Genomic DNA, 143,236 nt, shown 5'->3' with positions numbered 1-143,236 from the left:
GAAGCCACGGTGGCAGAGGAGATGGCTGGGCTGCGTTGAGGCCTTAGTGCCACTTTCACGGTCAGGTGGCATTTTCTGGGCCAGATTCACCCACAGGGGACGCTGACACTGCATCTGTGCAGTTATTGGTCTGGCTTCCACATTGCATTTGGCCCTGGCCATTTCAGTGCTGGAGAGGCCATTCTGGGATGGTTTCTCCCTGCCTGGTGCAGTGTCTGACCCACAGGCTCCCAGCGCCTGGGGGTTTCAGATGTGAGAATCCAGAGCTGTGCGAAGCTTCCCCCTCCACGGATGCCTCTTTGAAATTTGGACCCCTGGGCTCTTGTGTCTGTGAATGTCGGGGCCAAACTACCCCAGGTTTGCAATGGAGGCCGGAACCAGGCTAGATTCACCTGGTTGCGTTACGCACACATTATAGCAAAGTCCAATTTCAAACTGCGGGACGTCCCAGCAGCCCTTGGTAAGCAGATACAGCCCTGACCCTGCATGCTACTCCACACAGACATTGCCCTGCACCTGCTCCGGGCCCCACTGAAGGTAACTGGGCTCCACCTGGGCGTAGGCTTCCACCCTTACAAAAGGCATCACGGGGTGGGGGCCTCAATCTGTGACCCGTGTTACAACGTGAGCTAAAGGCCTTTTGCAGAGTAGCCGGGTGAATGTGGTAGGCTGGTTAGCCCGGACGTGAGCCCGTCTCGGAAGGTCAGGCTGCGATAACACTCTCTACCCCAGAAACACCACGCCAGGCCAGCAATTGGATACCACTGACCCAGAAGCCTGGAGGTAAAACTAACCAGCTCCCAGTGCAAGAAGGGACCTGATATCCAGCTGGCACATGCACAGACTGTCGCCCTAGGCGGCCAGCCCTGCCTCCACTTCTCCCTCCTCCATCCTCCCCCACTTGCCCTGAATTAACTTTTGCTGCTGCTGTTTGACAGGCAGCTTCTGAACCAACCCCCCTCTGTAGTGCTGAGCTAAAATAAAACTATCTCCAGCTTTCTGCACTCAACCCCCAACTCAACTCACTCCAGAGATCCACCCCAGGCAGGGTCTGGCAGCCAAAAAACCAAAGAGCCACCGGACGGACAGACAGATGCCATAGTGGAAGGACAACTTGCTATTTCTTCCTTCCCACCCAACTGACAGTACTGGGATCTGGATTTCCAAGGGAATCGTCCATCCCCCTGCTTTGCCTCACTTCTGAAATCCGGGGTGGTGCTGCATTGTGCCAACTGCTTGTCAAGGTCAGTTGCAGGGAAATGCATGTCAAAAAAGGAGGCGAGTGAATCAGGTCATTGTTAAATGACTTATTTGCATGGCGCGAGCTCACCCCTTCTTGCATTGTGATTGCAACCTGTCCCTGGCACCGCGGCAGAGCTGAATGTCTTTCTGTGTCTGTGATCGGAGGATACTGTTAACTGCAGCTGCAGTGGATGGGACATGAGGACGGGTTGCTTTCACTGGACAGGGCATAAGCGCTGTATGTAAGAACGACCGCTTGCAACAAGATTCAGCCACAGTGCAGAAGTACCAGTAACGCAACCGTAAGCTGTGGCCATAGCGTGCAACGTGAACATCCACTAGCACGTCCGAGCGCCTCCCAGGTGTAGAGCGGAGCAAGGAAGTGGGCACGCTTAGCTACCTGTGCATGGGTTTGTGCACTCACATACCTGCAAAGAGGGAGCTGAGCCCCACTGCAGCCAGGGACAGGCACCCGGTGCTGTCACAGAGGACTGCAGTTGCAGAGAGGGCAATCGCTGAGCTAAATTTGGAAAGGGCTCTGTGTTCTGCAGACCGAGGCTTTTTTCCACCTCGGCTTCAGACCAGCTTCGGGGGCATTGCATTCCCGTTTACGTAACTTTGCTCCATTAACCTTCTCCCGCCCAGCCCTGCTGGGATCAATACCTGGGATGCCCTTGAAAAACACCCTGTAAGTGTAGAGTCGTGCTGAGTGGGGGGGCCTGATTAAAGAGACATCCACAACAAGGAACAAAACACCAAGCACACCCTCCAGGTGGGTTAAAACTAGATAGTGCACAGCAAAGGCACTTAAACCATAAGAAGTGGTCTTGCACTGCAGGCAGGAAGACACACAATGGGGCCTAGTGGCTAGCGTGCCAGATTGGGACCCAAGGGATCCAGGTTCTACTCCCGGCTCTGCTGCTGGGTGCTCTTGGGCAAGTCACTTCCCATCACTGTGCCTCAGTTTCCCTATATGCAAAGTGGGATAGTGGTGCTGACCTTCTTTGCAGGGCATGTTGAGACATGTGGCTGACAAGTGCAATGTAAGTGCTGACCCAGTCTCATAAGAGAAAAGGCGCAGGACCTTATTGTAATGATCCAGGCCACTGCAGCAACACTTAGTGATTGCGGGGGGCCGTCCAGCTGCCAATACGCCATCTCCAGCTAGCAGTGGATTCTGCATGGTTCCCAATAACCATGCAGCACTATTCAGTTCATTGTGATCACTGCAGCAGTGGCCAAAGTCCGTCCTGGTTTATACCCATGCAACCTCACCGCATTCTCCCCGGCAGCACCCTGAAGGCAGCAGGAGACCCCGGGGGACAGAATTGGGCCCGGATCCTGTCCTGCTCTTTCATAAGGGACAAAACTGCAAGGGCCTTGCTGCAGGGCAACTAGCATTGGAAAACAGCTGCCGTGTTAGGGCGCTGAATCCTCCTGCAGGCCCAGGACTGAGCCCTCCGCTGTATTCCCCAGTACTTCCGTCTGGTCATGAACGTGCCCGTCCCTTAGGAGACTGTTCCACCTCGCTGCCAGGAAGCCCAGCCTGCTATTCCAGCTGAATGCCCCCTTCCCCCAGCCAGACCCCTCGTTCCCCTCTGTGGGATGTCCAGTCTTTCTTCATGGCAATTGTTTGGAGACTGTCAGCACTTATCACCCCCCGCACCCGGCTCAGCGGCACTCTGCAGAAACCTGGTGAGTGCCACGAGGTGCCCCCAAAGCCAGTGGCGCCTCTCCCAGGAGCAGAGCCTAGGAGTGAGCATAGGCAGCCTCCCATTGCTCTGGGAAGGAGGTACTGGGGACGGATCCCAGTCTCCCAGCAGCATCAGGCTGGCTCCCTGGCACCCCAGCCCAAACTGCACCGATTTTGCATCGTCTCCCGTCAGCATCACTTCGCTGCAGGTTCTTTGGCTCCTCTTTCCTGTCCGGCCTATGACGGAGATGACCCTCTGCACGCCGCTATCCCCCATTCATTGCCCAGGGTTGCCAACTTGGTAATATTTAAAAGCCGGACACTCAGCAGGAGTGCTAGAACCTCCCCGGCCCCACCTTTTTCCCCTGAGGCCCCGCCCCTGCCCTGCCTAGTCTCCTGAGGCCCCGCCCCTTCCACTCCTCTTCCCCCTACCCCCCGTAGTTCACTGCTTTTCCCCTCCCACCCCCAACCCTCCTGCCCGGGTCAGGGGGGACTTGCCTGTGGAGCCAGGCCTGGGAGCTGCAGCCGCCCAGTGAAGGGAGGAGGCGGCCCTGGCTGAGTAGGGGCTGGAGCGGGTGATGACCCAGCGCCTCCCCTGCTCACAGTAACTGGACTTTGAGTGTCCTGTCAGTAGATCTGACCAGACATTGTCAGGTCCCCTTTTCAACCGGACACGCCGGTCGGAAACCGGGCACCAGGCCACCCTATTGTTGCCACTGTGTGCCTCCGGCTGCGCACACGGAGCATCTCACAGCCTTTCATGCCTCCTCACAGCCGCGTGGGGAGGCAGGAAAATGCCATTGGCCCCATTTAACCAGTGGGCAGAGGGGCATGGAGAGAGCAGGGGCTCTCCCCACAAGGGGACGCAGGTGTCCCAGGGCTCACTGCCACAGCAGCCAGGTTCCAGGCGCCCCATGGAATTCACAGTCCCAATCTGGGCATCCGGGCTCCCCAGGCATTGTTGGGGGGCACAGACTGGGCGGCACAGATGCCAGCAAGGTGAGCGGGGTGCTGCTGAAGCAAGCCAGCGGGAAATGCCCAGGGAATGAGTGAAGCCTAAGCACTGCTCCTCCAGGGTAGCTAAGGCTTCTAGCTCTGGGTTGGAGGGAGACACCTTCCTCCATTTGGGCTTCTCAGCTGTAAACCCTCCTGAAGGTAGGAGCCTAAGCCAGATTGGTTCTGTCTCCCATGGTAGAGAGCCCTGCGATAGCCCACAGCCTGGTGGGTAGGGCACTCAGCTAGGAAGCAGCACTCTGTTTTCCAGTCCTGCTCTGCCTGATTTGGAGCCGGGACTGGAACCCAGAGCTTCCAGCTGACTGCCCAAACCACTGGGCCCTCAGGGATTCCGGGGGAAAGCCTTTCTCCATCTCTCCTGCTGAGGCTTCTCATTCACTATGCCTAGAGCGGGTGAGAAAGAGAAGGCAGTCCTCTTGCCTGGGGGCTAGGGCACGCCTCTGGCATGTAGGAGAGTCAAGCTCCTGTCTCTGCTCTAGACTGGGGCTCCAAACGTGAGTCGCCCAGCTCCGAGGGAGTGCACGAACCACTGGGTACAATGCAATGTACGCACACAGCCCGCACGCTCCCGAAATTCATTGACTAGTTTGGTGTTAGTAAGTCACATGGCAAGACACTCCCACGTGTCCTGTGTGTAGCGGATAACAGTGCATAGCTGATATCCACACCGCATGTTGGATGCTAGATACTGGACGTAGCTGGCAGTACACAGTCATGGACGAGAAGCGATTGCATCGCTGGCAGTGTAGTGTGTGTCATCGGCAGCGTCAGTGGCAATGAACAGTGTGTAACGGGTAATGTACTTTGGTATCCTTGTCAATATACAGGCAACATAAGGTTACCAATGACAACGTGTTGTGTGCAGCAGGTCCCTGGTAGTGTCCTCTGCATTGTTAAGCAATTTAGTCTAGGGAAGGGTATTAGAGTTTTTATGTGTATCTCGTCATATTAAACAGGGTCAGATTTTTTCAGGGCTGGAGTTTCCAGAGCCATCAAGACCTTGCAGCCCTCAAGTGGGACTCCTGTATGTTGTATTCCCCACTCCCTATTCTGGGATCAGAGACTGGAACATTTGTATCTAAACAGCCCCCCTCCCCGTGGCCGATCTACCCAGCACCTTGCTTGAAGGGCTGCTAGGGCAGGATCTCGCGGGGAGCGGGGGGTGTACGATTACAATGTGGTTTCCAACAGCTTGGAGAGATTTAGTGATCAGCTGGTAACTGCTCTGAATGTATTTGCTTGTCTGATAACCTGATTGCCTTCCATGCATCATTTGTCCAGACACCGCTGAGGGAATAGTTAAGGGCAGCGTTGCTTGTTCAGTCAAAGCTGTCAGAGAGGCAGGATGGTGTTTGGTGATCTTGGGCAAGTTACTTCCTCTCTCTGTGCCTCAGTTACCCATCTGTCACAGGGTACTTCCTTCCTCTTCCTTTGGCTGGCTGGTCTCCTGCTATTGTAAGCTCTGAAGGGCAGGGACTGTCTCTTGCTCACAGGGCTACAACAATGGGACTCTGAGCTTGCTTCTGGCCGAACTGCAACTTCAAAGCACTGTCTCTTCTTAGCGCGCCAGTGCAAGCCCCGCTAGCCCAAGCCTGTTAACCTAGGCTGGGAACCATGGGCTGTGTAGACGTGCCCATTAGTAGCAGTAGCTGATGAATTTCTTCCCTGGAGGGGACTTACCCAGTTAGCAGAGTCACTCATTCAGTGACTCAACTGCCTCCATTACAGCAGCCGAGTCTCATAGGCTCACAGACTTTAAGGCCAGAATGGACCATCATGATCATCTAGTCTGACCTCCTGCACAATGCAGGCCACAGAATCTCACCCACCCACTCCTGTAACAAACCCCTGACCTCTGGCTGAGTTACTGAAATCCTCAAAGCATGATATCGAGACTTCAAGTTACAGAGAATCCACCATTTACTCTAGTTCAAACCAGCAAGTGACCCATGCCCCCTGCTGCAGAGGAAAGAGAAAAGCCCCCTAGTCTCTGTCAATCTGACCCAGGAAAAATTCCTTCCTGACCCCAAATATGACAAGCAGTTGGACCCTGAGCATGTGGGCCAGACCCTGATGAGCCATAAGCAGGTGAGCCAAAAGGCTCATGGCTCAGCCAGGGAGATGTGCTTAGATGGAAGTCACTCTGGGCTATCTTGCAGGGAGATGCGGAAAATACAGATCGGCAGGGGAGCAGTTAATCCTGTGTACTCAGTAACATTAGCAGAGTGAACTTTAAAGGGGATCAGGAAGGGGACTGCATGTGTGAGCAGCAATAAAAAACAACTCTGGCGTCCCCTGATTTAATGTCTGACTTGTAAAGTTTTTGCCTTTGGCGGGTTATTTTTTTTTTTTAATTTTACAGAATTTTTAAAAGCTGGAGCCTCTCTTTGGTCCAATAAAGGCAGCTCAGTCACTGCACCAAAAGCGCAGTGGCTCACTGCCTGGCCATCCCCAGATGAGGAAGCTGGCCTAAGCCAAGCCCCATTTTGGGAAAAAGGGATAATAGCCAAGTGCTCTGCAACACTAAGGCACTGAATACAATGTGCCACTGACCGTCCTAACTCCCAGCAGAAGGCGAAGGGGCGGCATTGGCAGTGATTGACTGGAAGGGGATTTTGCAGTGGTGAGGAGCAATAGAGACGTGATATCATATTGGACAATGAGGTGACTCCGATCCCCTGGGATATTTAAAACCAGACTGGCCCGAGCGCTGTAAAGAGCAATGCTGCTCTGTCAGAAAGAGCAAACACATGACCAAATAGCCCCTCTGGTTTCTCTGGTCATGTGGTCTGCTGGAGACGGAGTGGAATAGATGGACCATTCTTGTGTTGAGTCTAGCAGCTTCTGGGTTCGAAAAATAAAGGCAGACTGGAATCACAGGGCTGAGGAAATTCCCTTTCTTGTTCAGGAAGGATAGTAGAAGGATAAGCCAGCCCGGGGGTGGTAGGTAAAGGAGCCCATCACCTGGTAGAACACTGCACACAAAAGACGACAAAATGGATCCAATCTCCATTTTCAAGTCATTCACATGTAATGAGATCCCACACACCGTGGGGGTGTGAGTAGCTCTGGACATCAAACTTTTCCTTTCCTTTTTTTCTCTGCCAGATCTGGAGACCCTTGGCTGTTGAGGTGGTAACCCACCAACATGGGTATTAAAGCAGTGTTACCGAGTTACGAGCTGGGGTTCTACGCTCTGATCTTGACAAGTGCTGTGGTGTACAGTGGGAATGGGATCTTTGACGCATCTAGAGGTAATTTTCCTAATCAAAGATCACCAGGTGTGGGTACGTAAGTGGTAGGTGTATTCCAACCCGGTATTCTTACAATCCAGAATTCAGAAGAAGCCAGTTTCCACCCATTTAGAATATTTTTTTCTTATGATCATAAGTATAAAGCTTTTGGACTTGATTCTCTGCTGAGAATGACCTTGGGAGTCACGTAGACCTGAGCAAAGTAGGTGTGAAATGCTGCCCAATCTGAGTGGAAGAACTGTTCCACACCCACTGGGCACAGGTGTGCATGGTGACATCAGGCGCAAAGCAGTGGCAAAGCCCCTATGTCAACGTCCTAGACAGGCCGATACATTATCTTCAAGGGCTCTGATAATCAGTAATGCAACACATCTTTTTATGTAACACCAGACAACGGCACCGCTGACGGCTAGGTCCCCCTCCCCCTATAAGAGCTCCCAATTTTTCCTATCTACAGTGTATCATCTCATGATGGTTCCTCAAACAGGGCAGGGGCAGGATGTGGGAGAAAATCCCTGGTTGGAGGCTCTTTGGTCTTTGCTCCTTTCCTCTGGTACCTTTTGCCGTGCAAACAAACCTCTTAGGGACAATCCATCCGGGTTAAGTCTGAAGCACATTGGTGGGGTGATGCAGGTGACACTTGGAAGGCTGCTGCCTATGATGTACCTGTCTGGAGCATAAACAGGGGGCTTCAGGCTGAGGGTGGTCGTGCCAGCCCCCTTCCACTAAACCCTAAATCCACACAGTTAACTGGGCATAGCTGAGACTAATACTGCCCCAATGGACCAAAGAGCAATCCAATCAGCCGACCAGACCCTGCCCCCTCAGCCCATTGAAATCAATGAAACTCTTTCTGTTGACTTCAGTGGGCTTCGGATCAGGCCTGCAGGTTTCCGAAGAGTAGCTCCACGCCCAAATCCCCTGGGAGTCAGAGGTGCTCAGCACCTCCCAGGATCGGACCCTTAAGGAGCTGGCTGTGGGGGTAACAGAGAACCTGTCTGGGAGCCAGGTAGTACCCCACCCTAAGTGCACAGGGGATGACTCGAAAGAGCTGGAGTGATGGAGGAGATGGCTCCTTGGGTTGAGTGGGATTTTTCAGAGGGGAAGAAGAGCTGTAGCTACGCCACTCCCGTTCATTTCAACAGAAGTCATGCAGTAAATCCCCAGCCCCGGTCACTTTTGAAAACCTCAGATGCTGTATCTCCTCTCTGTTGCTCTTTCTCCTCCCATCTACCAGAAGGAGTAAATAAGCCAGGGAAAACCCTTCCCCTGCTTACCCCGATGCTCGTCCCCTGTGCTGACCAATCATGGGGAAGATTCAGGCCCTGATTCAGCAACGCCCTGGAGTGCACGCTTCACTGTAAGCGAGTGCAGTGGCTCCAATGGGAGCTGTGCATGGTTCTCAGAGTTAAGCACATTCCTAAGTGCTTTGCGGCCTTGGGCTGTGGACAGTTTCAGCATCAGAGTGGTTTCTCCCCGGGTAACACCTGTTCTTTTGCAGATAATATGAACAGAAAAGCCTTTCGGCAGGGCATAAAGCCGGGCTGGCATTACTTCGGCAGGAAAATGGTAAGCAACCCGACAGCGGGCACGCTAAGGCATTGGTTGCTTAAAGTGCTACTACCAAGGCTGCCAGCTACAAAAAAGAGCTCTGACTTTTCCGCAGCTCGGGTCTCTTTGCACAGTCCACGTGAACCTTTCTGCTGCATGTCGAAACGACTGTGTCATCAATTAAATGTTCACTCACTAAGGAATGCATTAGTTACGCAACACAGCAAGCATGCACGGTGTTTACTTGCACCTATAGACACAAGTGATCCCAGCAGAGCCCGTACAGGGTTGATAGAGCTAAGCTAACCTGCTTTGAAATCCACAGATGGTAGAAAGGTCATGAAAATAACTTGAACTGTGGGCATGATCCCGTGAGGTGCCAAGTGCCCTCAACTCCTGTTGAAATCAATGGAAGTGGAGGGCCTCCAGCACCGAGAAGGAGCAGGTGCTGTATCTGTGCTCTCTGATAGAGAAGTATATTTGTGGGAGCAAGAAGTCAGAGATTAGGGGGCCTTGGAGCGACTGCAGTAGCCGTTCTGTGGCTTGTCCGTGCTGACGTGGCTCTGTTCCGGCAGGACGCAGCTGACTTTGAATGGGCGATGTGGTTCACCTCGTTCAGGAACATCATCATCTTTGCCCTTTCGGGGCACATCCTGTTTGCCAAGATCTGCTCCATGGTGGCTCCTCAGGTGAGCAAGGGCCACTGCCCAGATACGGATTTAAAAGCACCAGGAGCGCGCATGGTATCCCCGCGGGGCAAACGCAGATCCCTTTCCTTGCTCAGCTGGTGATGGCGTCATTTAAGATTCCAATAAACACTGTTCACAGGGCATATTCCTTGGACCTAGGGGGGCTGCAAATGCCTCATGATCTGACTCGCCCTAGTGGGGCTCAGGGCTTGTCTACCCTCGAAACGCAACAGCTGCGATGCATTAGCGCTTCAGTGTAGACACTACCTACGCTGACGGGAGGGGTTCTCCGGAGAGGAAGTAGCTAAGTCGACAGAAAAATTCTTCTGTCAACCTAGCACTGTCTGCACAGGGAATTAGGTCGGCTTAAATGACACCGCTCTGGGGTGTGGATTTTTCACATCCCCTCAGTGACGTAGTTATACCAACCTAATTTTTTAGCTTAGACCAGGCCTAAGACAAAAGAATATAGCTGGGCCAAAGAGAATCCACAGTCATGAGGGTCTGGTGGAAGCTAAATACTTGGACCTTTGGACAATATCATAAAAACCATCTGTGTATATTGAGAATTTGATGAGAGAGGGGGCTCTCGCAATGAATGGCCTTCCAAGTGTGTCCCATTAAAAGCCTTTCAGGGCAGGGACTGTCTGTCACTTAGGCACTACCATAGTAAAACTAACTAACAATTGCTGTAGGTGATCAGGCCATGAATGGCTGTGACTGAGAGAGATGTTGAAAGGACTTTTTGGTTCTCGACCTTTCAGACAATGTTGCTTTTTTCCAATCATACTTTTTGGAGATGGTTTTCTACCTCTTTGTCCGTCATTCATTTAATCAGGACAGATGCATAAAAGCAGAATCATTGCTCATTACTTACTACAGCTGCTTGTGGGGTGGAGTGAGGAAACATTTCAATAAAATTGTTTTCCTTTTCTAAAAAGTGTCACAAAAAATCCACAAATCTGAGATCTCCAGGCTCAGTTATTGTAGCTCAGAGAGGAGGGACGGTCCAGGGGTTAGCGTACTAGCCTGCAACTCAGGAGACCTTGGGCAAGTCAGTTAGGGCCAAATTTTTAAAGGTGTTTTGGTGCCTAACTCCCATTGATTGCAACACAGGTTAGGTGTCTAAATACCTTTACAATCTGGGCTTTCGTATTTCTGTGGCTCCGTTCCCCACTTGAGAAGTGGGGATAACAGCACTTCCCTACCTCACTGGGGTACTGTGGGGATAAAAGAAAAGGAGGACTTGTGGCACCTTAGAGACTAGCACATTTATTTGAGCATAAGCTTTTGTGAGCTACAGCTCCTTGTGAGCTACAGCATCCGATGAAGTGAGCTGTAGCTCACGAAAGCTTATGCTCAAATAAATGTGTTAGTCTCTAAGGTGCCACAAGTCCTCCTGTTCTTTTTGCGGATACAGACTAACACGGCTGCTACTCTGAAACCTGTGGAGATAAAGACATTAAAGATTGTGAGGTGCCGGGGTGATAGGAGGTAGATAAGTACCTGAAAGAGAAACTTATTGGTTGAAATCCTGGCCCCACTGAAGTCAGTGTGAGTGTCACTGCTGTCATTGGGGCTAAGATAGCACCTATCTCGGAATGATGTCACATGCCAGGAAAAAGCCCCAAGTGGTGCAAAACTGAAAAGAACATGGGGGTCCTGCTGGATAATCAGCTGAACACGAGCTCCCAGGGTGACGTGGTTCTAAGAGGACTAATGCGAAGAAGGAGAGGGGCAGAAAACTCCCCCGTCTTGGCTGAATGTAGACAAAAAACAACACATACACTGATCTGCTCTAGTGAAAATAAAACTGTTCCTGCTCCCCCTGGTATCTGTCTGGCACCCCCGCGGTGCAGTGGGGGCAGGGTTCTGTTGCCCATGGGTGCTGGGTGTTAGATTCCCCAAGGAGAGGCCTGAAGCACGTTCTCTTTTCTCACAGCACAGATCTGTGGTTTACATGCTCTACGGGATGTTGGCCGTGCTGGGCGCCATGGGACGCACCTACCTGATGATTGTCCTCTGTCACTGTGTGGTGCTCTACACTGTCGCGCTGGCTAAGCAGAGGTGGCTGTGCTTTGTGGCCGGGCTTTGCAGCTTGGCTTCTTTCAGGCTGGAACCTTTCAGCACGTGGCAGGTATGCGCATAGCCGGTTTCTTTCCAGCGCGCAGCTCTGTTTTGTTCCCAGTGGTCGTAGTTTTGGTCCCAGGGGTCGTACCCTGGCCACGCACCAGTGTATTTGGGCCTGTGATTTGATAGCTTGTGTCAGACTAAAACATTTGAGGAAGAGCCACATGTATGGAGCACACTAGCCTCTAGTGGTTAGAGCAGGAATCAGGACTCCTGGATTCTATTCCTGGCCCTGCCACTGATGTACTAGGGGCCACAGGCAGGTCACTTAGCCTGTCTGTGCCTCAGCATCCCTAGAGATTATAATTGTTTCAATTTAGCAATGTACTTAAGCACCTGAGCAGTCCCACTGAAGTAGTGATAGCCCCAGTGCAGGCTTGGTGCATAGAGTTCTGGATGGAGACTCTGGCTCTGCATCGAATTAGCTGGGTGACGCTGAGTGCATCATTTCCCCTCCCTGTGCCTCAGTTTCTCCATCTTTTAAAATGGTATTGAATGCATTAGTAAAGTGCTTCAGGATCTATGGCTGAAATGCTCTATGGAAGAGCTGGATATTATTACTAAATTACTGGTAAGCGTATTCCTTAACTAGCTTGCTGACTCAGGACCAATAATACTTCTCTGCCTTACAGGGGTATTGTAAGGCTTAAAACCAAAGTCCTGCCTACCCATGGTCCATCAGGGCTTGATCTTCAGAGGTGCTGAGCACCTGCAATTGCCATTAGAGAAAATAGAAACTCTGGGTTCTCAGCGCTTCTGCACGTCAAGCCATTTCCCGTAGCACATTTTGCAGACCTAAAGGTGATAGTCTGAGTTTCCTTGGCCCAGTCCCACCACTGGTAATTACTTTGTCAATCTAAATGCCCCTTTGCAATTTTGCAGCTGCAATTTTCCATTCAAGCCATCTGTATAGACTGACTAGTGGTCACATTCCACCCCAGAGGTGGCTGTAGGTCAGCGCTGGGTGATGTCATCCCTATGTTGATATTCTATAAGAGTGACATTCACACCTGTCCCAAAGGCCAGCAAAAAAGTTACACACCACTTCAGTGCTATATTAAGTTCTTATGTTCACCATCGGCCTTGTGCTAGACTCCTGCCTAATGGTGAATTTCAGCTTAAAGTTTTTGTGATCCTTCTGGTTGTAAGAGCCAGACCATTCAAGCTAGAAATAAGGGGCAGTTTTTTCAATAGTGAGGGTAATTGACCACTGGAACAACTTACCTAGGGAGGTGATGGGTTCTCCATCCCTTCAAGTCTTTCCATCAAGACTGGGTGTCTCTTCAAAAGATACGCTATAGCTCCAATGGAAATTATGGGCTTGATGCAGAAATTAGTGTGTGAGGTTCAAGGGCTCATGTTATGCAGGAGGTTAGACTAGATAATCATAATGGTGCTTTTCTGGTCTTAAAAATCTATGCAGCTAGGCTCTCAGAAAATAAGGCACCATTCATAGAAAAACATATCTGAAGCAAGACTAGGTAGTAGGAGATGCCCACTGCAGCCAGTTGCACAAAAGACAACCTTTTCAGCCATATGACGTAGTAACTATTCTTTTTGGTTTAGAATGGATTTGTAACAAGAACTTTTGATCTTCAAGACGTTCTGTTTTATGGAGGAAGCGGCTTTACCATCATGCGCTGCATGAGCTTTGCGCTGGAGAACTCCGAGAGGAAGGAAGGGATTTACTCCATCATTGACCTACTGAAATACAATTTCTACCTCCCTTTTTTTTTTTTCGGACCCATCATGACCTTTGATCGATTCCACTCTCAGGTACTAGCTTTGTGTCTTTTCCTTCTTACACCTTACGGGGCAGATTTTAAAAGGGAACCCTCAACCCAGCCTCCCACTTCGGACCTGTAGTTTTACTCTCACGAATAATTGCTGGCGCAGTCGGTTTCATTTAGACATATGCTTACCTGATTTGAGGGCACAAGTCAGGTAGCTTGACACAGTGATTAATTTATCACAGAACCATGGAAGATTAGGGTTGGAAGAGACCTCAGGAGGTCATTTAGTCCAACCCCCTGCTCAAAGCAGGACGAAAAAGGTGCCAGGGCTCAAGCAATTTCTTTACATTCTGATGCAGCAAGCCCAGAGGTGCCGAGACTATGAATTGCCAAGCCTGAGCCCTGGCAAGCCCTGGCACAAATTAAGCAGTGGCTAGACATCAAGTTGACGTCAGTTGCACCTGCAATTAGATAATGGAACAAAATTCCAGATGCAAAACAAGAAGCTGTTTCTAAAACTCAACACCACTGGGTCAAGTTTTCAACTGAGCTGTTTCTACCAAAAATATATGAAGAAGTGTGTTCTTGTGGTGAAGTCATTGGACAAGGATCTTGGTTCAATTCCTGGCTTTGCCACAGACTCACTGTGCAACTTTGGACTTAATTTCTCTGTCTCTCAGTTTCCCGTCTTCAAAATGGCGATGATAATTCTTCTTTACTTTCTAGGGGTGTTGCAAGAATAAATTCATTGTTTGTGAGGAGCTGAGTTACTATGCGGGCCAGATGACAACCTAGATGACAGACAGAAATTGCACCTGTAAAGTACTCAGAGGTGTGCAGATAGTTAGCTGCCCCTACAAATTCCCATTTGTACATGCAGTTATCCCCATGTGCACATAGTCACGCATTCTGCAGCAGCCATGTGGGCCCCAATGTGGACGAGACACATTATATGTTTGCGCCCCTCTGTGTGTCACATCTTTGTGTCTGTCCATCGTCCCACAATGTGTGCATGCAACACTACCCTCTACTGGATGGAATGTCAGACCTGCTCAGGCAGTCTAAGACACGTGATCACATCACCCTCTTGCTGCTGCAAGCGACAGACACTATAAGCCTTTATACAAGAGAGAATTTCAGTCTAGAGAGGCAAGGTAGGTGAGGGAATATCTTTTATTGGACCAACTTCTGTTGGTGAGAGAGACAAGGTTTTGAGCTACACAGAGCTACATTTTATATAGATCTGATTTTCAGAGGTGCTGAGTGCCCGTAGTCTCACTGAAGTTAATGGGAGATGTAGATATTCTAAGGCTCAGAAATATCAAGCCATTATCTATATATAAATAAATTAAAAACGGACAAAAGAATTTTTATAATGGGAAGTGGCTTGGCAACTAAATATACGAGTTCCTCCTGCTCCTCCTATCCTACTCCTGTGTCTGTATATACGTACATGTGTGTGTATCTATATATACACTAACGCACATACATATATTACATGTTGGTGCAACAAAGAACTTATGTTTGCGAGGAGAACTTCCAAATGTATGCAATCATCCAGTCATCCTAGTCATTGGCTGATACCCAACTGACTGTTCAAAAAAGGAGAAACAGAACCCACAACTCAGTAGGACACCAAATAAGATGGAAACGGTAAGCCTTGGAACAAACATATGCTGTTTTCTTTTTGCCTTTTTGGGTGGGCCTTGAAACCTGAAAGAGATGCACTCCCAGTGCAGGAACCCAGCTGACATCTGTGTAGTGTGAGATATTTAAATGCAAAGCAACATAGCAGCACGGTGCTCATTGTCACCCTCCACATCGCAGTTTTGCTTTTAAAATGATTCAAAAACTAAATATTAGCAAGGCAGCAAAATTACTTGCCAGTTCTTTTTTTTCCCATTTCTCCCCCAAAAAGGCTAGGAAAAAATCCATTCCCCAACACAGCCAAGAATGCTAGCAGATCATGTAATATTAATCAGCCCCCTTTAATTTTCTTTTAAAGGAACACTGTCAACTGGAGATCTAAAATTTAGGGTCTGAACCCAAAAACGTTTGATAAAACCTAACGGAAATAGAAATCTTTTAATTAATTCAAAAAAATTTCAGTGAAAACATGGGGCTGGTAAATGCTTCCCTGCAGGGATGGAAACTCAAACGTGGCAGCATTGTTGCTGAGGCAGAAGAACTAGAAAGTGAAACTGACTTGTGTATCCTCATTGCCCAAGTGGAGTGAAGTACATACCATAAAACAGAATAAATGGCTAAACAAACTCTTCCCTTTTATCATCCTGTATTGGTATTAGCGATGCAGGCAAAAGTGTCTTTTGCATCTTGACAGTGTCTCTTTAGTTTTGAAGACTAAACCAGAATGCCGATCTTGCAGATTGATCATGGCACTGCATAATGACGACATTGTCACTGGACTTGTGTGTTCAGGCCATGTTGTTTACAGACAGCCTTATGCTTCATCACGTAAGTGGCCAAATCCAAGCCACCTATCTGTTTTCTCAGTCTGCACCACTTCCTATGAAGTGCTGAGTGCCCTGGTAACATAATTAGGTGTTGTAGCTCACTCTAGGGGGTGACCCACCATTGAGGAGAACAGCCTGATGTTGCTGCCAGCTAACAGAACTACATTTTGTCTCCAAAGGTAGAGATCTGTGTTTTGATGAATAAGGCTCTGGGTTCAAACCCTGTTGATGAGAGGTTTCGTTGCACACTCATCTGCTAATGAAGTCAATAGGAATTGAGGATGCTCAGTTGCATCTTACAGGGCTGGGCCTTATCTGTCTCCAATAAGTGACACACAGTGCAGTAAATAAATTCTCCATGTTAATTCTAGTGTTCCTCCCAAAGCATATGCTCAACCCACCTGACATCTACGGTCCGTTCTTTCTCACTTGCACGCAAAGCAGACATGACGCCGACTGCCAGATCCAAGGCCAACCTCACATATCCACTAATTACTATCCCTGGGGAACTCCCAGTCAAACACCATTTGCAACCTGCACAGCTACTGCCACATAAGTTCTCCTGTGCAAGATTGAAAATGTAATATGATGTGACATCAACACAGGGGACACAGGGAAGAAAGGAGAGCATCCTGACACAGGAAAGAAAGGAGAGCAGCAGAATACGGACCCTGGACTTCAGAAAAGCAGACTTTGACTCCCTCAGGGAACTGATGGGCAGGATCCCCTGGGAGAATAACATGAGGGGGAAAGGAGTCCAGGAGAGCTGGCTGTATTTTAAAGAATCCTTATTGAGGTTACACAGACAAACCATTCTGATGTGTAGAAAGAATAGTAAATATGGCAGGCGACCAGCTTGGCTTCACAGTGAAATCCCTGCTGATCTTAAACACAAAAAAGAAGCTTACAAGAAGTGGACAATTGGACAAATGACCAGGGAAGAGTATAAAAATATTGCTCTGGCATGCAGGAGTGAAATCCGGAAGGCCAAATCACACCTGGAGTTGCAGCTAGCAAGAAATGTTAAGAGTAACAAGAAGGGTTTCTTCAGGTATGTTAGTAACAAGAAGAAAGTCAAGGAAAGTGTGGGCCCCTTACTGAATGAGGGAGGCAACCTAGTGACAGAGAATGTGGAAAAAGCTAATGTACTCAATGCTTTTTTTGACTCTGTCTTCACAAACAAGGTCAGCTCCCAGACTACTGCACTGGGCAGCACAGCATAGGGAGGAGGTGACCAGCCCTCTGTGGAGAAAGAAGTGGTTCGGGACTATTTAGAAAAGCTGGACGAGCACAAGTCCATGGAGCTGGATGCGCTGCATCCTGAGAGTGCTAAAGAGGTTGGTGGATGTGATTGCAGAGCCATTGGCCCTTATCTTTGAAAATTCATGGCGATTGGGGGAAGTCCAGGATAACTGGAAAAATTAGTGCCCATCTTTAAAAAAGGGAAGAAGGAGGATCCTGGGAACTACAGGCCAATCAGCCTCATCTCAGTCCCTGGAAAAATCATGGAGCAGGTCCTCAAGGAATCAATTCTGAAGCACTTAGAGGAGAGGAAAGTGATAAGGAACAGTCAGCATGGATTCACCAAGGGCAGGTCATGCCTGACTAATTTAATTGCCTTCTATGACGAGATAACTGGCTCTGTGGATGAGGAGAAAGCAGTGGATGCGTTGTTCCTTGACTTTAGCAAAGCTTTTGACACAGTCTTCCACAGTATTCTTACCAGTAAGTTAAAGAAGTATGGGCTAGATGAATGGACTATAAGGTGGATAGAAAGTTGGCTAGATTGTCGGGCTCAACAGGTAGTGATCAATGGCTCCATGTCTAGTTGGCAGCCGGTATCAAGTGGAGTGCCCCAAGGGTCAGTCCTGGGGCTGGTTTTGTTCAATATCTTCATAAATGATCTGGAGGATGGTGTGGATTGCACCCTCAGCAAGTTTGCAGATGACACTAAACTGGGAGGAGAGGTAGATACGCTGGAGGGTAGGGATAGGATACAGAGGACCCTAGACAAATTAGAGGATTGGGCCAAAAGAAATCTGATGAGGTTCAACAAGGACAAGTGCAGAGTCCTGCACTTAGGACAGAAGAATCCCATGCACTGCTACAGACTAGGGACTGAATGGCTAGGCAATAGTTCTGCAGAAAAGGACGTAGGGGTTACAGTGGATGAGAAGCTGGATATGAGTCAACAGTGTGCCCTTGTTGCCAAGAAGGCCAATGACATTTTGGGATGTATAAGAAGGAGCATTGCCAGCAGATCGAGGGACGTGATCATTCCCCTCTATTCGACATTGGTGAGGCCTCATCTGGAGTACTGTGTCCAGTTTTGGGCCCCACACTACAGGAAGGATGAAGAAAAATTGGAAAACGTCCAGTGGAGGGCAACAAAAATGATTAGGGGACTGGAACACATGACTTATGAGAAGAGGCTGAGGGAACTGGGATTGTTTAGTCTGCGGAAGAGAAGAATGAGGGGGGATTTGATAGCTGCTTTCAACTACCTGAAAGGGGGTTCCAAAGATGATGGATCTAGACTGTTCTGAGTAGTAGCAGATGACAGAACAAGGAGTAATGGTCTCAAGTTGCAGTGGGGGAGGTTTAGGTTGGATATTAGGAAAAACTTTTCACTAGGAGGGTGGTGAAACACTGGAATGGGTTACCTAAGGAGATGGTGGAATCTCCTTCCTTAGAAGTTTTTAAGGTCAGGCTTGACAAAGCCCTGGCTGGGATGATTTAGTTGGGGATTGCTCCTGTTTTGAGCAGGGGGTTGGACTAGATGACCTCCTGAGGTCCCTTCCAACCCTTATATTCTATGATTCTATGATCACATCCTGCGCTCGTTTTCAATGGGGTAAATCCAGAATTGGCTGACTGATACCAGTGGAATTACTCCATCTGTGCAGTGGTGTCATGGAGAGCAGAAATTGGCCCGACATTCCATGTGAGGCTGTAATTAAGCCTTTTAATTATTCAGTGCCACCAAACCTCATGACCCCTACATTTTTAGATTCACCCCACACCCATGCTGGCCTATGGCAGTGCCGTTTTGTTTCATCCCCTGCAGACTGATTCACAGACTCAAAAAACCCAAAGGAACCATCAAGATCATCTAGTCCAACCTCCTGCATACAAAAGGCATAGAATTTCACCCAGTGCTTCCTACACTGAGCCCAACAGCTCCCTTTTATTTAGGGAGGAAGTGGTCCTTCACCCTGGATCAAGTGCTCAGATCTAACTCTCTCCAGAGCAGCCTCTTCTGAGTTCATGTTGCTTCTCCCCAAAGCCCCTCTCCAGTGGTATTGCCTTTAAAAACAAAAAAAAGGAGGGATTATTAGAGAAAATAAAGGGAAATTCACAAGCAAGCCAAACATACAGCAGGAGATAAACACAGCTGCACTAGCACACGACTGCAGAAGGCATAGCTAGTTAGATCCTATATATGTCTAACAAGCTAGGTCAGCATATCTTCCACAAAAACAATGAGGAGTCTTGTGGCGCCTTAAAGACTAACAAATTTATTAGAGCATAGGTGCCACAAGACTCCTTGTTGTTTTTGCTGAAACAGACTAACACGGCTACCCCCTCTGAATATCTTCCACAGACTCTCCAGCTGCACCTGCAAGACCTCCGTGCTAAATGGACATGCGACAGATTCTTCTGCCCTTATCCTTAGAAGGCTGGCTGAAAATCTGGCCCTGAAGATCCTTATTACATTTTGAACTTGCCGTGGCAAGTTACATACTTTACTATAGCGTTAATGATAGCAGGTCGTTGAGGGCTATTTTGGGGAGGCAATGCGAGCTCATGGTTGGAGCCAGGAACACAGTGTCAGGACTCCGGGGCTCATTTCTGGCCAGGAGCGGCCCAAGTTGTTTGGCCAGCCAAGGTGAAAATGTTTTTTGGCACCCCTACTCTCCCACTCCTTACAGAGTAAAACAAAAACAAAATGCAGCTGGCCAGTTAGAGGGAAGCAAAAAAAGACAAGTGGTATAGCTGTTCGCCACCCTCCCTTCCCCTGGAAGCTGGCACCCAGAGCAACTGCCCTGCTTGCTCACCCTTAAAACCAGCCCTGCTCCTGACTCTGCCACTAACTGGCTCTATGACTTCTGAGAAGTCACTTAGCCTCTCTGGTTCTCAGTTTATCCTCCGGTAAATTGAGTGTACTGGTCATACCAATTAACTCAGGCCTAGTCTACACTGGAAAATTAGATCGGCATAACTACGTTGCTTGGGGTGTGAAAAATCCACACCCCTGAGGGGTGTAGTTAAACAAACCTAAATCCTTGTGTAGACAAAGCTAGGTCAATGGACAAATTCTTCCGTCAACCTAGCTACCGCCTCTCAGGGAGGTGGATTTCCTGCTCCGATGGGAGAATCCCTCCTGTGGGCAAACTCTGTCCTGTCTACACTGAAGCATTGCAGTGGCGCAGCTGTGCTGCTAAAGCATTGTAAGTGTAGACAAGCCCTCAGCCTAGATAGTCTAACGGTCTCTTCAAGCCTTTAAATCTAGGAACTTTCAGGCATGTTCTAAGGCTGAATTGACTAATGTTTAGAAAGTGCATTGACTGCAATGGATGTTTCCCTGAATAAAAACTGAGTAAGGGCCTCAGGACTTGACCCATTAATACATCAGAAACGTGCATCTCTGAAATCCTCCCATCTGCCCAACCACCACCCCCTCCCATTATCCAAACTTGGGCCGGGCTTTGATATGCATTGTTGCATTGAGTTGTCCATTTAGATGCCACGCCTTCCCAGCTCCATTCAGATGAATGAGACTGCATGGGGCAATATTCAGGGCCTAGCTTGCCCACAGACACAAAGCCTGCTTTTCGACAGCCCTGGCAAACTCTGCTATAGGCCCTGATGCGCTAAAAGCTGCCAAGGCCTGACCTCATTGCAGCTTGTCAGAGCTGAACTTTCCTCTCCCGTATGACCTACTGCTCAACACTTCCCCTCCAGGCAATACCAAGCCCTCCAGAATCTCTGAGACGACACGTTTTGATGATGCCTAAAACACAAGACATCTCCTCCCATCCCAGCCGCCATTTCCCCTTTCGGAAACGGTGGGCTGCACAATGGCGCCATCATTGGGATGCAGGATGCTGAAATATTGTTGGTACTAACAAATAATAATATAATAATAATTAATAATAACGATTGCATAATACCCAAAGATGGGATGGGTGCATCAGAAAAATCAAAGAAAGACTCGGTCCCTTCCCCCAAAGAGCTTACAGGGTAAGGCTGTGTATACACTAGGGAATTTTAATTTCCCATGGGTGTTATCACTGGTACACCTGCACCAGTGGTAGGATTGTGCTTTACTACGTGTCTGTACAGTGCCTTTTTGACCGGGCGTTCCGGTTGAAAAACGGATGCCTGGCAACTCTAGCAGGAACCACGGTGGGGAGATGGATAGAAGGGAAAGGGGCAGGAGCCAGGGTTGGGGGGATTGGATAGGAGCAGAAGAGGGGAGCAGCTGCTTGTATGGGAAGCAGTGGGTGGATGCCAATGGAGAGAGGGAAGGAACCAGGGGATGGGGGGTTGGATAGGTGCAGAGAGGGAAGTAGGCAGGAGCTCGGTGGGAGAGGGGAAGTAGAATAGGTACAGAGGGGGAGTGAGCGGCTAGGAGTAAAAGTGGAGGAGGAGGGGCAGTTAGGAGCAGAGGGGGAGAGGGCAGGAGGCACCAGGGATGGATAGGAGCCTGGATGGGAGGAAGACAGGAGGAGAAGCATACAGGGACAGGTCAGTTTGCTTGTTCAACAGCTTAGGAAATTGCATACAAAACACCTAAACTAAGGTTAAGGTTGCAAAGTCAAGTACTGAAAAGCTAGAAAATACCAAACACCTTTGTATGTATCTGTAATGAGCCAATCTTTATTACATGATCACTTACTAGTTTGCCCACTGGACCCTGCCCAGGACATTTCTATCCAGTTGAATACCACCCTGGAGAATTGGATTCTATCCCTGCCTCAGTGTCAACTGTTGTTGTGGCAGTCTCTAGGGGTCTCAGCTTTCTGCTAACTGGTCTCCCTTTATCCATCTCAAATTAGCTCAGTCCATCACCCCTTAATCTCCAGGGCTTGCAGTCTTCCTTTGTCTCTAAGTCAGTTTCTCAGAGGCAGCCTGGGGTGTAGCTGTTGCCCATCTCCTATCCCAGGCCTTTAAGCTGTTAAAAGTCCAGTTGGCCACCCACAGTGGGGCAGACAGGGTGCCTGCCCAGCTCCGTGTGGCTCCTGGGAAGCAGCTGGCACCTTCCTCTGGCTCCTAAGCATAGGGGTGGCCACAGGGGCTCTGTGCACTGCCCCCCACCCCAAGCGCTGGCTCCGCAGCTCCCATTGGCCAGGAACAGAGCTGCCTGGTTGCTCCTCTGCCTAGGAGCCAGACAGACATGCCGGCCACTTCCCAGGAGCCGCCTGAGGTCAGCGTTGCCCGGAGCCTGCACCCCAAACCCTCTCCCGCTGCCACAGCCCCAACCCCAGCCCTGAGATCCCTCCCACACTTAAACTCCCTCCGAGAGCCTGCATCCTGCACCCTATCCCACACCCCAACCCCCTGCCCCAGCCCTGAGCCTCCTCCCACACCCAAACTCCAGCCTGGAGCCCCCTCCTGCACTCCGAACCCCTCGGCCCCAGCCCAGAGCCCCCTCCTGTACCCCAAACCCCTCATCCCCAGCCTCACCCCAGAGCCCACACCCCCAGCCGGAGCCCTCACCCCCTCCCACACCCCAACCCCCTGCCCCAGCCCAGAGCCCCCTCCCGCACTCTAAACCCCATGGCCCCAGCCTGGAGCACCTTCCTGACGCAAAGGCCATGCTCCTGTCAAATTTCTAGTGCCCGCTCCAAAGCTGGGAGGCGCTAGAGCTTCTCAAATGAAAGATCGCCAGAATTTTTTAACCCTGGGCAAAACAATGTATTTCCAATCCCGCCCAGCCTCATTTTCAGAAACCGCTGAGCCATTTGAGCTGACACTTTCCGGAAGTCATTCCGCCTGAGGCAGATGCCCTGTGTGGCAAATTTCAGCCCAAAGCAAGTGAAAACAGGATCTTTGTCAGTCACTGGCGCTGGTACCACCTCCACGCTGATAATCTATTGAAAGGGCTTATATGGCCACAGTTAACATGACCTCTGCTGGACTCACACTCTTTAATGTGCTGTCACAGCACCCCTGAGAAGCAGGGCAGGGCTACTATTCCCATTGTATGGAGGGGGAAACTGAGGCACAGAGAGGCTAAGTGAGTTGTCCAAGGTCAGACTGGAAGTTTGTGGTGGCTCAGGGACTCAACCCCAGTCTGCTACCTCCCACACTAGAGTCCTAACCGCTGCACCAGCCTTCCTCTCAGCTAGGCTCTGCACTGTCCCTGAGTGCAATAGAAGGCAGCTGACCTTCATCCCACAGTGGGATGAATCACCTGGAAGGATGTTGCATGCGGTATCCATGGGAACACTGAGTCAGGAGTTCCATCCAGCCCAACGCCCAGCCCGTGACACTGCGTAGGGATGGCTTTGGAAACAGAGATAAGCGGAGGCCCTTGTGATTCGCTGAAGCCCCTTGCATTGCATCACAGATGTTTCCTCTTAGACCTCAATGTCCCAGAACCCGTTGTTAGAGGGGAGAAATGATAGCTGCCTGGGATAACCAGCCAGTAACAGCTGATCCCCACCGGATTAAACTCCAGTGGCTTCTCTGGTCCTATGTTTGGAAGCCTCTTCATTTCCTGACAGCCTGGCTGCTTGCAGGCCGATATCAGAGGCGGTATGAGAGTAACATACACAAGCGATGCTGGCCAATGCTTTAATCCTTGGAAATCATCTGTTTCTGTTGATTGGGCTATTACTGCTGCCTCCAAAGTGCTTTCCGAGAACTCCTGCCCCATGGGGAATGAAGAAATCATAGTGAATGTAAGCGGATTTCTTATTCAGCAGCAAGTTTACGGAGCTGCTGAGAGCCAAGGCATAATCCTAAACATTTGCCATGATCATTATTATATTCCAATATTCAAGGGAGGCTGCAGAGACTGGGAGGAATAGCACCAACTGTTACTGCAGAGCACACCAGTGAGCCCCCGAAATCAGAGAGGGAAAAGAGCAGCCCCAACTGATGCAGAATTCTCCCCTGCTCTGGATTCCTGAGAGCCTTGTCCAGTGTGGTGATGGGGCTTCCAGCCCTTCCCTTCCTTTATTACAACACTCGCTGCACGGCAGTGAAACTGCTGTCAGGGAATATGCACACGGTACAATGGCCATTCTAAAAAGCCCACTGTAGCAGAGGGTCAGAGTGAAGTCACCCTGCCCCAGCAGGAGGACCAGCCGGGACTGTGCTTGCCAGAGCAACTTGGTGTACACAAGTATCAGAGGGTAGCTGTGTTAATCTGTATCCACAAAAACAACGAGGAGTCCGGTGGCATCTTAAAGATTAACAGATTTATTTGGACATAAGCTTTCGTGGGTAAAAAACCCCACTTCTTCAGATGCATGGCGTGAAAATTACAGATACAGGCATAAATATACTGGCACATGAAGAGAAGAGAGTTACCTTACGAGTGGAGAACCAGTGGTGACAAGGCCAATTCAGTCAGGGTGCATGTGGTCCGCTCCCAATAACTGATGAGGAGGAGGGAAAGTTGCTTTTGTAGTGAGCCAGCCACTCCCAGTCCCTGTTCAAGCCCAAATTAATGGTGTTAAATTTGCAAATGAATTGTAGTTCTGCAGCTTTATCAAGCATTCTTAAAACTATAGTACCCATCTGGAGAAGTGAGGAAACTGATTGACAGAGCGAGACGGATACCCAGAAGTTACCTACTACAGGATAGGCCCAAAAAGAAAAATAACAGAACACCACTGGCCATCACGTACGGCCGCCAGCTAAAAATCTCTCCAGTGCATCATCAACGATCTACAACTTATTCTGGAAAATGATCCCTCACTCTCCCAGACCTTGGGAGACAGGCCAGTCCTCGCTTACAGACAGCCCCCCAACCTGAAGCAAATACTCACCAGCAACTACACACCACACAATAAAAACACTAACCCAGGAACCAATCCCTGTAATAAACCCCATTGCCTACTCTGTCCCCATGTCTACTCTAGCGACACCATCATAGGACCCAACTACATCAGCCACACCATCAGGGTCTCATTCACCTGCACATCTACTAATGTGATATACGCCATCATGTGCCAGCAATGCCCCTCTGCCATGTACATTGGCCAAACCGGACAGTCCCTACGTAAAAGAATAAATGGACACAAATCGGACATCAGGAACGGTAACATACAAAAGCCAGTAGGAGAACACTTCACTCTCCCTGGATGTTCTATAAGAGATTTAAAAGTAGCCATCCTGCAACCAAAAAACTTCAAAAACAGACTTCAAAGAGAAACTGCAGAGCTACAATTCATTTGAAAACTTAACATTAATTTGGGCTTGAACAGGGACTGGTAGTGGCTAGCTCACCACAAAAGCAACTTTCCCTCTCCTGGAATTGACACCTCCTCAACAATTATTGGGAGTAGACCATATCCACCCTGATTGAATTGGCCCTGTCAACACTGGTTCTCACTTGTAAGATAACTCCCTTCTCTTCATGTGCCAGTATATTTATGCCTGCATCTGTAATTTTCACTCCATGCATCTGAAGAAGTGGGGTCTTTACCCATGAAAGCTTATGCTCAAATAAATGTGTTAGTCTTTAAGATGCCACCAGACTCCTCACTGTTTTCTTGGTGCACACAGATCACTGTGTACCCCCTGCACTGTCATGCCCAACCAGCTAGCCTGTGTATGGAGCGCATGGAGGGGAGCTTAGAGACTGATTTCTCCCTGCTGCCTTTGGGGTGGGTAATACACCAGGTGGCACGATCAAGTGCACAGCTCTTTTGAGTGTAAGAATCATTACTGTGACTGGCCCTTGTAAAGTGCATGCAGGGCTGTGTGTCCCTCTTGCCTCATTCCTACCCATACAGAGGGCCTGCCACAATCTAGGTCTGAGGTTAAGCTTTAACCAATCCCTTTAAGCACTTATTCCCCCTCAAATAGTTCTCCGTGTTGTGACATTTCCCTCGAGATCACCAGTTCATCCCCTTTTTCCAGATCACTGATGAAATAAAAAACTCAAGACTGTCCTTACAGTGAATGATGTATTGTTTCCATTTAATTGTGTTAGTGCCATGGGAGTGCACTGCACTCATCAGAACTAAACGACGCAGTCCCTGCCCAGAAGAGCATATCAGCAGCTCTATTGCTGTTTCTCGCACACCAGCAAGGCCGTAGCCTACAAATGACACGCTCTGTCCAAGACTGACAGAGAAAAGGAGTCATTAACTCTGTGCTGGGATTTGACCTCACCACAGTCATCAGAACTCAGCTGCACCTGTTGCTAATGCAGACAGGCAAAGCTGCTATTTTGCATCAGTGGACTGCTTGACGACAGTGGGGTTAAACTGCATTAGTATCAACTTTTAGCAGGTTACCCTGTGCACACTCAGCAGATGCACCAACAGTGGCCACTGATGGCTCAAACTGGGACAAAACCCCAGTGTAGACAAGGTTTCAGGCAGGCTGGAGAAATTCTACTAGAGATGGCCAAAGGTGGCTGTTTTACTCTCAGCACATTCTCTGGGTAGCATAGCAAATGCATCCCTTTCAATTCAGCCCTTCCCATGCTCGTCTTCCCAACAGGTAAGCACCAGTGAGCTGAGACGCAAAGACAATGAGATGTGGAACATTCGCGTCCACGCTTTTCTCCACCTGGGGGCGATCGTCGCTGTGGATATGTTTTTCCACTTCTTCTACATCTTGACCCTTCCTGCAGACGTGAAGTTCGTGACTCGGCTCTCGGACTGGGCTTTAGGTGAGTGACCCAGAGAACCACCTTTCATTTCTGGCCCTTAGTTGCTTATTGGCCATCTCTGATTTTAGCAGGTTTCGGAACGTCTCGAGTCTGAAATGTTAACTAATATTTTTATTCAGGTGCCTAAGTAATGTCATGTAATAAGGGAAGATAAATCAAGGCCAAAATGGTTAACCGTGGATGCTTGAAGTTGGGCAGCTAAATCATTATTTAGGCAGCTAAAGTAAAAAGGCCCTGGTATGCAGAAGTGCTGAGCACCCAGCAGCTCCCATTGATCTCAGTGGGAATCGTGGGAGCTCAGCACCTCTGAAAATCAGCCCCAAGATGTCTCGAATGGGACACCCGGTAACCCAGAATTAGTGGCCACATAGGAACATTTTGGCCAGGGTGCGGCTGGGCCAAAGTTCTAAGACAACAAGAGACACTGTCAAAGTATCCACTTTCGTGTTCAACAACGGCTTCTCCACTGTTTATCGTGACTGTAGTCGCGGGGCCAGAGTCTGAGATTCTGGTCTCAGCCACGCCAGCTTGAGCACCTGAGGCCACCAGAGAGTAAAACACAGAGGACTTCAGTGGAGTGGCTCCAGATCCGCACTGTTGTAACCGGGAGCAGAATCTGGCCTATTATGTGTGTGTGTGGACACAGGCAAAGGTGTCACAGGCTCAAGCGCCACGGGCAACAACCAGATAAAGAGAAAACTTGCCCCTGGCTGAGCCTGGAGGTACATTTCAGGTGGAAGGTGCACTTGCCACGATGCTTTCTGAGACCAGAATGTGGCCGTAGCTCAGCCTCTGAACTTACGGGAAGGTTTGAGAATGGAATAAAAACAAACTTTGATTTGTTTTAAAGCGTGATGCCTGCGTTAACCGCTGATATCAGCGCTGAGATGGCTGGCGTGTGCTACAATAACCATTCTCCTCAATGGATCATATGCAGGAACCGAATCCAGGAATTTTATATATAAAAGCACAAGCCTCTCCTGCTTGAGTTGAAAAGACCAGGTCTGCTAGCTCAGAGGAAGTAGCAGAGCCCTAAACCTGTTATTATTATTATTTATGTATTATAGCAGTGACTAGGAATCGCAGTCACGGACCAGGACCCCGTGGTGCTAGGTGCCATGCAAATTCACAACACCCTGCCCAAAAGAGCTCACAATCCAAGTTACTTCTATATGAGGTCTGGACCCCAGAGGAAAACAGAGCCACCTTCGCTTAACTAGAGCGGGTTAAATGCTTATTCTGTCAGAATTTGCAGTTGCATCTAAATAAAAAGACTTTGTGAAATCGGGCCAGTTTCACTGGAATTTTGGTTTATAAGAAAACCGGGGGGGGGGGGGGAGGAGTTCTGACACTATGAAAACGTCCCATTTTGACATGTTCCAAACAAAACATTTCCACTTTTTGGTTTGAAACCACTTTTCATTTCAATTTTTTTTTTATTTTGTAGGGTATCATAGTAGAAAATAAAAAGGGCAATCTTGAAACACAGTGTTTCAAATGACGCAAAATGATTTTTGTTTTGAATTTTCCTTCCCAGAGAATTTCAAAAACTCTGGGGTGAGTTCTTATTAAGCACGAAGCCAGATTTCGAAATCACAAAATCCTTCGCTAAACGGAACTTCTGTCTTCTGCACAGCTCTCGTGTTAATATTAGATCATGCTGCTGTTTGCCTGCCTCTCACTGGGCAGTTCTCTTTACTCCTTTTTTTGCTGTGCACCATTCAGCCGGCCTGGCCTACTCTAACTTGGTGTATGACTGGGTGAAAGCTGCCGTGATGTTTGGAATTATCAACACCATTGCTAGGTTGGATCACTTGGACCCGCCGCAGCCCCCGAAATGCATCACCATGCTCTACGTCTTTGCAGAAACGTGAGTGCATCTAAAATGTTAATGGACCCAGGCAGCAGGAGACTCATCCAGTCAGTCCAAAGGAAATATACTGAGAAGGAACACAGCTTTGTCATTTCTCTCTCCTTGCAACCAGTTGGTCAAATAGTCCCAACATCTTATTGGCTAAGGTTGCAAAGGAAGGGAGAATGATCATATGCTACATACGTTACCTAGTTAGATAGATGTGGCCATGGGCCCAGATCCTCAGTTGGTGTCAATAGTCATTTCTCTGTTCAAGTCTATGGAGTTAGACTGATTTACATAAGCTGAGGATCTGGCCCATTACCCCTGCTACTGATACCAGAATGGTGTAAACACATAGGATCAAGAGAAATTATTGAGCGTTGTCCAGGGGGATGTAAGCAGGAGTAATGAGATGGACGGAAGAGAAGGGACATGTAGGCTGAATATCAGGGAGAACTTCCCAACAAGGAGATGTATTATCGTGTGGAACAGTCTCCAAAAGGAAGAGGTGGAAGTCCCATTACTTAAGACATTTTTAAAACTAGACACTAGGCAATGCAGAAAACCGTCCTTCCCTGAGAGGTACATTCAGCCAGTGAACTACGAAACCTTTCCCACCTCCGGCTTCAATGGTGGATCCGTCAGGATAACGTCGGATTGTTCCCAACTATTCATAGTGTTACAGTGGTGTGAAAGGAGAATTACCCCCCTTTTCTGGCCCACTTCTGCTAAAAATGTAGCTTAAATCACTATTTATATCACTGAAGTCAGTCACCCAGAGATGGCTCTGGAAGAGGCATCTGCTTACGCCCAGGTCCCAGTGTGGCCCATTCACTTCAGTGGCGTTTGCAGATGAATAACTGCAAAATCAGATGCTTTGGTGAAACATTTGCATTGGAGACAGTTAAAGTTAACACTGGTAATCTGCGCCTGGCAGACAAACTGGTTAATCGGGAGTAAGTTCAATGGGATCACACCAGTGTAAAATGGGTGCAAGTGAGAGCAGACGTCTTTGAATGAAAATGTAATATAATGCAATTGTTAACGCTTCCCATGTTAATGTTTTTCTCTCGTTTTGCCTATCTGTATTTTAGGCACTTTGACAGAGGGATTAATGACTGGCTATGCAAGTAAGTCTCCTTAGGAGATCGGTCATCTCCACTGGGGTTTGGGGCTTTCTCTTCCATGGCCTGATTGACTCCCTGAATGGCAATGTAACTGGCTCTAGATGGCAGAAGGATGTTAAGCATTATTCACCCTGGTCACAGAGAATCCTAAAGCATCTCAGTTCTCATCTCTTTGCTGATCAGCTCCCTAAGCTGTGATCCAGCCAGCCTGTTTTTAAAAAAGAGCTGAGTCAACTGGTTTGGAGACAATAAGAACCAGCCCGAACCACCACCCAGAACTTGACTCAAACCTTTTTGCTGAACAATTCCATCCCGGCTCGCCTCCAATCTGATTCTCTCTCACTCCGCCAAATCCAGCCCCCCCAAATCTCTGGTGACCTTGTTCTGACCATATCCCAAGGTTTATGCTGCATCCATGTCTTCCTCAGCCTTTCAGCTGTTTTCAGTAACAATAACACACAAGTGACTGTGCGAGGAGAGTGTCAGGTGGTCTGTGATTAAATGTTTGTGCACCAGGGAGCCTGGTAAATGGTTCATACATGGCGAGGTGGTAGGGTTGCAAACATTGTAATATTTAAAAACTGGACACTCCAGCAGGAGTGCTGGAACCTTCCCCACCCTGCATTGTCCCCCTGAGGCCCCGTTCCAACCCCGCCTCGTCCCCCCCAAGACCCCGCAAACATCCACTCCTCTTCCCCCATCCCCCGTCACTCGTTGCTATTCCCCTCTCTCCCCTGCCGGGGTTGGGAGGGATTCATCTGCAGAGCTGGGGCTGGGAACTGCAGCCACCCAATGCAGGTAGGAGGCAGCCCCGGCTGAGTAAGGACTGGCGCGGGTAATGACCCGGCACCTCCCAACCACCCCCACCCACAGTAACTGGACTTTGTGTGTCCAGTCAGTCGATCTGACTGGACACTATCAGGTTCCCTTTTCCACCCACCTTTCTGGTCAAAAACCAAGCACATTGCCCCACTAGGAAGAGGTGTCACAATAACTGTATATCATAAAAACCATATCCTTGCAGGAGAAGAGCGAGAGGGGCTTTGTAGTGGCTTGTATTATGGTGATACGATATATGTTCATTGCTGGAGGTTTCCCAGACATCATCCTGTCAGTCCCCCAAGTAACACTGCCCCGGTCCCTCCTGCTGCAGAATCACATCCCCAGGGCAAACCCCCATGAAAAGTCTTGTGATTCCCTACTGGCTATCCTCCCAGTTGCCTACAGCAGGGTGTACCACTCCCAGTGCCAGACAGCAGCCATCCCCAGCTCCCCACCATTTACTCCCCAGCAGATGTAACTCTTTCATTGCCACGGCACCTCTACAAATTCTTCCTCCGCCCGTACAATCCCCAGGAGACAAAACGCCTGCGGAAGACAGTCCTGGAGTAACTTGGTTGGAAGCCAAGGGTAACGCGGGGAGGAATTCTCTGTTCAAGCTGCAGAGCTGCTGCTCTAGCCCAGGGGCTGGTGTAACAACAATAACAACTAGCTCTTACACAGCATTTTCCATCCCTGGCTCCCAAAGCACAAAGGAGGGCCAGGACCACCATTCCCATTTTACAGATGAGGAAACTGAGGCACAGAGGGGTGACAAGACTTGCCCAAGGCAAAAGCACCAAGTTTCAGTTTTCCCCAGCAGTGATCCACCCCCCGGCTCTACCCCAAGCCCCCACTCCCACTCTGCCTCGTCCCCCAAAGCCCCACCCTCATTCCGCCACTACCTGCCCCCACTCTGCCCCTTCCCCAAGGTTCCTGCCCACAAGCCGCTTGCTGCTCTCCAACCTCCCACAAACCCCTCCCTGGGCCGCCAGACAGCTGTGGCTGGTGGGTGCTGAGCACCCACTACTTTTCCCCCTTGGGGGCTCCAACCCCGGAGCACCCCCGGTGTCAGCGCCTATGGCCCAAGGTCATCTAGCAGGCCAGTGGCCGAACCAGGAATACAATGTAGATCTCCACTAAACAATACTGATCCTATTGACCCCTAGGTACGTGTACGATCACCTTGGGGAGAACCACGACGCTGTTGTGAAGGAGCTTCGGGCCACCATCTGCACCTTCGCTGTCACCACCCTGTGGCTGGGCCCCTGCAAGATCGTTTACATCTGGTCTGTCTGCAACTGCTTCGGACTCAACTTTGAGCTCTGGGTGCAGAAGTGTTTCCAGATGGAGCCCTTTGGCAGCCTGGAGGTAAGAAACTCAATGGCAACCTGCCGTCAGGTGGTGTGGATCATCTGGTTTGGGGTGACAGATAGATAAGAACATGTGTGACTTCAGGGGAGCTGCACCAGTTTACACCCAGGGGCCCAAAACGCTGGCTTCATACAGCACTTTAGATTTCCCATCAAATGGGGAGCCGTAACTGAGGAACCGCAACACTGCCGCGCTCCCTGGCAGTCTGCCACGGTACTGCCCTTGTCCCTGCCTCGGTTTCTCTTAGTTTGTTCAGGGATGGAACCTATATCCATCAGTCTGCGCCTGTAATCCCAGTCCTCCGTCTGGGTTACTTGCGTCTCTCCCCTTTCAGGACTGAAAGGAGTCTGGCCCCACCCAAAGTCCTTCCCATCTCTTCAGTGGGCCTTCTCTCAGTCGTCCCAGAAGTTTGGGCTTTCGGCCAGTGGCCTCTCTTCTTATCCCCTCTTTTGGGGGCTGCCCCCTTTACTGGTGTCTTCCCTTCTTTCTCAACAGGGCAGGAATGAAGTAAGTTAAAGCAGGAACACAAAGGCAAAGTTGAGAATTCCTGTCATTGTTGCCATCCCTGATCAGGATTCTCAGCAGTCTCTACTCCGTGCAGGGCTAGGAGGAGGACCCAGGGCTGCCCTCTCCTCTAGGTCTCAGCCCAAGGACCCTGGGTGATGCAGTCAGGGACTTGTTTATATAAATCTTCTACTGCTTCCCTGGGCTGCTTCCTACCTCATGGCCTTGACAGTTCCTCCTGCCTGATAATCTTTTTAAATCCCTTCTGGCAGAGAACTGGTTTTCCTGGGCAGCTTCTTCCTGTCTGACCCAATGGAGCCCCTACCCTGGGACTTTCTGGATCTCCAGCCCCCCTGTTCTGGCTGGGCTGCAGCCTTTGATCCCGCCCCTGTCCGTAGCTGACCCATAGGTGCGCTGGGGAGGTGATCACTCCCTTTTTTAACCCTTTATGGTATGTCTACATGAGCATCCCATTGTGGGGGTCAACAGACTAAGGCTCGCGCTACTGTGCTAAAAACAGCTGTGTAAATGCTGTCTCTCAGGCTAGAGCTCAGAGTCTGACACCCACCCCCTCCTTAGGCTTCAGAGCCCAAGCCACAATGTCTACACAGCTGATTTTAGCACAGTAGCCCCAGCCTGAGGCTGTCAACCCGGGCTAGGTATCTCGCTGCCATGAGCTATGTAGACGTAGCCTTAGTGTCCATTCTCTCATAGGGTCTACACACCGCAACACAGGAATGTTCCCCATCTTTGGCTGGGAAGGGGTGACAGCCCCATCCCTCCCACCTAAAGCCCTTTGGATACTTCAGATCACCCTCATTTTGATTTTGAAAGGCTGGTAGAACTGAAGGGATCACCTCTAGGGCAGGGAGGGCAGCTCAGTCCATGGCCATAGAGTCCATGGCCTTTCTGCTGGGATTACCAACAAGGGCTCAGCATGGCAGCCTTCGTGCTCCAAGTCCTCCACATTTGTGAGCAGCCACACGCGCCCAAAAATCCAGATTCCCTCCCCCAGAGCCTGATCCAAAGCCCACCTGAGCTGCTGCGGGGCTTCAGGGGAGAGTTAATCCAGCCAGAGAACTGGAGCTTCCCCTGGGGGAAAATGGAGAGGGCATTGAGGGACCCGGAACTACAACCCCTGAAGCACCCACAGCGATTCAGGTGGAAATAAAGTTAATGCCCACCAGAAACAAAACTTTGAATGTGTCCGCATGGAATTTTTTCAGAACCTTTTTTCATTCTGCACTTTTTTTTTTTTTGACATTTCAACTTTTTATCCCGATCTGGGATGAAAACAAACATTGAAATATTGGAATTTCCCACAGGTCTGAAATGCCATTTTTCGCTCCATTCTAAAGATCAGTGACCCCCATCTAAATCTGGGAGCTAGTGGCCAGTAGGAGGATGCTGCCGGGAAAGAGGCAAGAAATCACATCAGGGAAACATTTCTGTTGTTTTTACCAAACCTAAACCATCAGCCCTGACAACGACACGCTTCAAAGAAACACTTCAGAGCTAACCATCTCCTTGCTTCTTCAAATTGAACTTGTAACCAGATTAGAACCCACAAAGCCAGAGAAATCTTATTGTCCAAGGCACCACACTTCTCAGCTCCAAGGGTCTTGGGATTTCTAGTTCTCTTTAAAGATTGCTGTAAAAACCACTTCCCGTCTCCAGTCACAGCAGCGGCACTGAGGATTATGTGCAAGTGACTATCACATTCTGCTGTTGTCATGGGGCTTTAGGTTTTTCTAAATCTTAACAGCTTCCAGCCAGTGCTAATAACAATCATGACAAAGAAATGTGCCCATAGCAGCGTGCCTCAAAGCAGCCTCCTATTACTAAGGTGCACAGGAGAGGCAAAAAATCCCTCCCATCATCTATGCACTTTGCAAACATTGGGTCATTCCCTTGTCTACCTGAGTGGGACTCAGTGCAGGACCAGAGGAGAAGTTTTAACACATCCTTGTGCTCCCCCAGTCCTGGGATCCCTGGCTGCGAACAGAGCCTAAATGCTGCTGCATTCTACACATGGCTGCCCACAGCCCCAGGAAACCATTCCAGCAACTGGAGATCAGCCACATGTAGCACCATCCCAGCCATGCCCCCCTCTGCAGGCCAGGCTCCCTCTCGGGACACCAGGAGGGATGGTGGCAAAGCAGCCCTGTCCCACCGAAGGAATCGCAGAACAACATAGCTATAGTATGGAGTGAACCTGGACTGTCTGCCTGCCTGATGACGGGAGATGCTGAATTCTTCCACTCCCATCAGCCTCCCTGTCCTGATGAGCCTACAGTCTAACTCAGGACACGACCCAGGGGTATAATCCAGACCAGGACAGGTGTGGGGGTCACTGAATTGGGGAGGATTTGCTTGGCAAGGTGGAGAGAGCACCACAGCCCAGGCAGCCACAGGAGAGGAAAGAGAGAGGGGCAAAGGCAGCCATGAGGCAGGGGGAAGAGCGTAGGGAAAATGAGAGTGACCACGTCAGCCGTGGGCATGAGCCAGCATGAAGCACAATGAAGTTTACTTAGGGTCTCTGCTCTCTAGGCCAGACTCGGCTACCCCGACTCCATCCTGTCCGGAGCACCGAACGCCACTACAGGCTGGTGCTCGCGGAATGGCAGGTGGTGGTCTCGGGCTGGCTCAGCTCACACATTAGCCTCGTTGCCCCATGCTACCATCCATTAGCGAGGGGGATCCTCACTCTGCTACGGGCACTTCACACAGAGCAGATCTTTGTGGGCAGCAGGCCCAGTCCCGGGTAGGGTTGCCAATTTTGGTTGGGCATATTCCTGGAGATTGAATCACATGACATCATCTTTAATTCAAGGTTAATCTTTAATTCCTGGAGACCCCAGGCCGATCCTGGAGGGTTGGCAGCCCTAGTCCCTGGAGTCCCTCCTGGGAGGTGCTGAGTGCCCCCAGCTCCCATAGACTTCACGGCTCAACACTTGGCAGAATTGGGAGCCTGAGTACCAAATGGAGAGAGACAACGAATGGGCCCAAGAGAGGAGCGACAAGACAGGAAGGATGGTTCAGGTTGTTTGTACTGGGGTTCAATTCCCTTTATGATCTTGGGCCACTGAACTTAATGGGAGTGAGGCCTTAGTCTCTGCACACCTCAGTTCCCCCTCTGTATAATGGAGGTAATAGCACGATTGTACCTCACAGGGATGCTCTGAGGCTAAAGATGGCGTGGTGTTCAGATACCACAGTCGTGGAACGTGAGATAGAAAAATGGGCTCTCAGAGAGCACAGCTAACAAAAATCCCACTCTCCCCTTACACTCCTATCCCTCTGTTTCGCTGGGCAGGCCAACATGTCAGAGCCGATGTCTCGGCGGATTAGAGGGATCTTCGGGGCTGCAAACTTCTGGGCCATTGTCCTCTACAACGTCCTTGCCCTCAACAGCCTGGACTTCACGCTGCTGGTTGCCAAGAGAATCCTCCTGACAGGTAAAGCCCTTCTGGTCTCCCTCAGATGAACAAGCCCTTTTCCTTTGCATACAGGAGTCACTACACCAAACTCAAACCAACGATCCCCCCCAGTCTGGCACCCCTGATTTAAAGGAGGAGCATTTGGCGTCCTTGGGGCAGGGACCATCATTTTTTGCCATGTTTCTACAAGGCCTAGCACAGTGCGGCTCTGACCATGGTTTAGACCTGTCGATGCTATTGCAACATAAATAATAATAACAGGGATTTATTTCCCCGCTTCCTCCTTCTTCCGTTACAGCTACTATTCCCATGAATTTGGCGGACACACACTCTCTTGATTTAGTTGGGGATTCGTCCTGCTTTGAGCAGGGGGTTGGACTAGGTGACCTCCTGAGGTCCCTTCCAACCCTGATATTCTATGATTCTATGATTTCTCACCAGCCTTGTATTTCCAACAGCTTCTTAGGCACCTGTATTGGATCCCTTCTGTTATTAAATCCCATTCATTCTCCCATCCCCTAATAACTTACCCTGACGGTGTGTTTCTCACCAAGAGGTGGCAGCAACATGTGAAACAGCCTGGGCTATAAGTAGCTGACTGAGTGGTGTCCCGTCCCCTTCCGGGCTTCCCCACAGGACTGACCGGGGCTCAGGAGGGGGATAACGTGTGACCTGGGGGGTTCCGAATATCAGAAGTTCCTGATGGCTGAGTTCATTGTCGGAGCTAGTCGTGTTACTCATTGAGAGGTCCTGTTTTAACAGGCACAGGGCCTAGATCTCTCTTTCTCTGCTATGGAAACCATTGTGGCTTCTAATGCTGCCAGACCCATGCCCAGTGGAATTATGGCCCTGTACTAGAAGCTCTCCCATCGGCATAATTACTCTCCACCTCAACGAGAGCGGAAGCAATGTTGGCAGGGAGCATGTCCCACCAATATAGCATGGTGTGGACAGAGCTTTAAGTTGATGTACCTTACGGCACTCAGGGAGGGTGGCTTTTTCACACCCCTGAGCGACGTAACTTACATCAACTTATGCAGTCGGGCAGACAAGCCCTGCGTGGGACCAAATAGTCCGTCTGACCTTGGGGAGCTGAGAAAGTATTTCCACAGGATTCAAAGCTGGGAGGGCCTCATGATTTATAGAAGACCGTGCTACTTTGGCAGATCTGGGCCCACCCCTGGAGAACTCCACCCCAATGGATGAGTGCAGATGGGGTCAGATCCAAAGCCCAGGGAAGTCGATGGAAAGACTGCCATGGATCGCCGTGGGCTGTGGATCATGCACGGACATGATTCCCCATGTTTATCACCTCTCAGGACCTGCCCCACACGGAGCAAGGATGCTGAGTTGCATTCAGACTAGCTTTGGAGAAGAACCTCACCCTTTTCATAAGCGCCCAAGCCAAGCTGACTGTGTGTCCCTCTGGCTCGCAGGTTTCCCCCTGAGCACCTTGTCCATCTGGTTCGTCACCTACTGTGGAGTGCAGCTGATCAAGGAGAGGGAGCGCCTCCTGGCAATAGAAAAGGAGAAACGAGACAAAGAAAAGGCAGCATAGAGACGAGAAGAAGATTGGCCCAGACACCTCAGTGGCAGCATCACTTCCTCCCAGCCATCCAGACCAAGACCCCTGCAAATGGGGCTCTCCAGCATTATTTGCAATCAAGCTACTGTATCTCACCCATGTACAAACCACCTGTAATAAAAATCTAGTTTAAATAAAGATTTTCCATAAGACTTTAATAGGCTTTTAATATGCTAAGATCAGATGGCAGACTAAGTTATTTTAGATCCATTTAATAGATTCTAAGATCTTTATGGTCATCTGGTCTGACCTCCTGCATAACACGGGCAGTAAGTTTTCATCCACTGATCCCAGCATCTCGAGCCCATAACTTCTAGTTGAGCTAAAGCATTCGGTCCTGCTGCAAGACACAACACTTGGTGTTTCAGAAGAAAGCATTTCCCCTGTAATGCACCAAGGTAATTGTTCTTCCCATAGGAAGGGAAGGATTCCTTCCTGTTCCCAAGAAGAGAGGGTCATTTTATACCCTGAAGCATGCAGTTTGGTTACTGTTTTCTTATCCTATCTAACTACAGCTTCCTAGTATGGATCTGAAAATTACCCAGCCCTTCACTAATGCATTCTGGGTGCTATGCATATGTTTCAATCTAATCTCTGTATAACAACAGAGGCCAACATAAAATCTATATAAAAAAACCCAAAATTTTAAAGCCCCAACATGATTAGGACTGGAGAAAATGCTTGACAGTGACAGACTTAAGAAAGGTTTCAGAGTAGCAGCCGTGTTAGTCTGTATTCGCAAAAAGAAAAGGAGTACCGGTGGCACCTTAGAGACTAACAAATTTATTAGAGCATAAGCTTTCGTGAGCTACAGCTCACTTCATGAGCTCAGCCTTCAGCTTGCCAGAAATAAAACAAAGGTGACTTGATTATGGTATATAAGTACCTTCAAGGGAAGAAAATTGTTAGGGGGCTTATTCCTTCACCCACTTACTTCCCTAGTCCTTCTCGCATGAACAGAGAGCAACAATACCCGAAGTCCAAAGGTGCAAACTATTCAATGTTTATTGAGGTGTTTATCCAGCAAGCATGATTCCAGTTTCCTTCCTTAGTGTCCCCCTTCCCAGCTCTGACACCACAGAGCCTTACCTGTGTCCCTGTTCCCATTTCCCCCTTTAGCTAAACATGATTCCCATTTCCCCCCAACCTACACACTTCCTGACTGATTGCAGACTATATAGTAAAACTTGAGTTCTGCTTAGCTATACCTTAACCAATTATTTTACTGAAATTTAACGAACCAATCCTGACATATTGTAACATGATTATTTAACCAGTTATATCCCATCACCTTAATTAGTTTACACCCAGCAAAATTAATTATACAACAGACAAGAACAATCCCAGAACCAGACAGAGATTATACAGACAAACAATGGCAAAGTGGGAACTATAATGACAAAACAATTCAGAAGTGAGGATTTCACATCCCAGCTATTGATAAGTGAGTTCTTGCCAGACAGGATGCTCTCAAACTAAGGTTCCTTTTACATCTTCTAGGCACTTCCCTTTCTCTGGAGGCGATAGGCATTATCAGGACAGGATTGACAGGTTTCAGAGTAGCAGCCATGTTAGTCTGTATTCGCAAAAAGAAAAGGAGTACTTGTGGCACCTTAGAGACTAACAAATTTATTAGAGCATAAGCTTTCGTGAGCTACAGCTCACTTCATCGGATGCATTTGGTGGAAAAAACAGAGGAGAGATTTATATACACACACACAGAGAACATGAAACAATGGGTTTATCATACACACTGTAAGGAGAGTGATCACTTAAGATAAGCCATCACCAACAGCAGGGGGGGGAAAGGAGGAAAACCTTTCATGGTGACAAGCAAGGTAGGCTAATTCCAGCAGTTAACAAGAATATCAGAGGAACAGTGGGGGGTGGGGTGGGAGGGAGAAATACCATGGGGAAATAGTTTTACTTTGTGTAATGACTCATCCATTCCCAGTCTCTATTCAAGCCTAAGTTAATTGTATCCAGTTTGCAAATTAATTCCAATTCAGCAGTCTCTCGTTGGAGTCTGGTTTTGAAGCTTTTTTGTTGAAGGATAGCCACTCTTAGGTCTGTGATCGAGTGACCAGAGAGATTGAAGTGTTCTCCAACTGGTTTTTGAATGTTATAATTCTTGACGTCTGATTTGTGTCCATTCATTCTTTTATGTAGAGACTGTCCAGTTTGGCCAATGTACATGGCAGAGGGGCATTGCTGGCACATGATGGCATATATCACATTGGTAGATGCGCAGGTGAACGAGCCTCTGATAGTGTGGCTGATGTGATTAGGCCCTATGATGGTATCCCCTGAATAGATATGTGGACAGAGTTGGCAACGGGCTTTGTTGCAAGGATAGGTTCCTGGGTTAGTGGTTCTGTTGTGTGGTGTGTGGTTGCTGGTGAGGATTTGCTTCAGATTGGGGGGCTGTCTGTAAGCAAGGACTGGTCTGTCTCCCAAGATCTGTGAGAGTGATGGGTCGTCCTTCAGGATAGGTTGTAGATCCTTGATGATGCGTTGGAGAGGTTTTAGTTGGGGGCTGAAGGTGATGGCTAATGGCGTTCTGTTGTTTTCTTTGTTGGGCCTGTCCTGTAGTAGGTGACTTCTGGGTACTCTTCTGGCTCTGTCAATCTGTTTCTTCACTTCAGCAGGTGGGTATTGTAGTTGTAGGAATGCATGATAGAGATCTTGTAGGTGTTTGTCTCTGTCTGAGGGGTTGGAGCAAATGCGGTTATATCGTAGAGCTTGGCTGTAGACAATGGATCGAGTGGTATGATCTGGATGAAAGCTAGAGGCATGTAGGTAGGAATAGCGGTCTGTAGGTTTCCGATATAGGGTGGTGTTTATGTGACTATCGCTTATTAGCACCGTAGTGTCCAGGAAGTGGATCTCTTGTGTGGACTGGTCCAGGCTGAGGTTGATGGTGGGATGGACATTGTTGAAATCATGGTGGAATTCCTCAAGGGCTTCTTTTCCATGGGTCCAGATGATGAAGATGTCATCAATGTAGCGCAAGTAGAGTAGGGGCATTAGGGGATGAGAGCTGAGGAAGCGTTGTTCTAAGTCAGCCATAAAAATGTTGGCATACTGTGGGGCCATGCGGGTACCCATTGCAGTGCCGCTGATTTGAAGGTATACATTGTCACCAAATGTGAAATAGTTATGGGTCAGGACAAAGTCACAAAGTTCAGCCACCAGGTTAGCCGTGACAGTATCGGGGATACTGTTCCTGACGGCTTGTAGTCCATCTTTGTGTGGAATGTTGGTGTAGAGGCTTCTACATCCATAGTGGCTAGGATGGTGTTTTTAGGAAGATCACCAATGGATTGTAGTTTCCTCAGGAAGTCAGTGGTATCTCGAAGATAGCTGGGAATGCTGGTAACGAAGGGCCTGAGGAGGGAGTCTACATAGCCAGACAATCCTGATGTCAGGGTGCCAATGCCTGAGATGATGGGGCATCCAGGATTTCCAGGTTTATGGATCTTGGGTAGCAGATAGAATACCCCAGGTCGGGGCTCCAGGGGTGTGTCTGTGCGGATTTGTTCTTGTGCTTTTTCAGGGAGTTTCTTGAGCAAATGCTGTAGTTTCTTTTGGTAACTCTCAGTGGGATCAGAGGGTAATGGCTTGTAGAAAGTGGTGTTGGAGAGCTGCCTAGTAGCCTCTTGTTCATACTCAGACCTATTCATGATGACGACAGCACCTCCTTTGTCAGCCTTTTTGATTATGATGTCAGAGTTGTTTCTGAGGCTGTGGATGGCACTGTGTTCTGCATGGCTGAGGTTATGGGGTAAGCGATGCTGCTTTTCCACAATTTCAGCTCGTGCACGTCGGCGGAAGCAGTCTATGTAGAAATCCAGGCTGCTGTTTCGACCTTCAGGAGGAGTCCACCCAGAATCCTTCTTTTTGTAGTGTTGGCAGGAAGGTCTCTGTGGGTTAATATGTTGGTCAGAGGTGTGTTGGAAATATTCTTTGAGTCTGAGACGTCGAAAATAGGATTCTAGGTCACTACAGAACTGTATCATGTTCGTGGGGGTGGAGGGGCAAAAGGAGAGGCCCCGAGATAGGACAGATTCTTCTGCTGGGCTAAGAGTATAGTTGGATAGATTAACAATAGTGCTGGGTGGGCCCCCCTGCTGCTGATGATGGCTTATCTTAAGTGATCACTCTCCTTACAGTGTGTATGATAAAGCCATTGTTTCATGTTCTCTGTGTGTGTGTATATAAATCTCTCCTCTGTTTTTTCCACCAAATGCATCCAATGAAGTGAGCTGTAGCTCACGAAAGCTTATGCTCTAATAAATTTGTTAGTCTCTAAGGTGCCACAAGTACTCCTTTTCTTTTTTCAGGACAGGATTGTATCCTAACAGCCCACTAGCACCTTATTTCAATGTGACCGTTTGCTTCCCAGCTTATGGCTGCCTCTGTTGCTTAGCCAAAGACCTTAGCCTAAGCACAGGGCCTCAGACGGTCACAGTAAGAGAAGGCCCTTACACCCACCGGCAGATAGTGATTTTGATTCTTTCTTTTATACCTCTAGAACTAGCCAAGTGATAAGAATACACCTAAATTCTTAGAGTCTAGGCCTTTACACACAGTCCTGAATATCTATATCCTAATACTCCACCCCTTTTTTTTCTTTTTCTTTGGGATCCTCCTGCCCAGGTATCCCTGGAAAAGCATAGGACATATGGCCACACATTTCCTGATAGGGCCAGGCATCAAGGTGGAAGGTGTCGATATTCCATTTGTCCCACTGCCCCTTGTGTTGTATAGTTCCCTTCTCTCATACAGGCATACCACACCTATTCCAATTAGTGTTCCGGACTTCCCATTATCGTGGGCCCGAGAAGTTTGGGTCCGGGTTGTCTAGTACACAGTAGGGTTTGGAGGGCTTACTACATTACTTATAGGTTATTTCCCTATGCAACGTAACACAAGTACAGTCAACAATACAAAATCCACAGCAACACAGAGTCCTGACCACTGCAGTATGGTCCAACATCCGAGACACCCCCAAAACACTGCCTCTCCTCCTTCGACAGGGTCACGATCTTATGTGTCCAGTTGCTGGCAGTTGCAACAAGCTGCCCCTGCATGTTTTGCTCGCTTTTGTCCATATCATAAGTCCATTGAATGTTCACAGAGAAATGGGATATTGTCCAAACCAGCTTGACCACTTGCTATGGAATCAGGCCATATGCCCTGGTTTGATTATTCACAGCAATAAGATTCACAGATCCATTTGTGCACCAAAGTCCGGATAGCAGCATATAGATGGGTGTAGTTTGGTTATGAGCTGGTGTAATTGTGCCCCCAGTAATATGTACATTCCCAGCAAAACACCTTATACACAGTACACCCAATTGTCCACCCCTTGCGTAGGCCATTGATTCTGCTTCTCCATAGTCATAGGAGAGGGGCACATCCAAACATCTTCTGTTGATTTACACTATTTTACACACCCCTCCATTGATTCCCAGTGAGCTCCTCCCTTTCTCCTCATTTCCATAGGGCTTGTGGGGACCACCTTAGTTGCCATTTCATTTCCAGGTACCATGGTAGCTATTACACAGGTGCTGGCCTCCTAGTTGAGCATTTTGCATTTCCATACACATCTCACCCCGAAGGTTAGCCTTTTGAAGCCATCCCCCACCCATATCATGAGATTTTCTGTTCATTAAAACACAACAATGCTAGCAACAAGACAAACACCACAAACAAACAACACAAAACATAGATCCATGGTATTCTGAGTTATTCTTCCGCTGGTGCCAGCTTGCTTGTAGAGTGTCTGAAAAACAAAAGAAACAATTTCCACCCCCCTGGTGGGGACAGACTATTGCTTAATAATAATACCACTTTCTTTTACAAATTTCCTTGCTAATTGCAGGAAAAACAAAAAAATTACCTCCAAGCTGTCCTTATTTTGTTCTATAGTAAGACTAGTGAATTACCCCACTCACTGGTCATTTATGAAATTCATGAGGTGGTGTACCTCAGTTTCCCCTCTTGTACAACAGACCATGTTTGCAATAGTTTCTCTGCTGTACCAAGCTTTAAGTTTATTCTCAGGTAATAGCTGAGACACAGCTTAAGATTTTAGCACTGTACACTCACACAAAATTCTTTTTTGCCTAACATCCCTTGCTCTGTGATTACTCTTTTTTACACAACTGTATCCTGATTACACTTCCATCTTGTACAACTAGACACAACCAGGGGCAGCCAAGTTAAGTTCCAACAGAAACCCCTTACATCCTTTAGTGATTCTCTCTCCGCCTGCTGCCTGCAGCAGTCCCTTATAGACTATTTCTGTGGGAAAAGGGCCCATTTTCCCTCAGAATAGCTGTAAAGACTTCTGGGGACAGAAGCATAGTGGTGGTAGTAGCCACTGTACCTGACCCCCTTGGATAATTTAATTACCAAGCTTCCATCCAATGTGACTGCATAGAGTTGCACCTTCAGTTACATTTATATAACTGGGTTTTATCATTAAACAAAAACTTCCTTCTTGTAACACCACAACTGTTACTCTTTTAATGTCTTCACAACAGTTACCTTTTACTATTTCCACAACTCCCAAACGTTTACTTTCCTGCAAACCCTGTATTATCGATTTTTGCAAAAGCTATTTGTAACTTCACTCACTTCTTTAAATCACTTACTCCTACATTTAGTTCTTTAAGATAGTGCAATTTGTCTGTAACAACTTAGCCACCAAGTACAATTAGAGCTGCCTCTGCTGCTTAGCCAAAGGCCTTAGCCTAAGCACAGGGCCTCAGACGGTCACAGTAAGAGAAAAAGAAAAGGAGGACTTGTGGCACCTTAGAGACTAACAAATTTATTTGAGCATAAGCTTTCGTGAGCTACATGCATCCGATGAAGTGAGCTGTAGCTCACGAAAGCTTATGCTCAAATAAATTTGTTAGTCTTTAAGGTGCCACAAGACAAGTCCTCCTTTTCTTTCTTGCGAATACAGACTAACACGGCTGCTACTCTGAAACCTGTTATTATACTGTAAGAGAAGGCCCTTACACCGGCAGACAGTGATTTTGATTCTTTCTTTTATACGTCTAGAACTAGCCAAGTGATAAGAATACACCTAAATTCTGAGAGTCTAGGCCTTTACAGACAGGCCTGAATATCTATAGCCTAACAAAAATACCAAATACTAAAGGGCTCTTTAATCTAGCAGAGAAAGGCATAGCAGGAACAATTTCAAGTTGGAAATTAGGCACACATTTTTAACCGTGAGGGTGATTAACCATGAGAACAAATTCCCAAAGGAAGTGGTGGATTCTCCATCTCTTGATGTCTTCAGATCAAGATGCCGCTCTGGAAGATGTGCATTAGTCAAAATCAAGTTATTGGGCTCAATACAGGGGCAACAAGGTGAAATTGAAGGATTTGTGCTATACAGTATCAGAGGGGTAGCCATGTTAGTCTGGATCCACAGAAACAACGAGGAGTCCAGTGGCACCTTAAAGACTAACAGATTTATTTGGGCATAAACTTTCGTGGGTAAAAAACCCACTTCTTCAGATGCATGGAGACATGCATCTGCTATACAGGAGGTCAGACTAGTGGTGCCTTCTGCCCTTAAATTCTAAGACTCTATGAATGAATACATAAATGAAGAGGGCCAGCAGCAGCACTGAAAAGAGCAGGGGTTTCCAAATTTCTTCTGTGCTGAAGACGGATGCAAAGAAGTTAGTATCAGTGAGTGCTCAACTCTTCTGCAAAACAGGCCCTTAGCCTTTCTTTTTAAATTCCTCTAACATCAATTACATTTTTAAGTCTATTTAATGCTGGTGAAAGGTGCCTGAATGACACCCTGGGATAGCGAGGCCTTGTCCTGACCTCCCAAATGGGCACTTACAAGGAACCATAGTGCAAACGTCTCACCCAACGCGCCACCAATATGCCTCGAGCCTGACTTGAAGGGCACCACCTATGGGGCTAGGAGAGTAGTGCGACCTCCATGACATTTTTGATGTTGGTTTCTGTGACACAGATACCTGTCCCCGAGGAATCAAACAGAGACACACTAGTTTACTTTGTCCTGGCCACTGAAAAGGCTTAGGATCAAATTCAGACAAGTGATTGAGAAGTAAAAAACTCCCACCACTCAGCCGCTGAGACTCTCCATATAATGCTTGAGTGCTTCTGACAGATTCACAGTCTGAGCCGGTGATGTGAATGGATGAGCAGATGCACACACAGAACCAAGGGGCTTAATCTGGATGAAGTTGATGGGCAAACACACACGCTGATCAGATGAGAAATGTTGTGTAACTTTGGGAAACTGCTCCTTTGAAATAAACTGGATTAGTGCATGTGGATGTGTTTTATACCCACAGCTACGTGAGAGGGGAGGATGATCCTGGAGGAAAACATAAAATCATCACCAATAAAGTTTGCAGATGACACTGATCTTGGGGGAGTGGCAAACAACGAAGAGGCCAAGTCACTGATGCAGAGTAATCTGGATCGCTTGGTAAACTGGACACAGGGAAACAATAGGCCTTTGTAATAGGGCCAACTGTAAATGTATTCAACCAGGAACAAAGAATGGTGGCCTTGCTTACAGGATGAGAGACAATATCCTGGGAAGCAGTGACTCTGAAAAAGATCTGGGGAGTTGTGGTGGATAATCAGCTGAACAGAGCCCCGAGTGCAATGCAACAGCCAAAAGGGCTAATGCAGCCGTTCCCAAACTATGGGTCACGACCCCAAGGGGGGAGGTTCACTCCATCAGCGGATGGGGGTGTAGCAATTCTGAGTGTGCGGGATTGTAAAATAGCATCCTCTGCACAGCATGAGTGTGCACATATGGCGTTCGCCAGGTCACGCTGCATGGAGGATGTCATTTTGCTCTACAAAATGGCATCCTCCATGGAGCACGACCTCGTGTACAGGACATGTGTGAGCTCATGCTGTGTGGAGAAAGCCATTTTAAAAATGAGTCCTCCAGGCTGTCTGGGGTCACGGGAAGCAATATATCTGAAAATGGGGTCGTGAAGGGAAAAAGTTTGGGAACCCCTGGGTTAATGCATAAACAGGGGAAACTTGAGTAGAAGTAGAGAGGTTATATTTACCTCTATCTGGCACTGGTGTGACCGCTGTGGAATACTGTGTCCAGTTGTGGTGGCCACAATTCAAGAAGGATGTTGATAAACTGGAGAGGGTTCAGAGAGGAGCCACAAGAATGATTAAATGATTGGAAAACCTGCCTTACAGTGACAGACTCAAGGAGCTCAATCTGTTTAGCCTTACAAAGAGAAGATTAAGAAGTGATGCTAGACAAATTCTAACTGGAAATAAGACACACATTTTTAACAGGGAAGGTAATTAACCATTGGAACAATTTACCACGGTCGTGGTGGATTCTCCATCACTGGCAATTTGTAAGTCAAGAGTGGATGTTTTTCTAAAAATTATGTTCTAGTTCCAACAGGAATTTTTTCAGGGAAGTTCTATGGTCTGGGTTATACAGGAGGTGAGACTAGATGACAACAATGGTCCCTTCTGGCCTTGGAATCTAGGTATCCTGTAATTAAAGCCCTGGGAATCAGGAGATCTGGGTCTTACTCCTGGCTCCCTGATAGAATTGCTTGGCTTGACACTGGTCTCACACATGTTGGTGTAGATGCCAATGGCTTCATGATCTTACTCCTGATTCATATCTGTGTAAGTGAGACTAGACTCTGTACCACTCTGTGATCTTGGGTAAGTCACTTAACCTTGGGGCAGTTCAGATTCCCCATGGACTATTCCTATCCCTCTCAGTCTCAGGCCGAATTCATTAATATTTCTGGAGGAGCTTTGCGATCCTCACGGGGGGAAGGGACTTTATGAAGTTCCCTGTGTACAGGGACAAGGTGATGTGATTGGACACAAATGGAGGGGACTGATTCTGATCTCACTTCCGCTGGTGTAACTCCACTGATGCATCAGGGTAAAACCACCATACAGGAGCCCACAGGCCCTCATTCTCCACTCACACTCGTTTACGCAAGATATAACTTCACTAACGTTACTGGAGTGACTCCCAATTGACAACAGCAGGCCCGAGAGGACAATCAGGCCCCATGGAGTGACATATAGATCTGACTCAGACACACGCTCTCTGATACTCCTGTTTCATGCTGCTGTAATGCCACTGAACTCAAAGGAGTTACACTGTCATAAAACTGGAGCAACGCCTGCCCATAGTGTCAGGATGTCTTGTAAGACAATGAAGGAGCCAGGCTGATGTGCTCCAGTTGAGGATCTGGTGGTCCAAAGTCGTGGGGGATGAGGACGGGCACTGTCTTTTGGTGGAGTCTCTCCCTTGTATAATCTCATATAACCCACTCAGATGCCAGCCCCTACCCGAACATACGTTCTGCTGCTGGGCCTCCTTGGCCCATGTTTCTTGGCACAGCCAACAGCCCCAGAGATGCAAAATTTACCCATCAGCGACAGAAACACAGTCAGAAGAGTCACTTCTCCTCTTAATGAAATGCAGGTCTCCTCCAGAAGGAGGCTGCAGACGTATCGAGTTGCTTTGTGCTGATCCCTTGGACTGTCCCCAGGAGGTTCAAGTCAGGGCGCAGACTATTTGGGCAAGAGCAGTCAGAGCTCATCCAGCCACGGGTGTCAGAATGAATGACTCAAGTGGCAAAGCTCTGTGTGACCGTGCAGGGCAGTTCTGCCTTCGGTGCACTTGGAGAAAAAAGAATCCATTCCCTAAGAGTCTAAATTTAACGTGCAGCTGCACCTGCTGGAACTTTCAGCCGGAGCTAATCTTAGAAGCTGGCTGAGGGAGCAATCTGCTGGAGAGACATTTAATGAAAGATCTGATTCTCCCCCCCACCCTACATGAGGTTAACCCCACTACTGTTTTGCTAAGCTACAGCTGATGTTAGAAGCCAGCCTGGTGTAGGGGAAAGAATGAGGCAGGCCTGAGTTCTAATCCCGGCTCAGTGCCCAGCCTGGGGCTGAACAACGTTTCATTCACTGGCCATTTTTAAATCAAGATTGGATGCTTTGCTAAAGGATCTGCTCTAGTTCAAACAGGAATCATTTGCGGAAAATCCTCTGGCCTGTGTTCTATGGGGGGTCAGACTAGATGATCACAATGGTCCCTTCTGGCCTTAGAGTCTATGAATCAAAGTCACATGTGGTCCCAGTTTACTCACCTATGCAATTCTGTGGGGATAGGGAATTCTAGCACTTGCCCATCTCCCTCACAGAGATATTGTGAGGCTCGCTTCCAGGTGTCAATGCTAAGCATTATCGTGTTTCACTCCTCCTGTGATCAGGTTCTCTCAAAGGACCAAGAATGGCAGTCTCCACCGGGAGATGTCGTTACAAACAGTCGCTGCTTTAATTACATGTGGCTAAAATCCAAAATGATCCCAACAAATTCCACCATTGCACAATCATCAGAGGACAAAAACTTTTCACTGCAGCCAGATTATACCATTAACACCACTATTCTGCACTGATGTAGAGGCCAATCCAAAACCCACAGAAGTCAATGGAAAGATTCCCATTGACTTCAGTGGGTTTTGGATTAGGTTCTTACACCCTATGCAAACCCACTGAAATCAATGGAGAATTAAATTCAGCTTTTGATCCGGTATGTCACTGTGACCCCATGTGGATACTAGAGTGAAAGAAACCATGACCTATGTATATTTCAGGATCATTTTACTCCATATTTACTTATTTACTCCTTCTCATAACACAAGATCTAGGGAGCACCAAATGAAATTAATAAGCAGCAGGTTTAAAACAAACAAAAGGAAGTATTTCTTCACATAATGCACAGTCAACCAGTGGAATCCTTGCCAGAGGATGTTTTGAAGGCCTAGACTGTAGCAGGGTTAAAAAAAGAACTAGGTAAATTCATGGAGGATAGGTCCATCAATGGCTGTTAGCCAGGATGGGCAGGGATGGTGTCCCTAACCTCTGTTTCCAGAAGCTGGAAATGGGCCACAGGGGATGGATCACTTGATGATCACCTGTTCTGTTCATTCCCTCTAGCACCTGGCATTGGCCATTGTCGGGAGACAGGATAGTGGGCTAGATGGACCTTTGGTCTAACCCAGTATGGTTCTTATGTTCTGCTCTCTGGAACTGGGTTAGGTCCAGTCTCAATGAATTGCTTCATCTTATGACCCGGAAGCATAAATAAACAACACTCTAATAAAACTGAGATGATACCATTCAAGAGGTATCAAAGAAAAGAGCAGGATCTAGAGAGATTAAAGACATGGGTAAAAAATGAGATTCATCTTGGCAAAGTCAAAACTAATGCACCAGGGGGAAAATAATCCAAAATGCAGATATTCTGTGGCAGGGAGAATTTGGAACCTGGCTTTGAGCAGCCACAGCCCCCAGCCCCAAAAAGCAACACTCCAACGGACACACAGCTTACAAAACCAATGCATCTAATGAAGTGAGCTGTAGCTCACGAAAGCTTATGCTCTAATAAATTTGTTAGTCTCTAAGGTGCCACAAGTACTCCTTTTCTTTTTGCGAATACAGACTAACACGGCTGCTACTCTGAAAGCTTACAAAACCAGCTCCTAAAACGCTGCAGTTTAAAAGCCACAGACGACACTGCCTGAAAAAGACAATCAAAGTAGCTGAGCAGAGGCAGTGGGCTGCTGGGCATGCAGGAATCACCATGGTATCAGAGATGTTGTGTGTATAGTGGCCATGTAGCCCACGCACAGCTGGCTAAAAAGCAAGCCCTGCGTCGTGATGGGTTGTGTCTCTCTCGAACTCCAAGATGCAAAAACATACAATAGAAACAAAGAAGATGAAGAGCTCTACAACGATGCCCTCTTTCCCACCATACGGTTGTAAGAACTTGCTTGCATAGCTTAAACCCACCTGAGCCAAACGGAGCCAGTTCTTCAGCAGCAGATGAGAAACATCCAGGTCTCTGGCTTACAGACTCCTTGAGCTTCTGCCAATTCAGGGACAGACCTTAGGATAATGTGCCATTTCCATCAGTTTTGGTGCATGAGCAGAATGGGATGCAGCTGTATTTGGTCTGTAATAAAAACTGATTGTCAGTCGACTAGACAGATAGGGTCATATCTGAGACTGTTGTTATCACAAACTCGGTGACACTTTGCAAGGTTCCAGTATCTTGTAGAGTCTCTGTTGTCTTCCATTCATTTCAGCTCATTATCAACTGGATGTTTCCCTCCATCTTCTGGATGGACAAATTTCTCCACATATAACAAGCTGGAGATCTGGGCTTAATTCCTGGCTGTGCCTCAGACTTCCTGTGTAATCTTGGGTGAGTCACCTAGTCCCAGATTTTCACACACACACAACCACCCAGCTGCTTCCTTTCTGAATAATGGGTCTTGTGTTTGGACTCCAGGCCAAACCAGGGTTTTGGCTTTGATGGCACCAAAGTCTCAAGAGCTGTTCTCGCAGACCTCCATCCCCAAAGGACAACACTTTGGTGAGATCAGTTGATCTTAGGCGGCTTCCACCAGCAATGATAGAAAATTCAGGAGAGCTCTGTCACCTCTAAACTGCACCCAGATTAAATCTAGAAGAAGAGGCCCTTCTCGGTCTGGAGCCATCCAGATTCTAGTACAACAGTGGTAAATTCAAATCTAAAGCCCAGTCTATGTGGAAATTGCACTGAGTTAAGAAAACCTGTCTCTACATAAAATTAGTTTAATCGGTGCACCCTTCTTGTCTGGACACTCTTAAATCATTTTAGGCCTGGTCTACCCTAGTTTTTTTTATTGGTATTGCTATTTCGGTGAGGGCTGTGATTTTTCACTGAAATAGTTATAGTTTCACTGAAACCAGCTGCAACCGGTAGCATGGCTGTAGTTATTCCAGTATAGATAGCTGCCCCCTTTCAGGTAGGAGAATAACCATAAGGCAATTTTATACGAATATAACGATGCCCACGCTGCAGGGAGTGGGTTGTACTGCTTTAACTACACCAGTAAGAGTGGCTGATATCTTTGTGCTGATTTAATTACATTGATTTAATTAAATTGGTGCAATTTCTGTGTTCAGACCAGCCCGAGGCTATATATTAAGGGAACAAAATAAAAGAAACTTATGTACCAATTTTACAAGAGCTACGAATTGTTATACTGTAGTTACTTTCCTCACGTCTGTCTGTCAAAACTAATTTACCTTGTCACAATCTCCAGGTACAGAGCAATTTTCCTTCTATCTATCTTTGTCTTGTTTACACATTGTTATTCCATTACAAGAACTGCTTGGAGGAGCCAGCATATATCCCCGTTAGTTTCAATCAGGCTTTTTTCTGTTCCCCTGATATGACAATGCCAGAAGGATGTTCTTAACCAGTGGAGAAGACCTAACACAAGTGAACACCAAGATTATAGAATATCAGGGTTGGAAGGGACTTCTGGAGGTCATCTAGTCCAACCCCCTGCTCAAAGCAGGACCAATCTCCAATTTTTGCCCCGATCCCTAAATGGCCCTCTCAAGGATTGAACTCACAACCCTGGATTTAGCAGACCAATGCTCAAACCACTGAGATATCCCTCCCCTGAGAAAAGAGGAGATCTTCTCTTCTCTCTGGGCTGTCTATATTGGGGGTATTTGTACTGATTCATAAACATAAAGTAAGGCTAGAAAGTAGGAGTGGCAGAAGCACCCTAAAATTTGGGAGACAACAGCTGCCGAAATTGTGACCCTGCCCCTCCTCCCCCCGCACTGGGCTGCCCCCCAAGGCCCGGCCCATGCGCTGCTCCTGCATGGATGCAAATTTATATCCACGGATGCGGATATCCACGGATGCGTCCGCAGATATAAATTGGTATCCGTAGACCCGCAGGGCTCTCCCAGGAACCGCAGTGGGGAAAGGAGAAGAACGTGGAGGCACCACTCCCAGGAGCCAGTGCCCATCCTCATTCTCCATGCCAGCAGCTCCTCCAGCGGGACTGTACCGCCCCCAGTACCCGCCCATTGGGGCAGGCACCAGGCTTACCAGCAGCTGTCCCTGGTTGCGCTCTTGTGTTCACACTCTCCCAGACGGGAGACACAGGCGGGGCCAGGGCTGGGGCCAGGGCTGCTGTGCTGGAAGAGCTGCCAGCATGGGGTGCTGGCTCCTGGGAGAGGCAGCCCCATGTATGCTCCTTTCACCACTACGGTTCCCAGGAGAGCCCTGCGGTTCTGCGGATACCAATTTATATCCGCGGATATCTGCATCTGCAGATATAAATTTGTATCCACACAGGGCTCTTGTGATTGAGCCCCATTTCCAATAGGGGTAGACCACACCTTTGCAAACTCTAGATTACACTAACGCAGCACATCTGTACTTGGGGTTCACATCTACGTATATTGATACAAATGTCCCCAGTTCAGACAGGACCTTTGTGTCTTTTAGGCTAGGTCTACACTGCACAGTTAACCCAGCTGATTAGCACCCAGGTCTGAGCATAGAAGTTACCTTAGCCCAGGTGTGAGCATCCCCATGGCCAAGCCCTGCCCAATTTACTGAGTCCTCACTGCTTCTGCTCTCACTGGTGTCTGGGGGCCTATCCCAAGGGTGGTTGTGCTGAGATGCTCTAGGATTCTTGTAAAAGCGGCAAAGAGTCCTGTGGCACCTTATAGACTTACAGATGTATTGGAGCATGAGCTTTCGTGGGTGAATACCCACTTCGTCGGATGCAACGAAAAACCACAAAAGCTCATGCTCCAATACATCTGTGAGTCTATAAGGTGCCACAGGACTCTTTGCCGCTTTTACAGATCCAGACTAACACAGCTACCCCTCTGAAGCTAGGATTCTTGTGTTCACTGCCAGTGAACTTGTCTGTCCTTTGGGGGAATCGTGGGAAGGCACTGAAGCACCATCAGTATTCGAGGGACTTAGCCAGTCTCCACACTGCAAAATGGGCAGGTCCCAGCCTGAGTTAAAGCAGAGCTCAGGTTCCAACCCCACCCCTGCTGGGTAAGCTAGCTCAGGCGTCAAGCACCTCCAGACCCGGGTCAAAGGATTTTCTATGTGGATGGGAGAGGGGTTAGGGCTAAAATCTGGATAAAAGCCTGGGTTAACTGTACAATGTGGGTGCACCGTTCATAATAGTTGGGAGGGGGAAGGGAAAGAGGTGCAGGTTAGGGGGAAGGGATTGACCTTTGTAATGGAAACGTTGCATTGCAACGTTTCCATCTGAGTAAAAACTATAACTATATAGCGATAACATAACGGTATTAATAACGGTTCCCCTGCCTGGTTCATCCAGTGTAAAATGCTCCCATGAGCTTTTTGAGCTGTCACAATTTTGCTTTATTATGGTAACTATATCTTGGCAGCCACCTCAGAGCACCGCAGGTGTTGTGATGCTACATACCCTGGCCATTGGGAACTCCACAGAGATAGCAGCAGAGCTGGCCTCCAGACTGGATCATCTTTCTCAGAAGTTATTATGAAACGTGCGGCCCTTTTTTCCCATTGAAAATTTGTGAATTTTTTCCAGCTGGCTCTAGATAGCAGGGAATAGTGGGCAACAGAGAGGGAGGACAGCCCAGTGAGTAGGGTGCCAGTCTTGCATCCCAGCTCCACCAGACTCTGTGTGACCTTGGACAAGTCACTTAATCTCTCTGTGCTTCAGTTCTCCTTCCGTACAATGGGGATAGTAGCACTGCCCTGCCTCCCAGAGGGGATGGGAGGAAAAATACATTAAAACCGTGGGGCCTGTTCTGACATGACAGTGTTCCAGTTTTATGGGGTTCCATAAAAATACCGCAGACAGAACAGACCCCAGAGCTGCATCCTCCAAAACCACAGGCCCCTACCATATGTTCTGTGGGAGAACCTTCTTTAGCTACTTCCAGTAGAGGGCTATGACACACAGCTGAGCATGTAAAACACTCCTCCCCCCCCAACAGTTACCCTGGAGCAGGTCACTCGAATGTTTCCCTTCCCTTCCCCTCTGCCCCCCAGAAAATCAACCGTCCAAATGACCGGGACAGCCTTAGCTGCGTCACAATGACAGTACAATACGATACCTCATTGCATATCTACAGATTTAGCGTCATAGTGTATTTTTAGCCAGGCGAGTCCTGCACTCGAGGTTGAAGAGAGGGAGGGGGAAGAGGGATAACAAACCCTAGAGTTTACCGGCTTGGGGGCTGGTTTTTTTCCTTTCTGATTCATCTGAAGGAAAAGTTGTTTCACCTGCGCTATTACGAAGGCAGCCAGTCACACGCTGGCCTTCCGGAAAATCCCAGCACTGATTCATGAACTGAAAGACCATTCCTGATGGGTCCAGGCTGCACGTACAGCTGTTCCTCCAGCCCCCTCCCTTCCCAGTTGTCCAATGTGTCATATTAGAGGGTGATCGGCTTACACATGCTCCAATATGGGGTCCTTAAGCTTTGTGAGGCTGCAGTTATATATAAAGCCCCTCGCTGAGGCTACAGCACGCAGCCAGTTGTATTAGTAGCAAGTGCTTCACATTCTTAGTGCTCCAGCTGTCAGGAAGCAAGGGAGAGCTGCACAGCTTCGGGTAAGTCTCTCTGCTGGGAGATAGGGGGAAAAAAAGGAGAAGAGCAAACAAGCCATTATTTTCAAGCATGACACTGCCTATAGATCAAGCAGAAGAGCTGCGTCTCTACCAGCAGACGCTCCTTCAGGATGGGCTCAAAGACATGCTGGACCACAACAAGTTCCTGGATTGTGTCTTGAAAGTCAAGGGGAAGGAATTCCCCTGTCACCGGCTGGTGCTGGCAGCCTGCAGCCCCTATTTCCGGGCGATGTTCCTTTCAGACATGGAAGAGAGTAAGAAGAGGGAGATCGACCTGGAGGACGTGGACCCCGAAGTCATGCGCAAGATCCTCCATTACATCTACACTTCCGAGCTGGAGCTCACCGAGCAGAACGTGCAGGACATTTTTTCCGTGGCCAACATGTTCCAGATCCCCTCCATCTTCACAGTCTGCGTCTCCTTCCTGCAGAAGTGTCTCTGCCTGAGCAACTGCTTGGCTATCTTCAGGCTGGGCTTGATGCTGGATTGCGCCCGCCTGGCAGTGGCTGCCCGGGATTTCATTTGCGACCGCTTTGCCCTGGTCTCCCGGGCTGAGGAGTTCTACCAGCTCTCCCCTGATGAGCTCATCGCTGTCATATCCACTGACTCCCTTAACATTGAGAAGGAGGAGGTGGTCTTTGAGATGGTGATGAAGTGGGTGGAAGCCAAGGACCGCGAGAGCCGGATCCAGGCCTTGCCGGTTGTCTTCGAGAGCATCCGTTTCCGCCTTATGCCCCAGGACTACATCAGGGACCATGTGGAGAAGCACCCTATTGTGAAGTCCATCCCGGAGCTGCTCAAGAAACTCCAGGTGGTGAAGGATGCCAGAGAAGGCAAATTCATGGTGGTGAAAAAGAAGAAGGTGAAGAAAAGCGGTGAGACGACAGCTGGGGACAATGCTGTCAATGGCGAAGTGGCCGAGGGGGATGATAATGAGGAGGATGTCCTTCCAGGGATCTTAAATGACACAATGCGCTTTGGGATGTTCCTCCAGGACCTCATTTTCATGGTGAGCAGTGCTGGGGCAGTGGCCTATGACCCCAGCGCTAATGAGTGCTATTTTGCCTCCATCTCGGCTCAGATCCCAAAGAATCATGTCAGTCTGGTAACCAAAGAGAACCAGATCTTCATAGCAGGGGGACTGTACTACAATGAGGACAACAAAGAGGACCCCATGAGCTCCTACTTCTTACAGGTACTGGCTTCCTTACTCTTTTGCTTCTATGGTCCACAAGAAGGATCGCTGATTTTTAGGTTCTGTATAGCACAAAGCCAATGCAACTCACATTCATGTGTGTTAGTTGTATTTGGCTTGTGTGTCCCTTATAAAAATGCATGCCACAAGCATTTTATTACTCTGTCAGACATTGTAAGACTGATTGAATACGGCTCACTGTTACGCATTAAGTCAATGGCTTGTTACATAGTAATATGAGGGCCATGAAAATATTTAGATACTCGCGTGATGGTACTATAGAAAACTCTGAGACAGACAGATTAGAGAGAGAGAAATTGTATGGGGATAGATAGATAGATAGATAGATAGATAGATAGATAGATAGATAGATAGATAGATAGATATGTTGCAAAAAGTTTGGAATTTCCAAACAGGACTAACGCTGTGACTACTGGGTGAGGATCTTTGGCCTATGTGACGAGGAGGTTGGACTAGATGATCATAGTGGTCTCTGCTGGCCTTGACATCCATCAGGGAGGTTTTTATTTCAAAGCTGGCTTGTCCTTCTCTAACAGCAACATGTCTTGTGAGCTGGCACCAGGCTAAGCACTGTTTGATTTTGCAGCCCTCTGTTCTCTGCCACATTCATCTGTCTTTTGCCACTGAAACCCGTGCCCGCAGTCTCATTTACTGCTGTCTTAGGGCATTAGTTTCTCTAGATAACAGTGCCCTGGATGCACGCTGGACCCCAGAAGTAACCAAAGACACCTGTGATCAGCGAGAGAGGTGGGAGCCAGCCACCTGTGCGGTAACTCAAGACCATCTTTCCCCTCAGCAAAATATGCAGCTAACGCAAGGAGCCTGCCTCTCCCCCACTTCCTATGCTCCGGGCTTACAGACACCCAACAAATCCTGTATCCTCCCTCCAGCCCTGACCAGTACCTGTAACTACAATCAGCAATACTCTACAGCTGATGCTCCAGAGGAAAGTGAACAAAGATCATAATGCAAGAAGTAGTTGTGTATAATGCTGCACAAAGCAGAGGGGGTGAAACAACAAGCCCCTCCCTCCCCCCAGTTGGGAACCCCATAGGTATAATGGGCCTGATTCTCCAATTGCCTTCGCCATAGACACCTGCACAGGGTGAGTGTGAAATGTTCCTAATCTGACCCTGAAGCAACAGCCCATGACAAACAGGGCTTCAGACAACAACTCAAGCAGACACTCCCTGCTGTGAAGTCCCCCAGGGCTGGCTGGAACAACCGCTGAGCAGTGCGAGGTCACTCGCGGGCCCCTCTGTGTCAGCGAGGCTCAGAATAAACAAGTTGCTCACCTGGTGCAGAAAGAACTGGACGAGCTGTGCTCTAACACCAGCATGAGCAGCACCACACTATCAATGGTACCTATCTGGCCCCCCATCAGCCCCAGTATCTGGGCACCTCCCAATCTTTAACATAGTTATTCTCACAGCACCCTGAGAGGTAGGGCAATGCTACTGTCCCCAGGGGTCAAAGAGAGGCTCAGTGACTTGCTCAAGATCACACAGGGAGAGCAGGGAAGTGAACCCAGGTACCCTGTTCCCACGGTCTCATCTCACCCAACACAGCCTGTCACCAGAACCAGAAGCTCAGACCCAATATTTTCAAAGGGACCCTGTAATTTTGGGTACTTTCTTGAGCTGCACTGAGCACCCCCCGCTTTCATTGACTTTAGTGGAAGTTATGGGTGCTGTGCACCTCTGAAATTTTGATCAGCCAGCTCTCTGTGGCTCAGCATACCCATCTATAAAATGCGGATAATGCACATTCCTGTCTGAGTCAACAGCTTTGATCTTTGCACTAACACACCAATTTCATACAAATATATATTTTTCAACACTCACCCCCTCCCCCATGCTTATATAGGATTAAAACAAATATCTCATGCTCCCGCCCCCTGGCACTGCAGCTACAAATAATTAGCAGACATTATTGCTGGTGCAGTGTTGCTATTCACCCGGCACAAACAGGGAAGCAAGCAAAGAGAGCCAAATCAGTTTCTGATTCCAGTAGAAGCAAAGGACGGGAATGCAAAGCGATCATTGCCAGGTGGGAAAAGCACGGAACCATCATTTTATTCTTACGTTACTCGGGGGAGTAGGCTGCATTACGGAAAAAGCACAGTTAACTCCTATTGCCAAAAACTATGCTGATGAAATCTCTTTTGAAGGCTGGGAGACGGAGCTAAAGCTGGTTATGGTATCTGAGCGCCTCCTGGCACAATGATTTCTCAAAAAGAAAAGGAGTACTTGTGGCACCTTAGAGACCAACAAATTTATTAGAGCATAAGCTTTTGTGAGCTACAGCTCACTCACGAAAGCTTATGCTCTAATAAATTTGTTAGTCTCTAAGGTGCCATAAGTACTCCTTTTCTTTTTGCGAATATAGACTAACACGGCTGCTACTCTGAAACCAATTGATTTCTCAGTAACTGAAAAATTCGAGACCAGCTCAGCCCAAGGAGACTGAGCTGTATAGAAATGTGCCAAGTCATTGTCAAGTAGCCTTCCGTGAAAAGAGCCGAGGCCATTCCTACAGGGCACTTGGGTCCTGTTTATCACCATACGCACCCCATCATGGAGCAGGACCCCACTGTGCAAGGCGCTATATGAGCCCGGAACAAAAAGACAGTCCCTGCCCAAAGACCTTGCAAGCCAAGTATAAGACAAGAGCCAGCAGGTGGATTCGACTGGAGCACATGGAAGCAAGCAAGGAAAGGACCCGCAGAGAATCTCCACCCTGGGGCTGCTTAGCAGGAGGTTGCAGAACTGGGCGTGCCCTTTGGTACCTGTAGGAATGGGCTCAGTGCTTTGTCACTGCACACTTGGCCCCTGATATTTTATTTTAATTTAACAAATTGACAGAGTAAGCAAATCCATTTATACGTCAGAGAGGGACTGGCACATAGAATCATAGGCTATTAGGTTTGGAAGGGACCTCAGGAGGTCATCTAGTCCAACCCCCTGCTCAAAGCAAGATCACCACCAACTAAATCAGTGCATACTGTACCCTCATGGCTATTCGTTTCCTTGCAGTATGATCACCTGGACTCTGACTGGCTGGGCATGCCCCCTCTGCCTTCCCCCCGCTGCCTCTTTGGCCTAGGAGATGCAGAAAACTCCATTTTTGTGGTAGGAGGGAAAGAACTGAAAGAAGGAGAACAGACCTTGGACTCCGTCATGTGCTACGACCGATTGTAAGTGCCTGAGAAGCGAAGCAGCTAGGCTGGGGTGTAAGAATGAATCGATCTGTACAGGGACCTAAAAATTGAAGTAACATCTAAAGACAGTCTCTGAATGCTAGATCCAGTCATCCCAGCAAGTGGAATTGTCCCAAATCCAAATCCCTCCCTTGTGGCTCTGATCTATCTCCGGTACCATCTGTTGGGTTTATTGCAATTGAAACCTCCAAGGGAAAGGGGATTGAGGCCATTAAGGGGCAGCCAATCAACGCTAATTTTATCAAGGGCCAGACTGTGCCTTTGGCTATATTCATACAGGAACTGCCCAGAGATCTCAGAAGGCAGGATATGACCCTTAATGTTTTGGGTGCCGGGGCAGTCTCATGGGTGTGTAACAGCCTTAAGAGGGCAGCCATCAGCAAACATGCCCCTGGTAGATGGTCATGGGCAACAAAACTGGACTCTGGTCACAACCGCTGTTTAGAACGATGCTGATAAAGGGATTCAGAATCTCTCAAACCCAGACCACTCAAGGGTCCAGATCCTTCAAGGTTTTGTAGAGGATACTCAGAGGATCAGGCTCATTGAGAATTTTTTGGCCTCTATTTACAACCAAACTTGAAATGAACCTTTTTCTGGAGGATTGCAGCCCTTGACCCCAATACAACCCATAGGGTGCTATCCTTTGCCACCCAGCTGTTGAACATCATATGCTCAGAAGCATGAACATCAATTGCCCTTGCAATCTCAATCCCAGCGAGCGTAGCTGTGAACAAAAATAAACGATGCAAGTGACTGCTTAGGGCTGATCTGGCACCAAAGGGACCAGCCTGATTTCACTCCTCTCTGGCAATGAGACCAGAAAGGGAGAGAGCACCCTACCAAATTCTCCTTCGTCTATGGGAGCAGAGAAGGTGGTATTATACCAGTCATTTCCCTGTAAAGCTAGTTGCCTCATTAATATCATGCAGCAGTGAATTCCCAGGGTTAATTATACATTATGGAAAGTATTTCCCTTTCTCTGTTTCGAGGTATTTGCATTGCAGTTAGCTTGAGAACCATGATGCACAGTTTGAAAAATTAAGCGTACACCCACCCCTCCGGCTCTTATATTTTCCATTTTCCAGTCATCCAGTGCAACCGATTATGGACTCAGCTGTTAAAGAACAAGAAGCAATGAGCCGTCTGGGAAGATGGACCCTTTCATCCATGACTAGGATAGCACATAAAAGATATGGTCTAGGTCAAACCAGAATTATTTGGGGAAAGTCTATGTATTATACTGTCTCCTGTATTATACAAGAGATCAGACCAGATGATTACAATGGTCCCTTTGGGCTTTATCACCTATGAATCTGTGAATCATAACATCTCCATTCCCAATACCTAGCTTTAATCTACTCTGCAGAAAGCCACATGTCCCATGCACTGTGAGTTCTTCTCACTGGAAAAAAGCATCAAACTGTCTTTTCCCACTAATCTGGAATTACAGGAGCTGCCTGGCTTCCCCACAGTGGTTAAGACTAATCTTAGCATATGCTTTGTATAGTGCACTATGAACTGCCTGAAGTATTAAATCTCACTGAAAGGCAAACAGAAATGCCAAACAATCCTTCCCTGTTGACCTGCAATAAACTGGAATAGCTAGTGAGCTGGAGTATTTTGCTCAGTTTATATTTAGACATGTCTGAGCTGTTTTATTTAGGCATGTCTGTTTCATAGGCGGAGATTTCAAACCAATTCCCATTCCTATCAACCATGGTGTTTATCTGTGCCCTAAAACTCTCTTGGGGGCGGGGGCTCTCTTTGCTAAGTGGCCTGAAGTGCATGTAGCTGAAAAAGATGATAACCAGGGAGAGCTTTCAGATCCTCTTCTATGCAACTGGGTTTCAAAGTGACCAGCACAATAATCATACATGGCCCCACTTTATTGACAGCTGAAATTTCAGCAAACAGTCTTATCTATTGATGGATGGATTATTCCTGCTTGAATTAAGGGGTTAGACTTGGTAGATCTAAGGCCAATTCCATCCAGAACTTTTCGGTTTCTATGGAAGTGCCTTTCTCTGGTCTTCAGTCTGTGGAAAGAGAAATTTGTTGTTGTGTGTGAGGGATTGTTTGTACAGCATGGTGGAGTGGTGTGTGCAGTGTTTGTACAGAATGGTCGAGTGGCTACAGAACAGGATGGAGTCAAGAGATCTCCATTCTAGTCAGGGCTCTGACTGTGACCTGCTTTGGGAACGCAGGCGAGATACTTAGGTCCAGATTTTCAGATGCGGCCTTGAATTTTAGGTGCCTCCACATTTGGGTGCCCAACGTTAGAAAACGAGAGCTTGATTTTAAGAAGTGCCGAACACCCAAAACCCCAACTGAGTGTCACATGTGGGGCACCTAAAAACTGAGCTACCCCCAAATTAGCGGTAACTTCTGAAAATGTGACCCTTAACCTCTCTGTACATCAGCGCCTCCCCCTCTGTAAAGTGAGGATAATGCAGGACTAGCTACCTTACAGAGGTATCAATCAATGAATGTTTGCAAAGTGTTTGAGATCCTGGGATAGAAGGTGCTGTATAAACATGAAGCCAAATACAACAAACTAAGCTGCCGAGAGGATGCTACAGAAAAGAATGGGCATTATAGCAAGTATCCCGTATGTCGATTCTTTTTCTTAGTAGTTGTCTATGACTTTTGTTAATGAGTTTTTAGACTCCATGCACTTTGGGCAGGAACTGCATCCATCCACCTATGGGGTTGGAAAGCACCTAGTGTCTTCTGGATGCTACCCCCATCTAAACAATATAATACCCTTGCTTTTCATAATCCTTATACAGGTCATTTAAATGGGGTGAGTCAGATCCGCTCCCCTACGCAGTCTATGGCCATGCTGTGGTATCAGACAAGGATCTAATCTATGTCATCGGAGGCAAAAGAAGTGACAAGTAAGTGAAAGAGCAAGGGATATAAAAGGAGTGGGAGGGACAAAACACCTCTGATGGCACATGGGTTTGGCTGCTTTCCTGCCCTAGGTCATGACTACAAGAAGGAAGTTGTGGAAGGAGCTCTGTTGGGTACATAAGTAGTATTCTAGGGTAACCAGCAGATTAAGGAATGGAGGGGAACAGATGGATCAAATGGGACTGTGGAGGCCTAAGACATGGGACCCTTCACTTCCAGGCTTCTGGTCTGAGTCCAGCCTTGATTGTGTTGCTAAAGTTTCTCTCAGGGCCCTTGGACCACCTGTCTAACTCCATTGAGATCAATGGGAGATCTGCACAAGGAAAAAGGACAATATAAGGCCACAATGGAGAAAGGATATCCTCCTGCTTCCCCATGTAAACAAGCATAACAAATAGCAGGAGAGGACAGAAGAGACATGAGAATCCCCTTAGCAGGGAAGCTGCCTGTCATCAAACCAAGGAGCCCAGCCTGGGAGAAGGCTGGTGTGGCACAGCAAGACCCAGCTGTCACCGCCTCAGCAGTAGTAAATAACTTCACAAAACAATCTCTCATGCCCAGTTGCCATTTATTATCTGCAGGGAACAAGGCCTCAGCATAACCTGCCGCCTTAAATGAAAATTCCAGCCATTGTAAAACAGCAAAAATAAATATTGGCAAAATAAGCCTGGCATACCACAGCAAAGACAGGCCCTGCACCAAAGAGATTACAGTCTGGAAAGAGGGTATATACACAGCCATATACCTCCTAGATTGTAAGCTCTTTGGGGGCAGGAACTCTTTTTATTAATTTCTGGTACAGCATCAAATTTCATCATCAGTACTTAACAAATAAGGCCTGCTGCTGGGTGCATGCATACAGATCCCTGATTTGCATATAGCTAGACAGACACATAGCTAGTAATGAGTGTACACTCTGACGGGTTTGGATCCTTTGGGTGTCACCTGATGTGCTGGGATGCCACTAAGCCACCCTATTCTGCCTGGGTCCCCTTTACCTGGCCTTGATGGGCTAGGCTCACATGCCTCTTCCAGCCAAGCACACAGGTAGGGCCATTCCCAGCTGTACAGAAAGACAGAGATCCATTCTGGGATGATTCAGAGTGCTCGCCCCAGCACTCTGGTGCCCACTCCCTTTAAGGGGTATAAACCCAAAGGTTTTATGAAATTCGCCCCTTCCCTCAATGTGGAGGGAGATATGCACAACTTTTCTCCCCCACCCCCAGTTAGAAATTACATAAACTGAGTTATATTATAAACAAGAACTAAGTTTATTAACTACAAAAGGTGAATTTTAAGTGAATAGAAAACCGACAGAACAAAGCAGATTACAGAGCAAATAAACCAAAGTATGCAAGCTAAGCTCAATATACTTAAGAAACAGGTTACAAAATGAAAAGGAGTACTTGTGGCACCTTAGAGATGAACAAATTTATTTGAGCATAAGCTTTCATGAGCTACAGCTCACATAGCTCACAAAAGCTTATGCTCAAATAAATGTGTTAGTCTCTAAGGTGTCAAAAGTACTCCTTTTCTTTTTGCGAACACAGACTAACAAGGCTGCTACTCTGAAAGGTTACAAAATGTAATTTCTTACCCTAAATGTTATTTTAGGCAGGTTGCAAAGTTTCTGTGTTTCAGAATTCCAGTTATATTCCTTTTCAGACTGGCTCAGTTGCCCCTGGCTCAATCTGGACTCCCCCTTGTCTTCCCTTCAGGTGTCTTTTTCAGTCTTTCTTCCTGGGCAGACAGGTCTGGAGAGGAGGAATCCCATTTGCCTTCTTCCCCACCCTTAAATAGGATTTACATAAGGCGGGAATCTTTTGTTTCCCAAAGATGACCACCCTTCCCTTCCAGTGGAAAGTTACAAGAAGTCCAAGGTAATGTTTAGTATCAGATGACAAGACCACCTGACTCTGTAGAATCACAGCGTCCATGAGTCAGTGGCAGTATGGAAGGTCCACTGGAAGGCCAAGCCTTTTCACAATCCATTGTCCTCTCTGATGGGCCATCAGCCCTATCTGGCTTTTCCTTTGTTGTACCTGAAGTGTTAGTGGTGGGCATTACCCAAAGCAGCATAGTTGAAATACAGATACATAGTCAATATTCCTAACTTCAGATTACAGAAATGATACAGGCATACAAACTGGATAATTGCATTCAGTAAATCATAACCTTTCCAATGATATCTTACAAGACCTATTTTGCATAAAGTACATCTCAGTTATGTCATATCCATATCATCAGCATATTTTCATGAAGAATATGGAGTGAAATGTTACATACATAACACCAGGGTGCTCATGGTCAATAGCGTTTACACAAGAAAGGTGCATGTTGTACAAAGGAAAGGTATCTATTGAACTGGGCTCAACAGTAAAACGCACCGACCCCAATTTCAAGTGTAACAGCGGAGTCTGTAAGTTACAACCAGCTGCCAACTTAGATCGATACTCCAGAATTCCCAAACCTCAGCACAATGGAACCATTCCATGTAATAATTCAGTGAGGTTGCTTTTCCCTCTTGCCCTTTTGCAGGAAGTGCCTGAACAAGATGTGCGTCTACAACCCGAAGAAGTTTGAGTGGAAGGAGCTGGCTCCCATGAAAACTGCCCGTTCTCTGTTTGGAGCAACCGTACACAATGGCAAGATCTATGTGGCAACTGGCGTGACCGACTCTGGCTTGACTGACTCGGTGGAAGCATATGACATTGCAGCTAACAAGTATGTACAACGGCTCATCCTCAGGATGAAAATGCTATAGGGAGCAGTTGCAGGAATGTATGAAACAACCTGCCCCCAATCAGCCAATGATTTGAAGCTGTCTTGGCTTCATCCAGCTCCCTGTGCAACTGATGCATCTCTTCATCTGGTGTTAGTTATTGCCAATTGCCAGTGCTGGGCCAGGGGCATTTGTCTAGCACCAGAGGCTTGCTGCAATATCAATAGCTTGAATGCCCAGAGAGCCTGGAGAGTGGGGTCACTCAACCAGGACGGAGGCGGAAGGCCTGAGCTGTTGCATCCCTGGGCATTGGGATGGTGTAGCCTTCCTGTCCGGAAATCAGGATATATCGCAATTTCCAGGGGCAACTCTCACTTCTCAGCCTGGCGAGGGTCTGAACGAAACTCAGCTGGGAGGGGAGATTTCTGACTCCTTCCTGCTCACTAACAACTTGATCCCCACTGACTTCAACGGGCATGAGATCAACCCCTGAGAGCGCTTTGTGCACAGGATATGCAGCTCTAGGAACTCGGAAGGGGAGGAATCCTCCCAAGGGCTGTAGTAGCCCTCACACTGATCACGCTGCCTCTCCAAGGTTCTGTGTAGTCTTAGATCCACTCCATTGCCCTACCCCAAAAGCCCCTGGTGAGTTTGGTGCTCTGTAGTATGCAAGGAGGTGCAAACTCTCCCCTCCTACACACACTCAGCAGAAACCCACCAGTCACGTTGTGTAAAGCATGACTGGCAGGCACTCAGATGCCCCAGTAAGGAGCGCAGCATAAGAACCTATACAGATCAGAATAGGATAGATTGTTTCTGGTGTATCCAGGGTCTTCTGCATCTACCGAGAGGAGTTGTGGGTGCTCAGCACTTCTGAAAATCAGGCTGTGGATGTCTGAAATCGGGCACCCAAAACTGGAGGCTGCTTTTGAAAAAACTGGACCTAGCAGCTTGTCTGAGGGCCACACAAGCTGGCAAGTCACACTAGTGGGATTAGCACTCAGAACTCACCAGATTCCAGGCCCACATCCATGCTGACATAGCTGCACTGATAGAGTGTGCCCAGAATACCTTGCTAACAAGTCTAACCTTTCTGCCTGGCAGGTGGGAGCCCTTCATTGAATTCCCCCAGGAGCGCAGCTCTGTCAGCCTGGTGAGTCTGGCTGGCAGTCTGTATTTACTTGGTGGATTTGCCACAGTAGAGATGGAGTCAGGAGAACTGGTGCCAACCGAGCTCAATGACGTCTGGAGGTAAGGGATGTAACCACTGGAACAAACTAGCAAGGGAAGTGGTGGTTCTCCATCTCTTGATGTCTTCATATAAAGACTGGGTGCGTTTCTGGAAGATACACATTAGCCAAACACAGGTTATTGGGCTCAAAACTGGGGTAACTGGGTGAAAGTATATGGCCTGTGTTATACAAAGGGTCAGACTACTTGATCATAAAGGTCCCTTCTGACCTCGAAGTCTATGAACCTGGAAATTAAATCACCCTTTAGCCAAGGCCTTGTCTGCACCAGAGAAATTTTGCACAAAGTTTCCCGCTATTGCTAACTCTGGGGTTGAGTCCCACTGGTATGTGCTTAATCTTGGTGCCAAAAGGCAACTCAGTGTTGTAAGCGCAATGCTGACCAAATCTGCTTTGAAAACAAGACAAAATGCGAGACCGCTTCCAAAGCAGGTTGATTGTCAAGACCTAACAAACTTGGGAGGAGAGGTATCTATGGGATGAGATCCTCAGGTGTATCAATTCCCTGAGCTCCACTGACTTCATTTGAGCTATGGAATTTTACACCAGCTGAGGTTCTGGCTCTGTCACTTCTCTTGCATGGGATCATAGCAAAACTAGGTGGGTATTTACCAAGTGATGGGGGTTGTTTGAATCTTGGGGGCCTCAGTCCAGTCCCCAGTGGAAAAATACCTACTTCCCCAAGACCGCTCTAACTGGCATCCTCGTCAGCAGTCTCAGCAGAGAGACCACTGCCATTCAATCCTTGGGAAGTGACCTATCCCACCCCACTAAATGTGCCTCACCAGGGGCAGGTATACTGGCAGGAAAGGAAATTTGTTAGTTGATGCCTGTACTGTAGCAGTTCTGTGGAGCGGTCTTAAGCCTCCAGAACTGCCAGTCTGGCATTTTTCATCAGCTATAAGAGCCAAATTCAAAGTCAGCTGACTTCAATGGACTTTAGATAAGGCCTAAATCCATATTCAAATGACAGATACTGACCAAACAAGTCCTTCCTACCAATCTTGGTAGCTGTCATGATATACGGAATCACAGTCCTTAAACAAGAGGCATGTATTAAAGAAAACAAACTACAGCTACTGACACAATCAAACAGGTTTCCACACTGCTTGAGTTCCACTTCTGTCTCTCTTGTTTACCAGACACCGCCTGTCTGGAACTCTACACAGAGAGACATCTAGTAGCTGAATAACATACTTCAAGTAAACACATCACTAGAGCAACACTGAATCTATTTGTCATAGCTAAAGCTGGGATGGGGAACACAGTTGATGAGAATAGAGTTCTTCGATGACCATAATATTTTGTCTCCCTCCCTTCAGGTATGATGAAGAAGGGAAGAAGTGGGAAGGTGTCCTCAGAGAGATCCAGTATGCCTCAGGCGCCACCTTCCTTCCTGTGCGCATGAATGTTTTACGGTTAACAAAGATGTAAATGACACGATGATTTATGTCGTTCCTGGGTTTTTCTCAGTTCGCATTTATTGATGTGAATGGGGTGGGGAGGGATTTTATTGGTTAAGCCAGAGAAACATTATATCTGTGATTTGTTGCCATTATACTTCACCCATCAGGGAAAGGGGAAGGGAAAGAATTAGAATGGACCCTTACAGGAGCTTAAAGACTAAAACACTGCTTAGAACTCAGATCTGGAGAACGCAAGGAGCTGTGGTGACCTGAGCACTGGACTCATTCTATCTCTCAGAACAGATTTGTTGCCCTCTTCCTGGTCAGGAAAGGAACAGTAACCACATTTTCCCTTCAGGGCAGAATCCTCTGTTTTCCAGGAATTCACATCCTCCCCTTCCCCATTTTCTCTCTCCATCCAACAAGGCCCTTCATCATCTCAACCACTCTTCTGACTGGGGAAGGCTGGAGGCCGATCCCAAAAGAATGGAGCAAGCCAGAATGGCACAAGGGTCACCCATGCAAGGGAATCTCAAACTCAGCTCCTCCCCACACCCGGTAGCCAGCCTTACCCCACAGGGGTCAGTTGTCAGCAGCAAGAGAAGCAGGAGGTCTGTGCTGTAGGCATTTGGAGCTGGTCTGAAGCAAGTAGCGTTAAGCCAGGTGAGAAGTCTTGGCCGTTCTTTTGAGCGGAACTCACAATAGAAAGAAAAGAGTAAGTGTGGGAGTGGGTAGGGGGATTTTGCATGCTGGAACAGCAAACAGCGCATGAGAAAGATAGGGCTAAAAGGAGTGAGCACTGAAGAACAGGTGCAATCAGACCAGACCAGACCATGGTGATAGATGTCTCAGGACAGACACACACTCTCAGACTGACCTCCACACCTGCCTTTTGAGTTTTATTTCCTGTGCCTCATTTAATCTTTGCATTCAGGTGCTCAGTTTCTGCTTCCTTTGAGCAACTGTTACAGAGGCAGAAGGGGAAAAATGCCTTCTTGATGTCATCAGTTATTAGTTCTCCTTCCCACTAAGTAGAGGACCTTCATCTTTCTCTTCCTTCTAATGTAATTAAAGAACCTCTTCTTATTGTCTTTTAAGTCCCTTGCTAGGTGTAACTCATTTTGTAGCATAGCTTTTCTGATTTTGTCCTTACCTGCTTGTGCTATACTTTTGTACTCCTTAGCAATTGATCCATGTTTCCACTTTTTGTAGGATTCCTTTTTGATGTTCTGGTCATTAAAGACCTCCTGATGGAGCCATATTGGCTTTTTACTATTCTTTCTATCTTTCCTTTGCATCAATGGGAAAAAAAAGTAAAGATAAAGATCTACAACAAGTTGATATATCTATTTGCTTAAGAGCAGTACTTTGATGCCTGCTCCAAGGAGGTGAGGGCTGCAGCGTGGAAGAAATCCTCTATATTTGTGGTAGCAGCTGCAGAAGCAGTTAACTTGTCCCTATAGTCCCGGTAGTTTTATTTCTGTTCAGTTTGATTAACTACCTGGAGTCTGCATCACCCCATTCTTCACAATAATAGAACCAACAAGTCACAGATTACAATGATCCCACACATAACTTTGCAGGCTTTGTTGCATCAAATTTCATTTTTCATGGGGTTGTTTTATATTTATGATGTCACGGAAATTTGTAATGTCCTTTCCTTATTTTCTCTTAAATCACAGTTTGCAAAATAGATCAGTAAAAATCAAGATCTCAGCAGCTTTTGAATCAGTGGAAGCATCCTACCAATGAAATGTGCATTTTTTAGGCGCTGATAACAATTTTTGATAGAGAGAAACACAATTGTACTTCTAGTAGACACAAATCTTTGTTGAAGTGAAAGTCTAAGGACTCCTATGTTACTTGACCAGTGTTGTATTTTACAATAAAAAAAATGTGAAAGGCACACAGTGTGTTTATGAGTGTGTGTGAGTGAGTGACAGAGAGAGATGAGAGGTATAAGTAGGAGCATTGCCAGATCCAGGGATGTGATCATTCCCCCCTATTTGGCATTGGTGAGGCCTCATCTGGAGTACTGTGTCCAGTTTTGGGCCCCACACTACAAGAAGGATGTGGAAAAATTGGAAAGAGTCCAGCAGAGGGCAATGAAAATTATTAGGAGGCTGGAGCACATGACTTATGAGGAGAGGCTGAGGGACCTGGGATTATTTAGTCTGCAGAAGAGAAGAATGAGGGGGGATTTGATAGCTGCTTTCAACTACCTGAAGGGGGGATTCCAAAGAGGATGGATCTAGACTGTTCTCAGTGGCAGCAGATGACAGAACAAGGAGTAATGGTCTCAGGTTGCAGTGGGGGAGATTTAGGTTGGATATTAGGAAAAACTTTTTCACTAGGAGGGTGGTGAAGCATTGGAATGGGTTACCTAGGGAGGTGGTGGAATCGCCTTCGTTGGAGGTTTTTAAGATTAGACTTGACAAAGCCCTGGCTGGGATGATTTAGTTGGGGATTGGTCCTGCTTTGAGCAGGGGGTTGGACTAGATACCTCCTGGGGTCCCTTCCAACCCTGATATTCTAAGAGTCTGTGACCATTCCATAGCAACTAAACATTAGAATCAAATTGCAGCTGCATTGAACAGGTTTGGAAACTAGTTGCCATGAGCCCAGTTGGCTCTGAGCCTGGGGGCTAGGCAACCCAGCAAGCTCAGCTGGTCCCACTGAGCCTTCTCCAAATGGTCCTGTTTCCTAACTGGGCACAGAAGCCAGCAGCCCGCTACTTGAGTCTGACAGCTTCAGCAGCACGGTGGCTGCTCAATGTGTACCATGCCGTGCCCTGCTTTTGCTTCCACTTCCTGCTCCAGCCCTGTTCCTGCCTTGACCCCGGCCCACTTCAGTCTAGTCCTTCCCTTCCTGCTCTCATTCTGACTCAGGCTCTGACCTTTGGCATGGCTCCTCACCCGACTTCAGCTTGGGGTTCCCAATCCCGACTCTGGTTCTGATCTTTCGGCTTGGCTCCTCGCCCCAGACTCTGGCTTCATCCTCAGGCCAGGACCTGACTCCTGGATCTACCTCCACCATTCCTCCACACTGCCGCCACACCCACCAGGCAGGGCCCTGCTCCATCCACTAGGTTGGCCGCCTACACCTGGCAGCCTACATTAATATAACAAAAGTCAGTTCAGTGCATTGGTTATTGTGCCAGCAACCTTGACCTTGATTATCTGAGGTCACCCTTCCTTCATGCACACGTTAAGGAGAACACATCATCTATCTAAGCTTTTATACCAACCTAATTCCTATTATTATATTTATCGGTGGCAACATAGTAGCACCTGGAAGCCCCTGTGGAGCTTGGGGCCCCGCTTTGTTGGCTGCTGCAGTTCCTACCCCCAAAAAGTTTGCAATCTAAATAGACAATACACAGGATGGGAGGGGGAACAGGTAGGTGAAGTATCTTGCTCCCAGACCCACATGTAGTCAGTGGCTGAGCTGGGGACAGTGTCAGGCACTGCCTCTGACAATCAGGCCTAGTGGTTGGAGCCTGGGTCACAGCGAGGTGTAGGGTTGGGCCTGAACCAAGGGTGGACCTGGAATCGAGATCCAGGGACAGGCCAAATCGGTACCGAAGTCAGGGTCCAGATATGCGACAAAGGTCAAAAGCCAGGGAGAGTCCGAGGGTGTCAGGAGGATCAGGAGGCGGAGGCCAGGTCGGTGACGAGGCTGGAATGAGGTTAGTGCGGGGCCAGGGCAGGGCTCAGGCAAGGCTGGGGCAGGAGCAGGCTGCGAGTCTCTGGAGCGAGGCAGCAGCAGGACGGTTCCTGGGCAAGTAATGCTGTTGCTCAGACTGATCTGCAGCTCTGCCAGGGCTGTGGAAATACCTGGGCCTGGGGTCATCTGACCCAGGCTCTGCTTGGGGATAGGTGGCTGCTGCCTGCCTGAGGGCTGACTCATCGCAGCACCTGAGCGAGTAGCTCTGGTTTGGCTGCAAGTTTGTCTCACAAACAGAGGCCAGGTCTCCTGAGTCCTCGTCCCGTGTCCTGTCCACTGAACGACACGTACAGTGCAGTCCGTGGCAGAGCGTTGGACTCCTGGCGCTTTGGAGGGGTGGTGGTGGGGGGGGTCTATAAAATGTGGCCGAGAAGCAGCGGTCGGGATTCACCACCTCAGCCGTGTCGCCCCCTGGCCTAGCTGGCCACAGGGAGAAAGAACGTCACCCAGAAGAAAGCAGGTAGAACAGTGCCTCGCTCCCAACAACCCAGCGCACGCCATTGGGTCAGCTGTGGGCCTAACAGCCACTCACCATGGCTCCTGCTCTGCTCCTCTCATCTCCCTCTCTTTTCTTCCTGAAAAACAAAGCCTTTGGAAGCCATTCATTATTGCTCTTCAGCTCTGCCCCTGCCCCTGCGATCGGTCTCCCTGCCCAGCCCCATCAATAGACCACGTGTAGCTTTCGTTACCCGTTTCCCCCAGCTGGCCAATGCTGGGTGCCCTCTGCTGAGCTGCATGGTGGTTAGCATGCAGAGGCATCAATGGTAGGCAGAGGAGAAGGAGATGACGATTCTTGGCTACTTCAGCTAATTTCCTCTCTCATGCTGACAGAGGCAGGATGGCACCAGACGCTTGATCCCACAACAGAGGAACCATGATTGCTTGGTGGCTCCAATCCAATATCTTGAGCTACTCTCCTTGGGCCCATTCTGATCTTACTTCTTCTACTAGCATAAACCAGAAGTGGCAACAAGAGATTTACTTTAGTGGAGAATGAGTGAGAGACTGGAATCAGGGCTCTCTCTCCCATGTATCATCATCTAATAGGATCCAGTATTAAAATATGGGAATTAGGTGAAGCAGGGCTAAAATGTAAGGGCCTGATCCCACAAACGGCTGAGCACTGGAAACTCACATCAAGTTGAAGGTGGAGAGAGATCACCATCTTCCAGGACTGGGCTCCAAGTGAGAAAATCCAGGATGAAATTGTATGGATTTTACCTAAAACTCCCACAACCACAACAAAATCACACAGATCTTACGGGAAAAACTGAACAAATTTTGCCAACATTCTCAGCAGTTTCTTGTTGTCCCAGTATTCAAAACAAAAGAAAGAAAATGAGTCTTATTTGTGGCCATATTTACGCTACCTACCCAGAGGATAGTTTAAAAACAAAAACAAAAAAACCATTTTTGTAACTTTGTGACTTTTAGTCCTTACCTGGAGTCAAAAGAAGCTGAATCGAGGATGAAAGAAAGGAAAGAGAGCACCCCATTTAACAAATATACGGTCATTAGTTTCATTATTTAATGCTGAAAGAATGTAGTCAGTTTCCATCTCATGTGAGTGATAGAGGCTATGCACTCAGCAGTACTATCAGAGGAAACAGAACGAACACAGACCACTAGTAATTATTAGCACCAGTCGACAGAGATGCCTTCCCCCACTGCTCTTTGTCTAAGCACAGCTACAGGAGTCTAACATTATATCGCTATGTACACAACTCTGTGGTTATGAGGCAAAGTTATTAATCATGGATACATACATCCGACTGGCTTCTTTGTTAAACTAGAGAGGGGCACCGTGAGATCCTGGAGCAGTACAGGGTGTGACTCCTTGCTTAACTTTAAGCACATGCGTAGTTCTATCCCTATTCAGCAAAATTACACTGAAATCCATGGAAGCAAATTTAGGCTCCTAACTTGAGGATCTGGGCCTAAGGGCCTGATTCAAAGCCCATTGGAATCACTGGGAGACTTTCCATTGACTTCATGGCATGGATCAGGCCCTTGGCCACTTGCTCAAAATTAAGCATGTGCTTAAGTGCTTCTTCTGCAGCCTTTGAAGCCAACAGCAAATCTCTCACTTGCCTCCGTGGTGGGAGATCAGGTCCCACATGACTACGTTGATCTGGTTTTGTAGCCATTCTTTAAAAAAAAGCAGTACTTACGCTGGTGTAAATCAGGAGACGAAGCCGCTCAGGCTATGTGGCATCCCAGTAGATAAAGATCTGGGCCAAGGTGCAGAGTTGATTTACAAAGAGAAGGTAAAATCTGCTTATGTGAAACAACCTGCCCTTTCTTAAAGTGCACTCTCCCCATCCCCAAAACAATCTACACACAAATGGTTTTCAAGCACTTGACACTGAGGATGGACAATTTGGCACAAAAGGGTGGACTGAACCCAGGGTCCTGAAGGCAGCTCTAGGTGAGGGACCAGGGACGGCATCTCCTTCCTCTTTCTCCTCCTCGACAGTGGTGTGGATGATTCCTGAAAAACTCAGGTCTTTGGACTATCTCCCCCACCTTCCACACCTATCCTTGGTGGCTAGGACTCTGTTAAAGAAACTAGGGAAACAAGAAAAGTCTGGAAGAGCATCAGTAACACATGCACACAGGAGCGTGTGCTCCTGTTTGGAGATTGTTCAGTAGGACACAGTTAATAAGCACAGTTAATAAGGTATAGATTCACAGATTCCAAGGCAGGAAGGGACCATTGTGATCATCTAGTCTGATTTCCTGTATAATACAGGCCAGAGAACTCTGAAATAATTCCTGTTTGAATTAGAGCATATTTTACACAGGAATCCCATCTCAACACCCTGAAATCAGGTGCAAAATTTCAGGTGTTGTGGCTACAAATTTGGGGGAATGGGACAAAATCAACTACCAAAAATTGACAGCACTAGTGGTCAATTCAGTCCTCTGCCATCTCCAATTGCAGCATGGTCGTTCCAGTCTCCTAGATGATCATTTGATACAATGTTCTTTAAAACATAACAAAATGAAAACTGTGTCCAATGAGTCTTCAAAGTCTAAATTCATCCAACTGGTGTTGGAATAATGGATGTACAAGATAAAACAAAACCATATTACAAACTATTTGTGATGGGGGGAGAGGGGAGGAGAAGGAAAGATGCACTAGACTTTCAGATCTTCACTCATGTGTTTTACATCCAGCTGAGCATGTTTTGCAGGAGCAGAGAACAACCGCACGGTGTCCCATTCGAGGTGTGCAAAATATCTATTAGCAAATGAAAATCGTCAGCATTTGGGTGGGAGCGTTCCCTTTTTGTTACAAACTCAAAAATCATCCCATTTTTCTGGAAAATCTTACTACAAAATGCAAAGCTTCAAGAAAAAGAATTTGTAAATCCATTTTCCAGTGAGACTAGGGATGGTGCCCAAGCAAATATACAACCATTGGTGAGCAAGAGCAGCCTTCGTATAAAACAATTTTTTTTTTTTAAAAAAAGCACACACTTCTTGAGTTTTTCATGCAACATTTTCCATCCTTTTGCCTAAGTGAAAACAAACCCTGCAACTAAAATAGAACTTGAAGGGCTATGAAATTGATTGAACTGGAGAAAACTGTCATGTGAGATTCTGCCATCAGTAAGTGTGTATTTTACAGGGCTCGAGTGTATGTGTGTGTATTAACATGCACATAACACACACCTTCTATTCTACATGTTCATTTTATCGAATGTAAAGGATTCTGAAACCTTTGTTAAACCCTTTGGAGGTGGGAATGGCAGTTCATACCCACCACTATAGAAGCAGTCTAAAAACTGAACAGTTGACCCTAACCCAGTTCACCCTTCCCCTGAAATTCTGTACAGTGAGTTAAATTGTACAAACTGCAATTTTATAGTGCAAACTCTGCTGCAAACCATCTGTTTTGAAAAGTTAAAACTGGATTGATGAGGTTATGCAAAATTCAAACCCAACTGTGATTTCCCCCCTTCTCATGTGCATCCATGACTGTCATTTAAGATGTGTTTGTACAGCACTTAACACAATGGAGTCCAAGCTGGTGTGACCTTTAAGTGTTACAATATATTAAATAATAATAATAATCCCCACTGACAACACAATGCTGGTTACTGATGCACATGGAAAGGGGACAAATGTACCCCTTATATTTTGCAAGATACTGATAGTTGCAGCTGTCTAACCCAGATTTTTAAGCAACAAATTATACAGGCAGACATGCAAACATAAGCACACAACCAATGCACCCAAAAAATGGGACAGAAGACCGGGAGCTTGATCCATTATGGAACATCCTACAGAATTTAATAGTGTCATGAAGAAGACACCACGATCCTGGGAGTGACGTGGGTGCCTGGAGAAGAAGTGATGGCGGTGAGACATCACCAGAGGAGGGAGCACTGGCTAGCAGAGCTGATCCCCGGGACATCCAGCAGGGGGAGCCATGGTGGTGAGTCCCACCCCATCACTGGCCCCAAATCAGTAGAGCCTTTAAACTCCATCTTAAAGTCCATCGATACTCAGAACAACACTTACCTCTCTTAAGCCTTTCCCATTCTATTGACTTCAAGGTGACTTTGGCACCTGCTTAAGCACTTAAATGAATCAGAGGAATAATGGGGTTCTATCGAACAAAAGCCAACAGAATTCAATAAAGAATAAGATCCTTTCTATAGGCTTCTTTGAAACCCAGTCTACAGCAAGGGTATCATTTATGTTACAGGGAAAAACTTCAACTCAGAAAATAAAGTTATTTTTGAAAATGTGGTTACCAACTACTTTTATAGGTAACACCTAACCCTACCTTCTCTCATTCAGTATCAAAAGGTCAGCTCCCACCTCTGATCAGCCCACGTCATCCTCCATTGGCTATGTGTTATATTTCAAACAAGCACCTTCCCACTTTCTTTTATGCTGCCCTCATGCTTGGGAGGAGCTCCCCATAAACATCTGCAAAACTAACTCATTATCTTCCTAAAGCCCTCCTTTCCTGTGATGACTGAAAGAGTAACAAGAAAACGTTCTACAAGTACATTAGAAGAGGAAGATTCCCACAATCATGACAGTGGGACCAAGAACTTTAAAAAAACAAAAAAAAAACCCCACCAAATATCACGAGGTTCGTAATAAAAACCACAAGAGTTGGCAACACTGAGTATCTTACTCCAGATAGGTTTCAGAGTAGCAGCCGTGTTAGTCTGTATCTGCAAAAAGAAAAGGAGGACTTGTGGCACCTTAGAGACTAACGAATTTATTTGAGCATAAGCTTTCATGAGCTACAGTGCTGAATGCATCCGATGAAGTGAGCTGTAGCTCATGAAAGTTTATGCTCAAATAAATTTGTTCGTCTCTAAGGTGCCACAAGTCCTCCTTTTCTTTTTACTCCAGATATAGTCTCCTTGAAATCAGTGGGTCTTCCTATGGAATAAGATATTACTCAGCATATGTAAGTGTATCAGCATCTGCTCCCTGATTTTCTTCTACAGATATCTTTAAAACATTCCATGACAGTCTACATAAAGGAAAATCAAATCAGAAAAACAAACATTTTAAAAACAAATTAACAAACAAACAAACACAAGCTGACTGGATCTTTTTAAATGTTACAGGATGGTTAACAATAAAATCTACAGAAAGGTTAATTTCTATTAAATTCTACAGTACTTTTCCCTAGAGGACACAGAAGACTTCCAAAACTAACTGGAGAAGAAACATCACATATACAAAAGCTTCCTGGCAGGAAAGAAAAATTCCTGTGCATAGCATAAAAATCAATCAATCAATCATTTCCTGGCATAGCAGAATAGCACCTGTAGCTGTGGGGTATTTGGACACAATCATTCATTTTTATTGCTGGGCTCTCAAAACCAGTCAGTTGGCGATAAGGTATAAATATATATATATAATATATATATACATATATATATATATATATATATTGCTCTTTATGCTGGAGGCTACACATACATGCAAACCATCACTGTGATGTTGTGTATATGCGAACAGATGATCAGAGGCTACCAGTTGGCATCACAATTAACAGGTACCCCTCAATAGCAACTCTACTGATAGAAAAGGGTTGACATAAGTAACATGTGGAGGAGAAAGAACAGGAGGACCTGTGGCACCTTAGAGACTAACAAATTTATTTGAGCATCAGCTTTCATGAGCTACAGGAGAGTCACAAGAAGCATTCACAAGCCAACCAATATGACAAATGGATTAGAGACCATCCTAAAGTTGTTCCCCTATCACTGTCCCAGAGTTAGTGGGTCTGATTCTCAGCTCCAGTGAGTAACTCCATTGATTTCAGTGTAGTGACTCCAGATCTACATGCCGGCAAGAGATCAGAAGCAGACCCAAGATTTTCTGCACTTATCCCACTTGTTTGTTGTCATAACCCTTCTCACACGTACTGGATCATTCCCGAAGGAGGAAAAGGCAGCTCCTTCTCCTCATTACCAATTCAGAATTGCCGCAGTGCCGATGACAAGTGACTGCTTCCAGAACAGATTGCACAGCCAGGAGGTGTCCAATGTAAAGGTCACACACTTGAACCACTATGCCCAGCTGGGAATTGGACACGGGCCTCCTGAAAACTACTGAGCATAGTGCTTCCTAGTGTGAACACTACATCAAAGTCAGTGGCCCAGTTTTCCTACATGTGCTCATGCTGACACCTTACTTTCCAAGTCTTCCTGATGAAATCAACAAGACGAGGGGTGGAGCATGGCAAAAGTGGCAGAACGAGGCCCAGTGAGATGAAACTACTGTACTTTACCAATGTCTGAAGGATGGGGCCTTTCAAGCATTGTCCATCAACCACAGACATTAACGGAATGACTCCCATTGACTTCAACAGGCATTGGACAAGGTCCTTAGTTCATAAGAACCTCGACAATCCACATCTCCAGGGTAGAACTGAGGCCCAGCGAGCAGCTCACATGCTAATTTCTTGGAGCCATGACTCCCAGTGACTTCCCCACAGCCCAGAGCACGAACAAGGCACCTTCTCCACCCCATCGAGGCGATACTTAGAAATCTGAAATGCAGCCCAGGAGAGATTCTCAATGGCTCTGATCAAGAAAGCTCAGATGTAACTGAACAACTTTCCCGTTCCTCAAACGTCACAAAATGGAACATGGCAATGGCTGCGAAGTGGACTTTCTCACCAGCTGGAAGAGGCAGCCTCTGTTCAACACCGGAGAGGGTCAGGAGTGTTTTGCGTTATGGAACTTTCAAGAATGTCCTGCTAAGGGGCCACTTGTGGAAAAGTCCTATGGAATGTATTGGGGCAGAAATCGGTAGGGGCTATAGAAACCACTTTTGAAATCCTATAGATTTCAATGGATAGTGAGGTCCTTCCTGAAGGTTATGTTTAATCAGTTCTACAGCACAGATAGAATTCTCCATTCAATTCTATAGGGCTTTTCCATGGAGATAGCTTAAGAACATAAATTCACAGGGACAAACCATTGAAGCATCAGCAACTTCTAGAATCACTAGCATTCTCAAGTGATTACTCTACCAGCTGTGCAAAAGATGCAATTTCTAAGTGTTATCAAAAATTCCTCACATTGTCCCAAGCCACTTCCTCTCAGATTGTCTTCAGCCAAGGCGGAAGATCTTTACATACCTCCTCCAAGAAACCCTGCCACATGGGCCCATGTGCAAATCCATTCCAGAGGGGCTAGAGGTGTATGTAGTATGCAGGATCCCAAGTTTCCTGCTTCGTCAATGCAGCTGAGGAAGCTGGATTCTAACCAACTCCCAGCCACTGTCTGCAATATGTATCCCATGCTTTTGGCTATGGTGATTCATGAGGCTTCCTCCGGTGGTACAGGTGGTCTACATAGAAAACACCAAAAACACACGAAACAACACTCAAAGACAGCTCGACAAGACATAGTGCAGGCACTCCTTCTTTCACACACACTGCTAATCCCAGAAGGCAAGGTTGTGTCTAGTGAATATCTCCACCTTTCATACACAGATATACTCTTTTCAATGACTGTGTTCTTGTACTCTGTCTCAACTGCATTCCGGTGCAGCATCAATTCTTGGCTTCCTCCTGCCGTTCCCAGCCAAGGTGCATATGTTTGCATTCAGAAAAAAGTTTTTCATCCCACCTGGGGCCCCCATACCTTGGTGGATCCAAACACATGTTGAAGTATACATTGGCATAACCTGTTGGGCACTCCAACATAAAAAGGGGAGTACTTCACACAGCTATAATTGGTGGAGAAAAAAAAGCAATAGATAACTGAGGATCAGACTCCATTAGGAAGAGCTATTTGTGGGCCAGTCAAGCCAATCTCCTTCCCCTTCCCCATGCTATTATCTTAGACCAAGCCTGGTACATGATGCATCTGATGAAGTGAGCTGTAGCTCACGAAACCTTATGCTCTAATAAATTTGTTAGTCTCGAAGGTGCCACAAGTACTCCTTTACTTTTTGATATTAAGTAGGTCTCTGTGCAATACATTTTTCTTTAGAAGAGGGTTAATTCCCACCAACATCTTTCTGGCACTGGGATACCAAAGACATTTAATAAGAACCAGGTTTTTGAGTGACATCCCGAGCCAGTCGATTCCACACCGCTTGGTTCCTAAAATATTTTATCCCATGGTTCTTTAGCTCACCAGTGGTCCCTGGATCATGGCTGGAGAATCACTGAGTAAGGCAGCTTCAGTGTCCTCAGCTGCTCACCCTGTAATTCTGCCCTGCAATGGAAACTGCTGATGAGTGCCAAGCAGATTCTCTTGCTCTTCAAATTCAATGTACAGCTCCAGGAGTCAGGGCCAGGGGCCAGAAAGGAGACTAGGGCTTTTCAGCTAAGGAATCAGTCCCGCCCCCAAAAAAGAAAAGAAATTGTCTTACAGATAAGAGGGCCAGATCCTCAGCTGGTGGAAGCCAATGTATCTCCACTGAAGTCGGTGGAATTGTGCTGCTTCCCACACCACCAGCTGAGGACATGGCTCAACAAATATTCACAACATGATCATTCTCCCCAGAGGTTCCTGGCACCAACAGGCTGGGTAAGGCCAATGCAGTTATTCAAACAGGGACATTCTGACCCACTGCTGGCCAGACGAAATAACCTGCCTGGTCTCACTTTCCAGCTCCAACACGATTCCAGTCACAGCTGCACACGGAGACAAAAAATTAAGCCACTCAGCAGCACAACAATGCGCCAGTCCCACTAGCAGAACTCCACCCGCTGTCCCACTCAACAGCCACTTTCTATAATGCCCCAGAGAAATATGTCCTCGTCTGTCTCCTTCTCTCTCAAGCCACCAGCTAGCATTACACACTATTCTTACAGGGCCCAACCCAGAAGTTCTGATGCGGGTGCAGCAGGATTGGGCCACAAAGTACCAAACGGGCCAGTCCTCCAGAGCCCCTCTTCGCCACAGGGTTTCCTGAAAAGGGGGCAAGAGACAGAAAGTGATGGGTTTGAATGACAGCTAATGCTTTCTTTTATAAAAGGCAGATTGTTTATTGGTTCAGGCCTTCCTCTTGCAACCTCTTTGGTAACAGTCAGAATATTACTGTCCTGGTAGGGTGCAGAGGCCGGATTCTGATCTCACACACACCAGTGCAACGCCCATGGGTTTACTCCCCATTTGCCCTGGTGGGAGATCAGAATCCGGTCTCAAAGGGAGACCACAAATTCAGCCCACGGAGATGCGCAATGCGGTGCACATTGCTCCTGAGCAGCTGCAGCTGGCAGCTACCAGAACGCAATGGTGCACCTCGATCTAAACAAAAGACCACCTGGATGGAAATGCACACTGGGGTCTTCTTCACAGGTTTCCCTCCAGTGTGACGTGCAGTTGTGATCTAAAGCAATTTGGTGCAACCTCTGCAGGTTCCCAACAACTTGCCCATGTGGCTCTCAGCTGAGCCATATTGGTATGCAGCTGCTGTAGTTGCGGGCGCTCTTCCAATGGTCATCATGATCTCCTCCAACATGAGAGAGAATAACCTCTGCTTTCCCACCCTCCCCGTACATCAGACCATCCCAAAGAGAGTGCTACCATACTTGGAGTTAAAGATAAACATATATTGATTACACCTGGTCATTAAAAAAAAAGTTGTAATAATACATTTCCTAGAACATTACTTAAGATGCTTTTGGAAAGCATCCAAACTCCCCCAACCCCCTTCCCCATATCTACACAGAATAAAGTGCTTCATTTATTTTGTTCACAATTAGTAGAGCCACTGATACACTCTTTACTTGGCATATTTGGGCAACAGATACTGAATGCCATAAAATAATACACAGCCAAACGTCAGGCATTAGAAACTAGTTTGAGGCAAGTGAAGTGCTTGTGGGTTTTTTCTGTCCATTTGTTTCCTTCAAGTTCCATGTTACTGCCTTTGTTCTTTTATTAGGTTCTACCCAACCCTTCCCTTCATGGATGACGTGCCTCTAGGCAGGGCTGTGCTGGAAAGCGGCTTCCATCCATGTGGACCAAAGGTATTTGTCTGTCTGCAAAGAGTTAAAAATCAAGGTTGTCCAGCAGCTGATGCCAATTTGCTATTGCACTGTGTCACAGCCATCTCAGTCCATCACCCCTCTGGCTGCGTTCTTGTTATGGCTGTCGGCCAGGGGGCCAGCCCTGCTTTATGAACACTATGAGGCAAACTGGTCTGGGCTATCAGGCTCCTGGGAAATTGCCCCCTCCCTGCAGGTTCAACACAAGAAAATGAGGCTGGGGGAGAGGGCAGGGGGGTGTGTGTGTGCACAGAGTAGTTTGCTGAACGTTCATTAACTGCTAGTGGAAATAAAGCCCCTCTCACACTCATGGCGCATTGTAGGAGGGATGTGAGGGGTTAAGGTGCAAGAATTCAAAGAATAAAATGCTTGAAAACAACAGGCCAAATTTCTCCCCTGGTCGAACTCAAGAGGCTTTGTAGTAGTTCTACCAGGGACGAACATGGGCCAATACGCTTCTGGAACCATTTGCTTCAACTCTTGGTACGGTCGCAAAAATACCCAAATCGACACATTTAGACTCAATAAGGGTGTAGACAAAAGGGTTGGAGACGGCGCAGGATTCCTGGAGGTGTCTCTCTGTCCTGGCCTTGGGGCACCAGGAATCTGGCTCCCCAGGGGTTCATGTGCATGCCCTGCTCTGCTGTCTCCAGGCTGCTCTCTGGGCAACATTTTAAAATGAATCCAAATGGGCAAACAGGCATGGATGGGTTCTTTATGCGCCTGGGTCTAAGCAGGGCAGCTGCAGCAGCCGTATCACCAAGTGGCGCAATTTTCCTCCCGATTACACCTGTTTGACGCTGGCTTCGGTGGGGTCACGTCCAGGTCCCCTAGTGGCGTGCTGTGGCAGATTTAGTAAGACATGCAACAACTCACTTGCACATCTTAGGCAAACCAAAAGAGCGCCCTCCATGTGCCGTGACCTCGCATGTGCGAGAGCACACTGGACGGAGGATGCCATCTTGTTTTACAGAATGGGGTCTCCCGGGGGGACATCCCACGGATTGCCAGTTAGACAATGCACAGCCGGTTGTGCATGCAATGCATTTTTTGCATACACTGACGGCATCCCACTGGATTTACCCCCGCTTGTGGGGAAGAAAAGACCCCTGAGACAGGCACACTGAGAAACTGCAGCAGGCTAGGGGAGAAGTGAGCGATTCTGATCAGATTCTAGGCAATTAATGACTTTCCTTTTTGGATAGTGTGCATTTGTGCGAGTAGATTCAGTGCTGGGGAAAGGGACCGGTTTCTCGGCCATGGAGGCTGACATTTTCTGGCCACGGAACAGCCCCATTTCGGGCAGTGCTACCTTTCCTCACGGCGCCCTGTTCACCTGCCGCAACCCTGATGTGGAAGAGTAAGAGTGGCAGGGGAAATCAATGCACACGGCCCTTTCTTTCCATGACCTCTGTTGAGACTGCCCACAAGGGCTAGGCAAGAGGGACAATGATGGAGGTGGCTTTTAATGACATGAACACCGAGTCACTGGGATGAGACCATCAAACCCCCTATGGCATAGGCCTTCAGCCAGCCATCTTCAGAGGATAAGACTTTCCAGTCATGACCAAAGTGAGCTGGGTTCACACCAGTGACCTAAATGCCTGAATGTCTTAGCTCATTGCCAAGCTCTTGAGCCATCAGGTCTCCTTGCAGACACATGTGATATCTGAAAGATGTTGGACAGTCCTAACAAAACCCAGGACGCTGGACCTGTGGAAGCAGCTGAGTTGGACACCCTGTCCCATGGGATATCTGCCACTGATCCGAGAAGCTGCAAGGTGCTCACAGCCATACCGGCAGCCCATTCAGCGGCCGCCTCACTTTACATGAAGCAGAACCAGACTGTCTGCGAGTACAGAATTTGCAATACACGACATTAACTGATTGCAGTATAGAGGCTGCGGCTGACACAGGCGAGAGAAGTGGTCAATGGATGTGAAAAGCGTTGTGCCTTTCAATGCCAGCTGGTGCTCGAACAAGGAGGTGCCAGGTGTGGGGGGCAGCACTGGAGGTGCGCTTGGTATGCCAAGCAGGAGTGAATGAATCAGTCATTTTAAAGTGGGTCAGTCATTTAAAGTCACAAATGACTAGTCTAGCCCTAGTCAGCAATGCACTTAAGCTCATGCTTAACTTTAAGCGCATGGTTAAATCCCGTTGACTTCAGGGAGGCTTAAACACATGGCTGTTAAATAAAGATGGCCTTCAGCATGTATTAAATGCTTTGATGAGTTGGGGCTATAAGGACACGCCATTGCAGCTTCTGCCTTAGCCAGACGTGGCTCAGAATCCCCATGCATGTAGGTGTCTCGACTGAAGCTATAAAGCCAACAGAACAAATTGCTAACAAGAAAGGGCTTCTTCACCTGACTACGTGTCTTCTCCCTCCTGCTTCCCTTTTTCATATCCCAATGGCAGTGCTCACATTGCCAATGATGAATCTGGCCAAAGTTCTTTTCTCCTAGATCCTGCTCCACCACACACTGGGACCATAAGTAGTCACGTAAGGGGCAATAAAATGACCACAGTCAGCACTGCCCTCTGCCACTCTGCAAGGTGCTGAGCAGCTCTTAGAATGGTACAAAATACCCTCCAACACACACCAATGGGAGCTGAAGGTGCCTTCTAGGAGGTGCTTAGAGTCTTGCAGGATCTAGCCCTGAGGGCTTGTCTGGACTAGGGAAAGCCACTAGACTAGAGTAATTACATCAGTGTGGTTACACCGTTGCAACCTTCTGAAGTACAGACACCGCCCTGCTGAAAAACAGGGCTTATCCTGGGGTAAGTCACACAAGTGCGAGCCCCACTTTTAGGCCATGGCAGGTAACAAAAAAGCCATTCTAGACAGGGCCTAAATGATCTGCCATTCCGTGATGATGGCACCTGCCATCAGGGTTATAAGCTGTACTCCACAAGCGCAAAACACTCCTTAATAAGTGAAATGCAAGATGAAAATTGTCAGTGTAAGAGACAGAAAAGCCCACATGAATGATGCAGCTTCAGACAGAGCCAGCAGAGGCTGGGATCGGTACTGTTCGGCTGAACTTCATTGGCCTGAGCTATCTCCCCCTAGAGGCCAATGCAAAAAGGCTTCCCTAGCCTGAAATGGCACTCAAAGTAACGTGGCACAATCCCACATCAGTCAAGCAGTATCCTGGAGCCAGGCGAGGGAGTTAAATTTGCCGGGCCTGAAGCTCACATGGGTTTGCAACATTTTATAAAGGTGCTTGTCCTTCTTGCCAGGCCCCTTCACCGATAAGGCAGCCTCTGACTAGAGGGCCACTGAACTTTAGTTGCCAACTCCATGTTAAAGTCCTCATATGCACTCCCTGTGTACAAAGGCTCACTTTGTGTGCTGTGACTGAAGGTAAAACTAGACTCTTACAGGAGAGTTAAGTACTGGGGCCGAGGGCCTATCAGATAAGACATGAAAGGAGGAAAAGGAGATTGAAGGAGCTGAGCCACTGCCCTTCCTTGGTACTATAGGCAAGTTATCAGATCTGATGTGCAGACTTCAGGCTAACCAGACTCCCAAGCACACACCGGGAGCTTACTTTCAGTAACTGTAAGGCACTATTATGAAGAGCAACTTCCAGGGAAGTTCAGCCTAGGACTAGATCCTGCTGCTCCGTTCAGCTGGAGTGGAGCAACTTTCCAACCTCTCTTTTAGTCTAAAGACCAATGGAGCACTCACCATGGGAACACTGCAGCTCCATGAGCAGGGCCACAGACAGCTCCAGTCCGCCTCCTAGAAATATGGAGCTCATTTCTAGCACCGGAGTTGGGATTATCATGGGTCTTAACCCCTTTGGGGGAAAAAATCATATCCAGCTAATGAATCCTTTTATTAAACCCAGCTGTCTGGGTTGGGGCTTTAGTCTAAGAAATTGCAGAGGAAGTGGGGGGCGGGGTGTGGAATCCCAGTTGGGAGTGAAGACATAACAAGGGCTGCTAACGAGAGCAGGCTGTGATGGTGGGTTTTGAGACATGGGCCACTGCCCACGAACACACAGCCCCTTAACTCATGTCATGTGGGCCACTGGAGATGCCAGCTAGTGGTAACGTCTCGTCCTCCCTAACCTGGCTTGGATTCCTGTAATGAAGTGGTGAACTCATCGAAAGATCTCTCCTGCGGCACCAGCCTCTCAGAACAAGGGACGGGCTTAAGCACAAATACACTAGATTACCTATAACAGCCACTGCCTCTAATCTGCATAGCTGCCATGAAATATTACCATCCTTTGTTTTCATAGCCTGTGTCACTTAGAAACCCCCCTCCGCCCATAATGCACAGAATAATGTAGCATCTCTGCCTTTCCTTGTGATTATTCCTATGGCTGACTCACTGTGTGAAATAGCCCGCTGGCCAATCTCAAAGGGAGTCTAGTTCCCGTGCATCTGTGTGTGCCCATGCCTTGTGCCGTTTTCCCAGAGGATGATGATTTGGGCTGAAAGTTCCATTTCGGTGTAGAGCAGGATTACCAAAGGGTTGGTCTACACTGCAATCAGAGGGCAGCACATGTAGGCATGCCAAAGGCTAGCTTTGATCTAGCTAGATCCAATAACAACAGAGGTGATGCTACGGCAATACAGACTAGCTGTTTGAGTACCTAGTCAGGACCCTGGATGGGCTTGCAGAGCCCATGCCCCTGCAGTTTCACTGCGAGTGTTCTTCAAGCTAGCTAGCTCAAAGCTCGCTCAGGTACGTCGACAGGCGGCTCAGTGACAGCTCTGACAGCACTACAGACATCCCAAAGAGTGCAATGTGGCAACCCTTACCTTTACCACAGAGGCGTAGCAAGCAAAGACTACAGCTCCCAGCATGCTATGTTCCTTCCTTCTCCCAGCAGAAAGCCATTTGGAACAGCACTGCAAGCTGGGACCTGTACTCTTTTCAGGTTGTTTCAGCGGCATACTGAAGAGGGGCGGAACCCTGATTAAACATTTCGCACAGGATGCATCGCGGAAAAGTTACTAATAGCTAAAGCTAAAAGTACTGCCTCATGAGACAAAAACACCCAAAAAAACCTTACTGCTGCCGTGAGGAACTAGTGGAAATGGCTTGATGGGGCTGAGCGCGAGTTGTGCACTTGGTTAGTCTAACGCAATTGCACGAAACATGCAGGTACACACGAAAGCGGGAAGACATTGTGGCAAGGGCTACCCTGATACAATAGTGCACTAGACGGCAGAGGTAAACAGTGCTTAGTGAGGTGGGAGGAGGAGTCTGACCAGGGTTTGGGAAACGCTAAAGCCATGGAACGAGGAGGGAAGGAAGAGCCGTTTGTCTACACCCTGATTGAACGCTGGCACGCCAAGCTGCCTGGGAGCTTGCTGTGGCCCAGAGCACCTGTCCTTTCGACGGAAGGCTGACGGGCTCATCATAAAACCATGGGGGGTAAAAAAAACGAAAGAGAGAGACTTAACCACCTCCCTCCTTCTCCCCGCATCATGCGAACAAGCAGCCCGCTGGGCACCCCCTGGGTGGCAGAGCAGTCCGTGCCCCCACTGGCCTAGTTGTTCGAATTGACCCGCCCGGCTGGGAACAGGGGAGGTGGGGGCGGCAGGTGCGGAGGAGGGGGTAGGGGGTGGAGCAGTGGCAGAGGGAGGGCGTGGGGGTGCTGCGCCAAGGGAGGCAAGGTGGCACCCTGGGGAGCGGAGAGGCTGCCGCCGTTGTTGGCGGGGTTGGCGGTGTCCGAAGCCAGGGGGTTGCTGACCCGGAAGCACTTCTCCTTGTGGGCCTTGAGCATGTTGGAGAAGCGGAAACGCTGGCCGCACACGTCGCAGGGGTAGGGCTTTTCTCCCGTGTGGGTCCGGCGGTGGCGCTTCATGTTGGGGCGGCTGGTGAAGCTCTTGCCACAGATCTCGCAGATGTAGGGCTTCTCACCTGGGGGATGAGGGGATGGCTGGTTCAGGGACCACTCCCACCTCTGCGTAGGGGTGCCCATCTCCCCCTCAATGGAGGGCTTGGCCCTCGCCACCCATAGCCTCCCCCACTTAGCTCGGGAGAGCTGGAGTTCCTCCCAAGCCCATCAATGCCATTCCCAGCTCACCAAGAGAGCCCAGACTGGGGAGCTCCCTCCCCAGCTAGGAGGTTAGTTCCTCCTCTCTGTAGGGTGGACGAGTAATCCCGAGCTCCATTTCCCACCTAGAGCCAAATTTGCACTGGGCATGCTCATGATCATCCAGCCCTTTGACGGAGCAGCAGGGCTATCCCGGGATCTCATCGGCTATAGCTCCTAGGCATCGCTAATGTTCCCATCCCATTATTATCCAGGTGCCAATGAACAGCCCGTCGCAGAACAGAACCTGCCCCGACACACCGGAATTGAGGCGGGGGGGGGGGAAGGGGACCAGCAGAGATATTCCTTGCTCCACATCCCAAGATGTTCTTGGGGGAGGCAGAAGCTAAAGCAGAGTGCCCCTGATACCTGGGGGTGGGGAAGTGGGACGTCAGGGGAGTTCTCACCTGTGTGCGTTTTCATGTGCTCATCGAAATACTGTTTCATGTTGAAGTCCTTCCCGCACCACTGGCACATGAACTGCTTGTGTCCGATGTGGATACTCATGTGAGAGCGCAACTGGTACTTGTACTGGAACCGCTCGTTGCAGTTCTGGAAGGGAGAGGATGAAGTGAGAGACAAAGGCAGGTGGCTGAACAGCAATAGCCCAGAACAGGAGTGGAGAGGTTTTCAGCTGCAGCAGTCTCTCACTCATTCAAGCTCAGTCATGGGTAGTGATCTCTGTTTTACAGAGGGGAAACTGAGGCTCTGAAGGGTTAAGTGACTTGCCCAAGGTTCACGAGGAGTCAGTGGCAGAATAGTGACTCCTAGATATGAACTAAATTTTATCATGAGACATTCCAAATAACTTGGCTTATGAGTAGGGGCCAAACCCTGATGCCTTTACTCAACTTTTATTAAGCCCTTGCTCGGTTTTTATTAAGACCTCTCCTAAAGACTTGAGGATTAATAGGTCAAATAATAATTCAGCCACGCATAGTGCACTAAATCCTGAAAGGGCTCCAGCTTCCCAGAAAGAATCCCTCTTGGGCTGAGCTAAAAGCGGAAGGGGCTCGCTGACCCATGTACGATCCCGTCTGAGAGCCTAAGTACGTACTCAGATGGCTTGCCTCTTCTGCCATTTGTGCTTCCACGGACACCCTTCAATGTCTAACACGCTAGCTCCATCAGAGCTAGCATGGCGATGGCTGCTCGAGGTGCACATTACACCTTCCGACTCCAAGGCGGACATACGCAGAGAGGCTGCTGACGTGCACCTTCCTAAATCAGCAGATCAACTGATCCTAGGGGAAAATATCCTGAGGGGTGGGGAAGAGGGGGAGGTAGTTTTAAGCAGTGGCGATGGATGGAAAGGCATATAAATCCCATTTCCAAAGCTACCGCTGCAAGATTATTCTTCTGCTTTCAACTCACACTGGTACCCAAATGGCTTAGTCTGCGTTGGCTGTAGAGTGGTTTGTAAGCTCCTCAGGGCAGAGATTTTGTTTGCTTATTGGTTTGAGCAGCCATAACCACATGGAGAAGCAGTGTTTTACTGATGTCAGGACCATTTAAGTAACAATTGGGTGGGTCATTGGCAGGGATTGAACCTAAGAGCTCTGGATCTAAAAGCACTAACCTCAACTGCCTGAGCTATTGGACCTGGTCCATTAACTTGAAGGAAGGAGTCCACAACTGCCTATATGTCATCCAGCCGCTAGGGGGGGGACAAAGATCCTGGTTTCAATGTGGGTTACACCAAAACTCCTAAAACAAAAAGAGGGCAGTTGCACTAACCTTTGTAGATTGTTCCACTTGACGGGATTGCATTTGAGCACCAAAGTTGAGATCAGAGCAGTAACAGGGAAACATAAGCAACTATTAGCACAGCCACTCCGATCTGGAGCAAAGAGAAAGCCCTGCACTAGGCACCACAAGTTCTTAATTCAAACAATGTTATGTTTGTTATCATTTAAAAAAAACAATTATGGAGAAGCACGGTAGAGCGCCAGAGCGAAGAGGCCTCCAGCGCGGGGCTCTCTTTGCATCCACCGAGTAGCAACTGCCGAGGCAGAGGTGGTGCAAACTATCCCCAATGCTGTCTTCTCAAGGTGCTTCAACACAGAGCCAGGAAGACCAACTCAGTGGGCGAAATGGTCATTCAGTCTTGTACCCATTCAATCCTTGGCTCCCTCTGCTCATTCAGGCAATGAGAACATAAGAACGGCCATACTGCATCAGACCAAAGGTCCATCTAGCCCAGTATCCTGTCTTCCGACAGTGGCCAATGCCGGATGCCCCAGAGGGAATGAACAGAACAGTTAATCATCAAGTGATCCATCCCCTGTCACCCATTCCCGGCTTCTGGCAAACAGAGGCTAGGGACACCATCCTGCCCATCCTGGCTAATAGCTATTGATGAACCTATCCTCCATGAATTTATTGAGTTCTTTTTTTACCCTGTTTTAGTCTTGGCCTTCACAACATCCTCTGGCCAGGAGTTCCACAGGGTGACTGTGTGTCGTGTGAAAAAATACTTCCTTTTGTTTGTTTTAAACCTGCTGCCTATTAATTTCACTTGGTGACCCCTAGTTCTTGTGTTATGAGAAGGAGTAAATAACTTATTTACTTTCTCCATCAGTCATGATTTTATAGACCTCTAGCATATCCCCCCCTTAGTCGTCCTTTTTCCAAGCTGAAAAGTCCCAGCCTTATTAGTCTCTCATATGGCAGCCGTTCCATACCCCTCATCATTTTTGTTGCCCTTTTCTGAATCTTTTCCAATATATCTTTTTTGAGTTGGGGCGACCACATCTGCACGCAGTATTCAAGATGTGGGCGTACCATGGATTTATATAGAGGCAGTATGATATTAATGTCTTATTAATCTTAATATTAATTAATGTCTTATTATCTATCCCTTTCTTAAGGATTTCCAACATTCTGTTCACTTTTTTGACTGCTACTGCCTATTGAGTGGCTGTTTTCAGAGAACTATCCACAATGACACCAACATCTCTTTTTTGAGTGGCAAAAGCTAATTTATACCCCATAGTTTTATATGTATAATTTTCCAGTGTGCATTACTTTGCATTTATGAACATTGAATTTCATCTGCCATTTTGTTGCCCAGTCACCCAGTTTTGTGAGATCCTTTTGTAGCTCTTCACAGTCTGCCTGGAACTTAACTAGCTTGAGTAGTTTTGTATCATCCGCAAATGTTGCCACCTCACTCTTTACCCCTTTTCCCAGATCATTTATGAATATGTTGAATAAGACTGGGCCCAGTACAGACACCACTACTGACCTCTCTCCATTCTGAAAACTGACCATTTATTCCTAACCTTTGTTTCCTATCTTTTAACCAGTTACCGATCCATGAGAAGACCTTCCCTCTTATCCCATGACAGCTTACTTTGCTTAAGAGCCTTTGGTGAGGGACCTTGACAAAGGCTTTCTGAAAATCTAAATACACTATATCCACTGAGGGTAGCAACTAGTGCCAGTTGCAGTGCTGATTTTGTGGCATGGATGCCTGTCCAATAAGAACTGGGCAAAGATCCCTCATAAAACAGCCAGTGGTTGCGGACAGGTGACCTGGGAGGTGTAAAACTCTGTATCTCAATGCCAATCCCCAAAACATCCCGCTGCTTTCCTCCACAAAACACAGGAATTGCCAAGCTGGATCAGACTCATTGTCCATCTAGTCCAATATCCTGTCTCCAACAGTGATCAGCACTAGCTGCTTCAGAGGGTAGTTCAGGTTGGTACTTTATGGGATAACCTATCCCCCTGGGAAAGTTTCTTCCTGACCCCCAACAGTTACAGGTTGGCTTAAGCCCTTAACTTGCTCCGCAGGACAATGAGCGAAAGCTGGTAGCAGACAGAAGTAATGGGACTGTGGGTAAGATGCAGTACTGAGAGCTAGGACTCCTGGGTTCCTTCCCCAGGCTGGCTATTTACTCATGAGAGTCTGGACAAATGAGAACCTATAAGACCTCAGTTTCCCTGCCTGTAAAATAAGCACAGTACTAATGTAACTAGTCTAATGCCTGCTATGGCTACTGATGGCAAGAATGGCCATCCACATAGACCATGGGGGACAGAGCTCTGCTCCAGCAGCACAGCTTACCTGGGCTAGAAGGAGACTGTTGGCTATTCAATTTACACCCAAAAGGGGGCAGTGATGAACACTCACACTAGTGATGAGCAGGGATCCTCGAAATCCGTTTGCTGCGGAAAAACACGGAATTTGCATTTTTACAGAGAATCTGGAGGGGCTCGGGCAATCAGCCCCGGATGGCGGGGCTCAGGCCATGAGATTTCATTTTAATCACAGAAAAACCCGGATATGTATGGGGTTTTTTTAGAGCTGTCGATTAATCGCAGTTAGCTCATGCAATTAACTCAAAAAAATTAACTGCAATTAATTGCACTGTTAAACAATAGAATACCGACTGAAATTTTTAAAATATTTTTGGATATTTTTCTACATTTTAAAATATATTGATTTCTATTAGAACACAGAATACGAAAGTGTACAGTGCTCACTTTATATTATTAATTTTTATTACAAATATTTCCACTGTAAAAATGATAAACAAAAGAAATAGTATTTTTCAATTCACCTCATACAAGTACTGTGATGCAATCTCTTTATCGTGAAAGTGTAACTTACAAATGTAGATTTTTTTTTGGTTACATAACTGCACTCAAAAAACAAAACAATGTAAAACTTTAGAGCCTACAAATTCAGTCCTAATTCTTGTTTAGCCAATCGCTAAGACTAACAAGTTTGTTTACATTTACGGGAGATACTGCTGACTGCTTATTTACAATGTCACCTGAAAGTGAAAACAGGCATTCACATGGCACTTTTGTAGCTGGCATTGCAAGGTATTTACGTGCCAGATATGGTAAACATTCGTATGCCCCTTCATGCTTCAGCCACCATTCCAGAGGACATTCTTCCATACTGATGATGATCGTTAAAAAAATAATGCATTAATTTTGTGACTGTACTCCTTGGGGGGGAATTGTATGTCTCCTGTTCTGTTTTACCTGCATTCTGCCACATATTTCATGTTACAGCAGTCTTGGATAATGACCCAGCACATACTCGTTTTAAGAACACTTTCACAGCAGATTTGACAAAACACAAAGAAGGTACCAATGTGAGATTTCAAAGGATAGATACAGCACTCAACCCAAGGTTTAAGAATCTGAAGTGCCTTCCAAAATCTGAGAGGGACAAAGTTTGGAGAATGCTTTCAGATGTCTTAAAAGAGCAACACTCCAATGCGGAAACCTCAGAAACTGAACCACCAAAAAAGAAAATCAACCTTCTGCTGGTGGCATCTGACTCAGATGATGAAAATGAACATGCACCTGTCTGTACTGCTTTGGATCGTTATCGAGTAGAACCCATCATCAGCATGGATGCATGTCCTTCTGGTGGTTGAAGCATGAAGGGACATATGAATCTTTAGTGTATCTGGCATGTAAATATCTTGCAACACCAGCAACAACAGTGCCATGCGAATGCCTCCTTCTCACTTTCATGTGACATTGTAAACAAGACATGGGCAGCATTATCTCCTGCAAATTGTAACCATTCTTGTTTGTCTGAGCGATTGGCTGAAGTAGGACTGAGTAGACTTGCAGGTTCTAAAGTTTTACATTGTTCTATTTTTGAATGATGTTATTTTTTGTACATAATTTTTCATTTGTAAGTTCAACTTTCATTATAAAGAGACTGCACTACAGTACTTATACTAGGTGAATTGAAATATACTATTTCTTTTGGTTTTTACAGTGCAAATATTTGTAATCAAAAATAAATATAAAGTGAGCACTGTATACTTGGTATTCTGTGTTGTAACTGAAATCAATATATTTGAAAACGTAGAAAACATCCAAAAATATTTAAATAAATGGTATTCTATTATTGTTTAACAGTGTGATTAATTCTTTTTCATCGCTTGACAGCCCTAGCTTTTTTTAATTAGAGAATTTTGGGTTTTTTATCATGGAAAAACTAGGATCCCTGGTGATGACTAGCTGGTTCGTTAGGTATTAGCTCCTTCCCAGGGGCCTTATGGAAGGCTAAATTAGCCTTTGTTAAGCATATGGAGAGGCTTGGATGACAGAAAGATCCTCTGGGTTACAAGAAATCGAAAAGATTAGCACAAAAGGGTTCAGATGCAGAAGGGCTTGTGGTGGGGGCCAGGCATGAGTGTGTGCTAATTTCAGACTGGAAGTCTCCAGCAGAAAGCAGGTGACTCACCATGTTGAGGGTGTGGGGGGAGGGATTTTTTTTGTGGAGGGGGTGTCTGCAGAATTTCTTCTCTTACCTCACATTTAAAAGGCTTTTCTCCAGAGTGCTGAAGAGAATGGACTTTCAGGGACATGCTGCGTTTGAATGACTTCCCACACGTCTCACATGTGAATGGCATATCCTTGGTGTGAGCTACAAATGAAGACAAAAAGGCAATAAGACCTGAAGGGGGAGGTGATACAACGTGACCGTAATAGTGAGAACACCCCAGTGCTCCCGCCAGATGGAGCCCATTGCTGGCATGCCAAAGCAAGGCGATTTGGACTTCACGCCTCCGAGGTCTGCCATGTGAATGAACGAGAAATGGAGCTATTTAACGTCTGTGTTAGATTAACAGCTGAGCTAGCTCAGAAAGATGGGGCAAATGGCATGAAGTGATTTTTAAAAAACAGTGATAACTTTTGTGAAACAATACACACACCTCCCATAACTCACTGGCCGCGCTGCCCAGCCACCACTGTATTCTCTGAACGTTTGTATTCATCACCCTCTCTTTCAATATTTATGAAACAAAAAATTATGCTGTCTCCTATTTTGTTTCTCTTTATTAAAAAGAGTAGTAACTACAGTCTTTCAATAAATCCAGGTCAAACTTGCTCAGTAAAGAGGTTTTTTCCTAACCAACAGCCCTGAAAACCCTTCCTGGGATCTCAGAGTCCAGCTGGATTCTTTCCTTCTCATGCATATAACGAGCAGGCCAAATTTTGCCTGCTCTTATTCCTTTCAAGCCCCACTGTCCTCAATGACTGAAGAGCAGCCTTTGACCATGTAACTTAATTAACAATCCTGTTGATCATGCACAAGGAGGAAGAGACCCTAGCTCCCCCTCGCATAACTCTGTTGGCTCTGCAGGGCTAATAAGCACCAAAAGCTCATCCTGCCTCAATTTCCTCTGACTCTGATTGAGAGCCATTGGAAAGAAAGGTTCCCTTTTATATAGTCACTTTTCTGAGCAGACCCCCACTTAAATTCTGTCACAAGCCACTTGAGACCTGTGACAGATATTGCAACTACATGAAGCATCTTTGGGGCGGACATATTGTATTTTATGATTTAATCAGGAAAACCTCAAAAAGCCATTCTTTTGAGATGGACCAAACACTATGAACTATAGACTATTCATAGCCCTCTGCACAGATACAGGCAACGTGTATTTGAGTGTTCTTGGCCTGTTGAGTTTGTTTCCTGCAGAATATGGAATCACCAGAGAGTGATTTATGCAAAATCTCAAAGCTGGCTATGTAGATTCCTAGCCTTTGAAGCTTGAGCTCCTGGGGCACTGGGGGAGCAACTGATTTTACCTGTTTTCAGGAGGCTGGGAGACAAAGCAAGACTTTGGGTATAAAAGGTTGAGTTTAAAGAGGCTTTCTTTTGATTCAGCAGACAGACAGGATCTTTGGTCTTAGGGTGCCCCAAACCTGGTGGAAGGACTGGAAAAACTACCGCACCCTCCATGTGGAACACGGGTGATTCCTGGTATGTTTGGTGAGTGCTTAAATCTTTTTATTGTTTTGTATATGTTTTCTTGGTGATGCTTTTACCCTAAGAATAAATGTACTTTGCTTTGGAAGAGCTGTGTGGTCACCAGTAAAAAAAAACAAACAAAAACCGTCATTGTCTTTGGAGAGAAACTAAACAGTGGGGGACTCGGTGTTTGTCAGATCCGCTGGAGATATCATAAGGGGCTGTGTGCCAGGGGGCTGTGCAGCCATAAACCGCCAGTCAGAAGGGAGTGGGACAAGGGTTCCTGCCCAGAGACAGGTGATAACTGGAGGCCGGAGACCAGACTGGGCACTCCTGAAGTGGATCTCAGAGGGAAAGTACAGGTGCAGTTACCCTGAAAGTGTGACAACCTGCCAATGGTAAAGACTCACCATAAGAGTTGCTTTCTTTTAACACTAAATGAGGAACTTTATTAGCATAAGGAAAACAGCATTGTCTCTAAAACATCCGTCTCTCATCTCCTCCATAAACTAGTTCTGGAGAACACGTACATTTCATTTAGAGCAGGGCAGGGTGAAATTTTTTGGCCATTCTTTTTTTTCAAGCAAAAATGCAGGTTTGACAACACCCAAACGTTTCACGAATTCAGGTGTCAGTTTTGCTGAACTAATCATTTGAAAGCAATTCAGAAAAATGAAAACATTTTGTTTAGACATTTTTTAACCAAACCGTTTCAATGTTTTGTCTTGAAACAAATTTTATTTAAAAATTTCAAGTACATTAAGAATGGTCAGAATTGAAACGGTCTGATTTTGTCTAATGAAACATTTAATTCAACCGGAATCTATTTTTTCCCGACTTTTCAGAACTGCCACTGAACTGAAAAATCTGTCATTTGCCCAGCTCTAATTTCAGTTTTTTAAGAGATAAGTGGGAAAACTCTTCAGCGCAGTCTGAGGGCAGGGTTAAACTGCATCTCCATTAAGCGTGATGCCCCTGCAGCCCCAGCACAAACACCCATCCACTCACCAACCATGTGTTTCCGCACATGTGCCATGGTGTAGAATTTCTTCTCGCAGATTTCGCAGGAGAACTTCTTCTCCGCGTAGCCATGGACAATTTTATTGTGTTCGTGGAGAGACCAGAGTTTCTTAAACGCTTTCCCGCATGTCACACACTGCAAGGGAAGAAAGGAATAAGACAGGGGCTGAAATATGCCAGAAGGGGAAAATATACAGCCCCAGCTTACAAAATTAAACGTAGCATCATGGGACAAACTGTCGCCTTACAGTGGGTGGGTACAATAGGGGGTGCGGACAGAATTTTTTCACTCTATGCACCTCCCCTTGCACTCCTAACAATCGCACTCCTCTTGCCCACTTGTGTCATACAAGGTCAACCGCGCTCCAGCGGAGCAGGAGAGTGCATGGAAGAGCAACACCTCAGCCCAGCCGTTCTGCACCAGCCAATGGAGCTGGCTACCCCAATGGGGGCGATGTGGTTGTAGCAGAGCAGTTCGGGAAATGGGATAACCCCGGAACATTTTTGACAAAAATGAAAACAAACGAGTTTCTTGACATTGTCTCTCAGAAAACGGTGACCTTTGGCTGAAAAACCCAGAAGCATTCGTTCGGCTTGAGTGGAACATCCAATCTGCGATCAAAAAAGTTTTGATGGAAAATTCTTGACCAGCCCTCGTTTACATAGTGCAGCTGAGGCCCTGTGCTGTAGATCCAGATCCTGATGCATGAGGGCTGGATCCCAGGGAGTGGGACATGCGTGGTGGTGGGGCTGAGCATCTGCTGTTGTGTGGATCCTCCCTTTCCTCCCTTGGGCAGAGGACGCTACCGTCTTTACTTTAGCAAGCAGAGAGGCAAAGAGAGTTACGGTGAACTGACTAAGCAGCAGCAGCAGCATGTGGGTAGGGGGATGGATATCCTAGACCCCAGCAAGCCTGGGGTGTCTTTCTGAACGTAAGTCATAGGCTATGTGTCTTCAAACCATCAGCAATGCTGGGGGGCCATCGACCCAAAACCCAGTAGTGTTTGCAGGATTGATTAGGATCCCTCTGAGCTTCGCTTTCGATTCAAATGAACAGAAAGACTGAGCAAACCTCAGCCAGAACCTCCTAGCCTGGCCTGGCTCAGCCTTTCTTTCTCTTCAGCTTCAGGCTAGTGCCAGTTTCTTCCCTGGCTGTACATACTCTAGGGAGGGGGAAGGCAGAGGACGGAGAGAGCCTGGAGACACCCTTCCAGCTGCTAGCTGCACTACAGTGTGGAACTTGCACCAGGATCAGCTTGTCCTTGGGCACTAGATTCCCTGGGGCTGCCTGCCAGCTGGGGCTGGTGGTATCCCAGCTTGCAATGTGTTCAGCCAGTGCTAGTCTCCTGCTGCATGCAAGCTCATTGTATTCCCCTGAGGCCCTACCAGCTCCCATGCTGGCTCAGACCTAGCATGAAATCAGCAGCCATCCCAAAGGAGTCCAGCAAGACATCAGCATCAGCTGGGTGCAGAATCGCCAAGACCATGGATTCTCTGGGGCAGGGACTGTCTGTGTTACCTGCCTATACAGCACCTAACACAATGCGAGCCCTGATCCTTGACTGGGGTTCCAAGGCACTACCGTAATGTAACTAATAATGCTCAACCGCCTATAGCCTCGCAATCAGAGCCCAGCGCACGCTCAGGTGTCCTTCGCTGCCTTTCCAGCTAGCACCGGATCACGAAGAAGCCCACAAAGTCCTAAATCTGCCCCTTATCACACGCTGCCCTACAGGTTACAGCCCTCCTGCAGGAGCAGGCATTGCAGCTCCAGATTTCATTCGTTACGGGACTTGGCTGGAACTGACCTGTCAGGCCCCATGAGCGAGGCTTCGCCTTGGGCGAGGCTTCACCCCTGACGCTTTCATGGGGAGCCGTCACCACAAAGGGGAATGACAGTGTGAATGAGCAGCACCGTCGCTGAGGGCCAGAGCGAGCAGGGGAGGAGTTGATACAGTTTCACCAAACTCTTTCATGACAAGCCCCACTCATTGCGACAGGACACGCAGGGAGCACTTCGTCCTCACGCTGAATTGCAGCCTTCTCTGGGTCGGGGGATGAGATGTTCAACACAGTATAACACCAGAATACTGATCCCACTTGTCACTGCAGGAGGGATTTACTGAGGCTGAATATAGTTAGCTCAGGGGAATCTGACCAAAAAGCTGCCTTGGGATCATTAATGGCCAGTTGGCCACAGCTTCAGTTTTATGTCACATTCAGACGAGGGCCTCTCTTGGCACAATGCTTCTACTGCCATGCTTGGGCGCTGGCTCAGCACCAACCGCCCAGGGAAGAGTGCCCCTCTTGGATTACCACACCACTCCCTGCAACACCTCTGTCTCTTGGAGATCTGCTGCTGCTCAACAGGGAAGAGCAAAGATACGAGCTGCCCCATCGCAACAGCTGCTCAGGATGCTGCCCCCCTAGAGACACTAAGCCATGCACAGGCACATCACCTTGCTCCACCCTGCTCAGGAACGACGTGCGTTTCCCCACTAGCCCTACCCAATAGTCATTGGCTCGCAGAGACATAATCTGGCTCTAGCTCTCTCTGCTCTGCCTCCAGGCGATAAACTTTCCAGGGGAAAAGAGCTGCCCCTTGGAATAGGCAAGTCACAGGACTGCTAAGGAATCGCTGACTTCGGATGATCAAGCATCCCAATGTCCCTGTGCACATCTGTACCATGAAGGAGTTAGAGACAGGATAGTGCCGCTTGCTATAATCCCTTAGCAGTGTTTACCCAGCAGCAAGGATTTACTGAGACACAAGGACACAACACCCCTTCACATTTGACAGGCAGAAGGTATCTTTTATTGGCCTCCCAAGTCCCTCTCCTTTTGCTAATCCCCACCCCTGTCACGTCCCTAAACTTGTATCCGTCACATTCCCCGAGGAGACTGACTGCACATTTGGTTTCAAGACCCATTTAACAAACAGAACTCAACGCATGGCCAAAACTGCAGGGATTAATCCACTCTCTGCTTCTCACAGTGCCAGCTCAGTCGGCTTCCGCTGCCATGCCACCTCTGGCCGCCAGGGCTGGTGAGAACAGAAGCTAAACGGGGTTGGACGTGGCCAGCATTTGGATGGGAAACCTCCAAGGTCTGGAGACTGCCGAAAGACGTGTCAAAGTACTGACCCACCAAGGTAATCAAAGCCCCAGCAGAGGGGGAACATGGTGTAATTTGGATGCGGCTTGTAAAATCAAACATATGTGGTCACCGAAGACCCCAGAGCACTTTGTGTAATCACCAATGTGGTAAATCTAACATTCGGGCTTAACCCTAGTTTTGGCCATTTTATTCTGTCAATCCCAGTGTATCTGCATTCTCAGGGTGGAGAGAAAACTGTTCTCCCTTTACTGCCCAACTCGCTGCCCAGCCTCACTCGACATCCGTTAGTCATGGGTGTAAAATGTTGTGGAATCCATTCAGGGCTGGTATCAGATGTGTCTGCTGCTTCAGTTCCCCATATTTCTCCCTGGATCTTCAACAGGCCTGCACGCTACCAGAGTGCTTTCACAGCTTGTCTTCAGCATTCAGCGCTCTGGCCACAACGCGTAGCTCAGCCCTTTCCGAGAACAATCCTTCCTTCCCCTGCATTAGCTAGCAGCACTGTATACATTCAAAGCAAAGCTCCCACTGACTTCCGACTGGGAGTGCTCAGCACTTCGGTAAGTCATGCCCCAAGTGTCTCTAGGTGGACAACCCAGAAAGAAAGAACTAAAGACGACACAATGTCCACCTGGGAAGTTTGGTTTAAGTGACTTGCCCAGCATCATGTAGTAACTCAGTAGCAGAGACAGGGACTGATTCCAGTTCTTCAGAGCAGTATTTGCCTTAGCCACAAGACCCTCCTTTCTCTTCCTGCAGTCCCCTACCTCATTCACTACACAACTTCTGCAGCTTCTGGATGTCCCACAGAGAACAACCTCATTAACTACACAATCCCAGTTATGCTCTGAGCACTGTCCAACACATTCGTATTATTCAGAAAGCCATTTCTTGTTGAAAAAAAATGTCATCCACGTGTTTTCAACTAGCCCTACTCTCTAACCTCCTTTCTGTTAGATGTTTGTAATTTCCCCAACCTGGCACAATGTCACAGCACTCTTCATATTCCACAATGTTATTTCCCCTCAACCCACAGATCAAAGAACTGAACGTCTCACTGCTGTACAAGCTTAGTATCACTGTCAGACACAGAAAGAACATAAATTCGCTCAAAATACTTATTTTATCACAAAAACTTCTATAGATTTTCACTAAGATTTTAAAAAAAATGGCTCAACTGTACAAGAAAACAGTACCAGGCAAAATCCTTCACATGCACAATTGTATGTAGATTTATAAAATAGATTAGTTTAAATTCAAACTAATCAAAATATTTGCCTGAAAATTCTCAGAAAAGTGGTAATTTTGGTTGAAGTCCAGCACTCAAAAGTTAGGAAATGCCAGAATTAAGGTTGTCTGTACAATTTTAATTCTGTTCCTTTGTGCGTATGCATTATGATACAATCTTTAATTACATGATCATCTACCATTTTTTCCACGGGACTTCTGCCTTATTGAGTACATCTATACTGGAACAAAAGACCAGCAGCATGGCCGCTGCTGGCCCGTGTCAGGTGACTCATGCTCAGGGCTCAGGCTGTGGGGCAAAAATTGCTGTGTAGACATTCCAGTTCAGGCTGGAGTCTGGACTCTGGGAATCTTCCTCTCGTAGGGTCCCAGAGCTCAGGCTCCAGCCTGAGCCCAAATGTCAACACTGCAATTTTACAGCCCTGCTGCCCAAGCCCTACGAGCCTGAGTCAGCTGACACAGGCCAGCTACGGTGTTTAATTGCAGTGTAGACTCACCCATGGTTACAATATTAAGGCAGTTGAATGCTGCCCTGGAAATTGGATTCTATCCCTGCACAGTTCCTATCTGATGCTGAAGAAATCACTTCAATCAAACTTTTCACAGGCAGTCACTAATTGTGTGTCCTCATTTCCTGGGTGTCATCTTCAGATTGGCAGAAGTGTTGAGCACTCACAGTTGCCAGTGAAGTCAATGGGAGCTGTGCCCTGAACACATAAATTGCTATTTAATGCAAACTACTCTGAAAAATCAGGTCCTACCTGCCTCAAACTGGTTGCCCAAAATCACTGAAAACTTTTAACCTTAATCTCGCTCTGCCTTAATGCCCCATCTGTAAAATGGGAATAATACCATCCCTTCACCTCCCAGGGGTGATGGGAAGATAGACTGTTGACTGTCTGTGAAGCACTTGGATAGACAGTGATGCAGGCCACAGAAAAGCCCATAAGGGCATTAATGATTTCATCTTCATAGCAGGGTTTGAATAGTGTAAGTAAAATAATACAGGGGTGCATGCTGAACAATGAGGAGAAAACCAAATATTGAATAACTATCCTGTGCACGGAATGAGGCAAAGGTCCTGTGGGAAAAAAACGGTATCTGATCATCTAAAAAGATTGTACCAAAGCGCATACATTCTGACATTTTTGAATGATGGAGATTGCAACTGTTATATTTTAATATTAATATTTTAATTAATAAATTAATGCAATATTAATATTTTAGGTTTTTGTGTGTATAATTCATACAGTACACAGAAATTTACATTCTGCTTTAAGTTCAGTTTCAGGACCTTAGGACCAGGTTCGGATATTCGAACTCACATTGAGCAGTGCCTTACTCCACGAGTGGATGCAAATGGGTGTGAACCTTAGCTGGTGGAGCTGATGTAGCTATTGACTTCAATGGAGCTATGCTGACTTACAAAAGGTGACGATCTGGCCTGCTGACTTCAATAGGAATGCTTGGGATAAAGTACGCTTCAACCTGAGTAAGGATACCAGAACGTGGCCCATAACTAGGGCTCTGTGTCTGTCATGGAGGTTGCGGAAGTCACAGATTCTGTGACTTTTTGCGACCTCTGTGACTTCTGTCAAGGCCAGTGTGGCTGAACCCAAGCAGCTGGCTCCGGGGACCACCTGAGCAGCGATCTCCAGGGTGGCCAGAGCAGCGTTACTCCGGCAGCCCCCGGCCACTGGTGTCATGGCTGGCCCCGCCTCTCCCCCCAGCAGCAACTCCCCGGCGTGCCCCCCCCCGCCAAGATTTAGTCAGGGATATTTATAGTATAAGTCATGGACAGGTCAGGGGCGTGAATTTTTGTTTATTGCCTATGACCTGTCCATGATTTTATAAAAATACCTGTGACTAAATCGCAGCCTTACCCATAACTATGGACCATTTATTTTTTCTCCTTCTGATGGGGCTTCTCCATTGCGGGAGGTTCGCAACCGTGGTGGGCCTATACTAAGCCTCCCTATTTCCCCCAGAAATATCGACACAAGAAGTTGGTTATAAGCAATGTTATTTATGCTTAGAGTGAACCTATCTTATTTGAAGCCTTCTGCGCTCCTATACTTCCTGCGTCTTTTACGCCAAGTCCTTATCCCTCAGTATTCCTCACACGTGGGTAGTGGAAGGGCAAGAGTTTGAATTTTAGGCGGCTTCACCAACCTGATGGCCCATAGCTATAGTTTTAGGGATAACCCACACAAAATCAGACCTGGATTAATTTAAAAATAAATCACTCAAGCACTGGAAGAATAACATGGGACTGTCTAGGGTTTTCATATATATTTAAAAAATGACATTTGTATGATGCTGTCAGTTCAACATGGATTAGAAGATTCATTGGAGAATTTTTTAAAAATGCACACTTTTACTGCTTAACCAATGAAGCGGCAGCATTCAGTATTATTAAACTTTTCCTGGATTCTGATTGATTCATGTCACTTGTTACGTACCAATGTAGCAGCCAGCCAATAAATTACTCTTAAAGAAGAAAGAAAAAGAGGACTTGTGGCACCTTAGAGACTAACAAATTTATTTCAGCATAAACTTGAGCTGTAGCTCACGAAAGCTTATGCTCAAATAAATGTGTTAGTCTCTAAGGTGCCACAAGTCCTTCTTTTCTTTTTGTGAATACAGACTAATACGGTTTCTACTCTGAAACCTGTCTTAAAGAACACTTGGTCTATATTAGAAAAGTTGCATTGGTTTAACTGAATCTATTTTAAGAATCCATTAAATCTAGTTAAATTGTTACAAACCTCTAAAGCAGACATACTTAAAGCGATTTAAGCAAGGATTAAACTAGGTTAGCTGAATTCAGAAATGAGTCGACACAAAAGCTAAACCGATGTACAGCAAGAATTAAAGCTGTTTTATCTCACGCAGCAAATTTCCAAATTAAGCTAAATCAATTTAAGACAGGGTTAAATTGGCTGAAGTGTGTCTGTGTTAGGAGTTTGTATCTAACTGGATGGATTGACTGATTTTTAAAATCAATTTGAATAAACTGGTGCAATGTTTCTACTATAGGCAAGGCCTAAGTACATGTATAAAAATGACAAGAAACGTTAGATAAGTACTTATATACAGTAGCATCATGGATTATCTGAACTGATTGAGTGACACTGCATGTATTTGGGTAAATTGGGAGGGAATATCGGAAACAGACCTGCTAGCAGTTCCTTGGATCAGGCATTTGGATACAAGGGTTGTGCTGGGTGTGTGTTGGGAGGGGGCTGTGCTTTGTTTGTGGGGTTATGCTATGTGTGTGTGTATACATGTACGTATACACAAAGAAATCAGCTTTACTTTTTCCTCATATCTACATATTAAAGAACCCTGATAAAATCCTTGGACATTATTGCTCGAGGTTCCAGTTGTACCAGACAAACCCATTGCTGCTCAGACACTCACACTGGTAGATAAGGAATTTCCTTGTGTCTCAGTGTAACGCACTGGGGGCCAGGGGGCAGTGACTGCAGAACAGGAGAGAAATGCTTGAGTGGTTTGGGGTAACAGAAACCCAGCATTTTCCTTGATTCCCTGTTGCTCATATTTCACGTTTACACAATAACAGGAGGATGTACACCACTGTCCACTCGCTGCAGTGCTGCAATTTAGTTTCTTTCCAGCAATTGGCACTGCAGTTCTACAACTGACATTTGTTAACACCCTAAAGCAGTGGCTCTCAACCTTTCCAGTCTATTATCCCCCTTTCAGGAGCCTGATTTGTCATGCGTACCACAAGTTTCACCTCACTTTAAAACTATTTGCTTACAAAATCAGACATAAAAATACAAAAGCGTAACAGCACACTATTACTGAAAAATTGCTTACTCTCTAATTTTTATCATATCATTATAAAATAAATCAATTGGAATATAAATATTACTTACATGTCAGTGTATACTATATAGAGCAGTATAAATAGGTTATTGTCTGTATGAAATTTTAGTTTGTATTGACTTCGGTAGTGCTTTTTATGTAGCCTGTTGTAAAACTAGGCAAATGTCTAGATGAGTTGATGTACCCCCTGGAAGACCACTGGGTACCCCCAGGGTACGTGTACTCCTGGTTGAGAACCACTGCCCTAAAGTAAGAAAGCTCCCATGGGTCTGATATCAGAGAGGTGGGATGTTTTCTGGTGTCAGAGCTATGTACCTGCAATGCCACGGTTAACACGGGCTTCAAACACATTGGCGCCAGCCATTCATCACAGCCTTACGTCTCCTAACTTTCTATGCCATATTCTCTCTGTGCCCACAGCCCACGCTCCATAAGGTGCCACACCAGTGCTCTCTGACACTAAGCCAATCCTTTAATCCTCATTATGAGTCCCTTTAACAGCATTTCAGAGCATGTAGCTTCCAGGATCCTTTCAATTCCCTATCCGCTACCCTCACCCCCATGTTTATATTTTTATTCCTGCCACTCAAAGACCCTGTTATTTAGGGACAGCCCCACCCCCCAGCTCCCCAAGTCTTTCAGTCAGGAAAACTGGACAGAGCCCCACCTCTGCCTTGTTTAAAATACAAAGCTCTCCAGCAATTGCTCAGAAGGCTATAGTAACCCCACAGGACACAGAAGTATCCTGGGCCACACCTCTACTATACCTCAGTATTTTTGTTCCTGTTATAAGGTGGTCAGAGCCATGCAGTGTAGATCACTTATTGCCTCTCCTCCTCACCCACTAGGAATCGGGCTGTGCTGGGTAACTGGGAGCCAAAGTAAGATCTGGTACCACTCGAGGCCCAGGACAACACACACAGACCCCTCTGCCATAAGGAGCACCAGCCGCAATCTCAGAGTACTTGGAGCATCACTTGAGGCTCTGTTGGGAGAGTACCATGCCCAGTTCCCGCATACCTCTGGCATGTCACCAGGCAGTGGCACAGAGCGCCCAGGCCCCTCTGCAGCGCTCTGGGGCCAGGCGGGGCATGACGGCGGCTCACCTGGATGTTCTTCTCGCAGTCCGTCTGGTGGTGCAGCAGGAGCTCGCTCTCCAACAGGAAGCGCTTGCCACACTTGTCGCAGATCTGCATGCGGCTGTGGGTGACATTCATGTGCTTCTCCAAGTACCAGCGGTTGTTGAAGACGCGGGGGCACTTCTTGCAGGGGTATTGCTGCTTCTCCTCCAGCTTGACTTTTGGGCCCAGCCCATCCTGCTCCTTTTTCCTCTTCCTACCACGCTGGCCCTCCTCTTCCTCCACCACCTTGGCTAGATCCTGGGACCTGGTGGACATGGTGGACTTGGTGGCCTTGGACGACCTGCTCCCCCTGCGGGGCTGCCCAGATTTTTCCCTTTTCACTTCAGACACCTCTTCGTCGTCCTCCTCTTCCTCCTCCTCCTCCTCGGTGGTCTCCTCCAGGTCTTCCTCTTCGCTGTGCTCCTCCTCTTCCTCCTCCCCCACCTCAGCATCCTCCTCCTCCTCCCCCACTTCCTCATTCTCCTCCTCCCCTTCCTCCTCGGTGTCACGTCCATCCCCGTCTGGTCGGGTGATCATGGCGGCAGCTTCATTGGCGGTGGGCTTCCCTTCCGTCCCCTTGGAGACATTGAGGGTTTGGTTGTTGAGGTTCACCTCCACAATGATCTGCTCCCGATTGTAAGAGCCCTGGCTGTCCAGATCCTCCTCTGACTCCCCACCCTCTATTTTACACATGCTGGCCAGGCCACCGTCCTTCTCCTCCTTGTAATACTGCTTGGCAGCCACGGTTGGGAGGTGCTGGTTGCCGCCTCCACCCACCCTGTCCTCTACTCGCACCGAGTAGGGATCAGTACCTTCTCGGGCGTAGATCTTGGGATGCGGAGAGTCCACCTCTTGCTTAATCTCGCAGTAGTACGGCGGGGGGACGGCGTTGCCGCAGGCATCGGGGGGCAGGGCCATGTTACTGGCCATGGCCAGGCTGAGGGACCTGGTGTTGATGAGCTCCTGGCAGGACGAGGCAATGTTGTTCATCTGCAGCACGGCGGCGGCGTTCAGGACGTCCTGCACATTGCAGGCATTCACCAGCAGCTTGGAGGTGTAGATGAAGTTGAGGATCTGCTGGAGGCCTTGGGAAGTCAAGGCCTCCAGGGAGAGCTCTACCCGCTGCAGCTGTTTGTTCTGGGTGAAGAGAGAGTGGAAGAACTGGCTGTAGGCGGCAAGGACCCCCTTGTGGGCAGGGAAGATGCTCTTCTGCTGAACTAGGACGATGTCCACGTCGCACAGGTCTGGCTGAAACAGGCGCTGCTCGTTCAGTCTGTCCATCAAACACGTGAAGTGGAGGGCTACATCCTCCACCAGAGAGTATTCAGCGGAAGGGTAGTCAGTTGTCTTTTCAACTATCAGCTGCAGGGAGAGAGAAGAAAGGAGATGCAAGAATTCAAGATTGAAAAAACCTTTTCCTTTAAATGATCCCTCCTGTCCCTCCCCACAACAGAAGCTAGATGCCAAGGGAGGCAGCTTAACCTAGTAGTCAGACCACCACACTGATAACGAATACACCTGGCTCTACTCCGTGACTGATAACTTCTCCGTAACATGGCCCTGGGCTCCACCACCTCCCCCATCTGTCCCCTCGCAATTGTGAAGAGGGAATAATAATATCTGCCCACTTCCATAAAGTGCTTTGAGATCCCTGGATGACAAGCACATTGCAAGTGTCAGGCTTTATTATTATCTGCTGAGGTGGGTCTTTGACCTGAGAGAATGGGTTGTCCCCATCTCCTTACCCACCCACCCTGCTCTGGTTATCTGTGCAGTCTGAACTTGGGACCTCCAGATTCAAAAGCACAAAGCTCTACTGCCTGAGCTGAAAGCCCAGGTCCATAAATGCAATAGCGGACTCAAACCTCCTTACAAGGTCCAGTCACTAGAGGGAGACAAAACCTCAGGTTGATGTTAATATGAGTTCTTTTAGGAATTTGGCTACACAGTCTCATCCACAGGGTGAAAGGGGAGTTCAGGCCAGTTCAACCCTTCGTCCGTCTGTGGAAACTGTCAACAATTTGTGACAAATGCAATTTGTGGCTCAATGGATGCCTGTTCCCTGGGAACTGAATTAAGAACACCAAACCTACGCCACCATGAATGGCGAAACGCCCTCCCCACCCTCACCCCATCAACTTTCAGTCATTACCATTCCAACACAGCACTGAACAGGCTTAAATGATCATTTGAAATGGAGACGAAGGCGCACCGGAGCCACTAAGCAAAGGACAAAGTCACTTGGACTATGACTGCAGAAATGTGGCTAGAGCTGCCTGGTCCAGAAATGGATCAGAATGCCCCCAACTGGTGAGGGGGATTTGGGTTCGGATTGAGGTCCATCTCCACTACAGCACATTAAATACTGGTATCTTCATCCCTGATATGCCCCAAATGCCCAGAAGGAATGGGCCCAATTCCCAGTTGCTCCCTTGCGGCACTTGAGGGAGGGACAGAGAATGCAGATAGGGGATAAAGAGGACTTTAAGCTACCTTTGCACTCCCCATTATGGCTGGTCTACGTTTTTCATTCAAAATCTTTTTTCCCCCTCCTATGAAAAATGGTTTTGTTGTCAACACGGAAACCTCCATGGGATGTATCGGTTGCCAACAACATTCTTCAGCTTCTCAAATGTCAAAACAAAACCTGAAAGTTTTCAGCCCCAAAATCAAAATATTTCTGTAAAACATCTGAAAACAAAACAAAAAAATCCAGATTTTGGCCAAAAAATTAGGATTTTTCAGTTTTTTGATGAAAATTTGGGGAAAAAGTTCTTTTGCAGAAAAATTTCAATGAAAAAAACGAAACAAGAGTTATTTTCATCATAATTTTTGCAGAAACAAAAGACCATTTCCCAACCGGCTCTGCTGCCTGTGTTGTGGGGCTGTTCAGGGACCTGCCGAGCTCCCACCATACGGCAGAGCAGCCTCGGGGCCGTACAGAAAACAGAACAGTCTTGGGACAGTGCTATCTGACCACGCCTCCAATCTGTTTCCTAGTTAAGAGCTGGTCAGAAAATGGGCTTTTTTCAACAGAAAATTTTGACGAAAAAAAGAATGATTTTCTCCAAAACCCCAAATTTTCAACAGAAAAATTCGATTCCTTGGCAAAAAAGCAACAACTCAAAATATTTTAACCAAAAACAGAAATATTCCACTTTGGATACACTGCCCTGGTGCCTCATGGGAGTTGTAATTCAGGTACCGCATGCTCTTATTTCTCCTCTCTAGGCCGGCCTGTCTGGTCTAATGGTGAAGCACTGGAATGCGTTACCTAGGGAGGTGGTGGAATCTCCTTCCTTAGAGGTTTTTAAGTTCAGGCTTGACAAAGCCCTGGCTGGGATGATTTAGTTGGGGATTGGTCCTGCTTTGAGCAGGCAGTTGGACTAGACAACCTCCTGAGGTCCCTTCCAACCCTGATCTTCTATGATTCTATGATCTCCCATGATGCCACTTGTGGCTTTCAGTCAAAATATTTCAATTTTTGGGTCTGCAAGTTTTTGACCACCCCCACCCCCCAAAAAAAGTGTGTGTGTAGAAAGCAGACAGTTTCTGTGAAAAACTGAATTCAGCTGAAAACCCAGTTTTCAATCTAAACAGTTCTGATGGAAAATCTTCCACCAGCCCTGTCCTCCGATGCTGGGGCTGTGAGCTAGGCTGTCGGAGAGCTACTACATACCAGCCAGGCAGCCTCGCTGCACAGGAGAGCTTGTTCCAACCACTTTAAGGCTCCCTCTATGCTACTGGAGTGGCTTAAAGCATCCTTAGCATAAGTCAGGCCTGCTGTCATCAGAGCCCTTTACAGCTTTAGCCCCTTGATTCTTTGTTTCAGCTGATCAAAAATCCACCATAACAAAGTCATGAGATAAGAGCATGCCCAGGAGAATCTAGGCCTAGCTACTAGAGAGGCATGCATGCCGGATTGCTGGCCTCCCCCACCCCAACATGCAGCACTAACTAATCTCAGTTATTAGAACTGCTGTGCTTTTTATTCGCAAGCCATGCATTAACGATGCCTCCTAACAACTGCTCTGAGAAACGCAAGCAGCAATGGGCTCCCAGCAAAAGTAATTCCAGCCGTATCTGTGAGCGCCAATTACCTTCCAGGTTCTTGTGGTCCTGGCAGAGGGGCAATGGGGGAGAGATTTAGTCAGAATATGTAAGTAACCTAGAACTCTGGATGAAGATTTCAGATGCTAGAAAGATTAACCCTTTCCCTGCCCCAGGTACAAGGTATCACTAAGGCATTGATCTTGCTGGTACCCAAGTGCGTTGGGGGGGGGAAGGTGGGGAACAGCCCAAATACTCAATTCAATTAGGAACTGGTTACTTTAAGCCTAACAAAAATTTCTAACCTGGGTGGTCTGAAGTTAGGCACCTAAATTGTTATTGCAGACACTTGATTTTTTGAGATGATGAGGACTAAGTCACACACATGAGGAGCCGAGTCTCTGAAAATCAGGTGTCTAAATAAGAATTTAGGAACCTAACTTTGAATACCCAAATCTGAACATTTTGGGTAAAATTTGCAAAGGAGCCTATAAGTCCCACTTTCCAAAGTGATGCAGAAACCTAAGTCCCATAGACATTTTCAAATTTTACTCATTAGCCTTAGGACATATAAAGGAAACACACACACACATGTGCCACCTACTCACCCTGTGGAACTCACTGTTGCAGGAGAGCAAGTAAAATACTACAGCTAGTTTGTTTTAAGAAGGGCTAAGTCATTCTTATGACCCACAACTTTTACAAGCATGCAGGAGAAGATCAAGGTGATCAGATTTCATGCTTCAGAGTTGTCCACCTGGGTCAAGAAGAAAATGTTTCACCACCGCAGAGCACAGCATTGCACAGCTGGCTAGGTGCCTCATGCAGTGTTCTTGCTTTTGGAGAAGCACACAGCTCTACCTCATCCTTCACCACCTATGACCACATCACTGCCACCAAGACGGCCCAGTGCTCGGACAAAATCAGCTCATGGATGAAGAACAGCTGGCTGAAGCTGAACCCGAGCAAGACAGTGGTCATGCTGGTGGGCAGAGGAAAGCATTTTGAAGAGTCTGCTGCCAGCAAGGTGCCGTCTCCTTTGGTTAAAAGTACATCCCCACAATTGGTCAATTCAATCTATGGTTTAGGAGTACTCCTGAAATCCTTGCTGATGCTGAGCTCTCACAGAGCAGCATCCATGAGTAATGCTTTCAATCACTTCTGGTTGGCACTGAGACTCGGTCCTATCCTAGCAGATGATGACCTAGCCTCAGTTATTCATGCTTCCATCACCTCTCAGCTGGTCTATAGCAATGGGATATACCTCGGCATGAAAACTTCAGTGCTTAGGAAACTCCAAATAGTACAGAATGCTGCAACACAGACTACCATGAACCATCCAGCCTGTCCTCTGCTCTCTACACCAGAAAAGCAACTCAAGCTCAAAGTCTCTATCCTTATCTTCAAGGCGCTCAATGGCCTGGGCCCAGGATATCTAGAAGTCCGTCTAAAGCTCCACAATGAAGACCATAGTCGACAACGCTGCTCTTCTGGCATAATGGAACTCTCTACGATCAGGATAAAGCTTGTTTGCAGAAGACAGTTTTCTGAGGGGCTAGTTCGAGACTGTGAAATGAACTCCCACAGGACCTAAGGGCCGTTACAAACCTCACCATCTTCTGCTCCCAGTGTGAGGCACATTTCTTAGACCTGGCCTTCTCTAATATAAAACATAGAGCAACAGGTATTGATAGTAAAAAAAAAAAAAAAAATTACAAAAGCTGCATATGCTTCTCCCCCGGGGAGAGGCTGAGAGAACAAACAACATGTGGCAAATGTTAGTCGCTTAATGCACGACTGGAAGACATTCAGATACTACAGTGATGAGCGCAGTATAAGAACCTATGTAGAACAGAAAAGACTGAATGAACAGACACAGGGTAAGTGCCACCAGATCAAAACTGAGGCAAGTTGGCCATAATGCCAGGGGAGAACAAAACCAAACCACAAAGAGATCTAGAGGAAGCCAATGGCTCACATTCATGGTGGAAAGGCCAGAAGGGATCTTTGTGATCATCTAGGTTCACCTCCTGCATAACACAGGCCACCAAAGTTCGCCCAGTAATTCCTGAATCAAGCCTAGTAGCTGCTAAAGCATTACTTTTAGAGAGACCTCCTACCCGGATTTAAATCAAATAGTAATAATCCCCAGCGCTGACACAGTGCTTGTCATCAGTGGATCTCAAAGCCCTTTGCAAAGAAGATCAGTATCAATATCCCCCTTTTACAGATGGGGAAACTGAGACGGACGGAGGCAAAGTGACTTGCCCAAAGTCACTAGCAAGCCAGCCGCAGAGCCAGGAATAAAAACCCATGTCTCTTGATTCTCAGGTCAATGGTCTATCCACAAGGCAGCACTGACCAAGACTCCAAGTAGTAGATCATCCGCCATGACACCTGGTGAGCTCTTCTAAGAGCTAGGAGTTTTTCAGCCACTAGTTCAGTGACGCATCAATTGCATTGGGAGGCTAAAAGGAATTAAAATAAAACATCTCTCCATTGGAGAGCAGCACAGGATGTGGCCACATTCCCAGGTATATGGAATGCCCAGGTATGCAAGACCATCCCTGCAGAGAAAGGGTCATCCAAAGCACCGACCCTTGTCAGCAGTCATAGCAAAGCCTCCAAGAGCTGAATGGGCCCAGAGGACTGAACTCCCCTCCCGGCTCGTGAAAAGCCCCTGGCTTTTCGAGAGCATGTTGGCTGGCAGGGCAGCGTGGGTGCAGTTTGTTCTGCATTCCGCCATTCCTGGTCTGTGGCCAGCTGAAAGAACTCCCACTGCAGGGCCTTCCACACAGCTCCTGGAGGATACATTTATAAGCCAGGTTAGAAATGGTTCTGATGACGGACAGACGGGAATTTTTCCCCCCAACTCGTTAATCGCTTGAGCAGGGGGGCAGCGTGATTTTCCAGCTGTGAGAGCACAGCCCCTCCAGCTGGGAATTAATGGGTGTTATGTGGGTGTATGGAGAGGGGAGACCACATTTCACACAAACCTCGTCTGTTTCAGAAGCAGCTCTGAAGACCAAGGGCACAATTCTCATCTACACAATGCCCCCTTGGCCCCACACTGGCAGTGTAAACGGGGCCTTACAAGGAGAGTAAACTTACACCCACCTGAAGGCTCCTATACACTGCCAGAGTGGTGCCAAGGGGCATTGGCGTAAATGAGAATCGGGCCCCGAACGACTAGACAAGAGTGGCAGCATGCAAGTGCTATGTTCCTTCCTGCTCCACATGGGCTGTGGCACTTCGGGATCTGGGGGAAAGGCACCACCGGGCACACACTACACACATCTCACACTAAGTCTGGGGAAAGTCACAAGAGAGCCAGCGTGCCCTCGGCATCCATCACCGCAGGCTGCAGCAGGCACAGCGTTCCTGCTCAACCCAAGAGCTAGAATTTATAGTAAAAGTCCTGAGGGTCAATTTGGCTTCTTTCCTCAAACCACAAAAGGAACCAGATGAGCATGTAGGCTTGTAGTGATTTCAGCTGCTTCCCTCCCCTGCTACTACTTAGCATCTCTGAGCTTAGCACGATCAGAACCTCAGCGGCGCTCAGCGTTCCATACGACAAGCCAGCCTGCATCCTGCAGCGAAGTACTGCACCGTACACACACCCACACACAGACACACGTTACAGTGAGATAAACCCAAAGGCTGCAGACAAGAAACAATGATTGTCTAAAACACACACACACTTGGGGAGCTGGGGCTAGAACGCTGGTCCTACAGTTCTAGGGGATAAAAATTACAGGCCTTTATTACTTCAAAGCGCCCTTAGGTGACAATATATATCTATCTATCCATCCATGGCCAGTCTACATGGGAAAGTTTTTTCTATATAACCTAAGATGTGAATTTAACCAGAAATAGCCATCCTGGTGTAACCCCCTGCATGGGCATTCACTTATTCTGGTGTAAGAGTACCTTTTTTTTTTTTTTTTTTTTCCAGTTTAGCTCATGCTGCTTGGGACAGTGTGTAAGTTAAACTGAGAACAACTCTTTTATATAGCAGAATAATAGAGCAACTATACACTGGAGATGTTGTTCTATACCAGTATAATGATACCTGGATAACTGCTAAAACTTTCCCACATAGAAAAGCCCTTAGGCATTTATGCAGCTCTCATCATAGGGGAATCTGAGAACCTCGCACTATTTACTGTATTTCTGCTCACAACACCCCTGTAAGGTAGCGAATATGGAACTGCCCTGTGAGAATTTATTACTGCTGCATGTTGGGCCTGGCTATCAGGATGGTGTTTTCCGTGTTTGGGTTTAAGTACTTCTCACTCAGCCAAGAGTAGAGGGAAGATGGAGAGGATGACCTAGATAGCTACCAGCTGACACTGAAGACTGTTAAAGGGACAATGCAAGGACTATTCGTCCAGTGATGCTAGCTCAATCCCCCACTGAGCCTACCTGACTGGATGGACCAGCATGGGCCAAAGCTCACCAAGACTTGAATAAGCCTCCTGTAGGACAAAGAAGGCTGGCAAGATTTAACAGGACAGGCAGTGTCTTGGGGAGTGCAGGGGAAACCAGATGGCAACCAGCACCAGACCCAGGAACCCACTGGGCGTGTCTGGAGAATCTAGGCCATGCAGCCCTTCTGGGATGGTACATCTTTAGGTAAGATAGACATGTATATGCTGTTTGTTAATGTAAAAACATTTCTCGTCTAGTGCTTGTTCCTACTGTTAAATAAAAATCACAAGGTTTTGTCGTAAGAAGGTCACTGGCTCCCCATAGGAAGAAAAGCAGGTGCCTGCACCCAGTTGGACCTGCAAAGGAACAGGTGGTGTCACCAGATCATGGTCTGCGAGGGGAAGAATGAGGAACTCCACCCAGAGACAGGAAAAGGGCAAGAGGCTCAAGACCTGAGGGGCTGCCCTCAGGGGGGCCAGAAGTGCAGCTTGCCCTGTAACCACGACATCCTCACCTTTGTCAATTCCAAGGCCAGAAGGGTCCACTGTGATCATGTGGTCTTACCGCCTGCATCCCAAAGGCCAGAGAATGCTCCCATCCCCCCACAAAAAAATTCCTAGAGCAGATCTTTCAGAAAAAACCCTATCTTGACTTAAAAATTGCCAGTGATGGAGAATCCACCATGACCCTTAGTAAACTGTGCCAATGGTTAATTGCCTTCTCTATTTAGAGGTGGGGAATTGAGACACAGAAAGACAAAGCGACTTGCCCAAGGTCACTCAGCAAGTCTGTGATAAAGCAGGAAGTTGAACCCAGATCTCCCAAGTCCCAGTCTAGCCCCCTAACCACTGCACTGTGCTACCTCAGACAGAAGTTATATATCCCTTGTCTACGAGTCCACAGGATAACGTCACTTGCTCATATATCCAACGCTAGTACATCACAACATATACTAGCTTCTGATTTTTACTAGGCTACTTTTCCCATTTCCCCGCCCCTTCACTTCAGTGCTAAGTTACGTGGCTACCCTTTCCAACATGGTCTCTCTCACTGTTATGGAAGATGGCATTCTCTTCTTGACCCCCTAGCCATAAGTACATACCTTGCAGAATAAGAGGGCCCCTGGCACGGTGAAGAGTTCAAAACCAAAAAGTTGGTCTTTTTTGCATCCATTAAATGAAGACTCAAAGGAAAAAAATATGTAAGCAGGGAATGAAAGCTGTGTTGTTAAGCAACTGGGATAACTCATCTCCTCGTCCCCTGCTCCTCTGCCCAGCAGGGTCAGCAAACCATCGGAACAAATCAATAGCGACTTCTCAAGCTAATGGAAAATAATGGAAAATACGGCCGATGTTGCTCAGCCTCACGAGTCAAGTCTTTAGCCACCTTCCTGGGAACATTTTCACTCAGGGCTCCTAGGTCAGCCCCAGAATGGATTGATTGAAGTCAGTGGGGGTTTTGCTGCTCACTTGAAGAGCAGCTGGCCTAGCTTCCTCTACGTTCTTGGACAGAGAACAGGGCGCAGCAAAAGTTCGCGCAGCAGTCTCTGAAAAGGTGCTGCATGCATTCTGCCTGCCAAACCCACACACCTGTTAAAGGAAATTACACAATTACAGTACACAACACTCCAACTCACAATATTTAACTCATTATCAGCCCTGGTTAGGAGGATTTAAGCTATTGTATTTCTTGTTGCCTAAGGCAAGGCATCACCTGGAAAAATTTAAAGTCATGCTACAGCTGTTTAGTAGCAGCCCGAGGCTGGAGAACAGTGTAATTGGTTGCTCCCTCTCTAGCTGTACTTTGCTTTTCTTTTGAAGGTCAAGGTCCCTAGATCCTACAATGTGTCTTGCAGCTCTGGGGCATTGCCAGACAGGGATCTAATCACCCCCAGCAAGAGAGAAACCCCTCCATCTTAAGCGTCCGCCACATGCGACTGTCCACAGCTAGTACAGCAAAGGGTATTTAAGCAGCAACTCTAGGAATATGTTCATACAGCCTAAGGCCAGACAGGACCACGATGATCATCTAGTCTGACCTCCTGCATAACCCAGGCCATAGAACCTCACCCGATTTCTGTATCCAGCCCTGTTTGAGCTACAGCAACTCTTTTAGAGAGAGAGCATTCTTGACTTAAAGACTGCAAGCCATGGAGACTCCCTGGTGTTCCTAGGTAAGTTATTCCAATGGCTAGCGAACAGGAGCAGCAAACAGGGGAGTTCTGCGGGGAGGCAGATACACCTAATGAACATATTCTCAATTTAGGCCAATAATCACCCCAAAAAACAAAGAACAAACAAACAAAAAGACCCCTGCCAGCATAAAAATAATGCAGGCAGAAGTCCAGCAGAAGAGTGGGGACAGTCCAGTTTATTGCACCAAATACAGCATGTGTGATTACCTGTCTTGTGGGCAGGTGGCAGGTGTGTGCATTTGGTGCAGGTAACTCATGGCCCTCAGAGACCGAGTACAGACTCTGGAGACCAGAGTGGCTAAACTGGAGGAGCTACGGGAGACAGAGAGGTACACCGAGGAGACTTTCTGGGACACTGTAGAGTGGTCCGACCCCCCGACTGACAGCCTCTGTACTTGTTTGGGAGGATAAAAGTCTTGAGGAAGAACATCAAGCTGGAATGGAGGAAACAATCCCCCAGCTGGGACTCTCCTTCCAGATGATGTGATGGTATCCCCTCGCACTGAGGATTCCCCTCCTGGGGAAGGGACCCCCATTATGAGGAAGAGACAGGTAATAGTTTTGGGGATTCAATCATTAGAAATATAGGTAGTTGGGTTTGTGATGACGGGGAGAACTGCATGGTGAATTGCCTGCTAGGTACCAAGGTTGCAGCCCTCTTGAGACATCTAGACAGATGTAGGTGCAGTGCTGCAGAGGATTCAGTGATCATGCTACATGTAGGGTTGCACAGCCCTGATCCCCCTCCGAACCCCTCGGTCCCAGCCTGGAACACCCTCCTGCACCCCAAACCCCTCATCCCTGGCCTCACACCAGAGCCCGCACCCCCAGCCTGAGCCCTCATCCTCTCCCTCATCCTAACCCACCTGCCTCAGCCCAGAGCTCCCTCCCATACTAAGAAACCCTTGGCTCCACCCCCCAGCCTGGAGCCCCCTCCTACACCCCAAACCTGTCATCCCTTGCCCCACCCCAGAGCCTGCACCCCCAGACAGAGCTCTCACCCCCTCCCGCATCCCAACCCACTGCCTCAGCCCGGAGCCCCCTCCCACACCTTGAACTCCTCATTTCCATTCCCACCCCAGAGCCCGCACCCCCTCTTGCACCCCAACCCCCCAAACCAGCCCAGTGAAAATGAGCAAGTGAATGAGGGTGGGGAGAGTGAGCGACGGGGGAGGAGGGGGAGATGGAGTGAGCAGAGGGCGGGGCCTCAGAGAGGGGGCGGGGCCTAGGAGGAGGGGCAGGGCAAGGGTGTTCAGTTTGGTGTGAGTAGAAAGTTGGCAACCCTAAAGTAGGACAGAGAGGTCCTGGAGGCCAAATTTAGGCTGCTAGGTAAGAGAGTAAAATCCAGGACTTCTATAGTAGCATCCTCTGAAATGCTTCCAGTGAAACATGCAGGGCCTATTAGGCAGAACCGCAGAGTCTCAGTGTGTGGAAAAGACGATGGTGTTGGGAGGAGGGATTTAGGTTTGTTAGGAACTGGAGAACGTTTTGGGAAAGGAGGAGTCTCTCTGGGACAACGGGCGCCACCTAAACTAAAACAGAACAGATTCATGACATGTAAAATTAAAAAGGCCGGTTACCAATCCTCCAGGATTGCCCTGGTGTCTCCAGGAATTAAAGATTAATCTTTAATTAAAGATGGTGTCATGTGATGAAACCTTTGGGAATATGCCCAACCAATACTGGCAACCCTAGGGAATGCTGACAGGTGCAGAGGATCACATGGTTTGGACAGAGACATCCCTTTGGGGAGGATTTATTAAAAGGATACTCTCTATTCTAGTAAAGAGGAGAGGATAGACGTTGATAATGTAAAGGTGGGAACTGAAGAGAAACAGTCAAATGAAGAGCAGTCCCATTCAAATACATGACATGAAGGCAGAGAACTAAATACTGACACATTTTATAAATGCTTGTATACAAATGCTACATGTCTAAATACTCAGATGAGTGAACTTGAGTTTCTGATTTTACATGAGCATATAGATATAACAGGCATCACAGAAACTTGGTGGAATGATGAGAATCAATGGGACACAGTAATATCAGGGTACAAAATATACAGGAACAAAATATATAGGGTAGATCGTGCTGGTGGGGGAATGGCACTATATGTGAAAGAAAGCACAGAGTAAAATATAGCAAAAATCCCAAATGAATCAAAGTGTACCATAGAATCTCTATGGATAGAAATTCCATGCTTGAATAATAAGAGTCTAGCAGAAGGAATACACTTCCGACCACCTGACCAGGATGGCGTTGGTGACTGTGAAATGCTCAGGGTGATTAGAGATGCTACAAAAACAGAAAACTCAATAATAATGGGGGATTTCAACTATCCCTATATTGACTGGATACGTGTCACCTCAGGATGGGATGCAGTGATAAAGTTTCTAGACACCATGAGTGACTGCTTCTTGGAGCACCGAGTCCTTGAACACACAGGGGGAGAGGCAATTCTTGATTTAGTCCTAAGTGATGCACAGGATCTGGTCCAAGATACTGAACTACTCAGTAAAGGTGACCACGATGTAATTACATTTAGCATCCTTGTAGGAGGGAAAATACCAAAGAAACCCAGCACAGTAGCATTTAACTTCAAAAAGGGGAACTCCATCAAAATGAGGAAGATAAATGGAAATGAAAAGGAACAGTTACAAGAGCGAAATGCCTACGAGCTGCATGGAAACTTTAAATACACCAAAATAGATGCTCAAACCAAATCAACAAAACCAGTAAGGGAGCCAAACTTGCCACCCTGGCTAAGCAGCCAAGTAAAAGAGGCTGTCAGAAGCTGAGACAGGGCACTCACTGTAGCGCCCTGGTCACTGGTCTTGCTGCAGCATGAAGAAGGCCGCAGGCTCAGCTATGAGCAATTAAACACTTTCTGTTGGGGGATTGTGAGCAACTCAATAGTAATCACTGGGCTAACAACGGATTTGGGAGGATATACGGGGAAGGAAAAGAAAAAAAGGGGAGGCGCAGAAAAAAAACAGAGGAAAAATCATGACTGGTGGGGAGAAAGTGATTAAGGAAGTGTTATTTACCCCTTCACATAACACACAAACTAGGGGTCACCAAATGAAATTAACAGGCAACAGGTTTAAAACAAACAGAAGGAAGTATTTCTTCACACCACACACTGTCAACCTGTGGAATTCGTCGCCGGGGGATGTTGTAAAGGCCAAAAGTGTAACTGGGTTCAAAAAAGAACTAGACAAGTTCACAGAGACTAGATCCATCAACGGCCATTAGTCAAGATGTTCAGGTTCGCAACCCTATGCTCTGGCTGCCCCTAAACCTCTGACTGCCAGATGACAGGGGATGGATCACTTGATGATTACCTGTTCTGTTCATTCCCCCTGGGGCACCTGGCATTGGCCACTGTTGCAAGACAGGATCCTGGGCTAGATGGAGGATGGGTGTGACCCATATTGGCCATTCTTATGCTCCTATTCTTATGGAATGGTTAATTTTCCTCGCTGTTAAAAATTTGCACCTTATTTCTAGTCTGAAGCTTCAGCCTCCAGCCAAAGAATCTCATTATGCCTTTTCCTTATCACCTTCAAATCTGCTACTGACAACCAGCACTGCCTACTGCAGAGCGCAAGACCCTCTCATATGCCAATAAAAGGACAGTTGTTCTGGGTGGGCCTGATCTGAGGCCCTTTACTACTCTTACCTACTATTACCTTTGCATTACAGTAACGCCTAGAAGTACTCCTGCTTGATGCTCTGCAAAGCACGTAATAAGACACAGTCCCTGCCCCAAACAGTGCACGACATAAATAGGAAGGACAGGTAAAGGGGTCAGGGGGAAACAGCCCAAGATCACACTGCAGCGCGGCTGAAGAGTTGGGAATAGAAACCCCCCTCTCCCCCTAGGCCAGTGTCTATCCACTAGGCAGCACTGTCTCCCGTATTTGACTGAAGAACATTTGAAGCAGAGGTTGTATTTCTTTCCTTTGAAATGTTTGGAGCAGGAAGCGGGTTACAAAAGACATGGCTTTTTGGTCAAAACAGAAATTTCAGTGCGAATTTTGGCAAGGGGAGGCAGTGTTTGCTGAAAAAAAACACAAACCTGAAAAATTTCGATTTTGGGGCAGAAAAATTGTCGGGTTTTCAATGAAACACTTTTGCAGTGTGTGGGTGCGTGTCGCCTGCCAGGATTATCTGGGTACATCTCATTTAAGGATTCCCCTGCCACTGCGGGGGCCTCAGGCACTTCAGTCCTTCCTGTGGCACATAACAGCCTTCTGTGGGCTATAACACTTGGGTCTCATTCTGGTTGTTGGGTTCAGTGTGCGGGTGCTGGGTGGCGGTGGTGATCTACAGGAGGTCAGGCTAGAAGAACTGAGGGTCCCTTTTGGCCTTAAACTCCACGTCTCAAACTTTTTCATCAACATTTTTGGTGGGAATAAAAATCATCTCTTGAACAGCTTGAGCGTGAAGGCCAGAAAGCGGGGACAGGCCAGGCCGACCCATTCCACGTCTGCTTGGCTCCACTCTGACCCGTATAAAGGAGACCTAGGGGATGTCCACGTGGCAGGCCAGTATTCTCAATGAGTGGAGAGGAACAAAGCTTTTCTTGCCCGTTTTCCTTTAGCGGCTTTGGGCGTGGAAGAGGTGCTGGAAGCATGAAGCAGCAGGCCCTTACTGATGGAAGCAAAATACTTGAGTCTGATTAAATCTCCTAGAAACTAAAAACAATCCGAGCCCAACCACACTAAGAAATTGTTTTGAAAATATTGGGGTGGATTTAAAGAAAGACCCGAGGGTCCTGTAGGGGAGCAGGGAAAGGGCCAGGATGGCATCCATCATCCACCCCGCTGCAGCTTATGACGGCAGAAGCAGATGGGCAGGCTCTTTAAGAGAGTGACAGGTCTCACTGACAGTGCCTGACAGCTCTGGTTTCTGCCCGCAAAGCTGCAATCAGGCTGCAGACCCACGGTGAGATCTGTGAATCTATCTATGATGATAAACTGTATTTTTTTAAAAGGATCGTTATTTGGATAGCACTGTGCGTGTGCATGGCGCTGTGTCATTACTAAAACAGGAATTTACTAGAATCTAGAATGCAGACTGCTTGCCAGGGAAACACTTGGAATGCTATGTGAGTTGAGGGAGGGGGACCCTACCTCACTGAATGGACCGGTGTAAAACTCACCCCACATATAAGTCAACCTTCTGTTGAGTGAGGATGAAACTAACAAGCAAGTGATGCCAATATAAGTCGACCTCCACAGTTGCAGCCATCTCGGTGCTGCCTTGTTCCTCGTGCCTTCTCGTCAGCCGCCCCAGGGATCTCCTGGCCCTGCAAGACTTGACCCCAAGCTTACCACACACCTCCATTTCTCTTACTCGACTCTGGATTATCGTAATTCACTCACATACCAGCCCCCACCCCACAACTGAGGGCATAAGGGCCAGAGCCTCAGCTAGTGCAAGTCAGCACAGCCAATGGAGATACACCAGCCGAGGATCTTGCCCTTACATCGTCAAACAAGCCTCCAGCTGCTAAGAGTTTGGATGCACTTTTTCCCAGCGCACCTGCTCTGCAATTTGCAGTGGGGGAATATTTCATAGGACAGAGAAGGCTCAGGGACTTCCTGGCTTACTACACCACCTCATTTTGATGAGCCCAGCACTAAATCATGGAGCACCACTGCAACTCATCAATGTCTGAGCCCACTACCTGTAAGCTTCAGATTGGGTCCAGCATTCTCCTTGGAGATGCTGTACTCTGAAAAGGGAAATGCAGCAGAGCTACGCAAAGAGCGGCTCTCCGAGTGCTACATTTCACTCCAGTGCCACTGTGCTTCATTTACTCAGGGGAGATGGGATGACTCACTTCATACTCCACACTCTAGAAATAAATATTTCCCTCCCTCTCTTTGATCAATGGCCAACGAACGATTCTTTCCGATGCCCACAGTGCTACCAACTCTTGAAATTTTATTGAAAGTTTCACAATTGTCTCAAAAGTTCCCAGATCCTAGATTCATGTTAATACCCAAGAATCTCAGCTTTCATCTAAAAACAAAGACAGGTCTCTAGGCCTTCTGGTTGCAAAGAGAAGAATGAAAACATGAACCCCAAAGATTCAAACACCAGCAGCAAAATTTAAAACCCCTAAACTTTTACTTTTTAAAAAAATCTCATGATTTTTAAAGACAACCTCAAAATTTTTGGAGGTCCAGCTGGCAATTTTTGAATGTGTGGTGTTGGCAATGCTGGGTCTAGGAACAGTTGTGCTGTTACTATTTGTACAGTGCTGTTGGTGCTGTGCAAACAATGGGGCCCAGCGCCGGAGGAAGTTACAGTCGGATTTGGGCAGAGATTTTCAGGGACCACTGCGATCAATTAGTGATCAGGGTCTGGCTGGGAGCAGGTAGTGACTGAACTAAGATCAAGGTTGGATGGGCGAACAGAGAAAGCAGCAATGATAATGATACACTTCTGCATTTCTATCACATTTCCCCCATAGGCACAAAACACCCTTGTCAGATGTTCTCTAGGCCCTGGAAAATCCCATCTGATATGCAGATTTCCCTGCTATGCAGGGTCAATGCCATTGAACAACACTGAGTCCCTGTTTAAAAATGAAGAGACCCTAAACACACCGGAAAGGCCCAAACTATACTAATCTCTTTTTCCTTTCAAATGAAAAAAAACTGATTCCAAGGGGCTAGGTGACCTGCCTAAGGTGATGAACCTTAGCAAGTCAGTAGGAGAGCTATGGAGAGAACCCAGGTGTCCTGAATTCCTGTCCCACGCTAGAACCACCTTTCTTAGCGTGATGCTGCACCATCGTTTGGTTATCCTCACACTTCAGTTCTCGCTGGAAAAGGCCTTCACTTCTCAACGACTTCTATCGTCAATGACCCAGGACAAGCCAAGCTTATTCCTTGACCGTGTCTAACACTTGCTCAACATGGGGATTGCACTTAACTGCTTCCCCAGCTAGTTTACCTTCTTTTCTGACACATCCACATACTGTCAACCTTCTCCCTTTTTTGCAAGGCATTCAGTTGGTTTTATTCCCAATTCTCGTGGATGCACTCACCAGAGAAGCATCATTGGCTAGCCAGGGATGATAGGCCAGCTCCATGGACCAAGCGTCTCCCCCAAAGTGGAGGCTGTGTTTCAAGTTTAACAAATTCATTCTGCACACGTGAAATCCGCAATCCCCGCTAGTATTTTACCACATCAGGCAACTCTAATCAATCCCAGAATCAGTAATGACAACGCGCGTCTTAGCTGCGTCCTGCCAATGACCTAAGCTTTGCTTTTCAGCAGCAGATTTGCTCGTTATTGATACCAGATGCTTTCATGCTCTCTGTGACGTTGCACTCCATTTGGAATACACCCAGATGAGAGACAATCCGATAACCTGTTCCAACGGGTAACGACACTCACTGTTTAAAAAAAAAAAAAAAAAAAAAAAAAGGGTCCTGTTTCTAGTTTGGAATTCACTGACTTCATTTTCTGGCCACTGATCTTGTTATGCCTCCGTCTCCTGTTTTTGATTCGCCTTTCAGTTTGGCAGGAACACGGCGACCCTGGTACAAGGGAACCTCCGTCCGGTCCATAAACCAAACATCTGACTTGAGAGATGCAACAACCCTGGTGAAGCGGTGGAAGCTGACTGGAACACCCTCCCATCACTTTCACAGGTGAGAGAATATACTGGTGTTCTATGCAATGGACTTCGCCAGCCTCTGGCAATACCAACTCAAAATCAGTGCCTGGGTTGGTAGCCCCAGAGACCAAAGAGCTCTCTGTCCACAGAGCAAGTATATCATGGACTGGGGCAGTGTTAACATCAATCCACAAATCCCCACCACACCATGACCTGGAGAGACACTGATTCCAATCTCCAGGACCCATACAGGTCATGGAAACAATGGGAGGAGAGAAGCTATTTTTAACTTGTTTATTGTTAGGAAATACAGCTGGTGCAGCTCAGCTTAATTCATCCAAAAATACCAGTACTGCTACTTTTATTGTCGACTCACCCTCCCTCGTCCTGGGGCACTCCCAATCCAGTGCCACCAACTCAAGCCCAACTAGCTTCAAACGAATTGAAACAGGCAGGTTTTGCCAGTAGGTAACGGTGCAGGACAGACCAAACTAAATCACGGTCTGAGCCCAATGCTTGGCGTTGGCTTCAGTCTATGGGGGGGGGGGGGGGATAGCTCAGTGGTTTGAGCATTGGCCTGCTCAAGGAGTTCAATCCTTGAGGGGGCCATTTAGGGGTATGGGGCAAAAAAGAAAAAAAATTTGGATGATTTAGTTGGGGGTGGGTCCTGCTTTGAGCAGGGGGTTGGACTAGACGACCTCCTGAGGTCCCTTCCAGCCCTGATATTCTATGAATAAAAGGCAAAGCAAGGAAGAACCGGGGCAAGCGGTTTTTCGGCATCTCTCACTGGAAGTTAGTGACCTCTGAGCTCACCATGCCTCCTGCATTGGAGCTAAGAACTTTGCTGGCAATTTGTTTGGAGGGAGCTGGGTCAGTTTTCCCCCCTTGACCTGACTTGACATCACCGTCAAAACATTACGACTTGCCCAGATCTGCAGCGCTATTCCCAGGAGACCCTAATAACTCTGTTCTGTTGGGGACCGATGTTACACGTTAAATATTGGGTAGGAGGGAAGGGTTGAATACATTCAACCCGGAGAGGTGGGAGGGAATTATTAAAGCCATCTGCAGAAAGAAAGAGCCGCCGCCAGCATGTATTATGAAACGAGCCATAGCATAACCGCACCTCGCCAGCACATGAAAATGGAGGAGAAAAGATCACAGTCACAGGCCCTCACTCCACCTGGCCAGTCATAGAATCATAGAATCATAGAATATCAGGGTTGGAAGGGACCCCAGAAGGTCATCTAGTCCAACCCCCTGCTCAAAGCAGGACCAAGTCCCAGTTAAATCATCCCAGCTAGGGCTTTGTCAAGCCTGACCTTAAAAACCTCTAAGGAAGGAGATTCTACCACCTCCCTAGGTAACGCATTCCAGTGTTTCACCACCCTCTTAGTGAAAAAGTTTTTCCTAATATCCAATCTAAACCTCCCCCATTGCAACTTGAGACCATTACTCCTCGTTCTGTCATCTGCTACCATTGAGAACAGTCTAGAGCCATCCTCTTTGAAACCCCCTTTCAGGTAGTTGAAAGCAGCTATCAAATCCCCCCTCATTCTTCTCTTCTGCAGACTAAACAATCCCAGCTCCCTCAGCCTCTCCTCATAAGTCATGTGCTCTAGACCCCTAATCATTTTCGTTGCCCTTCGTTGTACTCTTTCCAATTTATCCACATCCTTCCTGTAGTGTGGGGCCCAAAACTGGACACAGTACTCCAGATGAGGCCTCACCAGTGTCGAATAGAGGGGAACGATCACGTCCCTCGATCTGCTCGCTATGCCCCTACTTATACAACCCAAAATGCCATTGGCCTTCTTGGCAACAAGGGCACACTGCTGACTCATATCCAGCTTCTCGTCCACTGTCACCCCTAGGTCCTTTTCCGCAGAACTGCTGCCGAGCCATTCGGTCCCTAGTCTGTAGCGGTGCATTGGATTCTTCCATCCTAAGTGCAGGACCCTGCATTTATCCTTATTGAACCTCATTAGATTTCTTTTGGCCCAATCCTCCAATTTGTCTAGGTCCTTCTGTATCCTATCCCTCCCCTCCAGCGTATCTACCACTCCTCCCAGTTTAGTATCATCCGCAAATTTGCTGAGAGTGCAATCCACACCATCCTCCAGATCATTTATGAAGATATTGAACAAACGGGCCCCAGGACCGACCCCTGGGGCACTCCACTTGACACCGGCTGCCAACTAGACATGGAGCCATTGATCACTACCCGTTGAGCCCGACAATCTAGCCAGCTTTCTACCCACCTTATAGTGCATTCATCCAGCCCATACTTCCTTAACTTGCTGACAAGAATGCTGTGGGAGACCGTGTCAAAAGCTTTGCTAAAGTCAAGAAACAATACATCCACTGCTTTCCCTTCATCCACAGAACCAGTAATCTCATCATAAAAGGCGATTAGATTAGTCAGGCATGACCTTCCCTTGGTGAATCCATGCTGACTGTTCCTGATCACTTTCCTCTCCTCTAAGTGCTTCAGGATTGATTCTTTGAGGACCTGCTCCATGATTTTTCCAGGGACTGAGGTGAGGCTGACCGGCCTGTAGTTCCCAGGATCCTCCTTCTTCCCTTTTTTAAAGATGGGCACTACATTAGCCTTTTTCCAGTCCTATTGCATCACGGAATATGTGCCCCTCTGGACATCCTTCAGCCAAGGGATATTTGTGTTTATTATAGTCACGGGGCATAGCTCCGGGTGCTGAAATGCAGAAGTGGTCCTGATCCGAGGAAGGTTAGAGCCCTCAGAGTTCTCATCAGCGTTCCGGGGTAGCTGCAGGGTGCTCAGAAACTCAGGCTCAGACCCTGACTTTGTTTGCATGGAAGCCTCACAAATCCCCGGTAAGTCCCGTGACAAGGGATCATCCGCAAGAGGTGTTCTGGTACAGGATAAAAACCAGAGTGGCTTTCCCAGCATTCTGTGCTGCCCATAAAGACGCTCAAGCGCGTTTGAGATCCGGGCTCAGCAATACCTTGCTTTACTGTTTCACTCACCTCCAAGGATCCTCTCTGCCATTTTTAAGTGAAAACTAGAGCTGGTTGAAAATTTTTGACCAAACTGTTTTTTTGATAGAAAATTAGGTTTTCGACTAAACTAAGTATTTTTTGTACAAAGTGTCTGCTTTCCACCAGAAAAATACATTTGAAATAAATCGAAGCCTGAAAACCTAAATAATGCAGCCAACATCCAAAATATTTTTATTTGGATATGTTGCTAGTCACTCATGGGTATTGTAGTTTGTTTGTCTCATTGCCCCATTTTCCTCGATTTGCCAGGCTCTCTAGCTGGACTACATCTCCCATGATACACCACAACTAGGGACTCCCATGATGCACCACCTCTTCTCTCTAAAAAGGTGGACTGGGTTACATCCTGGGAAATGCAGTCAGACCAGGCAGCTCAGCCTAGAGAGGGGAAGGAAATCACTAGGTACTGCAGAAGCAATTCCAAATTGAAATTTTTCAGCTTTCAAATTTTCACTCAAAAACACCCGAAATGATTTTCCGACTAGCTTTAGTTAAAACATAAGCTCACACTGAGTTTGACCACTTCCATGTCACTACAGAACATTTCTTTAGAAAATATTTCTGTGCAGATAAAGGAACTATAATTATTTATCCGGTAAGCGATCACATGGATTCTAACAGATCAACTGGCCAATAGCAGCCCCAGACCACAAATCTATTTCTCTTTTTCTCTTTAGATTAAGAAGAATTTTTGTTCTGTTTTTCCAAACAAAAACCGCACAGCAGGGTCTATGGCCAGTTTGCCTCAGGGAGTGCTGGATACAACAGAAAAGAATCTGCAATCAGGTTTTGCCAGAACAATATAAAAATAAAAGGGGGAAAAATTATTATACACACAATCAGATCAAACCATCACTTGCTGCACTCAGTAGAAAACAATGAGCTCCTCATTAGCAAACAGACAGCATGACAACTGGTGCCCTATGAATATGTACCAAGGAACAGTCAGGATTGAGGGATTCAACCAAGGAATCACCTCTGACAGTAAATTACTTTCTCCTCCCAGGAGAAATTTGTTCCAGAAGCAGCCTAGGTGACTCTGTCTGCACCGATGGGATGTCCAATGAACATTTGTGATTAGAGGAAGATAATATTTTTTTCATACTGTGCCTTATGAAAAAAAAATACCGTATAATTTTTGTTCTTAACTCTTGATCTGTATATTCATCCCCCGCCCCTGGATTATGTCAAACTTGCTGAGCAGGCCTTTCCTGATGCCAGTTCGATCTAACCTTGAAAGGATCATGAAAATCCTGGAAACATGATACATTTGTACGGGTGTGGACAGAATCTGTAACCAATCACCCAATCTAGGCATCTGGACTCCCTCACTGGAAACACAAGATTTCACTAATGTAGCTGGAAACAGCTCTTAGGTACTGGGAGCATCCCAAGTTCTAACCCTGCCTTTAACTCCTTCTGCAGGGTTGGGAAAGTTATTAAGATGTCTCAGATAGAGAAGGCCCAAATCCTCAAAGGTATTTAGGCGCCTGGCTCCCACTGAAATCAACAGGAGTTAGGTGCAGCCTGGTATTTCATATGTACCACAGCTGAGTAAAACTTCAGCCCAACGTCTGTGATGATATCACCGTGATGGGTAGGACGAGCAGTTCTGTAAACCCAGTGGATTAGAGACCTGTGTGTCTGGTGCTGAGGGACACCAGAGATATCATTAGGTCTGCAAGTATGTCACGGTGGCGAAGAGAGTCACAGACAGAGAGATTTTCCCATTTGGCCATGATTTTATTTGCATGACTCACCCCACAGGGGTGGTTTCTGCAGCTCCTGTCCTGCAGGATTGGGACGGCTCCCCACTCCAGGCACTGTGACTTGGCACTCAGGGTCACAGCCCAACTCAGGTTTGGCCCAGCTGCCCCTCTGCCATGAAGGGCCCAGGGTCGCAACACCCAGAGTGGGGAGCCGGACCCAAGCCAGGGGGACACAGGAGCTGATGCTGTCCATGCCTTGAGTGAGTGCTGGACAGGCTCACAAACCAGCCCTCTCCGCCCCGGGGCCACCTCTCCCCTCAGCATGGGGCTGGGATTAAGGTTGCTGGGGCAGAGGGCACTGCTGAAGCAGTCAGTCCCTCCTCCGTCAGGGTATTTTTTATCGAACCTGCAGAGCAGTCACAGACCCTGTAACTCTGACTGAATTTTCCATGAGGGCGCTGTGATTTCTGCCAAATCAGCAGCCCTAGCTATCACCCACGCCACCCCTCTGATCAGTGAGCGTAACCCGCTTGGTGCAGCGCCGTCACCCTCCAGTGGTGGCTGGGCCACGGGCGGGCTGATGGGCTGTGACAACTTTGGCCAACAGACACGCTCGTGGCAGCCCTGCATTACTACACCTTGGTTTTGAGGGGTTCCTCAACTCTTCTTCCCTCCCCTCAGAGGATCCGATGTGATCCAAGCACAGGAAACGGAGATCCAGGAACTCCCAGCCCCAGCTCCGATACAGATCGCCGTTGGAGCCTCTCTAAGGCCCTCCGCCTGCCTTCCTCAGGTCTCTTATCTGTAAAATATCTGTCATGCTGTTTCCTTACCTATCGCTGGGGGTCATTCATCTTCATACAGCATTCGGAGATGAACAATACAAGCGCTAAGCAGTCTTACTACCCACCACTGCGCAGGTAGCTTTACTGTGGCTGGCAATGATATGAAAACACCCTCTCGCAGCTGAAGTAACAGGCATGGAGCACTAACATCAAGAGGGGTGAAAGAGGACAACGCTAGAACTCTCTCTCCTGGAGCACAGGGAGCCAGACTGTGATGGCTTGGAAGGGGAGAGGCGGCAGCTGGCATCAAGCTGGATCCAGGGGAGGGTGATGGGAAGAGGAGGCTACTTTGCAAGTCAGGAGAGATTCAAGAGCAGACTGTTACAAGGGAACATTTCTAAAGCCAGAGGGCCAGAGCCTCAGCTAGTGCACAGTGGCACTGTGGCCAATTAAGTCAGTAGGGCTATGGTCATGAAGAGCAGCTGAAGATCTGCTCCAGGGGACTTTAGAGGGCACGATGGGGGTGGATGGGAGGCTCCCGTGTGTGAAGCCCTTCACCCTTTCAGCAGCGCCTCCTCCTCTTCCTCCTCTTCCCCCGTGCTGCAGTAATCCCACGGGTCTTGGTTCTCAGCCCCCACCTGTTCCCTACCCGTGGGTGACCTCACCTGCTTGCACTTTTGTGCTGACCCTCAAATATACCTCTCGCCTCCAGATCCCTCTGTCCCTACCTCTCCTCACCTAGCTCATCATCATCTCAAGTTCAACGTGGCTCAAGCCAAGCTCATCAGCCTTCCTCCCATGCCTTCTCCACTTCCTCCAGCCTCCCTCCCAGTTGAACATGCCAGTGCCCTATCTGCCACCCAGGCTTAGCACCTCAGCGTTATCGTCAACTCCTTCCTCTCCTGGCCCACTCACAAATCAGGTCACTGATTTCCACACTGCTAAACTCTGCCTCTTCCTCCCTGTCCTGATGGCCAAATCCCTCATCCACATCCACATCTCCCTCTTTCGGGTCAATGATACCTGGCTGACTGCCTCTCCAGACAATCCATAATGCTGCTGCTTCCTTGTTCATCACATAGACCATGGCATACGTCCCATCAATGAGGAGTCACTGCATTGGCTCCCTGTTGTATGGCACTCAGCTTCACTCTTGAAGCTTCACTCACTCTTCACTCTGTCCTTGCCCTATGTCATATGGCTCCAGCCTCCAGCTCCCACCTCGTCTTCCATAGAGTCTTTCCTACCTTCCCCAAGCAAGCCAGCCTCATTACCCTACATCTTGGCTTCATGTAGGGATCACCATACCCACTTCCACACCGCCCCCTTATAAGTGGAAGGCTTTCAATGAAGCCTTTAGGTCAAGCCACCTCCTTTGTGTCATTCAGATCCCTGCGGAAAACTCACATCTGTGGCTAACCCTATGAGAAGGGGAGGACAGGGAACAAAGAACTGAATTGTCACCATAGGCACATGCCTGACCCAGTAACCATGTGGTCTGACTGCCACTGTATCCTTGGTATTATCTAATATTGGTATGATTGTACTACCTAGAGGATGGCCCCCGTTGGAAACCAGGCCCCATTGTGCTAAGTGCAGTACATACACTCAGTCAGAGCCAGGCCCTGCACAAAAAAAGCTCACAATCTGAATAGACAAGACAAAGAAGCCATAGAAGAAATAGAGGCACAGAGAGGTAAAAAGCCATGCCCAAGGCTAAACAGCAAGTCGGCGGCGGAGCTGGAAACAGAATGTGGGTCTTCCAAGCCCTGATCTAACGTCCTATCCGCTAGATAGTGCCACCTCCGTCTCACTTCAGCACTCGTGTGCCTGTCTTTGATCCTCATCTGCAATGTTTAATTTAGTTAGCACACTCTTTCGGGTAGGACCGTGACAGCACTTGTCGTGGTGAGGCGCCGAGCATATTTTTTGTGTGGTTGTGTGGTCTGCACAGGAGTAACAGAGCATTTGGCTTGCAGAATCTTTGCTACCTACGCGCTGCACGTGCTAGAGAAAGCACAGCTTGACGTTCACATCTTCCAGGCCTGGTGATTTAAACCCTATCACAAAGCATTTTTTCACTTGTAAATTAAACACATTTGATGTGGAGTCACAGAGACATAATGAACCAGATTTTCAGCTGGTGCAAAAAATCAGCGTAGTTCCAGTGCACCGTGCCAACTGACAAGAGTTGACGATCTGGTCCAATCAATGTAGATTCCCCCGATACCTTTTCCCCAGGTCGCTTTTCAGAGCAGAACTGCACTGGACAATTTACTTATCAGAGGCAGTTTTCTTTGTGCACTGGAGACTGAAACAAGACTTAGCAGTTTCATTTTGTTTGTAGCCATGTCCTGTAGTAGTCGTTTTGTTTGTAACCAGTGCTGCAGGAAGACGGTTTAAAATATTATTAGACTATGAAATTAAATAAATGAAAACATTTCTATTTGATTTTGCTTTCCCTTGAAGTTGCATGTGTAATTGACCATGCTTGGTCCTACAACAGGATTTGAACCCAGATCCTTCAGAGCTAACAGCATCAGCCTCCCCTGTTTGAGCAAAAGGACTGACACAGACCAATCATTAGAAAGGGAGAAAAATGCTTTGTTTCTGTGGATTGCACACCAATACTCCGGAGCCTGCAAAGGCAATGGGTTTGCAGAAGGCTGGACTGATGCCTACCTGGCCTCCCCAAATTCCCAATTTGCAAATGCATGTACAGCAGTATGCATGAAAACAAGTGCACAAAAAGTGTGCAAAGGCCCAGTTACTGAATATCAGCCTGACATGGGGCCAAAGTACATTTACTAATGGTAACCTACAGAGTGGAAAAATACATTTGCTAAAGAATCAAAGGCAAAGCCACATTCAAGATCACACACTGAACAAGTGGGAGTTTTTCTTGAATACAGAACAAAGAGGGGAGCTGTTTGGTGTCACTGCATGGTAGTGACTAGGAAATACACAGCAAGACAAGTAGATTCACCATGCCAGTGTATATAAGTTTCAGAGTAGCAGCCGTGTTAGTCTGTATTCGCAAAAAGAAAAGGAGTACTTGTGGCACCTTAGAGACTAACAAATTTATTAGAGCATAAGCTTTCGTGAGCTACAGCTCACTTCATCGGATGCATTTGGTGGAAAAAACAGAGGAGAGATTTATATACACACACACAGAGAACATGAAACAATGGGTTTATCATACACACTGTAAGGAGAGTGATCACTTAAGATAAGCCATCACCAACAGCAGGGGGGGGAAAGGAGGAAAACCTTTCATGGTGACAAGCAGGTAGGCTAATTCCAGCAGTTAACAAGAATATCAGAGGAACAGTGGGGGGTGGGGTGGGGGGGAGAAATACCATGGGGAAATAGTTTTACTTTGTGTAATGACTCATCCATTCCCAGTCTCTATTCAAGCCTAAGTTAATTGTATCCAGTTTGCAAATTAATTCCAATTCAGCAGTCTCTCGTTGGAGTCTGTTTTTGAAGCTTTTTTGTTGAAGTATAGCCACTCTTAGGTCTGTGATCGAGTGACCAGAGAGATTGAAGTGTTCTCCAACTGGTTTTTGAATGTTATAATTCTTGACGTCTGATTTGTGTCCATTCATTCTTTTACGTAGAGACTGTCCAGTTTGGCCAACAAAAAAGCTTCAAAAACAGACTCCAACGAGAGACTGCTGAATTGGAATTAATTTGCAAACTGGATACAATTAACTTAGGCTTGAATAGAGACTGGGAATGGATGAGTCATTACACAAAGTAAAACTATTTCCCCATGGTATTTCTCCCTCCCACCCCACCCCCCACTGTTCCTCTGGAATTCTTAAAAAGAAAAGGAGTACTTGTGGCACCTTAGAGACTAACAAATTTATTAGAGCATAAGCTTTCGTGAGCTACAGCTCACTTCATCGGATGCATTTGGTGGAAAAAGCAGACTAACAGACTAACACGGCTGCTACTCTGAAACCTCTGATATTCTTGTTAACTGCTGGAATTAGCCTACCTTGCTTGTCACCATGAAAGGTTTTCCTCCTTCCCCCCCCTGCTGTTGGTGATGGCTTATCTTAAGTGATCACTCTCCTTACAGTGTGTATGATAAACCCATTGTTTCATGTTCTCTGTGTGTGTGTATATAAATCTCTCCTCTGTTTTTTCCACCAAATGCATCCGATGAAGTGAGCTGTAGCTCACGAAAGCTTATGCTCTAATAAATTTGTTAGTCTCTAAGGTGCCACAAGTACTCCTTTTCTTTTAGTGTATATAAGGATTTCTCTAGGGACTAATCATTTCGGGTGCCCAACATGAGACACCTTAAAAGGGCCTGATTTCCAGAAAGTGCTTAGCACCCCCCTCTGATAGCCAGTCCCCTTTAAAGGCATCTCAAATGGGGCACCTAAAAATCACTAGGTACTTGAGAGAACCTTGGGTCTTATTTTCTTGTGAGCTCTAGAAATGGCAAGTCACAAGGGGCCCCCGGCTGAGAGTGGGAGTGGATCATTACAGGCTGATTTGTATAGTCATATTTTAATCAGATAACGTTACACCTGCCTCAACTGGCAAGCTCTTGAGGCCAGGGACTCTCTCTCCATACTGTGCTTGTGTGGTGCCAGGCCTACTGTTGACATCATGGTTACCGGGCTAGCTGCACCTCTTACCCCTTCCCTGGTCTCTCTGAGTGCACACCACACACAGTCAGAGGTCTCATGTTTCTGTGCCCCTCAGTGGAGTCCTGCATCTCCCACTCTGAGACCATGTTGCACGTTATCACGCCCTGTGGCTCCACCGTGCTTACCCAGCAGGCCTGCGCACCTGTGGTTGCTCCTTACAGGAGTCTGTGACCAGTGGTAAATACTGTGACCCCGAAAAAACCTCCTCAAACCCAAGTATCATTGAATCTCAACAGCAGGAACAAAGCAAGACATAAGAGCAACAATATCCTACCCCAGGCCCTGATCACAGGGCATCAATCTGTTCCCCAAAAACCTGCTTCTGCCCCACAAATCCTTGTGGCCTCTTCAAATCCAGCCAGAGGTCCCACGCTTGGCCTGGGCACCCAAAACCAGTTTGGCGAGCTCCCCACATGGTTGCACCAGGGCATCAAGACGAAGGACGCGGGTGTTTGCAAAGATGGTGTTATCTGGGCTACCTGCCTGCATTTTCTGCTGAACCTGCTATTGAATTCACTCGCTCTATGCATGTAGTTAAACACCACAATGACAGACAGAACATGTCAAACCCATGTGTTATTACAGAGCTGTTCCCAGTCCATCACACTAGCATGAACCAAACAAACTCTCTGAAAACCCCGGCAGCTTGGCGCAGATTCCAGATTCCCTGATCTGCACCGACAGACCCAGCACTTCCGGACCAGCCAGGCTGAAATGGGCAGTCAGCACTGTTCATTTAAATCCTGCTCTTCCCTCCAATCCCCCCACCGCCCCTCCAACTCACTAGCAATGAGTTCAGGGCCCAACCCTGCACTACTGGAATCAGTGTGAATTTAACCCCAATTCTGCAAAACTGGAGGCTGGATTGTCAAAGGTGCAGAGTACTCCCAGCTTCCGTCTCCAAAGCGTCAGCACCATGGAAGTCCCCTGAAAGGGACTGAAAAGCAGCGCCATGCCCCGGGGCAGCCAATAATAAACAAACTATAAAAGCCTGGATCCAAAGGGAAGGACGGAGGGGAAAGGCACCGACCCAGTGACCCTCAAGCGCTCTTTCTCAAGATCCACTTACCTCTGCTCTGCAGCTCTAGTTTTTACCTGTGAGAGCATTTCCAAGCCATCCTCCCACTCAAATCTGTGCAACCTTCTTTAACTGTCTGTCCCAGACCATCTCCGACTCTTCCTCTCCTTACCACATGGACGCTAACACCCAGAGAACACCCAGCAGGTCAGACTCAGAAAAACGACAGTCTCTAGGACCCAGAGGAAGCATGGACAAAGCCAACTGACGAGAAGGGAGCCTGAAGCCCTTGGATAAGCAGGCAGCTGAGTGAGTCCAGCTGCTTGCATTTTGCTTTCTGAGTCCCAAGCTGCAGTGTTGCAGAGCCTGGATCACAACCCCTGCACCCTGTGGTGGTGGGGGGGGGAGGCAGGAGTGTTTAATTGCGATGGGAAACTGAGGGGACCCGGATCAGAGCCAGCAATAACTATCCTTCCACGCTTATGCTACCCAACGGCGGAGAAACAATCCATAACTCCACGCATGCATGTGCGTTATGTAAGCGTGGCAGGGTGAGAGAGACAGGAAACACACAGAAGGGTGAAGGGAAAGAGTACGCCAAGCGAAATATTGCTGCACGTTTGGGATAACCTCAGAGCATTCGGGTGGCAGAGGGGCACCAACCAGGGGTTAGCTAAGGTCATACCCTCCTTGTGAACTTATGGACAGACTGCTGAGCAGATTTTGACTCACATTTCTCTTGCCCTTCATTTTTTTATGTACAGACAGTCCCAGATTTCCTTCCTTCTCTTGGAGGCCCGAGGAAGCTGGCTCCTATTAATCTTACAGGGAGAAAAGCCCAGGAGTGACAGGATGACAAGGGAAAAAGCAAAAGCTGAATATCGGGAAATGTTTCCTCCCGGAGACACCTATTTGATCCTGGGAGAGTCTCTCCTGGGGAAGCTGAAGTCACCCCAGTGCTTCCACAATGCTAGGGCATTGGGAGCAGGAGGCAATGCACTGCAGGGAACGCTCTTGCAGTGGCTGCAGGGGACACACTAGACAACGCTTTGCCAAGGGGACAGGCGAGCTCTGAAGCCACTACTGAGTTCTTGTGATCGGAGCCTGCCCCAGGCAGGGGCTGCCCCTCCAGCACTGACAGACCTAAGCTACCCCTGCTAGCAGTGCAGAGAAAGCAAAGCCCAGGTGTGACCCGACTAGCACATTATATACATTTTAAGAAAAGCTGGGTTTTTTCAGGGGGTTGTATCTCAGGAATCCCTTAGTCAAATGGCCCCAAAGTTGGATCGCTAACAGAACCCTGCAGCTCTATGATTCGCACCAAATTTCAAGGCAATCCAAGCAATCATGCAGATTTTAGAGAATTGAGAAGAGTTGAAATTTAAACACAAACTGATACGTTCTCCTAAAGGACTTTTTTCTTTCACAGGAGACAGGCCTGGTTTAGAGGTCTGAACACAGGACTGGGAACCAGGATCTCTTGAGTTATAGTCCCAGCTCTAACACCAGCTTCCTCTCCACCCTTGGAAAATGTCAATGTCACTCTGTGCCTCAGTTTCTCCATATGTCAAATTGACATACTGACACCTACCCATTTCACAGGGCTACGGCAAGTATCAGTAAAGTAGTCTGCAAACATTAAGTGCTGCTCACACTTCAGGATTTTCAAAACCACTCAGCCCCGGCTTCAAACCTCTCCCATGGTGGTAAAAATCCCAGGGAATCCAATGGGAGGTGAGTGAGATAGGCCAATTGTGGGCCCTTTTGAAAAACTGTACCCTAATACATGAAGCTTCAGCAACTCCATGAAACATCTCCATTACTTGCATATTTATTTATTTATAGCTGAGACTATTGCACTCATCACCATGGCAGCTGAGATCATGAATACCACTTGACATGGAGTTCATGAGTCACATCAGAAGTTATTAAATGGGGTACAAGCTTCAACACGGCCTGTGAAGGGGGTGCCCAGATTATACCCCACTAGGTAAATCTAGGTAAGTCTGCTGCTTGCCAGGGGCTAAGATTCGTGATGTGCGGAGAGACTGCCGAGACTCATCAAGCCCTCGGATCGCTACCCCTTCCTGCTTCTCCACGTGGGCACCAATGATACTGCCAAGAATGACCTTGAGCGGATCACTGCGGACTACGTGGCTCTGGGAAGAAGGTAAAGGAGTTGGAGGCGCAAGTGGTGTTCTCGTCCATCCTCCCCGTGGAAGGAAAAGGCCTGGGTAGGGACCGTCGAATCGTGGAGGTCAACGAATGGCTACGCAGGTGGTGTCGGAGAGAAGGCTTTGGATTCTTTGACCATGGGATGGTGTTCCATGAAGGAGGAGTGCTGGGCAGAGACGGGCTCCATCTTACGAAGAGAGGGAAGAACATCTTTGCCAGCAGGCTGGCTAACCTAGTGAGGAGGGCTTTAAACTAGGTTCACCGGGGGAAGGAGACCAAAGCCCTGAGGTAAGTGGGAAAGCGGGATACCGGGAGGAAGCACAGGCAGGAATGTCTGAGAGGGGAGGGCTCCTGCCTCATACTGGGAATGAGGGGCGATCAACAGGTTATCTCAAGTGCTTATATACAAATGCACAAAGCCTTGGAACAAGCAGGGAGAACTGGAGGTCCTGGTGATGTCAAGGAATTATGACGTGATTGGAATAACAGAGACTTGGTGGGATAACTCACATGACTGGAGTACAGTCATGGATGGTTATAAACTGTTCAGGAAGGACAGGCAGGGCAGAAAAGGTGGGGGAGTAGCACTGTATGTAAGGGAGCAGTATGACTGCTCAGAGCTCCGGTACGAAACTGTGGAAAAACCTGAGTGTCTCTGGATTAAGTTTAGAAGTGTGTGCAACAAGAGTGATGTCATGGTGGGAGTCTGCTATAGACCACCGGACCAGGGGGATGAGGTGGATGAGGCTTTCTTCCGGCAACTCACGGAAGCTACTAGATCGCATGCCCTGATTCTCATGGGTGACTTTAATTTCCTGATATCTGCTGGGAGAGCAATACAGCGGTGCATAGACAATCCAGGAAGTTTTTGGAAAGCGTAGGGGACAATTTCCTGGTGCAAGTGGTAGGGGAGCCAACTAGGGGGAGCGCTTTTCTTGACCTGCTGCTCACAAACCGGGTAGAATTAGTGGGGGAAGCAAAGTGGATGGGAATCTGGGAGGCAGTGACCATGAGTTGGTTGAGTTCAGGATCCTGACGCAGGGAAGAAAGGTAAGCAGCAGGATACGGACCCTGGACTTCAGGAAAGAGACTTTGACTCCCTCAGGGAACAGATGGCCAGGATCCCCTGGGGGACTAACATGAAAGGGAAGGGAGTCCAGGAGAGCTGGCTGTATTTCAAGGAATCCCTGTTGAGGTTACAGGGACAAACCATCCCGATGAGTCGAAAGAATAGTAAATATGGCAGGCGACCAGCTTGGCTTAATGGTGAAATCCTAGCGGATCTTAAACATAAAAAAGAAGCTTACAAGAAGTGGAAGGTTGGACATATGACCAGGGAAGAGTATAAAAATATTGCTCGGGCATGTAGGAAAGATATCAGGAGGGCCAAATCGCACCTGGAGCTGCAGCTAGCAAGAGATGTCAAGAGTAACAAGAAGGGTTTCTTCAGGTATGTTGGCAACAAGAAGAAAGCCAAGGAAAGTGTGGGCCCCTTACTGAATGAGGGAGGCAAGCTAGTGACAGAGGATGTGGAAAAAGCTAATGTACTCAGTGCTTTTTTTGCCTCTGTTTTCACTAACAAGGTCAGCTCCCAGACTGCTGTGCTGGGCAACACAAAATGGGGAAGAGATGGCCAGCCCTCTGTAGAGATAGAGGTGGTTAGGGACTATTTAGAAAAGCTGGACGTGCACAAGTCCATGGGGCCGGACGAATTGCATCCGAGAGTGCTGAAGGAATTGGCGGCTGTGATTGCAGAGCCCTTGGCCATTATCTTTGAAAACTCGTGGCGAACGGGGGAAGTCCCGGATGACTGGAAAAAGGCTAATGTAGTGCCCATCTTTAAAAAAGGGAAGAAGGAGGATCCTGGGAACTACAGGCCGGTCAGCCTCACCTCAGTCCCTGGAAAAATCATGGAGCAGGTCCTCAAAGAATCAATCCTGAAGCACTTAGAGGAGAGGAAAGTGATCAGGAACAGTCAGCATGGATTCACCAAGGGAAGGTCATGCCTGACTAATCTAATCGCCTTTTATGATGAGATTACTGGTTCTGTGGATGAAGGGAAAGCAGTGGATGTATTGTTTCTTGACTTTAGCAAAGCTTTTGACACGGTCTCCCACAGCATTCTTGTCAGCAAGTTAAGGAAGTATGGGCTGGATGAATGCACTATAAGGTGGGTAGAAAGCTGGCTAGATTGTCGGGCTCAACGGGTAGTGATCAATGGCTCCATGTCTAGTTGGCAGCCGGTGTCAAGTGGAGTGCCCCAGGGGTCGGTCCTGGGGCCCGTTTTGTTCAATATCTTCATAAATGATCTGGAGGATGGTGTGGATTGCACTCTCAGCAAATTTGCGGATGATACTAAACTGGGAGGAGTGGTAGATACGCTGGAGGGGAGGGATAGGATACAGAAGGACCTAGACAAATTGGAGGATGGGCCAAAAGAAATCTAATGAGGTTCAATAAGGATAAGTGCAGGGTCCTGCACTTAGGATGGAAGAATCCAATGCACCGCTACAGACTAGGGACCGAATGGCTCGGCAGCAGTTCTGCGGAAAAGGACCTAGGGGTGACAGTGGACGAGAAGCTGGATATGAGTCAGCAGTGTGCCCTTGTTGCCAAGAAGGCCAATGGCATTTTGGGATGTATAAGTAGGGGCATAGCGAGCAGATCGAGGGACGTGATCGTTCCCCTCTATTCGACACTGGTGAGGCCTCATCTGGAGTACTGTGTCCAGTTTTGGGCCCCACACTACAGGAAGGATGTGGATAAATTGGAAAGAGTACAACGAAGGTCAACGAAAATGATTAGGGGTCTAGAGCACATGACTTATGAGGAGAGGCTGAGGGAGCTGGGATTGTTTAGTCTGCAGAAGAGAAGAATGAGGGGGGATTTGATAGCTGCTTTCAACTACCTGAAAGGGGGTTTCAAAGAGGATGGCTCTAGACTGTTCTCAATGGTAGCAGATGACAGAACGAGGAGTAATGGTCTCAAGTTGCAATGGGGGAGGTTTAGATTGGATATTAGGAAAAACTTTTTCACTAAGAGGGTGGTGAAACACTGGAATGCGTTACCTAGGGAGGTGGTAGAATCTCCTTCCTTAGAGGTTTTTAAGGTCAGGCTTGACAAAGCCCTGGCTGGGATGATTTAACTGGAACTTGGTCCTGCTTTGAGCAGGGGGTTGGACTAGATGACCTTCTGGGGTCCCTTCCAACCCTGATATTCTATGATTCTATGATTCTATGAAATGAAATGATTGGATTAAACGTTAAAATAAAAGGATACAATGGTTAGGACCCAAGAGTAACACTGATTTGCCTCTCCTTGCAAAATTAGTGCAGCTATTGCTTTAACACAGTGCCAAAGACAGGCGTAGACTGCTGCTGAACTTTCACTTTCTGTTCTTAATATAATTGCTAGCAGAGGTGGTTGGGAACCAGAATTCCTGTTCCACAGCAAGTTCTGCCTTTTGGGGAGGGGAAGAATAATCCATTCAGAATTGGAATGAAAAGCCGAAATTCAGAATTTCCCGCAGAACAGAAATCCTAAAAACTTCGATTCAGGAACATCAAAATACTTCATTTAGACTTTTATATTACATGAAACTATTACTTTAATATGTTATAATTATATATATTATGAATATGTACAACATAAACATTTAAACAAAACATTTTGATTCCCCCCCATGACATTTTAGAAGAGAAATGACCAAGTTCCTGCAAAACACTTAGATTTCAACAAAAGCTGCATTTTTCAGTAGAAAACTGTTCCATCAACATTTTTCAACCGGCTTGTTAGTGCTATAAGCAGGACTTTTATTAATAGAAATACAATTTCCTTTTGCAGTTTATTTCTCCCTGGTATGATGCATGTGCATATAAAAGCCACTCCACTACACAGCTGGCCTCAGGCAAGGAAATCCATGCACCATCTATAGTACTGTCAACCCCCAGCATTCAAAAATCATGAGAGTCAGGCCCTGAAAAATTATATTGGCTTTAAAAAAAATCACGAGTCTTTTAAAAAAACAATAAGTGTGGGGTTCTTTTTATTTGTCCTCTCCTTTCTGAGCCTTTAGGTCATGTTATCAGGCATTTTGTCACAACTATGAAGACAAGCGACTAACTTTTCTTTTTTTAAATGAAAGCTGAGATTCTTACATGTTCACATGGCCCCAGGCTCCATAACAAAACAAATTAAAAAAAAGAAAAGAAAAAAAAAGAAGAACCCTACAAAATATCAAGAAAGCTGAAAACACTTCACCTGCCACTGACTTACATGTGACCCTGGAGAAACTGAGGCACGTAAAAGTTAAGTGACTTCCAATCTGAAATATATATCACTGGGTCTTAAGAAGTGCTCCACCAGATCAGACCAGCAGCCCATTTCCAACTGTGGCCAGTACCTAATGCCTCAGAGGAAGGTGCAAGAAATCCTGAAAAAGGTGGTTATGGAATAACCTGCCACAAGGAAAATGTTTTCCTAATGCTTATTACAACATTAGAACAGCCATACTGGGTCAGACCAATAGTCCATCCAGCCCAGTATCCTGTCTTCCAACAGGTTTCAGAGTGGTAGCCATGTTAGTCTGTATAAGCAAAAACAACGAGGAGTCCTTGTGGCACCTTAGAGATGAACAAATTTATTTGGGCATAAGCTTTCGTGGGCTAAAACCCATTTCATCAGATGCATGGAGTGGAAAATACAGTAGCAAATATATATACACAGTACATGAAAAGACCCTGACCCCAGATTGCCCCATGACTCTTATTTCTGACTCTGGCTCTAGCCATTAGGCCATCCAGCCCGCATGGCCCCTCCCAGGCATGACCTCTGTCCTCATATTGGCTGTAAAAAATTTTTGCTGTAGAAAATTGTGAACTATAATATTTAGACATTCCAAGGATGTTTTAGCACCGACACTAGGAGACCTCCAGCATGTGTCGTGTCTCTCAAATTGAAATCCCCGATGATCATGCAGTTTAGATTGCACCTGTCTATAATGTGTAAGGGGAAAACGAACAGGTGGGAACACAGAGGCATGTTTCACTTAGGCCCGCCATCTTCTAGCAACCACGAGAGCTGCACCGCCCTGCCTTCTCTCAGAGGCATGGTCACCCTTGTTCTCTCAGAGCTCCCAGTGAAGAGTCCCACAGCTGGCTGCTTTCAGTGCTGGCTCTGGAACACCCGGCGAACAAGGCAGGGATTCAACGAGCAAAGCATTAGGTCTCAGTAACTTTTAAGAGCTTAGTAAGCGCTGCTGAAGCACAGCGCGTGGGATGATTTTTTTTAAGCCTTTCCAGGACAAGGGGAATCTCAAAACATGGAAGCTACAAACCAAAGGAAGCAGAGGGGAAAGTCAGAGGTGAGGCCACTGGCTCGTCATGGGCAGCCTCTGTCTAAACAAGGGCAGGTTTTGTTGTCCTGCCGCCAGCAATGAGAGCGACACTGAAGCTTTTTGGCTGTTTCAGTGTGATGGAGAAAACCAGAGACCCCAGAGCTGAAAGGTCCCTTCCCGTCTCTTACTGA

The 143,236-nt window shown here is 47.4% G+C and overlaps 3 protein-coding genes and 1 long non-coding RNA gene across 7 annotated transcripts; 2 read left to right on the top strand and 2 right to left on the bottom strand.

The window, feature by feature from the left end:
- The first annotated feature begins 1,003 nt into the window (after window positions 1–1,003).
- On the top strand, window positions 1,004–37,478 carry HHATL (hedgehog acyltransferase like). Of its 3 annotated transcripts, none has more exons than XM_043509753.1 (12): window positions 1,004–1,244; window positions 7,058–7,203; window positions 8,705–8,772; window positions 9,330–9,443; window positions 11,386–11,580; window positions 13,140–13,349; window positions 26,470–26,641; window positions 28,367–28,511; window positions 29,591–29,626; window positions 31,612–31,813; window positions 35,637–35,778; window positions 37,197–37,478. In XM_043509753.1, the coding sequence occupies exons 2-12, from the start codon at window positions 7,098–7,100 to the stop codon at window positions 37,316–37,318; spliced, it is 1,512 nt and encodes a 503-aa protein (XP_043365688.1). In that variant the 5' UTR covers window positions 1,004–1,244; window positions 7,058–7,097; the 3' UTR covers window positions 37,319–37,478. The 3 variants fall into 3 exon arrangements, with proteins under 3 accessions (XP_043365688.1, XP_043365689.1, XP_038247824.1); XM_043509754.1 differs by lacking the exon at window positions 1,004–1,244 and adding an exon at window positions 4,603–4,732; XM_038391896.2 differs by lacking the exon at window positions 1,004–1,244 and adding an exon at window positions 4,618–4,743.
- A 17,133-nt stretch (window positions 37,479–54,611) lies between these two features.
- On the top strand, window positions 54,612–68,381 carry KLHL40 (kelch like family member 40). The gene is made up of 6 exons (XM_038391666.2): window positions 54,612–56,077; window positions 59,134–59,294; window positions 62,111–62,218; window positions 64,773–64,958; window positions 66,061–66,207; window positions 67,529–68,381. The coding sequence occupies exons 1-6, from the start codon at window positions 54,932–54,934 to the stop codon at window positions 67,638–67,640; spliced, it is 1,860 nt and encodes a 619-aa protein (XP_038247594.1). The 5' UTR covers window positions 54,612–54,931; the 3' UTR covers window positions 67,641–68,381.
- A 277-nt stretch (window positions 68,382–68,658) lies between these two features.
- Window positions 68,659–79,691, bottom strand: LOC122459070. The gene is made up of 3 exons (XR_006279522.1): window positions 78,497–79,691; window positions 76,992–76,995; window positions 68,659–68,671 (listed from the first exon to the last, which is right to left on the bottom strand). It is a non-coding gene; the product is annotated as an uncharacterized LOC122459070 (long non-coding RNA).
- Window positions 79,692–81,383: 1,692 nt separating this feature from the next.
- ZBTB47 (zinc finger and BTB domain containing 47) lies at window positions 81,384–135,591 on the bottom strand. 2 transcript variants are annotated; one of them, XM_043509752.1, is made up of 7 exons: window positions 135,587–135,591; window positions 121,365–121,375; window positions 105,986–107,366; window positions 96,648–96,795; window positions 94,192–94,307; window positions 88,306–88,450; window positions 81,384–87,723 (listed from the first exon to the last, which is right to left on the bottom strand). In XM_043509752.1, the coding sequence occupies exons 3-7, from the start codon at window positions 107,279–107,281 to the stop codon at window positions 87,350–87,352; spliced, it is 2,079 nt and encodes a 692-aa protein (XP_043365687.1). In that variant the 5' UTR covers window positions 107,282–107,366; window positions 121,365–121,375; window positions 135,587–135,591; the 3' UTR covers window positions 81,384–87,349. The 2 variants fall into 2 exon arrangements, with proteins under 2 accessions (XP_043365687.1, XP_038248538.1); XM_038392610.2 differs by lacking the exons at window positions 121,365–121,375; window positions 135,587–135,591 and adding an exon at window positions 124,095–124,513 and having other exon boundaries at window positions 105,986–107,362.
- Between the last annotated feature and the right edge of the window lie 7,645 nt (window positions 135,592–143,236).

This window comes from Dermochelys coriacea, chromosome 2, assembly GCF_009764565.3.
Source record: "Dermochelys coriacea isolate rDerCor1 chromosome 2, rDerCor1.pri.v4, whole genome shotgun sequence".
Taxonomy (NCBI): Eukaryota; Metazoa; Chordata; order Testudines; family Dermochelyidae; genus Dermochelys; species Dermochelys coriacea.
Note: the sequence above shows the minus strand (reverse complement) of the source record. Positions and strands in the feature narration are given on the sequence as shown.

What these genes read in the sequence shown, in the direction of transcription:
- HHATL (XM_043509753.1), top strand. Translation starts at nt 7,098, where the DNA reads ATGGGTATTAAAGCAGTGTTACCGAGTTACGAGCTGGGGTTCTACGCT. An exon ending in CTCTACGTCTTTGCAGAAAC is followed by an intron (nt 28,512 to 29,590) that starts GTGAGTGCATCT and finishes TCTGTATTTTAG; the next exon opens with GCACTTTGACAGAGGGATTA. An exon ending in ATTAATGACTGGCTATGCAA is followed by an intron (nt 29,627 to 31,611) that starts GTAAGTCTCCTT and finishes ATTGACCCCTAG; the next exon opens with GTACGTGTACGATCACCTTG.
- KLHL40 (XM_038391666.2), top strand. Translation starts at nt 54,932, where the DNA reads ATGACACTGCCTATAGATCAAGCAGAAGAGCTGCGTCTCTACCAGCAG. An exon ending in TATGACATTGCAGCTAACAA is followed by an intron (nt 64,959 to 66,060) that starts GTATGTACAACG and finishes TCTGCCTGGCAG; the next exon opens with GTGGGAGCCCTTCATTGAAT. An exon ending in GAGCTCAATGACGTCTGGAG is followed by an intron (nt 66,208 to 67,528) that starts GTAAGGGATGTA and finishes CCCTCCCTTCAG; the next exon opens with GTATGATGAAGAAGGGAAGA.
- ZBTB47 (XM_043509752.1), bottom strand. Translation starts at nt 107,281, where the DNA reads ATGGACAGACTGAACGAGCAGCGCCTGTTTCAGCCAGACCTGTGCGAC. An exon ending in TGTGCGGAAACACATGGTTG is followed by an intron (nt 94,308 to 96,647) that starts GTGAGTGGATGG and finishes CTTCATTTGTAG; the next exon opens with CTCACACCAAGGATATGCCA. An exon ending in AAAAGCCTTTTAAATGTGAG is followed by an intron (nt 88,451 to 94,191) that starts GTAAGAGAAGAA and finishes TCTCCCTTCCAG; the next exon opens with AACTGCAACGAGCGGTTCCA.